Source organism: Rhododendron vialii, chromosome 12a, assembly GCF_030253575.1.
Source record: "Rhododendron vialii isolate Sample 1 chromosome 12a, ASM3025357v1".
NCBI lineage: Eukaryota > Viridiplantae > Streptophyta > Magnoliopsida > Ericales > Ericaceae > Rhododendron > Rhododendron vialii.
Window position 1 is genome coordinate 2,311,049 of NC_080568.1, and position 139,409 is coordinate 2,450,457.

Sequence of the window (139,409 nt, forward strand, 5' to 3'; positions counted from 1 at the left end):
CGAGACATAGGCACCAAACCCTACGAGCTCACAAGGCCCGTTTATATAGGAAAGTACAGAAAATAAGCATAAACCGACATAAAATGCGTTAACTCCGTGTAAGAGCATCAAAGTCCGTTCGGACAAAAGTTTTTTGAGTGCTATCCAACCAATCTATATCAATTTAAACCCCAATTCCCAAGGTTGGCATTATGGCCACGACAATAGAGATTTAGAGGTTTGCTCAATCTCTCTTAAGGTTTCGGATAAGATCAACTCTTGTAGGGCTGTTTCATACAGAACTTGTCTCATTCGAGAGTTAGTCGTGTACCTAAGTTGACCCGAACACTATAGGATAACACAAACAAATACTTCAAAAAAAAAACAATAGCAATCTATATCGATGAGGAAGTAGCCGGGTAAATGCCAAAGGCGTTTACTTGGGTCAACCTCTATCATCTACTCATCAATGAAAGCTCTTAAAGTGTTGGGTGGAAATACGAACAAAAGGGGTCTCTTTCATCTGCAGCTTCATCAGATCAGCCACATGCTTTACTTTGCTTGTTCGAGGAAACCCCTTTATTGCATTCACATTTTCTTTTCCAAACAGTGGTAGTGCCCACGAAGACAGAAACCAACCCCCGAAAGACCGCTCTACCTCTTTTCTAGATCAAAGCAGAGCCTTCAACTTCCAAAATTAAAGAGTGGTACTGTGTGTTGTTGTGTGTGCTTTTCAAGTGGCCCAAGTGTTTGTGACTCGTGAGAAAACAATAAGTGCTCATCCATAATGTTACAACAGGTTCCATTCTCATGGATCGAGGCTAAATATTTCAAACCTTGGGGCTATCGGGGGTTTATCTTAGGGTCCTGGAATTAGTCGAGATGTGCGCAAGTTGACTCGAACATCCGGTTATAAAAAAGAAGAAGAAGTGGTGCATGCTTAATTTTGTCTTCTAGAACCGGTACATACCGGTGCCAGAGACGGATCTACACATGGGTGTATGGGGGCCATGGCCCCGCATTGTTTCGGGGTTTTTTTTTTTTTTTCCCTTTCAAATTTCAATGTTAACGTCAGTTGTTTTTTGTTTGTTAAGAACACCTAGATATTATATTTTGTATTGGATGTTATTTAGACATTTAAATGATTTAAGAATGTGTTCATTTTTGGTCCAAAACGCAATCTCTCTCTGTGCATACGGTCTCTCATAAGTTTTTTCTTTAATTATTAATCTCATTTATCGATCTCTCTCACTCTCTCTCCACCCATTACCAACAAAAAAAAACCTTCGTCAAAACCTAAACCAAACAAACTATTAAATTCCGGAACCTTGAAAAGTTTGGCCCCCGTGTCACAAAATTCTGGTTCCGTCCCTAACCAGTGCTATCAAAATTCTCACCTGCATCGGCTGATACCCGCTACAAATCACTTTTGATCCGAATTTTTGCCCACTGCACGGTTGCTGTGATCGCTACACTCAATTCCTGCTACGTATCATTCCATACTCCTGTTACAGCTACACTGCTACCGTAACAAGGGCAAAACCAATGTTTCAAGATTAGATCAAACACAAAATAAGAACTGACTTAGAACATAAGCATATGTTACACATACCACAAACAGAATTTACAATAATCGCTCAATCTCACGAACTCACTATAGCATTTCGTTCTCGTCATTTTCCTACGAGAATAAATTCTTTATACTGCCGGTGTAAACATTTGTTTCCTCCAAATCAATTGCATTGCGTCACGTCGCCATATTTTATTAATTGGGACCACTATTTTGACACGTGTCGCAATGCAATTGATTTAGAGAAAACAAATGTTTACACCGGTAGTGTAAAGAATTTATTCTCTTTCCCTAAACATGTACTCCTACTAGGTTTAGATGGGAGTATCCACAGTTATGCTGGCTCATGAGGTAGCATAAGGTTTTTGTACTTGGGAATCCGAGTATTCGAACCCATGCTATTGAACTTTCACAGTTAAAAGCTGTTAGCTTGCTCGAGAAAATTTTACGCCCACTCGAGCGACTTTCCTTAGGGAATTCCGCGAGGGAGAAGTAGACTTGAATCGGCAAAGAGATTTGACGAGTAGGCGGGGTAGTCGAGAGAGTATGACTGTGGCGGTTTCCTGGGGAATGGTTACGTCGTTGGACATGGCCACCGCGCGCCTTCAGATCGAGTTCAAATGGATGTTGTGGGGAGCTGTTTGGGTGGTTGCTGAGGGTGGTCAGTGGTGGTAAGTGGTGGAGATGTGTTTATATATGGGCATTGTGAGTGGTGGATTAATTGGAGATGGTTATATATGATCAACAAAGAAAGGTTTTAAGTTTGCGGCAAAAAGTACCAAGTTAATTTGCGGCCACAGATACAAAGTTTTGGCCACATTGATAGAGCTTGCGGCAACAGTTAACAAGTTGGCCACAGAGACAAAGTACGAGGCCACAATGCTATAGTTTGCGGCCACTGGGATAAAGTTTGTGGGCAGAAGGAAAATCATTTTTCTTTGAAATTAACTTTCTTTTTATCTATCAAACCAAACAAGGATACAAGAATTAAAGTGCTACTCTAAATTAAAAATCAATAAATAAATAAACTTCTCTGAAAAAGAAAAACGTAGAGGCATGTGCTGATCAATGGTGTGTATTGAAGATTTTTCTAGTGATCAATGCGCGCAGTTTTCTAAAGCAAAATTGTAGCATTTGCTCTCTAAGTTAGAAGAATGATCAACGATTTCGAATCAAGAAAATGTATATAACAAGTAGTAAGAAGATCGGATTGGATTTATGGCAGAACAATTGATAGCAATACTGTGTAACCATTTCATGTTAGTTACGTGCATTTTGACTAATCCTAGGGTTTCAATTCCACCACCTATTTGCGGAGAGTCCAATCAAAGTTTGAGCAAGACCTTGTATGAACTAGTTCCGAAGAAGTTGATAACACCTGTATCCAATCCATTGAGACGTAACTGTAGAGCCCAGGTCTCCATAACACCTAGACCCAATATACAACTTTTTCAAGATCATACCCAATTAAAAGCTGATTAAAAGTATTTAATTAATTATCCAATCTACTAATGCTTATATAATTAGGAACTACCCTCTTTTCAGTTTTATTCGATGTGGGACGTACTATGCTAAGTATGCTTCACGCATGTCCCAACCACATTTAGTTAGGAAACTTTTCTCTCTCTTTGTGACGTTTGATATTCTTGGCTTTCTTATATCCAGTGAAATCTCTACATTGTGGCAGCAAAAGGAAAAGGAGGGGAAAAAAGACTAGACAAAGACAAGGACTTTTGAAATACTACTACGTACTAAATAACTCTGGGGTTTGGGCCCGTGGTTGTGAAAGGAATAAACGCTCTTTCATAGGATCATTTCAAATCTTAGGGTTACTGTGAAATATGTCCGGTCGTTATCTTAAGGGCCTGAAATTAGTCGAGATGCGCGTAAGTTAGCCAAGACATCTGGTTATAAAAAAAATTCTGCATAGTACTACTTTGTCTGGAGTTGCGTTTAATGGATGGTGACAATGATTCCACTAATAATCAAGACTTTTGGAAGGGTTTCTTTTGGAAGGGTTTTTCTATTATTATTATTATTATTATTATTATTATTAGAAAGACTAAACTCCATGCATGGCTCCCCTTGAAAAGAGCTTCAGAGTGCATGCTTCACAATTCAAAAATTAGCTTGTGGAATATCAAGAATTTTTTAGTGCCGGATGGGTACCAAGTGGGCATCCTCACGTGGTGCTTGAGGAGCGCATCCGAGCCGGTCAAAGTTGTGTTGGACGGCCCAAATTAAAACTCTCTCTCTCCTCTTTGTCGAGCACTTTTTCTCTCTTCAAATCCGAACCGTCCAAAATCGGAATTGATGGCTGGAATGCATTGCTCGGGTGCCCGTTCGATCGGCATTGAAAAATTTCTCGTGGAATATTCTTATTTCCGAAGAGGCCTTTATTTGGTGCGTACGTTCATAATCCATATGATGGCGGAATACGAATCTTTACCGTTCCAAAAACAAAACACGAATGACATTTTTTAATATAAGGAATGCATCGATCAGTAATAGAGTTTTATCTAGTATTGGAATCCAAGGTTGAAAAAGTGAGTTCTTCGAGAGAAGGCCATGCCTTAAAACTCACATATATATAACCAGTGACAAATTCAAGAATATAACTTAGTGGAGGCACGTGTTAATTATAATGGCGAAAGTTTATTTTTTTTAGTCAACCACACTAAGATTGTACAAAATTTAGGCATGCATTACTAACTATAAAAGTTTTATAACGCGTACTTTAAGTTAAATTAGGTAAAAAATGAGCACAAAATCTAAGACAAAATTTTTAAAATATGTTTTAAATGAACATCGACAAGTTTTAGAATGATCGAGCTAGTTTTGTTAATGACTTTATTTAAAAATATTTCTCCCAGACGGTTAAAAATAAAGAGAATCAAGAAAGAATAGCTTCAATAGACAAATAGCTGGTAAAACAACAAATATAAATACATAATATGATGAAATTCAGACATAAAACTAATTCTATATGTATATTTTTCGAGATACATGCAAGTGTGTGTATATTTATATATTGGCACATTTTAATATTTATGCTAATTTATACAAAATATATTAATTTCGAATGGGGGCATGTGCCCTTGTGTGCAGATCCGTCCCTATATATAACATTAGTAAGCTGGAACTAATTCTGTTGTAAAATTTATAGCGAACTTTATACCATCGGCATCCACAAATGCAAAGTCAAATTCCCCTTCTTGTCTCTCCTGCATTAGTAGATAGCTCGAGGTCAATCACCTTTCTGTTCATTTTTTTATATGGAGAAGTTATTCATGTGACGGAGACACCACGTGGCGTGCTGACCTAATGTCACAATTCCACTCGCGATCAGCCAAATGTGCACGAGTGGCTGAGCTGACAGTACTAAGCAGTCGGTCAGCTCAACCTCGAACCCCGTCTCGTGCACACACTGTCAAACACGACCGTGTATATATACTACCAAAAAGGATGAGTTAAATCCCTTCCTTTCTTTTTTCCTTTTTTCTTCGTTTACTTATTGGATCAGCTGGGACGGTATTTTGCATGAGGCTGCTTGGAAAGCCCACTAATTGCACGACACGTTGGGCTGATCAAATCAGCCCATTTGATCCAAATTTTGATGGGCTATTATTTATATATACCTAAGGCTAAGTGTGAACCAGCGCCAGGTGGCAATCGACTGGGTTTGGACCGGGTGTCCTCGTTCCATACCCGATCCCCAAACTTCATGCCGGAATGCAAAAATAGAGACGGCTAGCAATGAGCCAGCTCTTTGCGCTTAAAGCAAGCTGTGGAATGGCCTCGACCTTCTGATAGTCCGGGTTCTTGACACAACAAGCTTTTAAGTTTGTTCGTTTTAATAAATCGACACTTTGTATTTCGTAGGTCCTTGGACCTATTCATACTCAATAACCGGATGCTAGAAAGGAGCTCACTTCGTTCGTTCGGTCCTTTGGAACCTAACTCACTCGCTCAATCACTTTTTATGATGGGCTATTTTATTTACCTAAGGCTAAGAGTGAGCCAGGGTGAGTGAGCCAGCACCCTGGTGGCACTTGATTGGATTTGGACCCGGGGTCCTCCTTCCATACCCGATCCCCAAACTTCAAGCTGGAATGTAAAAATAGAGACGGCTAGTAATGGGCCGCTTATTTTTTATTATGGACAAAAAATGACTAAAGTGAGATTTTTTTTTTTTTTTGTCATTCGTTAAACCTAATCTACTGAATTTGACATTGTTAATTTTAATAACCTCTAAATAAATAATCAAAAACTAATGTTACAAATTTTGATTATCCACTTTTGTTAGGAGTGATTGGTTAAGGCTCCGTTTGATAAAAGTTTTGGGAGATGGGATTGGATTATGAAGATGATGGGTTTCCTAATACTCCATCCGTCCGGATTTAATAGTCTTTTTTTGGAGTTCGTGTCATTTTTCAATCGATTATATCTTCTAATTTATAATGTTTTACGTAATTTCGAAAACATTGTATTATAAAACTAATTGAGATCTATCAAATAAGATCCATATTCGATAAGAAATTTATTACGGATTTAAAGATATAACCCATTTTTTAACCGGTTATAATAGAACTAGGAACAATTAAATCCGAACGGAAGGAGTACTTTGTTTGGTTTCACAAAGTTGGGGTGGATTGCTAAGCCAAAGGGATTACGAATCTCCCAAAATAGGATATTAGGAATATCCGGGGGAGATGGTATTAATAGTCGAATCTCAACCCATACTCATTACAATCCCTTCTTATTATAAATTTCTTCTATCAATTCAATCTCATCATCTAATCACATATTAAACAAACATGATATTAATAATTTCATTATCTAATCACATTTCAAACAAATATATTCATTATTAATGCATTCTCATTATCAATCTCAATCATAATTCTATATTTTTACGAATTTAACGTGTTTATCACCATTATCAAATAGAGCGAGAGTGTAACTAGACTTATCGATTGGGACCCACCTCTCGTCACGAAGCATCTGTGGACTTTTGACAAGTACACCCTTCCAGATCCCCCCGTTTTCCACTGAAACCAAGGAACACCGGAGAAAACACTCACACGCCGAGGTCTCTCCTTCTCGGAGTTCAGTTCAGTCCCGTCCAGTCTAGTATATTTCCCGGCGAATAAAAATGTTGCCGCCGGAGCTCAACCCTCGCTCCTACCGCCCCTACATCTCCACCTCCGCCAGCGCCCCCTCCTTCCCCACCTCCTCCTCCCCTAACCCTAACCCTTACTCCGCCTTCTACGGCAGCGGCAGCGGCGGTATCGTTTCTCCCTCTCCTTCTTCTTCATCTAGATCTCTGAAAAACTCTAGATTCTCTCCGTCGTCGTTCGCGCACAACGCCCGAATCGCCCTCGCCCTCCTCCCCTGCGCCGCCGTCCTCCTCGACCTCGGCGGCGCCCCGGTCCTCGCCACCCTGACCCTAGGCCTCATGATCGCCTACATCCTCGACTCCCTCAACCTCCACAAGTCCGCTCCGTTCATCGCCGTCTGGTTCTCTCTCCTCTCCGCTCAAATCGCCTTCTTCTTCACCTCCTCTCTCCTCTCCTCCGCCTCCTTCAACTCCCTCCCTCTCTCTCTCCTCGCCTCCTTCTTCTGCGCCCACACCAACTTCCTCATCGGCGTCTGGGCCTCCCTCCAGTTCAAGTGGATCCAAATCGAGTACCCTCACATAACCCTGACCCTAGAACGCCTCCTCTTCGCCTGCGCCCCCCTCAACGCCTCCGTCCTCTTCACCTTTTCCACAATCTCCGCCCTCGGCATGGCCCACGCCTCGTACTACTTCATGTTGTTTTCTTGTATTCTCTATTGGCTGTTTTCGATTCCTCGCATCTCGTCGTTTAAGTTGAAGAAAGAAGTGAGTTACCACGGTGGAGAGGTGCCTGATGATAACCTAATTTTAACCCAGCTCGAAAGCTGTGTGCATACGTTGAGCTTGTTGCACTTGCCTTTACTGTTTCACATTGCGTCGAATTATTCGACTATGTTTTCGTCTGCTGCGTCCATTTGTGATTTGTTTCTGTTGTTTTTTATACCGTTTTTGGTGCTGCTGTATGCGTCGACAAGAGGGGCATTGTGGTGGGTTACGAAGAACGAGAACAATCTGCGGAGCATACGGGTGGTGAATGGTGCGGTCGCTTTGGTGGTTGTAGTGATGTGCTTGGAGGTTAGGGTGGTTTTTCATTCGTTTGGGAGGTACATTCAGGTGCCACCGCCATTGAGTTATCTGCTTGTGACTGTTACAATGCTTGGAGGGGCGGCTGCAGCCGGTGCTTATGCCCTTGGCATGATTGCTGATGCTTTCAGCTCAGTGGCTTTCACAGTTTTAGCTGTTTTAGTCAGTGCTGCTGGTGCAATTGTTGTGGGATTTCCTATATTGGTATGCATCTAAAGTTCTCTATGTTGTTCCGTTACATATCCATATAAAAGCATGTGTTACATAGCCATCTAAATGCATAGGTACTGCAGTCTCTTATTCAAGTTAATATGCAATAGTTTCATTCATTCACCTGGATAAAATTTGAAATTCGTCAATTTATTTAAGCAATACCAGCTCCTTAAAAGTATGCTTTAGTGTTTGGAGGCTTGGAGCCAATTGATTCCTTGAATTCATTTTGGTTCATTTTGGGCAACTGAAGTCCTTAGGGTTTATGACAAGCATCTTTCTTTCTAGATTTGGAAATAATTTGAGCTGAAGAGAGCATCAACGAGGAGGTGACCTTTTGTCTATGAAATGCTGGCCGACTACTTCAACTGCCCTTTGGCCATTGAAAGGCTAGCAAAAGGGAAATACGTTGAGTCACTAGTATTGAATTGCTAAGGCAGTTGATAAAAGACTTGGAGTGCAATGCAAGTACCAATCAGGCGATTAGCCATTAACAAACTAATGCTAATCGACACCCAACAGACATACAACTTGAAACATAACATGTCACAAGCAAATAATAGACCCAAGCATACAATAGAAGAGACACATGATATTTTGAAGTGGAAGAAAACCAGGGGACTCCAGAGAATGACACTATAAATGAGCAATTTCGAAAGGTTCTTGAATCCTATCAATCCACACTCTAAGACTGAAGTTGCCCTTGTCAAATCCGCGGACATTGCTCCCTTGTGCTTGTACCTGCCAAGTTGTATCCATGACCTTGACCCACGCCTCCGCTATGTACAGTAGGATTTCAATCGTGTCGCCTCAAATCCTCAGCACAACCCAAGCGTCTGATTCTGCAATAGAACTTTACCTCGAATGGCAGAAGCTTAAATCAACCTGTGGAGATCTCCATGTACAGTACAATAAAGGATTCTCTATTTTGGCTCCCTCTAGGATGATCCCTGCATTATCACATTCTAGGTCTGCCATCAATTTTTTTGGGCTTAAACACGAAGAATTGACTTGCATGAGTTGGTACAATGACCCCACTTTTGCTTGAGCTTCCTTTTGTTTTGCTCCGGACTTCTGCAACGCAGACTTATAGCTACAAACATGAATCTCTTGCTGGAGTTGGCTAGGAAACAATGTGAGATGAGGACCAAAGCTTTTTTTTTTTTTAAAGTCACATCACCTTTTTTTGGCTTCAAATGAAACCAATTCTCCACTTAACTGTCATAACAAAAGAACTAAGTGGAATTCAGAGAACCCATTTTCCACGCAAGATTCTTGTTTCCTTCCTCCCAGTATTAAACATATCCTTCACCTATACTGAGGCAGCCAATCAATAGTGTCAGCTGCATCGTACAGAACTGTATCCTGTGGCCATGTAGTTTGGTTGGATGCTTAGTGTCCAAGTAGTTAATTTAAAGAAAAGCACCTCATTAACTGTGGTAAAGCTACCCCATTGTTGCCTAAAGGTCATGGGTTCAAGTCTCAGAAACAGCCTCTCCCCTTGCACAGGGGTGTGGATGCATATATCAACCATTCTCTTGACCCTTCCTATTCGGGAGTCGTGCATTGGGTACACCCACCGCATAAATTGCATTTGTTCACTAACTGTCCCAAAAAGTATAGATAGTTGAGAAATAGGACCAACTATCTCAACCAAACTATCCATTTGGTCGACTGAAATGTTATGAAGCGTGGAATTTAAATATCTTGTCTTCATTTGTGGATGTTTTGTTGCTGCATGTCAGGTTTTTCCCCTGGAATGGTGTGTTGGGGGCATTGAATATCACTTCAATTTTTTAGCTTTTAGTGTGGAAAGCACCCTTCCATGAATGAATTTTGCTGCAACAAGTCAAGTGAAGTCTGATGGAGTGATAATAGTATGAAATCTTCCGATTGGTTTAAGAACTTAGATTTGAGGAGTGTCACATTTTAGACCCAAAAGAAGGTACTATTCATAGCCTGAAGAGTTAGTGCACTTTAAGTTTTGGATCAAATAGAAGAGTCAAGGAATGAGAGCCAAGTATGTGCACTCTATATAGAAATGTGAACTATATGAGACTATGCACTAGCCTCCACAAGGGTCGGGTTGAAGACCAAGTCAAAATCCAGATGTGCATCCTAGCTCTTAGGTCGTTTGCTTCTGCCCTCTCCCATCTCGAAACCTAGTAATTCAATCGTGTTTCTTGCTTTTATATTGGATTTTCCATGACTAAGTAAACATATGGCAAGCTGCAAGTTGAAAGAACTAGCCCTAAATAATTAGGCTGACAGCGGTAAAAGAGACACACTATAGTTGGACAGGGAAGAACTTGGAAACATCTACAGGGAGAAAGAAGATATTCTCGGGTATTGTCTTTGTCATCCTCTTTTTTGTTATGTATACAGTCCGAAGGCCGAGACAGGTGCAGTGACTGCCTTACAGCACTACTGATAATCGACGACTTATCCAGCAAATAATGGATGAGGTGGAAGATAGAAGCGGCCCCCACATATGCCATTCCTTCTTCCTGATTATATCCAGTTGGGAAAGTTTTCGGAAGTCGGATGCAAAAGTCTTTTTCTAGTTGTCCTCTTTTTAGCTCTTCGACTAGAGCCTAGACTTTAGAGAGAAGATAGGGGAGTACCTTGACTTGCCTGCGTTGCTTTTAACTATAATGTTATTCACACTAATGCCAAAAGCTGAAAGCGAAGACTCACAGCTTGAAGAGCGGATAAGCATAGGAAGACAGGCACTTACATGACCACCCAAATCCCATGGAAGAGCCTTCTGCTCGTATCAAACTGGCCATCTAATCGATTTGGATTAGCTTCTCGAACTCCTTGAGTCCAATAAGCAGGATTTAATACGAGAAATGAATATTGTTGCCTTACTTGATCGTAATTACTTATAGCTTCGTTGTTCGTAGACAAAGCGGATTCGGAATTGTCAAGCGATTCAATGTATGCACTTTCTTTATTCACTATCAAATTGAAATTTAGTGGAATTGTCAAGTGCATGATCCACCCTAGATCTACCACATATGAATAGAACATAATTTGTCAAAGTACAATACTTGGGTTGTTAAGTACATAGTACTTGTGGAAACAAGTAATATTGACTTTTAAGCACACTGTAAGATTATTCCGGAAATAATCAAAATTTGTTGGTTTCAGAATTGGAGATTGAGATCTGTATGATTCAATTTTATATTTTGCCTTTTCACTATGAATTTGGATGTGTTTAGAATGAAGTTCTGGTCATTTTATTTTGCAGTTCCTTCCACTCCCTTCAGTTGCTGGATTCTATTTGGCTCGTTTCTTTACAAAGAAGAGTCTGCCATCATACTTTGCCTTTGTTGTTCTTGGTAGCTTGATGGTCATGTGGTTCGTGCTGCATAATTTCTGGGATCTCAACATCTGGATGGCAGGCATGTCTTTAAAATCCTTCTGTAAGCTCATAGTTGCTAGTGTTATCTTGGCAATGGCTGTCCCTGGTTTAGCCCTTCTTCCTCCAAACCTTCATTTCTTGGCCGAGTTTGGTTTGATCAGCCATGCACTGCTGCTATGCTACATTGAGAATCGCTTCTATAATTACTCAAATGTTTACTATTATGGGTCGGATGATGAGGTAATGTATCCTAGCTACATGGTTGCCCTGACTACTTTTGTGGGTTTGGCTCTGGTGAGGAGACTTAGTGCGGATCGCCGAATTGGACCAAAGGCAGTATGGATTCTGATTTGCCTGTATTCCTCGAAGGTGACAATGATGTTTATCGCATCAAAGGCTGCTTTATGGGCTTCTGCTGTGCTTTTGTTAGCTGTTTCTCCTCCGTTGCTTCTCTACAAGTAAATATTAGTGTTTTCATCTCAGTTATGGCCTATCTTTGCATACTTATTATTGTTTAGATGACATCAGAAATGCGACTTCCTCATTAAAATTTCAGGGACAAGTCAAGAGTAGCCTCAAAGATGAAACCTTGGCAAGGCTATGCACATGCTGGTGTTGTTGCTTTAGCAGTCTGGTTTTGTCGTGAAGCAATTTTTGAAGCTCTCCAGTGGTGGAATGGGAGACCCCCATCTGATGGTTTACTTTTGGGTTCCTGTATTCTTCTGATTGGATTGGCTTGTATACCAATAGTGGCTCTCCACTTTTCTCATGTCATGGTACTATTTTGGCATTTCTTTGTGTTATGTTCTGCAATTTTTTCCAGCAATTATATAAATCCTCCATCCTCCTATTGGTGATATTTAGATAATTGCAAAAGTAATTGAAACAATCCAACAATTTTTTACCTGGTTGACTGCTGGTGTTTGTGCATTTTCTAGTTTTTATGTTTCCTGCTCTGCATTAATGTGCATAGGGGATTGATTAAGTGATTATGACATCAATTTGAGGAGTAAAACAACATCTCTGGTGTGAAGTACTTAGAATTAACACAGAAATCTGGAAACTCACAGTTTTAACATTATGAAACGCAGAGCATGTGTACTTACCGTCTTAACCGTTTGCATTTGCTGCACAACTTTTCGAATTATCTCTCATCTACTGCTGAGAAGTTGTATATTTGTTTGGGTATAGAGGAATGTTCATAACTAGGCATAATGTTCTTCTCTTTGGAATCATGTGGGTGTTTTTTCTTGGTACTTGACCAACTTGTATAGTAGTTGATACTTGTTTTATGCTAAATACATTTTCTCCTTTCTCTGTGCAGTCTGCTAAGAGATGTCTGGTTCTAATAATGGCGACAGGACTGCTGTTTATACTCTTGCAGCCCCCAATTCCCTTGTCATGGACTTATCACTCTGACCTAATCAAAGATGCTCGTCAATCCATGGATGATGTCTCCATATACGGCTTCATGACTTCAAAGCATACATGGCCATCGTGGCTACTTATCGCCGCAATCCTTCTCACTCTAGCAGCAGTAACCTCTGTCATCCCTATCAAGTATATCGTTGAGTTGAGGGCCTTTTACTCCATTTCCATGGGGATCGCTCTGGGGGTTTATATAGCTGCAGAATACTTCCCTCAGGCTGCTATATTGCACATCCTTATAGTCATAACCATGATCTGCACCTCTGTCTTTGTGGTCTTCACCCATTTGCCATCTGCCTCAAGCACAAAGCTCCTACCGTGGATGTTTGCTTTGCTTGTGGCTCTTTTTCCGGTGACTTATTTATTGGAAGGAGAGGTGAGGATCAAGAACATACTTGGAAATAGTGGAATCGGAGATGGTGAGATAGAAGGCAGCAAGCTGACCACTCTACTTGCCGTTGAGGGGGCAAGGACGTCTCTCCTCGGTTTATATGCAGCTATCTTTATGCTTGTTGCATTGGAGATTAAGTTTGAACTGACATCACTTATGCATGAAAAGGCTCATGAAAGGAGTGGAATTAGACACAGCCAATCCAGTCAAACCAGCTCCGGTACCTTCCCTCCAAGATTAAGGTTCGCACAGAAAAGGAGGGCCGCGTCTATGACTGCCTTCAGTATAAAGAGGATGGCGGCTGAGGGAGCCTGGATGCCGGCAGTTGGAAATGTTGCTACTATAATGTGCTTTGCCATATGCATAATCTTGAACATCAATCTCACCGGCGGCTCAAACCGTGCCATATTCTTCTTGGCCCCTATCTTGCTTCTTCTCAACCAGGACTCTGATTTTGTCGCTGGGTTTGGGGATAAGCAGAGGTATTTTCCAGTAACTGCAGTTATTTCATCATACTTGGTAGTGACTGCCTTTTATAGCATATGGGAAGACATCTGGCACGGGAACCCAGGGTGGGGTTTTGAAATTGGAGGGCCTGATTGGTTTTTTGCAGTTAAGAATGTAGCCCTTCTTGTCCTTACGTTCCCCAGTCATATCCTTTTTAACCGGTTTGTGTGGAGTTATACAAAGCAGACAGATTTGACGCCATTGCTCACTTTACCACTTAATTTTCCATCAGTCTTGATAACGGACGTGATCAAGATTAGGATATTGGGTCTTCTTGGAATCATATACTCCTTGGCTCAGTATTTGATTTCTAGACAGCAATATATCTCCGGGTTGAAGTTTATTTAATCGATGAGCATACTTTGTATGATAGGTTTTTTGCCAATTTTCAAGTGAGGTATCAAAGTTTGTTTGTTCTTACAACCATTTGGATTCGTCTGCAGTTAACCCCTTGTTCCTGAGATTTCCTTATTTGTTGGGTTAACCTTTCGTTATGACTCTTTGGGAAAAAAATAACCTTGCTTGAAATCAGTGGTCTTGGTAATTCCAGTTTGGGCCTGATTGTTTTAGTATTTGGTTGCGCGTCTTTTGTCTTGTTGACGACATTGAATCTGGGTGGAAAATTTCACTGCCTTGTTGAAGAGCAATCGTGAATCTGCGACAGACTTGTTCAATCTTGGGAACGCTTGTGTTCGTTGCAAGTCTCCTGCTTTTTTTGTTGTAAATCTCTCGCCTTCTGTCAGTGTACTTGTAGTTTTGCAGGTGTCTTGTTATGGCCAGTACATTTTTACACCTCTAGAAGCTCAGAGGCGAAAGCAGCCTTTTTGGTGTTCTATTCCTTAAAATGAAATCACTTGTGGTGTGTTGAACTTGCAAATTTTTTTTTTTTTTTGGGTACACTGGAAATGAAATAAACAAACTAAAAATGCTCAAAAGCCACACTCTACATGTCCGCCTCAAGCAGCGGAATGATCTCTTCTTGCAGAATGACATGCGAAACCATCTTGTCTTCTTGGTTGACACCTATATTGGCGAGTTGATCTACCACTTCGTTGAACTTGAAATTTGAAGGTAAACAATGTCGGTTTTACCACTGAAAAGATCTTAGAAACGAAACGAAGCGGCCAAAGAGAGGAGAAGTATATTTTGTTCAATATTCACTCTGCTTCCCTCTTGTGACATTCAATTTTTTCTGGCATTCAACCACTATGGGAATATAGCTATAGATCACATGTGCAGCCGTGTCCATTTCATTGTCCGTCTCGGTAATCACTGGTTCGAATTTAAAAAAAAAAACTCTTCCATTCTATTAAAGAATTCTTTTAAAATCTAAACCATTTAGAATACTTTTGAACGATGAAATTGAGGCGCTGTTGCACGCTGCTGTGATTTGCTCACAGCAGCCCCCACTTCCGGGTGAAAATCGGGTCGCAACATAGAGGTACCAGGATGCTCAATAATTAATCACAATGAACCATTTTTGTTTGAGTATCTTTTTTTTTTCTTTTTTTGGAAATTCTTTGAGTATCTTTTCTTAAAGATGTTATTTGTGAATCGTAAGCTTCACATGAATATGCAATTATAGAGAATGGAAGCAACAACCACCCAATAATTTACCCCAACATCTACAAGTGCTAACAAAGAGAGAGGAAGTAAGCACTCACAAGTAAGGCGACCTTAGCTTCGGTCTTCAGTCCCGACTTAAATGCGGTGGAGTTTCATGCAGATAGTGGTGGGATGACTGATGTGATGAGACAATCCTCGCGGATGGACGTAACAGGTGTCATACTTGCACTTTCATTTTATTTTCCGGAAAAAAATGAAAAGGGAATGGAAGAGGAAGTCAGTCCCCGCAGTGTAAACCAACCGACGAGACCGAACAATTTCCTTTAGGGTGCTGTTAAATACAATTGCGAATTTGCTACATGTAGCCGATTCATAAAAGGAAATTTTTGAATTCCTTCTTATGAAATGGCTACATATAACAAATTCGCAATTGCAAATAGCCGGACCCTTTCCTTTAAAGCTGCCCCCCACCCATCTCACCAAATCCATATTAATTTCTTCTTTATGGCTTGTCGGCAGCCCCCCTTCCCATAATGGGACTGCACAGTGCAGTTTGTCCGGATACCAATTTGTACGGAGTTTATTTTTGTAATTAGAACCGTTCATGTCGTAGAGTTCGTCGAAAACTATTTTAAGCATGTCAAAAATCATACTTCCTTAGTCCCAAAATTGATGACAAATTTTAAAATTTGTGTCATTTTTCATTGCTTATATCTTTCAATTTATACTAATATTTTTCATGAATTTGAAAACTTTGTATTATAGAACTAATCGAGAACTATCAAATAAGATCCATATTGCATATTTTTTGAGATTCATGTTGAAAGATATAAGGAATTGAAATTGGCACAAATATCAAAAATTGTCATCCAAGTTGGGATAGAGGGAGTATTAATTAAACATTGTTTAATTCCTTATCAGATCACATTTATGTTTCTGAAAATGAATATAGTCACATTGGATCAAACCCATCAACATTATTTTAATAAAGCAAAAAGTCACTCCGATTAGATATTAATAAGTAGGGCATCTGATTAGCATGATTTTTGACGTGGCTAAAGTATTCGATGAACTCTACGATATGAACGGTTCCGATCATAAAAATAAACACTCTAAAAGCCGGTATCTGGTCAACTGCACGGTGACAAGCCAGAGAACATTATTTGTCTTTCGGAAAAAAGTAGTCATAATACAGACAGTTTAATTTCATAATTGGTCATGCAGCTATGGAGAAATTTTTAGGTGCAAATTGGTATAGTCCACATGGTAACTAGCAGTCCATTCAAGTCGTCTAAACGTGTTTTGGACGGCCTAGATCTGAGTAAAGAAAAAGAGGAGAAAGAGTGCTCGGATTTGGACCGTCCAAAACACGTTTGGATGGCTCGGATGAGCTCAGAATACCGCCTCGTGGTACTCAATTTGTACCAAAAACTCGAATATGTGATTTTTATATAAATAATTTGCTCAAATGAACCTATAAAAAATTAGAGCACGCAATATGGATGATAAATATTGAAAAAGGGTAGAACCACACGTCAAGAACTGCACATAGGATTGATAAACAAGCTGAATGAATTAAGTAGTGGGCAAACTTGATTTAAAAATTTACGAGTCTTTCAAATACCTCCAAAATATGTTTGTTAGGTGAGTTAATCTTAAACAAGCATTCACAAGCCGATTTGAAATAACCTAGAATGTTACTATTAGAGAGTACATAAGTTGAAGGAGTCAAGAAGCTAATCGGATGTCGGAGTGAGAAGATTTAATTACGCTTGATCGTAACAGTTCTTTTTTTTGTTCTTTTTCGGTGTTGTAATCTTGTTATATTGTAAAAACTAATCTGTCTCGAAATGATATCAAACAATATCCGATCAACCTAATTTTTAGTTTGACTAATCTTTGATCGGATATCGTTTGAATATTATCGGTTATCAAAATAAAGTCCCAAAAAAAGCTACACAGACAGGTCAACTGTACGTTCAACCCCTTTTCATGGTCCGGATTCCTTTAGATAAATTCAGCCAGGCAAAAATCCATCGATATTAGGAGTAGTATATTGTTTTTATGTTGACAAAAGGACTTTTTGGTTCCCTGTGACTCAATCCACCATCGGTTGGTTGTTCTCCCTTGTTCTATCTGGAGACTTCTCCCAAAATCAGACGACGGCAGTTTCTCCCTTCCCATTCCAAAATCACAGAAATTTATACAATTCTCCAGCAAACCCACTTTCAATTTGCTTCTTTTTAGCCTCGGCTAACAGAGTATGCAATCTTAAACTCTTAATTTCAAAGAAACCCTGCGATTCTGCACCCCAATGATATGATCTTAATCTTTTTGTAATGGGTTTCTTTTCTTTCCTTGTTTCCTGTTCATATTGTTGTTGCAGGATTCAATCTTACTTTTCCTGTGAGCTGCTCTGAATACTTCAAGATAAGGACTTTTTGTAGGGTTGAATTACTGGTGGCTACATTGTGTTCTTAGTAAAGAGTCGTTCCCTTCCTTCTTTATTGGTTTAGATACCTAGCGAAAAGGGGAAAAAAGAAAGATTTTTTTTGGGGTTTTAGCAGTTGAGAGATATGGGTTCTTTCTGCTGCTGTCCGTGTGATGATGATTATGAAGATTATCCAAGTAATTCAATCTACAGGCACTGCACATGCCTTAGATTCTTTTTCCACCAGCTGTTTTCTGGGGTAAGTATAGTAGTTTTCATCTTCTCTACCACTTTCATCCCCTTTATTAATTTATGGGTTTCTTTTTATTTGTTCGGTTCAATTCAGTTCATGGCTGCTGTAAACTACATGTTAGACTTCTGGCAATCAACTGCATAAATTCTCGCATTCAACATGTAATCAGGAAGATAGGGTGCTGCCTTGGCTGTTGGGATTTCCCAGCTGAGTTATGGCATATTTGTTGTGTGCAATAAAATTTGCCTATGGTGTTTCTATTTGTTTGTGAAGTATAGCAGATACTTGTCAAAATACTATGACGGTTGCACATGAGTGTTGTGATTACACTGTTGCCTCTCTGACTTTTACTCTGAATTGAGGAGAACATATGAGACAAACTGTCATAAAGATTTGGAACTGCTTTGCAGTTGACTCACAAAGTTCCATTTAATCAAGCTCAGACTTGTAAAATGCTGCAAGCCTCAAGTAGAAAATCCCGAAGTGCATTATCATACTATATACGCGTTATTGCTGTTCCGTAGGAGAACCCAAGTTTTTCTGCTGGTTTTCTGGTCTTTGTTGTGATTAAAAGTTAATACACTTGTGTAATTGTACTCATTTATAGGTTTGGGTAGTTCTATATATATGCGTCGATCCATAGTAACTTGTAACATGTAGGAGAGGAATAGGAGATTTCTCTACTGACAAGCTACAGGGAGAAATCTTTGTGGTTGGAAGAGATCATACTGAATATTGATGATATTCAACTTCCGTAGATGGCTAAAAATAATGAGCTTTCAGATGCGCTTTTTTGCCCACATTCTTGCAACTTTTTGTGACAGGCATTGATGCATCTAGCTGAAGGATCTTTGTGTATTAAAACTAACTCCGTCACTAGGGTGAGAAGTTTCAATTTTCTTATAGAGCTAATGGGGCATTAACATGTCTGATTGCTTCTGGTAACGATTTCCATGATGAGAGCTTCATTTCGCAAAGATCTTGTAATGAACCATCAATTTTTTTTTGGATAATGTCAGTGAAATGATTATTGCAGTTAGGGAAACTGTTTGTATTGAAAGGTTTCTGGTAATGATTTCCAATTTTCCATGATGAGAGCTTCATTTCGCAAAGATCTTGTAGGGAAAGTGTTTATGGATTGTATGTTGTAGAAAATCTATTTTGGCTGGTGCTTATGGGCCTTAAAATATTATTTTCCACTGGTAATGCCCCAAGCCGGCCAAGTACCTTGATTTTGGGGGTATTTACGGGCCGGTCTAGTTCCCACGGCCTCATTCCCTCCGACTCCCATCCAATTTGAAATTGCACCGCTAAGGATTGCCCGGATTTTTATGCGGAAAACACCCCCGCTGACGCGAAGCTAAACCGAATCTAACAGAAAATCTCTCTCTCTCTCTCTCTCCGCCTTCAAAAACTCCAACAAAGTCCATTCCTCCATGAAGATTCCACTCCACTTCTCCAAACCCTATCCTCTTGTCACCATGCCACCTTCGATCTACCCAAATCGGACCCCGAAATCAACCAAACTCCAACCGGTGACCTTCGAAACCCACAGATCTGCCTTTTTTGACCCTTACGCAGTTGAATCGAACCATAAATCTCCTGCGAAATATTATTTCGAACCTTGCTTTGTTACCACATGATTCAAGCCTATTCGGGACAGGATCTGTTCGTTTCTGCACTGATAAGAGTTTGAAATTGATCGATTTCAATGAGTTTCGACTTTGTTAAGCCTGTTTGAGCTCTCACGAGGGGGGAAAAAAAAAACTGAGCTCAGGTATTAGAAGTTCGTCATGCTATTTCTGAGCCCAGTCATTACCATACTGGAAGTGTACAGTTCAATTGTGTTAAGATTGTTTCGCTATGTCTCCTTTGTTGTAGAAATTCACAAGGTCAAAGCTAGTGAATTTCACTAGTTGTTTATGGTCATTTCTTAAAGAGTTGTTTTGTTGTGCTTAGAGAAATTTATGAGCTCAAAAGTTGATGAATTTAACGAGCTCGAAGCTATGAAATTCACCAGGTAGTTGTTGTGTTCTGAAATTCAGTAAAATTCATGAGCTTGAAACAAATAAAAATTCACTAGATAGTTGTATTTTGAATTCCAGTGAAATTCACAAGCTCGAAGCTAGTAAAATTCACTAGGGAATTTCACTAGTTGTTCATGGTTTTTTTGAAAGAGCTGATTCGTTTTGAGATCCAGTGAAATACACGAATTCAAAAGCTAGTGAAATTCAAGAGCGTGAAGTTATTGAATTTCACGAGCGTAGACTAGGTGGTTCTCACGTTAGCTAATTGTGTTTTGAGATCAAGTAAAATTCACGAATTCTGAAGCTAGTGAATTTCACGAGCTCTAGAATTAGGGAAATTTCAGAATTTCACGAGTTCATAGGTAATGAAATTCATGAGTTCGAAACTAATAAAATTCACTAATTTTTTGAAGTAGTGAAATTTCGCTGGAAAAAGTCAACGGTCGGAGTGGTTGCTGAATTTAGTGTAATTTGAGAAGCGGTGAATTTCACTATTTTTTTGTAGTGAAATTTCGCCGGAAAAAGTCACCGGCCAGAGTGGTCGCTGAATTTAGTGAAATTTGAGAGGTAGTGAATTTCACTAATTTTTTGAAGTAGTGAAATTTCGCCCAAAAAAGTCACCGGCCGGAGTGGTTGTTGGTCGGAAGTGGTTATGGGGTGGAGGTGGGAGGGAGTGATGAAAACTTTGAAAAGATGAAAAGTGTGAAATTATATTTAGTTAAGGGCAAAAGGGTAATATTCATATGAGGTTGTCCTTAGAAGTAAATAAAAATTGAGTTCATCCATAATGGGAATCAAATCTTGGTTTTCTAGACCCACAGGTAATTTTCTGTTGATTTTGATCCACAAGCCACACCACATGGCCCAAAATGCTTCACCCCAAGGTACTAGTAGTAGCTTACGTGGTTCGTTATGTACCTAGGATCACCCATGTAAACTCCCAATGTGGGATGGGGTATCACAATCTCCCCACCTTTATGGCCTCTCGCCCTTGCGAGGGGTTGAGCACTATAATCACAAGGTATTTCACAATTCTTTTTCCCAGTGACCAGAGTTACCATGATATTTCACGAGTCTTTTCCCCTGGTGGCCACATGCGTCATGAGCCTAGAGTTACAGGATATTTCACAAGTCTTTTCTCTGGCTGGAGCCAACTTGCTTGTGTACACAGGTTGCTCCTATGCCATTTGTAACACCCTAAGCAAACCACGGGCCAAGTACCTTGATTTTGATCCACAAGTCACACCACATGGCCCAAAATGCTTAAGCCCAAGGTACTAGTAGTAGCTTACGTGGTTCCTTATATACCCAGGATCACCCATGTAGACTTTCGATGTGGAACGGGGTATCACATCACTGCCCCTGCGTAATTCTTTTCACCTTGGTTCTTGAAATTCATGTCAAAGAAAGGGGACTGGTTACCTCTGTGATTAGGATAGTCTGATACATAGTATTCGAGTGAATGTTGCACTTGCTGCAAACCTGCACATTGTGACGTGGAGTTACGGAGAGATTAGGAGAGCCCTGGTAGAATAGAAATGTCAGCTATTGAGAAAATCCTGAGATACCGTCATTCTTGTTGCTTCTTTTAGTATAGGCTCATGACTCATCTCTAGTTGTAGGCATACGGACTGATGAGATACCGATGGGATATCCAAATGTATCTTGGTTTCTTGGTTTTATCTGGTGTTTGATGTCCTAGTTTGAAATTCTGTTCTTATGATAAGAGTACTCATACATGGCATTTTCTTCTATTTCTAATTTGATAAAGTCAGTAATATCTGCTTTTGAATTGATTCAACACACTTTTCTTTTCCCTTGCCTTAACTCTCATTCACTTGCAGAATAGTGCAATGTTTCAAAGAATCGAGGGAAGGTCGGCATCTTCATCATTTGAAGGAGCAACTTTGGCATCCTCGGGGATTGGCACAGCTCTACCAGATAGTTCCTTAAGTGATGCACACCAATCTATCTCTAGACCACTGCCTTATGACGCTGATCAGAGATACTCTCGTTTGCAACGCGATGGTTTGGTCTCTAGGCGTGATAAGCCAATGACTCATTTTCAAGAAGAATCACAGCCAATGAGAAGAAATATGAGTAGTTCTGGTATGGAGATATTGGGTTCTGGGAAGAGACGGAATGGAGTTGATTTTGATGAGGAGTTGAAACTTGGCCATTCAGGGTCCTCAGAGAAGGCATTAGCCACAAAAGTTGCACCTGGAGTACTTTATGTACAACCTTCTGGTGAAGAGGAAGATGTCTGCCCTACATGTCTTGATGGTACTTTACTACATCCTCATTCATACTTTAATAGCCTTTATTAACTTCTCTTGCTATTGCATTCAACATCCTTAGGATTCCTGGTGTATTTGTAGTCTTGCTACTATCATTGTTATTTAACTTGGTGCTGACTGTTGAGACTAAAAATTCATTTCCCTTCTACAGTCCTTAATGGTATTTTTATTTGGAATCGGTTAATGACCTCAAAACTGGCTCATTATACTGCAGAATATACTCTGGAAAACCCAAAAATCACGGCAAAGTGCTCACATCATTTTCACCTTGGTTGTATATACGAGTGGATGGAAAGAAGTGAAAGCTGTCCAATATGTGGCAAGGTATACACTACACAATTGCTCTTGTCAGCTTCTGTTTTGGAACTTTTTTGTTGCAAATTTTTTTTTGTTGCTTGTTTGTGTGATATTGTGTCAGTTTATGTGGATTAGCCGTGGATAATGACTTCTACTTTCACTTGGGCTCCCCAAACTTTTGCATGCAGATGAATGATGTCTCTTTGTTGCATGGATTAAGAGTTGTTTTTTGACCATCTTGTGGATTCCTGTGTTTGTTGTTGCTTGGGCCTTTTTCTTCTATCTGCCCTTGTTTTAGGCTTATCGGTGTTTATAGGGGTGGCATCCCCTTGATGCTCTTTTCTTTTGTAATACACTTGCTTATGACGTGTCTGATCTCTAGATATAGGTCCGCACCTGAGTCTATGTAACACAAAGGTAAACCTACTGGGGTGGTGGATGCTCAAAGGTGCATTGGAAAGGGTAGAAATTGTTGACAATGAGAACATGACTGGTTTTCGTTTTGTAATGTAAGTCGAGTAAATTAGCATTAGGACCAATGAAATCTAAGGCAGTACGAATATGAACCTTCAATTGGAAAGCAGAATGGTATCCTAATTGAATTTGAACTCTTAAATAAACTGAACTGTCGGATCTTCGTGACTTTTTAATATTAATGTCTTTGAATACCTATTATTGGGGGCTTTTTTCAATTGTTCAAGAGGTTAAGTTTGATGTGTCCAGTTTGTCTAAATTTTTGAAAACACAAATACATTTGTGCATGCACACACTTGGTGGTGATACCAAACCGAGCCTTATTTCCCAATCACTTGGGGTCGGCTACATAAAAAATGCTCCTTTTCCTAGTAATCTCAGAAACAAAGAGTGATTCAGTTAGCATCTTTTTTCCTCCTTTTTTGTTTCCTTTTTCGTCTTCTGCATGCATCCCAGGCTCGGGCTCTTTGTCTCTAAACTTTTCTTAGTTACAATAAGGCCTCGTTTGATACGTGTTATGGGTCGGGGGGAATGGTAGTGGTACGGATTGGGATTGGTTGTGAAGAGGGATTAATGGGGAAGTTGGTTGTTTGGTTGGAGATGGGGATTGTCATAACCATGTTTGTTTGGTTGAGTAGTGAGAGGGGATTAATGTGATAATGTGTGGATTGGGGTTAATGCGGCGGGCAAGATGCTTTTGGGACATCTTTTATGTAATACTCTTGAATTCTCTCCAGTTGCATGTTTTCAGTCAAACAAAAAGTGTACGCTTTGTTGTCTTTGTTCAAGACAATCCCGATAGGTCAATGTGCCCTGCAGATTTTTGTGACTGGAAATTGAGCTACTTCTTTGTTTCAGTTTTTTATTTTCTTCCAATGTTATATTTCCTGCTGATCAGTAACTCACCTCAAATTACTTTTACCTCTATCTTGGTGTCTCAGGAGATGGAATTTTTTGAAAGCCCTTGAAGTTTGCGAGGAGATTGATTGCAAAGAAAGAGAGCGAACTTACAGATAAGCCGAGACAATGTAAATAAGTTATGTCCATAACAGGCTTCCCCACAGGAAGCTGGTTGTTTTTACCCTCTTGCTTGTATTTTCGTGCAAGAGTCCTTACTCCACTCAGTGCCTATTTACTTTTCAACAATGAACTAGCATTTTAACACTTGAAGTGACAATTACATGAATTTGCGATTATACCAATAAAATGACCACGGATTATAGAGTTGTAATTCATCAAGATTTTAATCATGCAAGTGGATGCAATTAGGCATCGAGTATTACCACAAACACAGTAAATTTATTAATCGGACAAGAGAGAGAAATTCATAGGCATCAAGTATAACCACAAACGCATTGTTCATGTTTCAGACATGTCTCTTCTAAAACATAAAATGCATAACTTCCTAATACTATTAAACTGTTTACCGACTTGTTTGCTCATTTACTTGTCTCCTCCGTTTTTCTCTGTTTCCCCCTTCACTCTGTACTGATACCTGCTTGCCGTATACAGAAAAACGCAGAAGTTGATAAAACTAAGAACCGAAAGAACCCAATAGAAGTAATCAAACCTCCCAGTATTGATATTATGAGATAACCACGATTCTCTTCCGCCCTCATCGTCTCCCTTAGCAGTTATAGATTTCACAATGTTGTTCAATATAGTGGCGCCAAAGCACCCTAAACCGCCACCAACCGCAGCGTATGCAGTCCCCATGCTTCTCATGGCATCCGGGGCCTCCTCGTACAGAAACTCCAGTAATCCCACGAGGCAGAATACTTCTGCTATCCCGATTAGGCAATACTGGATTAAAAGCCAGTACGCACTTAAATCGGGCATAGCAGTTAGATAGCTATCCTCGAACCCATGGTGTATCGCATAATGTCTTCTGTGCCTCTCAAAAACCCCAGCCCAAGTCACTGACGCGATCGAAACTGCCAACCCAATCCCCATCCTCTGAAGCTGAGAGGCTCCATGGGGATGACCTGTGATGCGGCGGGCCAAAGGGACGAAGATCAGGTAGTACAGAGAGAGTACGAGTAATATGCTGAGGGCGGGAAAGACGGGCATGCACGTGACGGGTAGCTTGAGGTGGCCCATGTTTGTGTTCAGTGTGTATGCTTGTTGAACTGAGAGAGTCAAGTACTCTGTGAAGACTGCACTGAGGACTATTATGGAGGCTGCAATTGGAATGAGTCTTAGAAGTATCTTGACTTCTTCTACTTGTGTCACGGTGCAAAGCTGCCATGGGCTCGGATTGGCGCCGTGTTCGGTCAGTTTCAGGGCTGCTTTGTCTAAACATCTGCAAAAGGTAAAGGACACAAAATACAAATAATAAGGTGAAACATGAGTATACACCAGTATGATCCACTATATACATTGGAGCAGATTTGAGTGGAAGGAGATCCTTCATTGAAGGCTTAGATCTCCATTGCAGGCTACAGCTTGCCTAGTTTATATGTTTGTTTTTTCCGTTTTCTAAGACGGTATGCTAAGAAGCTCGGATGCCTTTAGGAGCGTGGCATGACACCAACACTCGTTGGACACTCCGGTGACTGTTTCAAGCTCTAGAACTATGTACTTTAGAGACATCGCGTTAGATGGTATGCCACAGGTATTTATGGATAAATGGACTGGCTTCTACTTAATGGTAAGAAAATCCTACTTAGATGTCATGTAGCATTTTTCAAATGAGTTATTGTATAAATGAGATACATTAATGGCTACAGAAAGCATTTATGGAACGTGTCCTCAGCGTGTCGTGTCATGCAATTTTTAAAAATTGCGGTCTCGGCGTGTCCGTGTCTGTGTTACTTAGACTATATGTATGCACCAGCCCCCTTAGCCTTACCTGAAATCATCAGTATGAGCTATCTTGCTGCTGCCTTTGATAGCAGAACTACTTCCCGGAACCTCATACAGTCTCGCCACTATCTCACTACCATTCAACGAAGCCTTTCTGTTCCGAAAGGCAGCAACCAAAACTTGTGCAACGCGAGTCAGAGGACTGCCCCCAGGTAGCCTGTGCCTATACAACGGAGTCCCAAGGTAGAAAACTGTGTTTGCCACACCCATCGCGATGCACAAAGCACCAAAAGCCGATCCCCATCCGTGTTGCATTTGAATATAGACTACTGCAGTGAAAGCCACAATTGCCCCTGTAGTTACGGAAAGATAGAACAAATTGAAAAACCTGTCTAGGTGAGACTGGTAGTCTCTACTCGTTTCGTCGAACTGGTCTGCTCCAAAAGCAGCTACGCAAGGTCTTATTCCCGCAGCTCCGAATCCAGTCAAGTAAAGAACCGTGTTGAGGTAAAGCATCTGCCACCGTTTTGCAGGCTCGCAGGTGCCTAGTAGCAGGGCAATTTTATCGCACTCGTCTTGTTTTGGCACGAAAATGTGCATTGTTGCGCATAAGGTTATTCCTGTCAAACCCTGCACAGAAGGAGAAATGAGATGACAACCATCTCTTGCCAGTGAACATGATCCAACAACACAGAAGAAAACGAAGTTGCACTATGGAAAATAGGTAAAACATTCAGAGAAATCTTACTGCAAGATATAGAGTGGTGGAAATTGCAATAGTCCAGTATCGACCTAGATATGCGTCGGCTAAAAAGCCACCAAGAACGGAAGAGGTCTGCGATATTCCCAGGAAGATGTTAACAGCGTTGGCTGAGGATGAGAAAGGCCGATGCATGACATAGAACATAAACGCCACCATGTTCACCGAAAGTCCAAAATAAGCCATTCTCTCAGCCATTTCAGTCCCTAGGACATGACAGAAGCAAGTAGTTTCACTAGTTAAACACAAAAACCAAGACACTTACATGTTTCATGTGTTGGGTTTGTGAAACTTGATTTCGTTTAGATTGTGCTTTGCTAACTCTACGGGGTTCGTTTCTGTAGGGCCCCCAAAACCTAGATAGGAGTGTTATGGTAATTATGGAAAAGAGAGTACATAATACATCGCGCAGCTGCTATGCATAGCAAAACATTTATTATATGATTTGACATCACCAATGACCGTAAGTGGCAAACATATAGCCCCAAAGTGACAAAACAAACCGAATCAGGCTTCACAAACCTAGGACTTCCAACGTACAAGAGAAGAAGGTAAAGAAATAGTAACACAGAGTTGAATTGTGGGAATTTACCAAAAATGAAGGCGGCGGCAAACCAACCACCAGTTTTGGAAAGGTCAGAACTAATAGGCTTCCCATGGAGATTAACCATCCGAGTCGTACCACTCTCAGCATGATTATAACCGTTGCTCTGCTTACCATTACCAGACTCAACAAGATGGAATCCAAGATTCTTTGTTTGGAGCAATTGCTTAGAAGAATTTCCCTCCAAATCAAATTCAAAACTTGTAGCCATAGGAACTGTTTCCGACTTGATGTCTCTGCTCGTACTCCCCATATCCCTCAACTTCTGTCCCCTGCAAAAAATTAAAGTACAAGATAAACGAATCTATAGACTAACAATCTCAAAAACTCAACGTGGGCAAACTACAGTTTCTTTTGGTTTTTCTTCTTTTCTTCCTTACTCGAGATGATTCTCGATCTTTGATTTTTGGACTTTCGTGGTTAATTCTCCACGAGTTTTTTTATTATTTCTCGAAAAAGAAGATGATCCTAATTAAGGACATACAAGCGAGCAAGAGAAGTCAGTTGTTGCCTGCCTGAGCTTAGATGTGTTCTTTGGTCAGAATGTTTTTGTAAATTTAAGGAGAACTTCACGAGAGCCAACTCAAATTACACCATAGATAAACCCACAATAGAAGGGTGTCTAAAAAGCTTAGAGAATGCAAAAAGTCCCTTCAGTGGGGAATAGTGAAGGACCACAGAAAGATGAGCTACGAGTGAGTGTAGGCGTGTAGCAGCAATGTCACGCAGACAAAAGTGCAGATCCGGGCAGAGATGAGTCTGGAACCGTTCAATGCAAGTGGGTCCCATAGACAGTTCAGGACCACAAAAAGATGAGCTACAAGTGTAGCAACAATGCTACACAGACAAAAGTGCAGATCCGGGCACAGATGAGTCTGGAACCGTTCAATGCACGTGGGTTCCAAAGACGGTTCAGGATACAACTATATACATAGTCCATTTCCTTCAATATTTTCCGTAGTTCAGAGCCGCAAATGCATTTACTTTGTGGAGTATGGAGGAGGTAATCTAATTGCAGTAGTTACAATTTGCCATTTGTTCAAAGCCATGCATCCTACGTTTTCGTGAGGTCCCAAGTTTAGCCCACTCTGGCTTTCTCAAATTGCTGGAGCCTTAAATAGGTTTAATAAAACGATTTTTCTCATTGAGAAAGAAAAGACAAAAAGGATTTTTATTTTGCTTTTCGCTTTTCTTCCCTTATTTGTTTTTGAAGCAAAGGGTAGGTTAGAAGGGTTTGCCTCCCCTCCAGTTTCTTCCCTCCGGTCTCCCCTCTAGTTAGCATTTAGTGGGCCCGACATAATCGGAACCGTTTATAATATAGATCTCGTCGATAATCGGAACCCCTTTTAGTGAACTTTACATTCGTTAAGGCATCTTACACTAGAGCCCTTATAGCGGTTTAATTCAAATACTACTATGTTCTTACTTTATGGAGCAGTTCGTTCTTAACTTGTAACTTAAAAGTTCCATTCCATAGCAGAACAGCAGAAAGATCGCGCCACCAATCAAGCATTTTTCATTCCTTGTTGAAGTACAAGCTGTAACAAGTAACTGTATCAAGTTCTATTGCGCGAAATTCTTAGAAAACATAATGCATCACATCACAATTTTCGCAATGCAATCGCGAAGGGGAACCAAACGAATGCCTCTTACCTGAACTCAAAATGTGTAAACTTCCTAATAATAAGTAATAACAAACTTCTAATCGATACCTCATTTACCCATCTCCCCTGTTCATATTTCCTGCTTTACTCTATACTTGTACCGACGTGCAACATACAGAAATGCGCAGAAGTTGATCACACTGAGAACCGTGAGAAGCCAGTAGAAGTAATCAAACCTCCCGGTGTTAATGTTTTGTGACAGCCACGATTCTCTTCTTTCTTTGTCACTACCCGTGGCAGATTTGACAATGTTGTTCAGTATAGTGGCTGCGAAGCAACCCAAACCCCCAGCTAGAGCAGCGTAAGCCGAGCCTATGCTTCTCATGGCATCCGGAGCCTCCTCATAGAGAAATTCAAGTAATCCCACAATACAGAACACTTCAGCAATCCCAATCAGGCAGTATTGGATTAAAAGCCAGTATGCACTCAGGTTCGGCATCGCAGATAGAAAACTAGCCACGTATCCGTGTTCTATTGCATAGTTTCTTCTGTACCTTTCAAAAATCGCAGCCCAAGCCACCGATAAAATTGAAACGGCCATTCCAATACCTACTCTCTGAAGCTGAGAGGCCCCGTGGGGATGGCCTGTGATGCGGCGAGAGAGAGGGACGAATATCAAGTAGTAGAGAGAGAGTATGAGGAATATACTGAGGCCAGGGAATACAGGCATGCACGTGACAGGGAGTTTTAGATGACCGAGTTGCGTGTTTAATGTGTATGCTTGTTGTACTGATAGGGTCAAGTACTCTGTCAAGACGAGGCTGAGCATTATAGTGCAAGCAGGGATGGGAATGAGTTTCCAAAGGATCTTGACTTCTTCAACTTGTGTAACGGTGCAAAGCCGCCATGGACTCGGGTCAGGACCGTCTTCCTTCAGTTGCAGGGCTGCCTTGTCTAAACATCTGTAAGGACAAACACCAGGAGAAAGACACGGTAAAACAGCTACACAAATTCAATATATTCATGGAAAGCAGAAGGAAAATAACAGATGTGTGTTGATAGGTTTGTGGAGCATGATTAGTACTGTACACCTCGTCATACATTCACTTGGCGAAGTCTCATGTGAGTTAAGGGTTCTACGGTAATTGGTTGCTGTAAACCATAGCATCGGCTAACTGGCAGCAAATAACCATGATAGTAGGCAATCTAGCTGAACTACTTACAGTGTGTCCTGCTTTCTTGATGTAATTGATTATTCTTTGTACATTGTGATTTGGGGGTGTGGTTGGTTCATTGCCTAACAAAGTGCAATGGATTGTCCATGGAGATCTTAATTAAGTTCCTGGAATCAATTTAGGTAGAACTGTCAATTGAAGGCTTGGCGCTTGCCTAGATTGTATCATTTTAAGAATTTGTATTCGTGTAATCGGAAGCAAGAATAGATTGCCGGAGAGAGAACGAAAGAACCTTTCGTACCTGAAATCATCGGAATGAGCTATCTTGCTGCTGCCCTTTATAGCAGATCGTTTTCCTGGAACCTCATAGAGTCCAATTAACTCACTGCTATCAAAGGAGGCGTTTCTCTTCCGAAAGGCAGCAACCAAAACTTGCGCAACACGAGTCAGAGGACTACCCCCAGGCAACCTATGCCTGTACAAGGGAGTGCCAAGGAAGAAGACCAAGTTTGACATCCCCATAGCAATGGCCAAGGCACCGAAAGCAGATCCCCATCCGTGTTGCATCTGAATGTAGACTACGGCAGTGAAGGCCACGATCGCACCAGTAGTGACAGAGAGATAGAAGAAGTTGAAAAACCTGTCCAGGTGAGCCTTGTAATCTCTACTCCTCTCGTCAAACTGATCGGCCCCAAAAGAAGAAACGCATGGCCTTATACCCGCAGCTCCAAATCCAGTCAAGTAAAGAACCGTGTTGAGGTAAAGCATCTGCCATGGTTTTGCAGGTTCACAGTTGCCGAGAAGTAGGGCGATCTGGTCGCACTGGTCTTGGTTTGGCACAAAAATGTTCATTGTTGCACATAAGGTTATTCCTGTCAAACCCTCCGGAATGAAAATAAGGTAACAAGTAGCTCTTGTCAGTAAAAACAATGGCAATATCCCCAAACACAACACATGTGCAACTCTGCTAGAATACCAGAAATGGATATGTTGCAATTCATTCAATCAACATAATTTAGGTGTGAAGTTATTGGCGGCAACTACGCATTCTACTTAAATGCTTAGGTTCCAAGAACGAAATCTTACTGCGAGATATATAGTGGTAAAAATGGCAATAGTCCAATATCGACCGAGATATGCATCAGCTATAAAGCCACCAAGCACAGAGGAGGCTTGTGATATTCCCAAGAAATTGTTGACCGCGTTTGCTGAACTAGAGAAAGGTCGATGCATGACATAGAACATAAATGCCACCATATTAACCGAAAGGCCAAAATAAGCCATCCTCTCTGCCATTTCGTTCCCTGGACAAGGAAAAAGGAGTCAAGCTCGCTCTCAGATTGTCATCCTATTCCAATGCACAACAACAAAACACAAACAAAGAACTACTCTTGCTTCATATCAGGTGATTATTAGAACGAATAGGAAAAAGTTTCACACTTGCATAGCAGGTGATTTGATAGCTGGATAAGGATTGTACTATTGAGTTTGAGTGCTTTATCACGATGCACTTGAGTTAATTAATCTACATTCCATACCTTTAATAGGACTTGTTTCAACTCGTTCTTGTTTTTTGGAATTTTTATAACAGATGTCCGACTAGCTTATGCGCATCTCGACTAATGCCGGGGCCTTGAATTTAACAACCGGGCAAACCCCCCAGTGGGCCAAGGTTTTGGAATGTTTGGTCTCAGTGAGATTCGAACATGCGACTTCATATTTGCTTTCTCGTACTCATTTGGCCAAATCCCTTGGGTTTTCAATTTGTTCATGTTAATGATTGCAGTTATATGCGGATCCCAAAAAAATACATCTATTTACTTATATCCATTTTCCATGTTTGCTAAGCTCCTAATTTGTCCTAAAAACTGCTATTGTTCTAGTTTTTATACTCCACAAATTGAAAATTCCGACTCTGCCCCTCATAGGCAGCTCCGAAACCGCATCCACTGTGGATGCCAAGAAGGGGCAATGGCAAAGCTTTGTATTTTGCTGGCTTACTGCCGTGGGAGATGTCGTATTGAGGGGGGCGTTGTCAACTCCCGACACTTATCTTAAGTAGTTGTGGAAGGTTTACATTCGCATTAGAAAGGGCAGGGAGTTACACCCGGCTGCCTTTGCCAACTCGGCTACCATCAAGCCCGCCCCTGAGGAGAGGGGAGAAAGGCTTGCACCTCGGGTCTTCAATTTTGTAGAATATTATACTAGGTATAAAGAAAGGGAAATGATTTTGCCACTTTCTTTTTTTGTTACGTTAACAAAAAAAAAAGTGGCAAAATCAACAGCCTAAAGAATAAGCACATTATGCAATACTACTTTTGCTACAAAAAATGCAAGGAAACTGATATTTAAGTAATACTTTTACGCTCTTACTAGAGTTACTACTTTCAAAAATTTAATTGGGAAAAATTAAAAAAACCCGCTGAACTTACACCGCAATGTCCTATAGACATCCAAACTCAATGGACTTTCATTTTAACCTCCAAAGTTTACAAAAAAACTTACAATTAAGCGTTTGCCGTTATCTTCTGTCAAGTTACAAACGGAATTATGAAATGTGTATTGTTCATCCAACATTTAATATTTTTTTGAACCCATTACGGATCCTATAAAGATGATTCAAACTACAAATCATTCTTAAAATATTTTTTTATAGGTTTCTTAAAAAAATTAGCCTAATCCAATATCGATAGGACTCTCTTAGGGTGCTCATTGAAAGGTCTTAGAGCCAAAAATTTATTATGACTATTTATAATAAAATTATCAAAAAAATAAAATCTTCGCACCGGTTCAAACAGATTGAAAATTGGAGAACTCAATTTTTTGTATCCGGTTCAATTTGTTTGTGAATTTTTTTTTTAAAAAAATAGTTAAAAACTTAAGTGTTCAAATTTTCAATCTGTTTGAACCGGTGCAAAGATTTTATTCTTCTGATAATTTTATCCTAAATGGTTATAATGAATTTTTGACTCTAAGATCTTCTTATGAGCACCCTAAGAGAGCCCTAACTCATATGAGAGCCTTACCGAGATTGGATTAAGCTAATTTTTTTAATAAAGCTATAAAAAAAATATTTTAAGAATGACTTGCCGTTTAAATCATCTTTATAGGATCTGTAATGGGGTCCAAATAAATATTAAACTTTAGATGAACAGTAAACATTTCACAATTTCGTTTGTAACTTGATAGAAGATGACGGCAAAGGCTTAATTATAAGTTTTTTTTGTAAACTTTGGAGGTTAAATTGAAAATACATTAAGTTTGGAGACCTATGAGACATTGCGGTGTAAGTTCAGCGGTTTTTTTGAATTTTTCCCAATTTACCTTATTACAATTTTTTTTTTTCCATTTTGAGATTGATTTACTAATTACTATTTTATTTGCTAGTAAAAGTACGCAAGGGACCCAACCACCAAAGTTTGCCTTAGACCCCCAAAATTTCAGGGTCGGGCCGGGCTACCGCCAAGTGCTCCTAGGCAAGCTTTGCTACTTCAACGCTGGAATTGTAATGTTCTCCTAGAATTTAGTAGTTCATTGAAAATTGGCAAAAGTTTTGAATCTGGAAGATTTGTTCAAACGCTTACCAAAAATGAAAAAGGCGGCAATCCAACCACCAGTCTTGGAAAGATCAACAATGGGCTTCCCATGGATATTCACCGGCGTAGTTCCCCCTGTATAACCGCCGCCCAACGCCGTCCGCCGGTCATCGGACTCCATGAAGTAGAGCCCCAGCTTCTTCCTCCTATAACTATGATCAGAAGAATTCCCTTCCTTTTCCATTTCAACAGTCACAGGCGTCCCCGGCGTCCCTTCCGACGACTTGATTTCTCCCACGGTACCCATCTCCACAAGCCCCTGAAAGTACAAAAACCCACAAAAAAACAGATTTCATAATGTGATTTGTATTATCTGGTTGAAGAACAAACTCATTGAAATCTGAATGAAGGGTCTCTATAAAAAATGTCAAAACCATGAGAATATGACTAGTTTGCTTGCTAGGAATTCAGAAAACATGTACCTAGGTACCTATGTGTACCTCTGTTTTCGTGCAATTTCAGCCACAGAATTTCAGAAAAACTCGTATCCTGAGAGACCCAACGGCTGAAATTGCACAAGAACATTGCATGTGAATAGAAATCCTGTTCCCATGCAATTTCGGCCATAGTAAAAAATACTCTTAATCAATATAAGTCTTATAGATGATCCTGCGGCTAAAATTACACGAGTGGAGATAAAACGGCAAACGGGTATAGATAACCTGATGCGACTTGCTAAGTATAATTCCTGAATGCAACAAGAGGAAGGAAGAAGTGCATAGTTAATTTCATCAATCCGGGGGGAGAGAGAGTGCGACTTGCTAAGTACAATTCCTGAATGCAACAAGAGGAAGGAAGAATTGCATAGTTAATTCCATCAATCAGGGGGAAGAGAGAGTTCACCTACCCAACTAGAACAGTGAGAGCTCAAGTGGAAAGAATTTGCAAACCAGAGGACTAAATATCAGAAGCTGAGATGATGGGGATGAAAGAAACAAGACAGAAGCAAAAACCTCAATTGCAGGTGGGGGGTGGGGATGATAATTGAACTGGTGAGCAATCAAAACGGTTGGGAGAGTAAATGTGAAAGGGGCTGCTTGTCTGTATTAAGATGGGGTATAGTGATTCATATATTGGAAGTCCCGTAATACGCGTGCGCGTGCCCGAGCGTGAGCGCGAAAGTGTCTTTCGAAAATATCTTAACGCATTAAGATTCGCGAGAGCGAGGACTGAAAGCGTGAGGCAGAGAGGAGATTGAGAGCGGGAGCGAAAGAAAATTTTTTTTTTTTTGGAAGGATTGTGTGAGTAGGTTCGTGTCAGCAACCGACACGTGAAGGAAGAACCAAACGAAGAAAAGACAGGTAAAAAAGGGTACGAGAAAATTTAGAAAGATGAGAGTTTTTTCTCTCATAAGAGTAAGGGCCATTTAATGCGTTTTGCTCGTGAGAGTGTGGAGGTAGTTGCAGCTGTATTTAACGCCATTGTTCAAATATTGAGCCCCCACACTCTCTCTCTCTCTCTCTCTCTCTCATGGGTATGACTCCCCCAGTGGTAGGAAGGTAGGCGCAGACCGTTGGAGCCTTAATGGGGCGGACGTATCGAATTTCATTGTATGAGAAGTGGAAGGAGGGCGCGTTTGGAAAGAAAATAGAGAGTAGTATTTGACTGAGAAAATCAATTTCTTTATTCCTAAACCGAAAGAGTGGAGGGGGGCGACCAAGCGTAGCAGTCCTCTTTTGGGACCCGTGTCGTGCTTCAAAACGGACTAAACAGCCATAGCTTCTATCACTCCACCCGAAGCTGGTGGAACACAATTAAACTTCGCAAGAGGGCAAGATTTGAGGGGGCGTCGATCGCACAACTCGAACCTTATGACTATCACCTAAACCTCTTGGGAGTAAGTTTTGAACTACTAGGCTACCATCCTTGGTAAATGAAATACCGCCCTATCGTGTTGATCACCATGTGATCCTCACGTGGAACGACATTTATTTGATTTAAACTGTTGATTTGGCAAGTCTTTATATGTTAGTTATTCTTGTGAGAAAATAGAGCCACTAGGACATCAATAGTTTTCTCAACATAACGTAGAGTGTGACAGAACAATTAATAGACAATTGGAATTGTACGGACTGTCAAATTTCTAACTATTCATTTGTCTGGAGATAAAAAAGGAAAATTGAATTCTACACTCTATTTTTTGACATCGATCTACACTTCTTTTTTTGGATTTTAGTGTTAAAAGTGTGTAATTTTTTTGCTATAAGACAAAAAAAAGAATGTAGATGTCAAAAAAGGAAGTGTAGTATTCAATTTTCTAAAAATAATTTGATTTGTCAGCTAATCAAAAATTCGATAAACTTGATTCTTTTAGGGAGCTGATAATGCCAAAACCATTTTTGTTCATGCCAAAACCCTTTTTGTTTCTGCTAAAACTCATTCATTGCATTACTTAATTGCTCTTCACTATATCACGTATTTTACGAAAATGCCCCTTCAAATCCAGAGGATTATTTTTGTTTATGTCTCTTGTCAAATTACCTCTAGTTTTGCTTGTGAATTGCATTTTTGGTTGATGTTTAATTTTTGTTTGCTTCTCTTCTAAGATTAGCTCTAGAATTTGCTCATGTATCCTTGCATTTTTGCTTGAAACGTGAAACTGGAAAGGTAAATGATATTGGCACTCCAAAAATTGATGCATGCACTCCAAAACCAGTGTAATTTCAAAGTCACTTTTCTTTGTTTTTTGGAGTGCCTTCATCAATTTTTGGAGTGCTAATATTATTTTCCAACTTGAAAACACATTGCACTTATGGGATTTTAAAGGGTATTTTCGTAAAGTAAGTGATATAGTGGAGGGTAATTTAAGTCATGCAATGAATGAGTTTTGGCAGGAACAAAAAAAGTTTTGACAAAAACAAAAAGGATTTTGGCATTATCAATTCCCTTCTTTTATGTTGATAATTTAAATGCTGACACATACAAAATAATAACCACGAGTCATTTCGTTTCTCCTCGCATAAGAATTGCATGAGAGGATTCTAGTTCTTTCATAATATGTGAATGATGATTCTCTCATGAAATCCATATGTGAGGAGAAGTGGAGCTACCACGATCCTATGTCATTCAGTTTAAATGTCTCAGGTTGTAAATTATTCATGCAAAAAAAAATTTTGAATATTGGAAATTAATAGGCATCTCAAAAATTACTACTTTTTTTTTTGTTTTTTAAAAAAGAAATGGACCGTCACAATCTAATGGTCCATTTCAAGTCTTATCATTCATTTCTCTCGAATCAAATATAGTTTGACCAAACACTTCGTAAAAATTTAGTCCCTACATATCATCCAAGCAATTTTTACTGATTCTATTTATAATTCAAAAACGTACTCCTATAATGTACAATTCAAAACTTAAAATCCGAAAAGTAAATGATTCTCAAACATGCCGTAAGTAATTGGCGTATTCGTATCAAACACACGAACATGCCAAAAGACATTAGGAAATACCTGAGAACCTCTTTTAATGGTTCATTCCCTAAAATCTGCCAAGTTCAATGCTAGCTAAAAGCATTGTGCAATACTACTATTGTGCAGGTAGTGTTAATAGGAATGAGGCTACTTTGGGAGGTTTTATTCGGGATTGTCAAGGAAATTGGATTGCAGGATTCCGACGGAAACATTGACTCATGCCTGGATTGCGACAGGGCATCGGGCTTTGAGGGATGGTCTCCAATTCATTATAGATAAGCAGCTCGGTGACGGAGAAATCGAAGTGGACATAACGGATGACTCCAATTGAATGACATCATTTGGGACCTATTGCTCGGGACTGTCAAGACCTTCTCCGACATCTGGGTTGGCCTCCAATCAATTATATCATGTAGGAAAGCTTCAAATGTGCCGACATTGTGACTAGATATGCTAAATCTACGCATGTTTTGAATTTTCCCTCACTTTATTAAGATCCAGCCATTGGACTATTGGATGACTCTCGGGGTGTTTCTTATTCCGTACGATGTATCTCTAACTTTCAACGGAAGTTCCTTTTCACCAAAAAAAGAAGAGAGAGAGGTGAATAATGTTTGATTGCTCAATAAGTCTAGGACGAAAAACGGCTGGAACATTTTTGGACACTGGAGGTCATTAACGTATATAATCAAAGTCATAGGGTAACATTTGTAATACTTAGAGCCCGTTCCGCAAACGAAAAAAAGTTCTTATTTTTTAAAAAGGCAATTTCAAGCTCAAAAATTATGGTTTTATTGAAATTTAAAAATATACAATATGGATCTTATTTGAAAGATCTCGATGAAATCTTTTATACGATGCAAAAAAAAATTGAAAATTTATTTTTCATTTACATTATTTTTTAGTTTGAAAATGTGAAATAAGCTGTTTATTTTTTAAAAAGATTTCTGGAACGGACCTTACACGTAGCAAGGTCATATTTGTGAAAAAGAACAGAGATGTGTTTACATGTGGCAGGACATCTGGCCGAGCTTTGTCTTTAATGCCGACGAAATCGAGCAATTTGTGAACTTGAGAAATATTGCCGATGAAATAATTGTGGCAGTCTGGACAAAATAATTTTATGTTTCCTTTATACTTGAAGAACACCGCTGGCGGCGGAAAGCAGTAACTTGCAAAAATCAGACGGGTAGTGGCGACGCTGGAAGACGAAAATGAGCTAGACAGCGACTCGCTTACGTCGGGGCTCAGGCTCTAGTCTTCATAGAGCTCTTCCTCCTGGCTGTGTTGGTCGGAAATGTCGTCGAAGTAAATGAAGATTTTCTTCTTCAATTGAAACAGAATCTGCCTCTGACCACGGCATGCTGGAGAAGTACTAGTGGAACAACAACCATACAATCGACGCACCTTTGAGACGAAGCTAATGCTGGATCTTGATGGAAAATGTGGAAACAAGAGAGAGAGAGAGAGAGAGAGAGAGAGAGAGAGAGAGAGAGAGAGAGAGAGAGAGAGAGGTTTTGCAGAAAGAGAGGAGGAATGGCGAGATGAGTTGACGATGCGGAGTAAAAAGGGCAAAAAAGTCATGAGATACATATCCGAGCCTAAGCAGGTTTGCAAATAATATTCAGGGTTGGGATCAAACCGAACCTAAAAACCAGGACCGGCCTCTAATTTACTATATTTTTTTGAAGGAGGCCTGAAACAATTGCTTTCTAGGGTTCTACCCAGGGGGCCGACTGTTTATTTTCCCAACTTCTGTATCGTAATCTTCTATGTTTATCAGCACAATGGTGGGATATGTAAGGGAGAGGTAGGGTTTGGAGTTGGAGTTAGTGCCTTAGCCGCGTAATGTGGATAGGGCTAGGGTTGTAAACGAACCAAGATGTTTGCTAGCAACAAGAGACGAGGCAAGGCTTGTTAGTAAATGATTCGAGCTCGAGTTTTGAGTTTGTTTAGTAAAGATGCCAAGCTCAAGCTAGTTGTAGCTCGGCTTTATTGTAATAGCTTGGTTTGTTTGTAGAGGTTCGGCTCGTGAAACTAAGCTCTAACACACAGTGTTCTAAAAGGTAGGATTAATCGCCGATTAATTGAAAATTTGGCCTAACCGATTAGATTAATGCTAATCGTTTGAATTAGTCGGTCGGCGGAGTTAGTCGCCGGTTAATCATGGTTAATCGGTTGGCGTCTAGTAGGTGATAAGTCGATTAATCGGTTAATGAGCGATTAATCGGTTAATGGGCGATTAGTCGGGGTAAATCTGTATTTTTGGAAAACAAAGGGGGTAACTGTTATTTACTCGTACCAGTTTAATAACCTTCGAATCAGTCGTAGGGCTTGTTACCTGATCGCCTCTCATCTCTCTGGGAAGAAACCCAGTCATCGCCGACGCCACGCCCAGTCGATCGATCGCCTCTCATCGCGGACGCTAGTCAACGCCGCCGCCTCTCATCGCCGATCGCCTCACTGCTGTAATTTCTCTCTCTCTCTCTCTCTCTCTCTCTCTCTCTCTCTCTCTCTCTCTCGTAAGCAGAAGGGAAGGAGGGAGTTTCTCTTCCCAATTTTTTTGGATGCTTGATATCCGGCTTCTGAGAACTCCCACCTAGCAGTCTCTTTCTCTCTCTGCTGTAATTCTCCCACCTAGTAAATTTTTTTTTTAAATTTTAACACAACGTGTAGTATTGTAACTATTGTTTGGTGTATATATAAATAAAGTAATTATACAGTCTATACTGGTTGGGCTAGTAATTATACAATAATTGTTTTTAAAATCTTTGAAATGTAGTTTCTATGTCTCTATATTTGAAATGTTGAGAACTGTTAACATTCAGAAGTGTTAACATTGAGTATCCGATAGCCAAAGAGAACTAGGAAATTTTTTGGGAGAAGATATATCACATCAACTAGGAAATCTGTGATTATTAATGGTAGGGAGGTTGCAGAATATTTTTTTAAAAAAAACCGACTAGTTGCTAAAGGGCGATTAATGGCCGATTAATAGGTCTCGAAGCTCGAAGGTGGTCGGCCGCCCTCCTAGCACCGAGCACTTTTTAGAACATTGCTAACACATCGATAACTAGGCTTGGCTCATTATTGTGGAGCCCCAGTTTCATCTTTGTTTGGCATAAGAGACTAAGAGAGATGCTCGTTCACCCCTCTTTGGGGATGAAAGTTCCTGGCTAATTCTTGTGTTAGCAGCACGTTGTACGGTATGTTCCTGCTAGGTATAAAAAGCCGACTGAGGAGGACTAACCAAAACTTGTACTGCCTTTCGCCCATGGTCCCCAGAACGTTCCAAGTCAAGAAAGGGTGGGTGGTGGACAAGACAGGCGGGACCTCTGAACAACCTGATGAACCCCGCTAAAGTGTACTTTGGGATTACATTGGACCCTTCATTTTGGTCTCTACACTTCATAATTAGCTTGCACCACTTAATGCATGTCATACGACCAAACTACATATTCATGATGCATCATTTGTCTGACCATATACTTCAAACATTGGTAATTGAATGGGTATTACAGCCGCCACTCTTTCCTTATTTGCCATTATGTGATTTATGTAGTTCTGGTAACAGAAAGTCGCTTAGGCCAACCTCCAATTATGTATAAAAAAATTATTCCCACCGGAAGCTTCCACTTCAATTAGGGTGTGAGAGAGAGCTTAGTAAGTGCCTCCAAACCTTTCGTCATGAGCATTTTTTAAAACCACACTAGCCTTCCCATTGCTTTCATTTTTGGTAGCACAAGAAAGATATTGAGATTACTATTAATGTTTTATCAACCAATTGTTCTGTTTTGTTGTCGATTTAGGTACTCTTTTTTGGAAGGGATGGATGCTGCTAATCAAGTGGACAACATACCTCCACCAGAATTCCATGAGTATGTCAAGGATCCACTCATCGAACTTAGTTCAACAGACTCGAAAGAGCTTTGGCTCATTCAATGGCCGATGAACCAAGTAAGGTTTTTTGGTTCTTTTTGCCCGTCTCTTCCTTTTCGAACACAATTTTACCATGAGACAACACGATGTTGTGTCAAACAAGGATATCGCCAATGTGGGCTAACGGTGGAAAAACCATTAACTTAGTAAATTAGAGAAGAATACCTTTTTACATTGCATTATACTCCTATTGGTTTCTAGGAACATGTAATTCACTCTAGACTTTTAGCCTTCCGCACTCCTCATGGGAGGGACAACAGGGGAGAAAGGAGTGTGAGATGCTAGAAAGACTTGTATATTTCAGTTTCCTAATAAAAAACTGATGGAGAAATCCATGTATTTACCTACAAAAAAGAGAAAGCCTACAATCCACAAAAGGAAAAATAGCAAGCATTATTTGGTAAACTACCATATCTCTTCTTTTTTGGATAAATAATCGAAGCATAATAGCACAGGCATTTGAGCAATGCGAACCATTTGTATGAAAATCGCAAAAAGGGCCGTAAAAGATTATATTACCAAGAAGGCATTAATGGAATGCCACCCATATACAATTGAAGGCCACAAGACAAACGGGTCCTATACACTTGCACTCCTATTCGATTGAAAAAGTTCAAACCAATCTAAAAATTGGTCAAGAGATGGAAAACAATCATACTTGTCCCAACTATACAATCTATTTAACAAAAAACTTTTGATTCTTGATAAAAGCTTTTCAACCCCTTCAAAGCATCTCGAATTTCTTTCACGCCAAATCACCCACATCAAACAAAGAGGGATCATAGCCCAAACATGCTTCCCTCCTTTTCCCACTCTAGCACCTTTCCAAGCAATTAAGAGTTTCATGACACTACTTGATACAACCCACTGTATCCCAAACCAAGAGAAGATCAAAGTCCAAAGTTCTCATGCCACTGGGCAATGAAGGAGGAGGTGATTGACCGTCTCCATATCCCTTTTGCACATACAACACCAATTTACCAAGATTCTCTGTCTCCGAATCAAGTTATCGATAGTAAGAATCTTGCCTTGAGCCGCACACCAAACAAAGAAACTCATTTTAAGCGGAGCCGCTGTTTTCCAAATAGCTTGCCAAGGAAAGGAGGAATTACCCCTCCGACATAAAGCTAGATAAAAGGATTTCACTCGAAAGGCTCTAGATGAAGATAGATTCCACCGCATCTCATCCTCCCCTTCTCCTAACCCCCGTACATCATACTCTAGAGAGCAACACCATCAAAGCCGCCTCCTCCTAGCCGCCTCCTCCTGTACACGCACATCTCTACACAAGCGGATATCCTAAACAGTAACTCCATTCTGGACATGGAGGTAATCATAAACTTTCACATCTTTGTCGCAAGCTAAAAGATAAATATCCGGAAAAGTTTCCCTCAAACATGCATCCCCACACCATACATGCTCCCAAAACTTCACTCTACACCCGTCACCAACCGCCATACGAGTATTCTTACCAAAAACCTCCCCACCCATTCATAATGCCCCTCCAAAGCGCCACACCATAAAGGATCCTCACATCAAGGGAAGCCCAATCTCCTTACCCACATCCATACTTTGCCACTATTATCTTTCTCCACCATCTTTCCCTTTCACAAGCAAATCTCCAAAGCCATTTGCCCAACAAGGCTTGATTGAACAACTTTAACCTCCTCACACCCAAACCGCCCTCTCATGGGAGCGCAAACCTTGTCCCACTCAACTAGATGGTATTTAAACTTTCCCCTACACCACTCCAAAGAAAGTCTCTTTGTATTTTCTCTATTCTCTTAGCCACAGAAGCTGGAATGACAAATTGAGACATAAAGTAAATGGGCAAGCTAGAAAACGTATTTTTTGATTAAGGTCACTCTACCACCTTTTGGAATGTATTGCCGCTTCCAACTTGCCGACCTCTTCTGAAATCTTTCTTCAACTGAATCCCACACTGCCTTTGCTTTGTAAGAAGAACCCAACGGCAATCCCAAATATGACACCGGAAGTGCCGCCACCTTGCAGCCCAAAACATGAGCAATATCCCCTATGTCTTCAACCACACAAATCGGAATCATCTCTGATTTGCCCAAATTCACCTTGAGACCAGAAACAGTGTTGAAGCATAACAGGACACACCGAAGGTATCCCATCTGCTTCGGTTCCGCATCACAAAACAACAAAGTATCACCAGCATAGAGAATGTGAGAGACCATCAACCCCATACCATTTACCTTGGCCACCTCAAAACCATGTAAGAAACCACCCTCAACTGCTTTCTAAATCAACCGATTGGACGCTTCCATGACTAAAATAAAGAGAAGCGGGGGAGAGAAGATTACCCTGACGTAGACCTCTTGAAGTTTGAAAAAACCCTGCAGGAGTCCCATTCACCATGATAGACATACTGACAGAAGAGTTGCAAAATTTTATCCATTTCCCCCACAGCTCTCCAAAGCCCATCAGTTGCATAATGTAAATCAGAAAATCTCAATTAACATGATCATACGCTTTCTCAATATCTAGCTTGCAAATAATATCTTGAGTACCACTCTTTAATCTCGAGTCTATGCACTCATTAGCCACCAACACCGCATCAAGAATCTGTCTCCCCTCAACAAAAGCATTCTAAGACTCCGAAACAACCTTGCCCACCACCTTCTTCAAACGAATTGCCAGCACTTTAGCCAACAACTTGTAAGCTCCGCCGAGTAAACTGATAGGTTTAAAATCCTTGATGTCTTCCGCTCCTCCCTTTTTTGTGATCAAAGCTACAAAAGAAGGATTCAAACTCCTTTCAAATTCTCCAAACCTCCAAAAATGGTGGAACATACCCAACACTTCTCCTCTCACCACTCCCCAACAACGTTGAAAGAAAGCCAATGACATACCATCCGGACCAGGCGCGTTGTCTCCATTCAAAGACTTTAAGGCATCTAACACTTCCGTTTCATCAAACGGTCTTTCCAGCCATGAAGCCTCCTCAACCAAAATAGCATCAAACTCCAAATCGTCAACCAGGGGCGACTCTGCCCTCCTCCTTAAACAAACCGGCATAGAAGTTGGCCACGCCTGCTCTGATCTCGTCATTCTTCTCCAAAGTTCTATCCCCAGTTTGAATCTTCCCATACAAGTGTGTTAAGAGAAATCTATAGAATCTTGAAAGTGATCTTGAGAAGGTGAATCTTTTTTTTTTTTTTTCCAACTATTTGAAGTGCTAACAGAAAAGCTCTATAGTGGTTTTAACATATACAAAGAACTTTCAATGCCGTCAGAATGTCCGCCATTTCTTTCCTTTCGAATAATACACATCAAACATAGCAGAATCATCACACCTTTCTCCTCCTCACCAATTATAAGATAAACATCACACTTCTGGATTCACCTGTCTACTTGAACCACGGGAGGATAAAGGACCAAAACTCCCACACATCATTATATAACGTTGGTTTTCTTCCACGCAAAATCAGCTTGTGTCGTGATGCGATGTTGCTGAAACTGATGTACAGTTCCAAATGACTTCCACAGTGGCCACCATAATCTTAGTTAGATTAGAAGGAAATCAGGAGGGCGTTTTTTGTAGTGTCCATTGTTGTTTCTGAAATCTAGCTTAGTCTGTTTTCAAGTTTACTAGATTTGTTCCTGGCATTGCAGGCTCCTGATTTTGATGGGCAAGAACTGACATTGAAGCTTCATCACGATGGATTGTTGGGCAGTTTTGAGGGCTCCTCTGGCAAGTATCAATTTGATAATGCTACATAGAAGAATGTGTTGTTTTGACACCCATGTCCTTTGTTTGGTGTGATTTCAATCTCTGGTGGTTGCTTGATACAAGCCTAGTTAGTTAAATTTATGATATGAGAGTGTTACAAAAAAAAAATGTGCCATATATGGAGACTGACAGTTCAGTATTACTAAGTGCATTTTTGCAAAACTTATATTGTGGTGAAATGTCTTTCGTGATGGCAGGAAAATCATATGATGTGGTCAATTTCAATGCGCAAGATCCAGATGCGACAGTTTTCCTATCATCTGCACTCGAATCACAAATTGGTAAGCCCTTGCATTTGATGAGTTTCTTGCCTTTCACTCATTGTTGCAGTTGCTTCCTTTTCTTTTGCCTGAATGAATATTTTATCTAAGTGTATTGATTAACCGTGTTGTGGATTTATGGTCCTTTTATGCATTATTGATGCCCCCTGGTTGCAATTGGTTTTACTTATGGGCCTAGGTATCCACCATAAGCCTTTCCTCGTTTGAACCTCGCCCTTCACTTTAAGCCTATATGCCATATGATGAGCTTGAAGAGGATGAAGAGTCATTGTTTTCAAAATAAAGTCAATATATTAGTTGTATAGTTTTGTTAGTGATGTTCTTTACTATTGTCAAAGTGCTTGGGGTTTGTTCTCGCTATTACTGTACAAGGTGCATACTTTTTTCTTCTTCTTTTTTGGGGGTGAATACAATTTAATGCACTTGTATGATGCTGTTTTATCCTATCCACAGTTGGGAAGATTTCACGCCGTGTGCAACTTATCCATTACCCAGACCCTAGTGAACTGGAGAAACAGAATACCAATAAGCACAAGCAGATGTCTCAGAGATCTTCTGCCACTTCCTTGACCAATTCATCTCATCATCGTGCAACTCCTAGTAAGAGTGTTGGGGCAAAGAGCTCACATTCAGCTGGCACCTCAATGCGTAGTAGCAAATCTAAAAGTAGTAGCAAATCTAAAAGTTCTATGTCGGAGGTGGGGGAGCCATCAGGGCCTCCAAAGAAAAGGCATATTAAAGAGCCAACTGTGTCCAGGGAACAATCCACTCAAGACTCAGGGCGAGGTCATAGTGCAGTCACTTCTTCTGGGTCCGTAGAGCATTCTAATGAAAACATATCAAGGAAGAAAAAGAAACATGAGTAAGGTATAGTCTATGCAAATGTTCTTTACGCCCTCCTTAAACTTGCCAAGCATTTCGAACGATAAAAACAATTGAAAGATTAGGTGTTCTGGGTTCAGGTTCCCGAAATTTTGCATTCTGTTGGCTTTTTATATAAGTTGAGTGGTTGTCTGTAAAACAATTAGAAAACCGAAATCATCAAACATTTTTGTTGAGTTGTGAATCTGGGGCTTTATTAGGAGTCGGTGTGATTTTGTGTACTTAATTTGTGCAGAGGCCTTTCCAATTCTTTGTTTAACTTCACTTATTTTCCTCTTTCATTTCTTTCTGATGTCCGTGGAAGTATTTATTTCTTTCTGTAGCCATCAGGGCCATGATAATGCCTTCTGATGCTGTTCACGAGTACTTCTACAGACATAGTTCTTTGCTGTTTGTTTTTTTCTTGTGGGAAAGTTGAGTCATTTTTTCGGTTCCTCGTGCCCGAGTAACTTCTATTCCTTAAGACTCACACCTTAGATAAAGCAAGTAAATTTTCATATGCAAATCCTGAGTACTGTTTATTGAAATCAAGGGGGAAAAAACCCCTTCATGGAACACCTGACCGTCTGATCAATATATTGCAAGACTCGAATCCTTCATTTGATTTGGTGAACACGGTAGGTTGTAGTAGGTGAACACGGTATGTTGCAATCATCGTATTTGGTCATCAATGAATTTCTCAAAAAAAAGTAAGGAAATTTTTGGTAATGATGCCATTCCTGCAATTACAGCACTCACACTCTCTCTCCTAAAGCAACGGCAGAAACTACAAAGGTTATGATCGTAGCACAATTGTTTGGACGAATGGACAATATCAATCATTAACATAACTTATTTGAGTTACTATTTTACTGTTATCTAGTAAGAGGCTTATGTTCATCTTCTTGTAATTCTGCTCTTTGGACAAAATAGGTATGTGTTGATACAAAAACTTTTGGGAGGGTGATGAAGTGAATTTTCAAGACAGTTGGAGAGTATTAATAAAGACAAACTTTTGGAACTATGATCCTTTTGTTGAATACAACGTATGTGAAGCGCCCTTTTTGTTACTTCATTTGTGTATGATATTTACTCTATTATTTAGTAGTATTTTTTTTCGTGTTTGAACTTGAATTCATTGAATGCAACATGGTACTGGTTTGAAGTATATATAGTTTGGAAAATAATTCAATTAGCACTATCTTATTAATACAATGTTATACTTATAGACAACCCATGCACGGCACTACTTAAAAATTTATCAATTATTTAGAGTTTTTTTCATGTTTGAACTTGAATGAATGAAACACCGTACTCGTTTGAACTTTGAACTATACAGTTTGGAAAATAATTCAATTAGTACTATATCTTAGCAATGCAACATGGTACTTAAAGATAACCCTTGCACGCTACTATCTAATTCCTTATCTATTAAAAATTTAGTATTTTTTCATATTTGAACTTGAATTCAATGGATGCAACGTGGTACTGGTTTGAACTATATACTTTGGAAAATAATTCAATTAGTACTACTCCATCTTAGCAATGCAACGTGGTACTTAAAGATAACCCTTGCACACCACTATCTAATTCCTTATCTATTAAAAATTTAGTATTTTTTCATATTTGAACTTGAATTCAATGAATGCAGCATGGTACCGGTTTGAACTATATAGTTTGGAAAATAATTCAATTAGTACTATATCTTAGCAATGCAACGTGGTACTTAAAGGTAACCCTTGCACGTCACTATCTAATTCATTATCTATTAAAAATTTACTCCCTCTGTCCCCTTTTTAAAGTCCAGTATTCTATTTTGGGTTGTTCCTTAATAAGTGTCCATTTTATAAAGTTAGTGGTTTCCATTTTGTCTCTAAAAGTATATTTCATTTTGAAAAGTTAGGGAGTAAAAGTGTAATGATGATGCCTCCATAGAGGGTAAGTAAGGAAAGTTGAGGTAAAAGTTAATGTGAAATGTATAATAATAATGTTTTATTAATAAGTTGGAGTTACGAAACAGGATACTTAAAAAAGGGACGGAGGGAGTAGTATTTTTTCATATTTGAACTTGAATTCAACGAATGCAACATGGTACTGGTTTGAACTAAATAGTTTGGGCTTTTGAGGTCTCTCTGTCTCTCTCTCTAAAAGAGTTTCGACGCTTATAGTTTTCCTGCCCCACCCCCCCCCCCCCCCCGGTTCCTCTCCTTCTCCCTTTCTCTCTATTGGCAGATCTATCCCCCTGATTTCAGCGAGCTCTGACGTCGATGAAGTTGATCATCACAAGAGTAGTTTGCCTGTGTGCTCCTTTGTCTCGTGTGTTCTTCTTTCTGATCATCCTGCAGTTCCATCAATGTTATCAGACCAGCCCTGTCACGACCCCGAACCTAGGAGCATCGTCAAGTCGTCGTAACCGGCCGATGAGTCCTAATGCTCATCCAGGCCTCTTTTCTATAAAATAGAAAATTTGGAGACAATTACTTGAGAAAAACATAACTAATTTATTTCTAAAAACACTTATTACAAAAACGTAACCAAACAATTACCAAGTTTTATTACAAAACTCAAGCCTTCTGAAAAGAAAACATTGTATTATAATATCTACACAAAAGTACAACAGGAATGTCCCTGGGTAGCAACACCATCTCTATTCTTCATGTGGAAAAATATTAATTTTCATAAGTCCGCAAGCGCAAGCGCACCGGCAAATCGGAGAACGACCTGCTTCAGTCCCTGACGGACTCGAGGTACAGAGACAGCCGCCCGACCACCGAGTCTGAGATCACCGGACTGCTGATCGGCACTCTCGTAGCCAGGCGCAACACCAGCTCCATAACCGCCACTTGGACCGGCGCCCACCTCCTCAGCAACAAGAAGTACCTTCCGTTGGTGTTGCACGAGCAGAGAAATCTGGCGGAAAAACACGGGAAAAAAAGTCGATCACGATGTCCTGTTGGAGATGGAAATTTTGTATAGGTGCATCAAGGAAGCACTGAGACTCCACCCCCCTCAGTTACTGTTGCGTACCTCCCTCAGTGACTTCAGTGTGAAGACTAGGGAAGGGAAGGAGTACGACGTACCCAAGGGCCACATCGTTGGAACGTCACCTGCTTTCGCTAACCGTCTCCCTCATATTTACAAGGATCCGGACGCGTTCGACCCTGACAGGTTCGCGCCCGGTAGGGAGGAAGACAAGGTCGCCGGGGCGTTACAAGCCCCCTGAACTTCCTAGTATTAACTAGTAACTTGGAGTGAGAAATGTTAAGATTAATATTGCCTAGCTTGTTTGTATTTTGTATTTTGGGCTAAAATAGTGTGTTTGTAATCGGGCCAAATAATGTTATGAGTTATATTGGGCCTCATTATTTGTATTTTGAAAAAAGTATAGGGTCCGACAGCAATCGATTCGACAATCGATAGTTGTGAAAAGTTTGTGATTAAGGGTTGGGATGGAGAGTTGGTGGGGTCGTGTTCCCCATTGGCTATCAATCCTTGCTCTTGAGGATTGTCGGGCCTCTGGACCCTCTTTGAGTTTGTAATAAAAATCATCTTTCCCGTGAAAAAAAAAAAAAAATGAAGTTTGTGATTAATTTCACAATAAAATTTATAGAGTTTGAAGCTACACAATCAAATTTGTACATACTTATGTTTGTCCAATAGAGAAGTAAAATCAAGTTGTTTTGTGTCATATTTAGCAATTCAGAATCCAGTACTATAATCAAACTTACTATCACCAAACAATCGATTCATAAATTGATTGCGTTTGCAGAATCAATTCTGAAATCAATTGTGCTAAAATTTGTTTGTATGACCCGAATTGCGTGCAATGAGAAATTTGGGTCAAATAATCAAACAACCCACCTCGAATTTGACTATTACGTTCTCAATCTTCGTTGCCAACTCGAATATAGAGTATATTTCTCCAACAGTCACGTCGGTCACTTGGTTTCTCGATGTCATTAATTATCTCTAAACAAGTATTATGTACTCTTACAGTGACAACATTCCTTGATTGCATAATTACTATGTGACATTCATATTAGACCAACATTAGTCACAGATGCATGGACGTCGGGCAGTGAATTGTTCAAGCTTGAATTGTAAGATTAGCGAGGCTTTTAAAGGTGTTTAAGTTGTATTTACCGATAACATGGATCTCAAATGAGCTTTTCATCGAGGTTATCAAGAGGAATGAATTATGATTGTTCAAATAGGATGACTTTGTCATACATCTTGTATGTAACAAAATTATGATTTGTTTGAGCTATTGGTTTTAACATTTATCTACTAGTTTGCATGAGTTCTTGGCGGGCAAAATCATTTTCAAATTTAATTTATTCAATTTTTTTAGGAAAGGTAGAATTCGACCTCTCAATATGTACTTTTGTATTTTGCAAAGTCCATTAAATGAATAGAAAGTCTACACTCACCGTTCAAAATTCACCGCTTCTTCTACCGCTTTCAATCTCACCGTTCTAAAGTATTTTGGATAGTCCAGATTTTAAAAAAACTCTTCTCCGGACTATTGATTTGCCGAGATGACGAACAATGAGATATTGAGCGGAAAATATTTAGAGCGATGGGTGTAGCACCGCTGTTAAATGACCGCTATAATTAACTAAATACGTGACTCAACTATCCCTCCACTGCTAATTAATATGTTTACTTACTTCATACATCCATCAGCGAAATTTTTCTTTTTTTTCTAGATTTTCGTTTCAAAAACTAAATTTCATATGTCGAATTAAAATAATTCTATAAATTTCCCTTTGTTGTTTATTTCAGTTTTTCAGCCCTCAAGTGATGCTATGGAGTATCTCTCAAAAAAAAAACAAAAAAAGAAAGAAAAACTGTTGCTATGACGAGGAAAAAAAACAAGATCATCAATTTAGATCAACTAGGAATTGATAATTTGATAACCTCACTTAGGTATCAAAAAGACATTTCAGTATTATTTGATAGCCTCACTAGGAGTTGATAATATAATTGTCGTTGTCCACTAGATTCACGGATAATCTCAAATCAGACTTGACTAGACATCAATTTAGATAGTTTAAGAATTCAATAAGTTTAATTATCCCACTGAATATTGAAGTGTTAAGAATAAATGATTATCATCCAATGGCTAAAAATGGGAGTACATTTAGTATATACGTCCAATAACAGGGGGTGTATCGGTACCAGAATCGGCTCTGAATTACCATTCACAGTGTGTGTTTTATTGTTTGGTGTGTATTATTGAAGTATATCATATCTATCGTATTGTAAGTAAGTAAGCTAAATTGACTATAAAATTGATTAACTAATTACTTGCAGTATTTCAAAATTGACTAGCGTATATTCTACACATCGATCAGTTTAAGAATTAATTGTTTTGATGTTTGTGATAAATTTCACTTATAATTTTATGGAGAAACCAATTAATATCTGAAGCTACGGAATCAAATATGAGCTCTTGTTTGCATAGTAATATTTTTGCATTCAATAATTCAGTATATATAATCAAACTTACTATATGACTCAAAAAACGATTCATAAGTTTATTGCGTCTCCAGAATCAATTCTGAAATATATGACCAAATTGTGAGCGGATGAAGACTTTGACTACCAATCTATTGTGCAGTGGTGTGCCTCGGTGAGATGTTTCGAGATATCATCATCATGCATGATTCGAACTTGTCATTTTATAAAGTTCTTCGATCGAGTACTTTGTTTATTCAGAGAATCTGGTGAATCAAATATTTGTAGCCCCACATGATCGAGAGAGAATTGTATGACACTTTAGTCTCTGAATTATACTAATCTTTTATGTTTTATAATAAATATTGTTTGATCATATGATTATTGATATCTGTTTGATTTTTTTCGGACAATTAAAGTGGTCAACAATTTTGAAAAATTGAATGGTTTGAACTATGATGATATCATCTAGATCACCATCGCGAAGTGCACTATACCCTCGGCCCCATAATGCATGCGTTGTTTTACTACAAGAATTACATGTCATTAATTGGATCGATCTATACAGGACTTTGGTCAGTATACTCCCCGGCTAAATGTAAGATCAATGTCTCTCAAATTAATTAAGATACACGAAGATCAGCTGGAAGGGATATATCTAGAAAAACAAGTACATTTATGTTCAAATTAACCATAAATCAACAAATCTCAACTCATATATCTCGAACTAAAACAAAGAGCCCTCAAGCAAGAGCACTGAATAATGTTTTGCGAAGCTCCTATCTTGAAAAATTATTCATTGCATTGAGCACCATCACGTGGTCGGTGCTTCAACATCTTTTTTCTATCACCTATCTATGTAGGACCAAAGACAAAATGTGTAAGTTATATACAATTGTGTGGTGAAAAAAAGAATACCGGCCGGGCACCACTTTACGATGGCTTAGGAACACTGAATAATCTCTCACTGTATGGATATTTACGTACGTGCATATATATATATATATATATATATATATATATATATATATGCATTGCATGCATACAGTTACCAACCTGACCTCTAGTCTGGAGATGTCACTCTCCCACTTGTTGCTCTCTCTCTCTCTCTCTCTCCTCTCTCTCTCTACAATTTTTTCCTTTAAACCCTACTTCTCCAAGCCATTTAACACCCATTTCACCTCTCAGTTCCTCATTCACACACACCCCTCCCAACTCAGTTCCCAATTTCTCACAGGTTCAACGAAAAAAATGAAAGTACTGGAGAACAAGCTACTAAACATAGGCCTCCCAGTCCTCGTAACCCTCGTTGTCGCGAAACTCGTCTCTTTATTCCTAAACCCAAGATCCCCCACCCGCCGCCTCCCTCCGGTTATCGCCACGTGGCCGGTCATCGGCGGTCTAGTCCGGTTCCTAAAAGGACCGGTTGCGATGATAAGAGAAGAGTACCCAAAACTAGGGAGTGTGTTCACGCTGAAGTTGTTGAACAAGAAGATCACTTTCCTTATCGGGCCTGAGGTATCGGCCCATTTCTTTAACGGCTTCGAATCGGACATGAGCCAACAGGAGGTGTACCGGTTCAACGTGCCGACGTTCGGGCCGGGCGTGGTTTACGATGTGGATTACAGTGTACGGCAGGAGCAGTTTCGGTTCTTCACTGAGAGTCTTAGGGTTAGTAAGTTGAAAGGTTATGTGGATCAGGTGCTTATGGAAGCTCAGGTACTGGGTTTTTGAAGCTTTTCATTGTGTTGTGTTTGGTATTCACTGTTTGATGTCGTAGTATCTAGGTCACGTAAGGCTTGTCAAGCGCGCAAATGCTTGTCAAGCGCGAGTGTGAAAGTATTTTTGAAAATATTTCATAATAGTTAAAAGCGTCGCAAGAATGAGGATTAAGAGAAAAACGAATGGCATTATGGAATATCGATTGAGATAGTCTTTTTTACGGAGGCTCTGTGAATAATGGCTCGACGCAATCTCACTTGCCTATTCGCGCAATCAATGATTGAGATTCGTTTCAATTATGACCGGTCACAATTAACTCTTTCTCAGAAAAGTTTCATTAACATCTTGACTGTCCAAAATACTTTTGAACGATCACGATTGAGTACTGTAAACACTTATTTATGACACCTCTGTAAAGAAGATTTTGTCATATGATTATTTGATTGTGGGATAGTTGTTGACTTTATGTAATTTGTTTACGGACCGTTTTTTATGGTGAGAACGGAAGGAAAAAAAACAAAAAAATAAAAGGTGCAGCTTGGAGCAAATCTTTTGACTTAAAAAGGTATCTCGAATGCTACTGTAACTTTGGATAATTAAATTTTGCCACCTCATCTTTTGGATTATCTATTTAAGGAGTTGCTAAAATCAATAATGTGAAGTCTTATAATGGTCTATAATCAAAAACTTATTTTTGGTAGAGAGAGTAAGAAATAAATGTAAGTAGGTCCATTGATAGTGATGGAAGGAGAGAGAAAAAGAAGAAAGAGAGTGTGGTTTTCAGTAAATTTGGTTGAGATTACATTCCTTACACTGGCGGTGTACATCCCTCCTTTTCTTCCAAACCAATACAAATGCGCCACGTCAGCAAAAAGGGTACGGAAGTGGAGAAATCCACACCTTTTAATTTCCTCTCCTCTGGTTACCAGGGTTAACTTGAAAAAGGGTTAACTACACTTTTTGGGGCAAAGTTTGAACAATTACAAAAAAAACCTCATCATTGCATAAAAACCCCTACCCTATTATCAAGAATTCTACTCCGTCTCTACACCGTCAATTTTTTTTATGCTAACTGTGCTTCAACTGGATCTTTTAAAATTGAAAAAATTCATTTGCAAAGATTTTTCATAATCGTATATAAAATAAAACGATGACTATGCACATATACATAATATTGTCCCTTATTCAAACCTTACTAGTAGCAATTGTATTAATCTTTGAAGTGAATACAAAGACTAAAAGGGACAAGAAAAAATGCAACAAGTGTCATCCGAGAAGAGTAGCAATATATAGTTATAACTATTTTGAGAAATAATTTCCACCCTCCTTTTTCTATGTTGACACTCATTTTTTTTGTCTTTTATCAATATGAAGATGCACATGATTGCGCCCATACTAAACATAAATTCCGTGTTGGATTCCACTCCCAAACATAACAAAATACAATTTCAAAGTTTTGAAAGGGAGTAGTCATTGAATCAAATCTCATAATCCACATAACAATCCCAATTAAAATCAAGCTTTTGTTGTCCTTCTCAAAATTCATCCCGAAAATATCAAAATGAGGATGTGTATGTGACCTCCATCATCAAATCCTGCATAAAGAACGGGCAATGCAGTAAAAATAAAGTCATACGTAGTTGCAAAATAAATAAAAAATGTTGCAAAAAATGTTTTACCCTACCTAATCCTAGTGAAGCTGAACAGTGATTTGTGCCCAAACAATGCAGAAATAACTTCGACCTTCTTCATGTTTCCATTTTCTCTTTGGGCGGAGGAGTATAGCTAAAGTAGTGGGGTGAGCTGTAAACCCAGACATCCTCAGTTCGAAACTTGGCAATTTCTTGGAGCCAGACTGCAAGAGAGAAATTTCTCATGAATGCCTTCGTCTCGACATGGATGATTTGTCTTTGACCGGACCAAAGAGAGTAGTAGTTGAAGTGTACATAAACTGATCCAGATACTCTTGACCGTCGGATAAAAAAACCTACTAGTAGCTAGCTACTCAAAACTGTGTGCTACTTGGCAAAAAAAAAAACAGGTAGCGATACTCAAATTGTGTGCTGCTTATGGGTTCTTGCTTAATTAAGGCACTAATTAATTGAACATTAATTTGTTTCCAATTCCAATGCCATTATGGATCTAATACATTTGTGGGTACAGTCGCAAAAAAGGGTTAATCTTTCCATGTGAATTCACTGCTAGTCCACCTAGTCCTCGTGGATACATGATTATTTTTATAGCCAAAATAAAATAAAGGGTGCTGACACATCATATATGCCTGTGCCGCCCACAGCTTACCAAATTAATGTATCATTTGTTTAACATAGTAACACAGACAGACACGACTTGTTTATTACTAGTATATATATTATATGCACCAAAAAAAATGCTCTCACTCACCAGCATACTGAGTCCCCGTTTCAGAAAGATCCCTTAAAAAATAAGTATTAATTTTCAATTTTCAAACTTAAAAATAATAAGTTTATTAAAATTAAAAAATGTGCAATAAGGATCTTGTTTGATCAAATTTTACAAAAAAATTAAAAAAATATTTTCGTAAGTTCGTTATTTTTAAGCTTGAAAATATGTCTTTATTTTTTAAGTACTTATTTGAATTTCTGGAATGGGGCCCGAGTCATTTTAGTTTTTGATTGAGTAATCCAAGAGTTTAGTTCACGGAGTTTTTTTGCCCTATGAGTAAAAAAAAAATTTGTGGTTGAAAAGTTGTTAGGTGTTTTTAGTAATGAATAAGTTGTGGATAGGTTAGTGAGTAGAATTACTATAGTAAAAAAAAATTGTTGACAATTTTTTTGTCAGTAAAAACTAAATAGTAAAATGCGTTAAGCTTTTAGTATTTTTTATTAGTGAAAACACTCCGTGAATGGGCTCATCCTAACGGCCTGTTTGGATGCCGGATTTGGAGCCGCCCGGATATGATCTCCTGGTCCCACTCAAATCCGGTGTTTGGGAGTGAAAATGGGAAGGGGGATTTGAGTCTCTTCCCGGATTCTTCTCCACCTCTTCCCGGATTCTTCTCCACCTCTTCCCAGATTTGGTAACGACAGGGTGCCCCCTGTCGTTGGTGAAGCGGGGGCGATATAGACTGTTTTTCCCTTGCCTTTTATCTTGTATCACGACTCCATCTGTTCAAACCAGACCGGAGAGAGAGAGAGAGGAGAAGACAAAGAAGATTACCGCTCGTCGCCGGAGCTGCTGATCTTCGGTCGAAATCTGTGGGTCACTGGGTTGTGGTCGTGGTTTTAGATCTGGAATTGGGAATGAATGTTGGGTTTTAATCCTATACAATCGTTATCTTTCTTTTTCTTATCAATGGGCTTTGATCCATTGGCTGGGATGCCACCCCTTTGATACACCATACACGTAGTAGTTTTCTTTTTCTTCAAATCACATGCTTATAATTAGTTTTATATTTTTTTTCCCCAAAAAAAAATTAAAAAATCATAAATGAGGTTTAAACATTTTTAAGATTTAATAAATTTATTTTTATCCCCCAATTAATAATAAATATGTATTTATTTTAATTATAATAAAATTAACATTTTTGTCCATTAAATAACTAAAGGGGGCAATTGAGTCATTCTACACTTTATCCCATCATATCCACCCTCCAAATCCCTCTTCTCAAAAAACCATCCAAACACCTCATTATAAATCCAACCTTCTTAAGAGGTGGACCCACCCTTCTTAACATATCACCCCTCATTATATATCCACCTTTAAATCCCCCTCATTACAAATCCACCCAAAATAAATCCTCCATCCAAACGGGCCGTAAGGAAAAGGAATTACCACGAGATTGTAGTGTGCTTGGGCAAGGTGTTTTAGCCCCGTTTGTTGAACCTGTTAGTTAAGCCATGGGATTGGATTGCCAATCCTAAGGGGTTCCTAATCCCTTATTTGTTAACAAGTTCGGACTACTAATCCTATGGACGATCAATCCGGCCAAATAGGGGTATTAGTAATACCGCTGTAGACATGGTATTCATGATAATCCTGTCTCATGGGACTAAATTATGTAGACCAAATTGCCCTCATTTGGTTCTATACCTATCTTAGGGCTCGTCCATGAGAGCTCTAGAGCCAAAAATTAATTATAACACTTTTAGATAAAATTATCAGAAAATGTGGTCTCATATTTCTTGAGAGTGGAATGAATGATCACTTAATATATGTTAAAATCTCTTCACTTATTGTCGATTAGTTTTGAGCAAGGACGGAACTAGGATTTTACCTTAACAGTGGCGAAATATATATTAAAAAAATTTAGTGGTAGTGAAACTATATAAGTTGGGCATAATTTTTTTTTTTACATATAATAATCGCATTTTCTAAAATTATTGTCGTGGCGGTTGCCGCCACTAGACCCCCTGATCTCATCTTTGATTTTGAGTTGGATATAAAATTTCCAGATGATATCAGAACGACGACGCATATTCCGCAACACATTATAAAAATTCACAATCCACGTAGACGATGATCTCTGACAAGAGCCGGGCAGGAGTTGCCCACGGATATACGAATATACCCGTACGTAACGTACGCATGCATACTTAACGAAGTGCGCAAACTTGGACTCCACTCCCCTCTGGAGATGGCTCTCTCTCTCCAATCAGCTACGTACGTCACTCTTCTCCCCAACTCGAATTTCACCATCCCCAAACTACACAATTTTTTTTATTAAAATCTTACTCATTCTCCCACTCCTTTTATAAACATGCAAGAACACTCACTCGCTTGCTCGAGTCATCTTTGGATGTCCAAAGAATATTCTTAGACTTTTGATTCATCAAATTGGTCCCGAATGGGCTCACCCAAAAAGGAAGAAGATAAAGTTGATGCCATCCTGTAACTGTGGATCAATGTGCGAATAAAAGGGTTTTTTTTTTTTTCACTTCCTTTGACCGAATTGGAAAGGTCATATTCACTTTTTGTATTGCACTATTTTCAGGTAGGAAAAATTTCAAAATGGCACATGAACTTAAGTTTATTTCAATTAAACATCTGTACTAACAAAACTCCCAAATTTAAGCCCCTGTTGTTAACACTCCGTTCATTTCGTCCAAAAATTACTGACGTGGCATAAGTTAACCGTAAGTGAACCCACTGCACATGTTACGTACAAACACAAGACAATGCACCCAATCCAAACTCCACCCTTTACTTCACCCCATTCCTCCACCGTTTGTCTCCCTCTGCCGCTTCAACCAAAACGTCATCGTCCAACTTATCCCCGTTCGACTTCGACTTGGGTGTCACGCCCTTGGCAACAAAGTCAGACGACTGAGACTTCTTGAAAGAGAAATCGCCCAACTTGGGCTTAAAGTAGATGAAGAACCTAGGGTTTTGGGTCCCTATTAGGTTTGAATTTGGCGCTCATGCTCGTGGGACTGTTGATAGGGGACCCATAGTGTCCGATTCCGGTTCGGAACACGAGGGTGAAAGGGTTGAGCGAGTCGTTGGGCTTTTAAGCAAGTTTGAGAGATGGACCTGAGGAGAAGAACGTGGAGAGGTTTAGGGAGAGCTATTTGGAGTCGCCGGTGATGATGGAGGATTGGAACGGAAGCTCTTTGGAGAAACTAAAACTGGCCTGAGGAATGGTGGTGAAGTAATGGGGTTTGGATTGGGTGCATCATCCCCTACTGGTAACATGTGCAACGGGGCCACTTAAACGGATAGGAGATGCCACGTCAGCAATTTTGGGGAAGAAGTGGATAGAGTCTAACGGCAGGAGCCTAAATTTGGGGGTTTTGTTAGTACGAGTGTTTAATTGAAATAAACTTAAGTTCAGGTGTCTCTGTGACATTTGGGTGAAAGTTCAGGTGTCATTTTGAAATTTTTCCTTTCTGGTATTGATCGAAACTCTTTGCATTTTTAAAACTCCTTGAGAATGTTTACGAATCCCAAGCGGTTGTCTTAATAGTCAAGGTCTCAGATTTAGAGGTTTGCTCTCTTCTAAAATTTTTGAAATTTTTGATTAGGTTCTATCAACTCTCGTGCAACTTGAGGTCCGCATAGTGTATCAAACAGACTAACGGGATTGTAGTCTGCCCCGATGAGGCATTTGGAGATACCATCACTTCACTTTGAACCCATCATTTTAAAGAGCTTCCAGAGCACTTTAATTTATCAATACAAAATCAAATTAATCGAATGTTTATAACCACATGATTGAGAGAAAATTATCTTAATAGAACAAACTATATAACCATTCGTTATCTGAAAACATGTGTCGTCAGATCATGTTATCAATATTTGATCGAATCAATGTTTTACTATTAAGTGCTTGGCAAACTCTGTAAGATGAACTGTTCAAATGGTGATAATAATGTCTCGAATGGTTCTCTCAAAGTGCATTACAATCACGTAGTGCGTTGTTGCACCTGAGGAACTTCAAGTCCCTTGTTAAGCCAATCCATCCAGGACTTTGGTTCAGCTTCAATTGCCCTGTCCGCCAATGGAATGTAGGATTAACCTCTTGAAGATTAAGATGCACGTAAATTAGCTTGAAAAAAATTGAGAAAACGAATAGTTTTATGTTAAAATTATAAAAAAAATCCTCAACTCATATATTTGGAACTAAAATAAAGCGTTATCATCACGTAATATGTTGACCGCTCGGGTTCACAAATGTGTGGTAGGAAAAAGGCCTAGAGCAAGGTCACTGAATGATTTTTTTCGTTGATACCCTATGAAAGCCGGCGGTGACTCGTGAGGTGAGATCCATACGAATATACAAGTACATAAGCGCATACACACTTAGGGTGAGTTTTGGGTCAAACTTTCCAAAATATTCGGGTCAAATTTTGATCCAATTTTTGGGTCCTTTTTTGTCGTTTTTATATGAATTTTTTCAACTTTGATTTATGATTTTATACTTTTTCAATGATATTCAAAATCAGATATATACAAAATAAAAAATTTAAAATTCGGGGGTTCTTTGGTCCAGCTGGGTAACGACAATCAAGTTGCTGGGTAACAGTTCAAAAAACCAGATAATGGGTAACACCAAAAAAATTGTAACGGCCAAAAAGCACTAGGTAATAGCTAAGAAGTCACTGATAAAACGTAAGACGATGCACATAAACTAGTCGAAAGAGAATCGTGAAAACAAATAAATTTTTGGTAAAATTATAAAACAATAGTAAAATCTCAACTCGTGTATCTCAAAATAAAATAAAGTGTCATCATCACGTAATATGTTGGCCACAAATGTGTGATTCTAAAAGGCTGAGAGCAAATGAAAGCCGGCCGTGACTCTGAGGTGCGTATGAATATACTGTATACAACTAGAGGTCATTCTCAGTTTTGTAGTGTCCAGTTTGATTTAATTTTGGATTTTTATGAGTCCCTCCCGGATCCATAATAATAATTTTAATTTTTTATTTTGTAGAACTTGCTGAATACTTTATTCATATAAAAATTTATCTTGATCGAATATCGATAGATATATGAACGAACATAATTGTACAAGAAAAAATGGACCATTTTAAGTGGGAATTGATATGCGTGTTTTCTTTTTTGATGCATGCGCTTCACTTTCATCGTGAAGTTACTAGTAACTTCATGAACAAAGTGAAGCACTTCCATCAAAAAAAGAAGCGCGAATATCAATTTTCTTTTTAAATATAAAATTATATTTTGTCATCTATTTTCCTTGTGCAAATCCATTTTGTTTGTACACCTATTGATATTCGATCAAGCTAAATTTTTCTGTCAACAGTGTACTCAACGAGCTCTACAAAATGGACGATTTCGATCATTGTTATAAACTTAGAAGTTAGAAGGGACCACAAAGACACAAAACTGGACATGGACCCAATTCGTATATACGTACATATCCATGTATTCGGTTAGCAACGCGGACTCCACTCTGGAGCTGTCGCTCGCTCTTGGCGCTTTCTGAGACTGATCTAGTATCTCACTCTCTCTCTCTCTGTTCTCTCTCTCCACTACCCTCTTCTTCTCCAATCAGTTCCGCCACTCTTCTTCCCCGCTCCAATTTCACCAGCCCTAAACTTCACATCTTCTCCTTTAAAACCCTACTTCTCTTCTTCCATTTCACACCCATTTCACCCTCCACTCACTCAACTCCTCAGATCTAGAATACCCACCTTCCAATTTTCACAAGAAGATGGAATTCAACGACAAGCTACTGAACGTGGGCCTCGTAATCCTCGCAACCCTCGCCGTCGCAAAACTCATCTCCGCATTCCTAAACCCTGAAAGAACCCGCCTCCCTCCGGTCATCGCCTCGTGGCCGGTCCTCGGCGGCCTGGTCCGGTTCCTGAAGGGACCGGTGCAGATGCTCAGGGAAGAGTACCCCAAGCTGGGGAGCGTGTTCACGCTGAGCCTGCTGAACAAGAAGATCACGTTCTTCATCGGTCCGGATGTGTCGGCCCACTTCTTCAAGGCCTCCGAGTCGGATCTGAGCCAGCAGGAGATGTACCAGTTCAACGTGCCCACGTTCGGGCCTGGCGTGGTGTTCGATGTGGATTATAGTGTGAGGCAGGAGCAGTTCCGGTTCTTTACTGAGTCCTTGAGGGTGAACAAGTTGAAGGGTTATGTGGATCAGATGGTCATGGAGGCTCAGGTACTTGATTTTTGTGCTTTTTGATAGTGTTCTATAAGTCGGACGCCTAGGCCGACTAGTCCGTGCCTAGGCGCCCGCCCAACGCCGCTTAGATTAGGCAGCTGACTAATTAATCAATGCCTAGGCGCTAGCGCCCCTTTTCTGCCTGATTATCTGTCTGATTAGCACTTAGCGATTTTTATAACATTGCGGTTTTTATTATGTTGGGCTTGATGTAGATTGTTGGATTTGTAATGATTGTGGTCTCGAGCAAACCACTTAATAGAGTGGGGTCTACAGCATATTTTGACGATAAATAGGATGATTCGAGCCGCTCATTTGGTCAGTTGGCATGTGCATAGTCATGCAAAAAAATAAGATTGACCGGACATTAGCAGCAATCTTAAATGTTTACTTCTTTTTAAAAAAATTGAATCGTTCACATTCTTCCTGTTAATTGATCGATTTGAATCGGGTACTTACTGATATTCGATAAATTTGACTATTTTGCATAAATGATTTACTTGTCTTGAGCTACAAAATGAACAGATCAGACTGTTGGATTTGTAATGATTACGGTCTCGACCACACCACTTAATAAAGTGGGCACCACAACATATTTTGATGATTTTCGAACCGTTCATTTGGTAGGTGTTGACATGCACATTACTTGTGCAAAAAATTAGATTGACTGGACATTAGGAGTAATTTTAAAATTTTAGATTTTTCTTGAGGAAAATTAATCTCACTTTCTTCCTGTTAATCAATTGATTTGACTCGGGTACTTGTTCATATTCGACCGATCTGATTTTTTTCCATTAATGATTTTCTTGTCTTGAGCTACAAAATGAATGGATCAGATTGTGAAAATAGATTGTGGGATTGTGAAAATAGACTGTGGGACTCCCTGCTATTGGGTGGTTTGTTTGACAGGGGTGATTGAACTACATGTGATTTGTTTAGAGACCCTTTTGATGGTGAGAGAGGAGGAAAAAGGAAAAGAAAGGAGAAAATCCTTTTACTTACTAGGTTTGATGAGAAACCATAACCCTTTTTTTCTTCTCTCCATTTTTCACAATGTAAATGACCTTGAATGCTTCCCGGCATGAGGAAAATACTTGGTTAGATCATAAACTGAACTTTTCTCCTCAAATTAGTGCAAAATTTTACAATAGACCCTTAAGTCTACCTCCATTTCTTAGATAACACCAGCAAAAGTGAGATCTAAGGAAATGACAACATAAAATAGAAGAATTGCATGCAAGTAAAATGAACTGAAATTGGATTGATGCAGTTAACCCTATTAATTCCCCCTTTGGATTCGCAGGAAATGTAGTTCTCCATGGTCTTTTTTGTCAGGATTCATGTTGTAGATTCATTGTAGTTCTCCATAGTCTTTTCTCCATGTTGTAGATTCGTTGAAAGAAAAGAAAACCTTAGGTGAATCTTGTGTTCTGGTGCCTATTTGAATCCACTATGTTCTTATCGTAGGGACCATAACATGCTAAAGAGTTATAATATTTGCTTTTGTCTCGATCTGCCGGCATTAATTTTAGCCTCCCAGTGAATTTTTTTGCAGAGAAAACACACAACCTGGAATGTTTTTTAGCTCAAGTGGATGGTTGCAGATACTTAGGACTGAGTCGGTTCACAAAAAAATTCAAACCTTTTTATAAGTGAGAAATAGATGTGCATTCATTTGTATTCCTTTCATTACAAACTGCAACTGTAAGATCCTGGCTGCCAATGCTGAAGCCCTGTGCTGTACTGGTAGTTCACTCAATTTTTCTACCTTCCATAGTTGCCAAACACATTATATTTTCACTTAGAGTGCAAATTTGATTGCTATGTCCTAGTTTGGCCCTCATTATTGAGTATGTCGTAGTACATATAATATGTTTATATCCTAGTTAGGCACCTAAAGTAGCCAAGCGATGGGATTCCCAAGCTTGATTCATTGACTTGCTTGGAGTCATTGAATGAACTTCAACTTAAGCCCATTGTTGGTCCATTATTTTTATGGCTTGATCTTTAGGATAACCTTGACATGTTTACAGCTTGCTGGCAGGTTATATTCCTCTGTCTTCATGTTTTGCAGCCTATTTGCTTTAGCTCGTTTTCTAGTCTCAGGGGTTATTTAGGACCTGAGTTTGGTGTTTTGTTCCTTTCGTTTGCTCTTCATCTGTACTCTGGGGTCAAGGCTATGCTCTTGCTCTTGTTCTGTTTTTTGTTGTTTCCTGTAAATTTAACATGCCAAATATATGGTACATCAATCTTCGGGTTTAGAGCAACTAGCAAGTGAACCAATAACTGAATTGATTTGTATCCAAGCTTGAGTAGCTTTGTCTATATTACCACCCTGCTTAGCAATCCTCAGGACAAAGGCATTCTTTTCATGCGATCGAATTCATTTGATGTTAGTACCTACTATACCCGATTATTTTGAGAGAAGTGCCTCCTTAAATCATATTTCTTTAAAATGATGTTCCCAAAATTATTGGCTTCTTCCTATGTCAATCCGTAAAAGATTGCAGACCCTTTGGTCATCGTATTAACGTGAGCTGAAACTGCGCAGGAATACTTCTCAAAATGGGGAGATAGTGGTGAGGTGGACTTAAAATACGAGTTGGAGCATCTAATCATCTTGACAGCAAGTAGATGTCTACTTGGTGAGGAAGTACGAAATAAGCTCTTTGAAGACGTGTCTGCTCTCTTCCATGATCTAGACAGCGGGATGCTCCCCATTAGTGTTATATTCCCCTACCTCCCCATCCCAGCCCACCGCCGCCGTGACCAGGCCCGCCAGAAGCTTGCGGATATCTTTGCAAAAATCATTGCCGCACGCAAACGCACCGGCAAATCAGAGAACGACATGTTGCAGTCCTTCATGGACTCAAAGTACAAAGACGGTCGCCAAACTACTGAGTCTGAGGTCACTGGATTGCTAATTGCTGCGCTCTTTGCTGGGCAGCACACCAGTTCCATCACCTCCACCTGGACCGGGGCCTACCTCCTTAGTAATAAGAAGTACATGTCATCTGTGTTGGATGAGCAGAAGAATCTGATGAAAAAACATGGGAACAATGTCGATCACGATATCTTGTCTGAGATGGACGTATTGTATAGGTGTATCAAGGAAGCATTGAGACTCCACCCTCCTCTGATACTGCTTTTGCGTACCTCCCACAGTGACTTCAGTGTGAAAACTAGGGAAGGGAAGGAGTATGATATACCAAAGGGCCACATTGTTGCCACATCACCTGCTTTCGCTAATCGTCTCCCTCATATTTACAAGGATCCAGACACGTTTGACCCTGATAGATTTGCTCCCGGTAGAGAAGAAGACAAAGTAGCTGGGGCGTTTTCGTACATCGCTTTTGGTGGTGGCAGACATGGGTGTCTAGGGGAGCCATTTGCTTATCTGCAAATAAAGGCGATTTGGAGCCATTTGCTGAGGAACTTTGAGCTGGAACTGGTCTCACCTTTTCCAGAGATTGACTGGAATGCCATGGTCGTGGGTGTGAAAGGAAAGGTTATGGTGCGGTACAAGCGCCGTGAACTTCCTATTAACTAACTGTGAGCGGGAAAACCTTGCTTCACTATCTCCATGGGTGAGGCAAGTTTAAATTGCACACTTGTTCTCTTAGGTATCGGTTTTCAATTTTTGTTGTTGTTCTAGTTTGTGTTTTCACTTTTGACTCTACTCTATTTGTGCCTAAAGTCTTTTAGTAATGTTCTTTCTGAATTGTGATATCTTATATCCGTCCTTTATTAATGATGTTGGTAATTTTGCGCACCTTGATTTGGTTTTTATTCTCCAAGCCATTCAGATTTTGTATAGTACTTGGTTTCCATTCTGGTGTGATGTTCTTAAAGCAAATTGGCAAGTTTTTGTAGAGGGCAACTTGGTTGGTCCAGTACCACTTTCATATACTGTACCTGAAACCTCACAAGTTGCTTCATCATCCTGGTAATGAAGCAGAAATTCTTTTCGGGGTAATCTGAGGCTTTCAATGCGTCATCCCAGCAGAACAGCCAAGAGTTCCATAGCAATCAGTGCCTCAGCGGTACAGATACGCCTAACAAGTATACGGCCACCGATATGTGATGGCACCGGTCCCAAGAGCCAGAAGTTGGATTTGTGGCCTGCACTCAAGGTTTCTATCACACGCAGAGAGGGGGAATTATGTTCTTTATTTATTTGTCCTGTTATTTTACACAAAAAAGACTTCATGTCAGACGTGACTGAGTGTGCCATGCAAAGCCCAACCTCGACAGTCGCCCATTATTAGACTTGGTGAACTCCGGTTGTGATGAATAAAACTCCGTTCCATGCCCCGCTGCTTCTCAATCACATCAGAAAGTTGTTGGGCTTCCATTGTTGTCTAATATGGAAGAAATAAAATAGCATATCTAGTATAAGCTGCATTTGAAGATTTTTCAGAGCTAAATAGGTAAAGCAAGAGAGCTGCAAATCGAACACTGTAGCTTTAGCCGAACTCAAGTATAGGCCATTCTTACCTACCTTATTCTGGGGTTGTGCTTTCGATAGTGCTTATCGATATTCTATCCAGAAAGGGACGCTAGGATCCCAACTCTTTTGAGCTTCGCGATAGCTCTCTATCCTTTGAATTACTCTAATCAGTCCAACCTAATTCCGACCATGCAATCTAATACTCGCAGCTACCATGTTTTCACAATCCTAATATTCAAATTCTATAATGTTTTCACAACTCAGACCACTGCGTTAACCAATGTTGTGTGATCGCAGTTGTTCCATTTTCCACCCTCACAAAGGCAAAATCATGGAAAGCCTACGATCACTATGACTGTCGGTTCAAAACATACTGTTTTGTTTAATTACCTTAATTAACACCTAGCATTCAGAAACAAGAGTTCTTTGCCATTCAGCTCAAAAATGAAGTTGCAGAAGATAGAGTAGAGTTTAAACGTACAAAATAAAAGAGCCCAATGAGATTCTGCCACCTGGGCATTACAACTTGACCAATATAAAAGACATTAGAAGATGCCCGGTGAGTTTTCGGAGTCTTGTATCACTCGTAGTGTTAAGTTTTATTGACAATTGTGTAGGTACTAGGATTGAGCAGACAGACGATTACCGGGCTTTTTCTTTATCGGTAAAAAACTTAAAAGTGGGACACCCAGTGAAGAGAGTGCTCAGGCTACATTGAGGCACTACATACCAGTCTTTATATATCTCTATTCCAAATGAACATCAGTACATCCATCTGTTGATCTGTAGATACAATTGTACATATGACGATACTGTTAGACATATGTGTGTGTTAAGGAGAGAGAAACTTAATCACATGTACACATTAAGATTAACAAAGATGGTAAAGCTCCCTTGATATTTCCCGCTCCTGAACGAAACAAAACGAGAGAAATTGAAAGCAAACCTAAAGCTTCTTTCGGTCCGGCAAGATTTTCATAGTCACTGACTCGAAGTCCCTCAAAAAAGAAGGTGATGCCCTCTAATGCAAGATGAAATGACAGGTAATTAGTTTGGTATGATCTTCAGGAGCTCAATGTCAAACAGAAGAGTTTTGTCTATCAATCCTTGGTTTCGCAACACAAAATCCAAGGCCCTTTGTCCCTGTAAAACAAAATGAGCACCTTCACTAAGAAGTTACGTAAAGCACGTTCATCACCAAGAAAAACAAGGAACAAAACATTACTGAAAATGTTGTTGGTCTTGGCCCACTCTTGTTGTAGTCATTATCAGGATACCCCAATTCTGGAGGCACTACGATCCTGCAACATCACCCAGTAAACCATAAAATGTCATCCTACATAGCGGATACTGTCGAGAAAAATACCAATTTGCCATTCTTCCAATCAGGCTCCAATCTTGACTTGGGGTGAGAAGGGGAAATAAAGTACCAAAAGTGTCTTGTGTGAACTGAAAAATAGATCCTACAATGGTACATGACAATTATGATTTCCCCAAGACAACTCCACAAAAGCAAAAAAAAAAGAGGCACCAATTGGTGAACCAGGATTGACAAGAACCTATGCTACATGGATCCTGCCGAATCCATAAATACCTGTGTTAGACACTCGGATACCAATATAGATCCAAGATTGACAAATTTAGTGCGAGATTCACCTAGCAAGCGTATTTTGTAATTTGAACTTACCGGAATGTCCTAAGACATTTTGTAAACACTATTTATCCAAGAAACTAAATGAAATATACTACTAAATTTCAGTATTTTAGCGTATCCCTGTGTCCTCGAGATAGAATTCAGACGAATCAGACACTTACACGCATACCCGAACCCGATACATAAACAGATTATGTCGTCCTACCAAGTAGGAGCTTGTAAAATTCATGTTCCACCATCATAAACAGATTATGCATCTGTGTATTTGTTTTGAATCACATTGTTACTTGGATAAACTTCTCAAAGATCCATACCACAGAATCGGACAAAAGGCAAATACAGCACCTTCTAATACCACCCAAAGCCATGCCTGCGATAGCTTCCTCAAAAGCCGGTATTACCTGAACATAATGCAAAACAATTTGCATACCATGAGAAGAAGCCTCCATGGTGACATCCAAGATTATGACCTAAGTTAATGGCATCCTCTAAATTTATATAAAATAAAATCAACAGAACTGAAGCTATCATGTAATACGTAAATAATTCTGGGTAGTCCCATTACATACTGTAGAAACATCCATAAAATATTGGCCAAAAGGAAATTTTCAAAAACTTGGGGAAGGCCCAATTCCATGTAGCATAGTTCATGACATTAACGTTGCTAGTGACCATCTTCCAAAGGAAGTGATGGAAGGAAAATTGGAAATGCATCAAAAACTCTACCCTGTTGAGACCACTACAATATAAACCAAGATGTGACATAAACAAGGCATCAATGCAAACCAAGATGGATAGCAGAAAAATAATATTGGTACTTGCACAAAGAGAGCTAAAGAGGGAGAAATGGAAGTAGTTTTCCCATTCACCTGTTGAGATCCTACTCGAAATTTGTAAAACTCCTTGTCTTCCCCCTGCATAGTAGTAACAAACACACAACTCTAAAACCAAGTAGCACAGAACGATGTGTTCGTAAAAGGACAAGCATGCACTACCTCAAAGGAACCACCCTTAGTCTTGTTTCGAGCTTCAAATATACGGCCATAGTATCCTATGGTGTAGCCATCCCAGTCAACCTAAAATGCAATCACAGTTCAAAGATAGCTTATATTTTCCTTCAATGTGAATATTGTTGCCTTTGTTGGGGATTTGAAAGTCTAAACCACAAGCAAACACACACAATCGAAGAACAAACCAAGTACAGAAAACAATCACAAGCAAGAAAAAGAAAAAGACAGAGATTTACGTGGTTTCGACTTAAGTTGATTGCTTAATCGTACTCCACGGGGTGCTGGGGTGTTTCATTATGATGAAAGTATGAAAGAGTTACACCAGGAGGCAGCCCTAGCTTTGTTTTTATAGTCCAAGCAAACTAGAACATTAGAAAACTCTAAAACAACGCGCATCTCGCATAATTCCGCGTGCCTGGTCGTCCGGACCAGCTCCACCGTGGTCCGGACCTCTGCCTAAGCTATCATGTTCACAATCAACCCGTTGAAAAGCAAAGTATCAAGGCTTCTATCAGACTTTCCCAATTTGCATAAAATTAAAAGGACCGCATAATATTCCATGCAGCAATCTAAAAATGGTAAGTCCGAATCCCGGATTTTTGTTAAGATTTACTGAGGGAAATGAAAACCAAGGGGAAAAGATCAGCATCTTACATTCATCATCTTCTTATTTTTTTCGTTACTTTTTCCTTACATTCATCATCTTCTTATTTTTTTCGTTACTTTTTCCTTTCCATTCATAGATCCCTCCATAAGTCCATGATCCAAAAAAAAACTTCAGAGATTATATCAAGGGGTTTTGGGGAGGCTTCAGGCTCTTTTTTCCTTTTGGTTGAGACTTGAGAGTTTCTTATTTCAGCAGAAACAGTGACAACAACAAAGGAACAAATTCATTCCAATCTGGTTTCATTCTATCTTCATTTCATGCACCTTATCTTCTTTCAAATGTGTTCAACTAAAAAGTTCCTATTTGGAAACCCATGCACACAAATATTTTTAGCTTACCACTACTGTCTCTCCAACCTTTGGTGTGGGGCCACTTCCTACTCGCAAGTCCTGCACTCTTTTTATAGTTTGGAGTTACAACATGATTAGAACACAACCATGTAATAATATCATCAGAATGTAAGTTTCACAAATGTCCATCCCATTAGGTGACCTTATATTGGAGACCTGATTCTGTTTCGGTGTAATCTGGGTACCGCATCTTTGTCTTGCCATAATCCTTCCCCCTAATTGCTGGCACTGTAGTGCATGACAAAAACAAAGTGCCAAATATAAGTTGCATATTTTAATCAGCTAGTCATCTAATAGCTGCATATATAACGACCTGAAGGATGAAATTTTGCAGGTACGAGCAAACAACAGTACATATGGTGTTGACTCTCATAGGTACTAGATTAGAATTCACCTAGATTCCCCCCACTCATGGGTACACTATATTTAACGGAAAAGTCAATGCAAGTGCCTAAGTTTAAAATACAAAGCAAAATAGAGGAGTTGCAAGATTGATTCTCAAAACCATTGGGGTCATCCAATCTACAAAACCATCTTGATGCTAAATTTATAGGTATAGAGCATAAAAAAATAAACCCAGCTTCCTAACATTGGCACCATGCACACAAGGGAAGGTACAAGATGCAACTAAATTGCCAAACAACCAGGCCAAACGTGCACAAGTCAAAAGAAAAAAATTAACGAGACAAGCAAATGCATGCCAAAAGATTGGGATGATCCCAATATCTTTCAATTCCTTGCAAAGGAAAGATAGAGAAATTTTGCAGCATATTAAAATTCAAACACCCACCATGGAACCATGGAGAGTCGGAGACTACAAAATTCCAGGGCAAATGAAACAGATTTATTAAATTTAAGGCAGTTTGGTTCAGTGCAAGGAAACTGGATGGACTAATCATTCCCTTGGAATTTTCAGTTCATCATATGGTCCACCTAAAAGAAATGGGAAAATGTACATTACAAATGGAATCATCATTCACGCAACTTATGTGAATAGCGATCCCACCAGGAAGCCAATGAATGATCATTTCATTCCCTACCGATGATATTCCATCAAACCAAACACTACTCCGAAGATATATAATAACAAAAAACATGGATTGTGTGCAAATTACTATCAGTAAATTCAGAGGCCGCAGCTACACCCTCCTTCGACCAAGAGTTCCAGAGCACTGGTGCTAACAACCCAACCGATGATAACACCAGAACAACCTCTCTTCGATCAAGAACCGCTCTGCAACCTGCCAATGAGGAGGACGAGACATTTGCATCTTTCAACACCAAGAAAAAAAAAAACTAAGTTAATTGTGTGCTCATTGGATTCAGTTCAAATGAAAAGAAACGTAACTACTAAGCCGCAGGATTTCAGCTTGGAGTGACAAAATTGTACAAAATAAAATTCGTATACAAAACACTATATGGTATTCACTCCGTACCAATTTGTTTGTCTTACTTTTTGAATTTTTCATGTCGCAAAATGTGTTTAGTTGACCTAAAGATTCCTTTAATGCCCCTCCTTTTTTGAAAAAGTATGCATCGGGGAGAATGTGCAGTTGTGCACCATCATTTAATGTCAAAAAAAAATAAAAAAACGTATCCTTGGAAACTCAAAACTCTTTACAATTAATTCTTTTGTTGGAATCTCAAAATTGAACAAACAAATTAGGACGGAGGGGTATATGATCTACTGGCTATTTACAAATTTAAGTGAATTTTGATTTATTCTGGAGTTATGCGAACAATTCACATGGAGTTACTGACAATATATTTACGAAGGCGTTACTGACCGCAAATTCTCGAGGACGATGATGCATTGGAAGAACGACCAAATATTCTTCTCATTGCAGGTTCAGAAAAACATCTAGACGGCTTGGGACGTACGTTGGCGCAGTAGTTAACTTTCCCGACGGACAAAGATCCGGCGGCGGAAATTGACGCCATCCCAAAATTCAGCTCTTTACTCTGTCTCACACAAAACCAACAGGAGAGAGAGAGAGAGAGAGAGAGAGAGAGAGGAGGAGGAGGGGGGGTCGAGGGAGTGGAAGAACGGTGGGGCAGGGTTTCGCGCGGACAGATAACGGCCCCGGAGTTTCTGGACTTCCCCCTCAATTGACCTCAATACCCCTGTCCAAGGTTCTTAATACGTGCCGGATTGATACGGTTTTTGTCACTGGTACGGTACGATGTGTTACCGGGTATCGGGTATCGTTTCTGATTATCGCAAGTAGCATTTTTTACTCCCTCCCTCTCAAAATTTTGTCCCTCGGAGAATTCAACATTTTTTTTCAAAGAGGAGAATTCAGCATTTTGAAGGGACACATTTATTTCTCCTTAATGTTAATAGGTTAAAGGGAGTGTAGAACTCACTCCCTTTTTTTTACTGACCACACTCCCCATTTTATTTTTAGTGCATGAAGTTACCAAAACACCCTTCTACTTTTTAATATTTCCCTTCTGTTTTATCCAAATGAAATCATTTTCATACAATATTGAATGACATTTTGGTAATTTCACACGCTAAAATTTTTTAAAAAGGAGTTAATGAAATCATTTTCGTACAATATTTAACGACATTTTGGTAATTTCACACACTAAAAAAAAAAAGGAGTTCATAAAAAGAAGAGTGTGAAAATCACATCCATAGGTGAAGTTTAAAATTGTCCAGCTATTTGAAATGCAAAGATTACTTATTGGGCTTCGATACATTTTTTCTTACACTTTGGTGCTTGAATGTGGATGCGAACGGGTAAAAAAGGCAATGACTCAGTTTTTTTATGTCGACTAATCAAAACGTACAAGGATTGTGAAGGCCCTTTACCACTTTTAGCACTTTGGAGAAACTAAATCTAAAAATAAGAAGAAAGTTATGCCGTATAGATCATGCATACCTATAATGAGGCAAATCGGGTATTTGGAGTGAAACCACAAATGCCCCATTCTCCCCAAGTCTAGAGGAAAATGAAATTCGACATTTTTTGTTTAGTTTTTTGCTATATTTTTTGGGATTAATCATTTATCTCGACGAAAAACAAAAAAAAACATAAAAATATAGATCGAAATTGAAAAAAGTCCATATAGGACAACACTGTAGAATGGGAACAAAGGGGGGGGGGGGGTCGTGGGGAAGACAATTTTTGGCATTTTTCGTTTTTCATGAACTTTCTTTTCTTTTGATCATGATTTTTTATTTTTTAGACTCCTCCCATTCGGGCAGACGATTAATCCAAAAAATATGACGCGAATCTATTAAAAAATCAGAAAAGATGAATAAAAATACCAAAACTACATAAGACAAAAAAAGGCTGGGAAGAATGGCTATAGCTAGTATGGAATCCACATACTACGCGAATATGGAGTAGTCTATCCGGTTCAGCCCAAAAAACTCACCTGCTCATTTTTCACCACCCAAAAACATTCCAAAGGAGCCAAAAACCAAAGAGGGACCATACCAAATACTCAGTAAAAAAGAAGTTCTCACTTGCATAGAAGCTGATAAAATCCACTGAAACATTATCCTCTCACAGCACACTCAACAACCTTTACAACAGGAGAAGAAGACTCCCATATATCCTTTATTAATTTGTCATTGGCAAAACCAAAAAGGAAACCAACCACACAAGGGGAGTTACTGGCTAACAAGCTTAAGAGAGTTGGCCTTCTCTTGCAGACTATCAAGCAAGCTGTCAAAGCTCTTCTTGAAAGAATCCACTCCCTCGAGTTCAAGCTGAGAGCCGACGTATCCCCAGTCAATCCCCAACTTCTCTAGGGCACTGTATATGCCTTCAGCTTCGGACACATTTGAATCGATCGTCCTTGAGACCGCGCCATGGTCGATAAATGCTTGGAGAGCTTGGTCAGGCATGGTTGAAACCTACACAAGAAAGAGGCAACAGCCAAAATTAGATTCAATTGAGACAGATACGGTAAGTTTTTGGCACCGAGAAATGCACATATTCCAGGTATGACAACCCTTTAATTGTGGAAGCCATGGCTGCCCAGGAAGGTTCAAGTTTGGGTGATGAAAACCCCAGTTCAATGTGATATTGCAGCAGTGGTGGAGGATAGTCAGGGGATGCAAAACAATTTTAGGATTTGAAAGCCTAGTTGTGCTTGTAGAAATACTAATGCAGCTGCTCATTGCTTGGCAAAGATTGGTGTAGGCTCTGGGACTTGGGAGGCCTACCTTCCTTAGTGGCTATTCTCTTCTTTGCAGAAGGATGGCAGTTTTCTTTATGTCTCGCTTAAATTTTATCAAACCACCACACCACTCGGTCCACACCACCACCACACATGGCCACTGTTGCCACCGCCACCCACCACCATCTCTAGTTGAATGAGTCTAGCCTCTACCATAGCCACAACGCCATCATTTTTAGGTTTAACAACCAGACCCAAGAAACCATTTTTCATGGAAAATGTCTTTCTCAGAAAATGGGAAAATATTTTAAATGAAACAGAGAGAGGCCGATAGCTTTCACAGCCTCTAGAACAGGCATTAACCAGCAGGAGAGTAAAGGTGTCATAAAAATATTGCTCACCGTGTCAGGTCCAATAAGAGGGGCGACATATAGAGTGTCAGAATAAGCGGGGTTCTTCACACTGGTGGATGCCCACAACAGCCTCTGCTTCTTGGCACCTTTCTTCACCAAGGCCTCCCATCTGGGTCCAGAGAATTTCTTCTGGTAGAGCTTGTATGCCAAAGCTGCTTGAGCATTTGCAGCCTAAAACAGGAAAATGTCCCATCACAAATGAGCATATTCAAGTTCCATGTTTTAAATTCTTCTGGAGTCTGGAAAAGGTAAGGTTTTTGGGTATTTAATTACCTTTCCTCGGAGATCAAGGGCCTCTGGAGTTCCAATCTTCTCAAGCATCTTGTCGACAAGTGTGTCTACTCGACTAACAAAGAAGGAAGCAACACTTGTAACTCTAGAGAGGTCACTTAACCCAGAAGCCTCGAGGCCATCCAAGTAAGCATCAATTACTGCCTCATATCTAGCGAGGGAGAATATGAGCTGCGGATATACAACAAAAAAGATTACAACTAGAATACACAAAAAAAAAAATGACTAGATCATTTTTTCATACTTCTCAAACACAAAAAAGATACAGACACAAGCACATAACCAACCATACAGCTATTTGATTATAATGAACTCCAAAATCACCACCAAAAAAAGAAGACAACACTACTCGGTTGACTAATCTCATGAAACTTACCTAATAGGCTCTGGTATCATGGACCAAGCATGCTAGTTCAGCTTAGCTATGCTGATAGATGATCACCCAACACAGTGTAATGCACGTTCACAGCCCTCTCTTCGATTTTAGGGAAAACTTAGGATTGTACCTAGTCCATAACTTCTAAGGGCCCAGGAAGCCAAGTTATACAATTAAGCAAATACCAAAAAAAAGATTTGAAATTTCTGCCTGTCCTGTGACTAAATGCCAACCATGCGTCATGCCACAGAGATTGTATTTAGTAAACAAACCAAAGGAAAGAAAGAGAGAAACAGATGAGTACACTCTTTGCATTTAACTAATTACATCAGGTAAGCAACCATTCAACAAGCCAAAAGGCAATCTAGGCAAAGGTCGACAAATAGTTTCCCATTAGAAGGTTGGACAGTCTAGCCAAATTAACGATGCATAAAATCAACTTACGGTAACATTCACGCTTATACGAAGTGAAATAACTTCCTTGATTGAAGGGACACATTCAGCTGTGGCAGGAATCTTTATGTAGACATTGGGACGATCAACCACTTTATGAAGCCATTTTGCAGCCTCAACAGTCCCTACAGTATCATCAGCAAGTCTGGGAGAAACTTCAACAGAAACGTAACCATCACCTCCGTCTGTTTGATTGTAGATTGGCTCAAAAAGTTCGCATGCATCTTGAATGTCCTTCACCACAAGTTCCCAATATGCACTTTCAATGTCTTTTCCTGCTTGTACAAGTTCTCTGCAAAGCCAGCCATCTAAGTTACATATTGTAGTGGTGGGATTCTTGTTTCGCAACTCAGATAACCAGAACAAGACCACGTCTAGATTGAGAAAGTCATGCCAATAAACAAAGCCAACCGAATTGTCAGACTAAAATTGAAACCTTCCCAGCAAAACATCAGATATTTTCTAAATACTTAAACCCCATAAAAGCCAATCAGTTCCAACCGATTATACATAGCCCAGAATCTCAATTCCAAATAAAAGCATTCTAGTTAAACGACACCTGATGCTACAATCTCCTTCCGTCATTAGCATCTCCTAAGCATTTAGATAAGGTCAGAGAAGTTTCTGTTCATCATAGTTAAATGAGGCAAAGAGATATGCCACAGGTTAGGAAGCCTCTCGGTCATTGGGAGGAGTTACTAATCATATAAGCTACTCATTAACAACAATCAAACTAGGACTTAATTACATAATCTCCAATACCTGAACTGCTCATTGTACGCATTTGAAGTTGATATTGCTTTCTGGAAAATCTGCAACAATAGAAATAAAGCATATTGGATGAAACTGAAACTCATGGATGCAAAATACTAATTGAATGCGTACTTTCTGTTTTTATCCTTTTCTTTTGTCTATCATGGCAAGAAACAGAAAACAAAAGGAGATTTGTGTAATCACCGCAGGGTTGCTGGTTACACCTCTGACGCCACTTGCAATCAATGGAAGCAGATCTGTAACAGGGCGGCACAAATTATCATACCATGGGCTCTGCCCTTCTTTCTCGTAAAGATCGTGAAGAACTGTTCTCTTGGTTGGGCTTCCATTTCCGTCAAGATTGGAACATCTGACACTGTTTAAAAACTTAATTGCCACTACAAACGGTGCATCTTTACCACAAGGGGTAAGACAAAAGAATATGGATTGACATAAAGAAAAAGAGTGAGGAACCATAAAACCACCTCAGGTAACAACCCATGAGACGATACTACATTCTACTGTTGAGATTATATGTAAGATAGGGTAAAATAAAACACATAATCCCTGCTAAGAGTGCCAATAAAAGCAAGATATGTCAGTTGGAAACGAGACTAATGCATATCTCTACGGCCAAGATAGACATGCCGCACAAGGAGATACTCTTATGAGCAAACTAGTAAGCTAGTCAAGATTGGAACATCTGACACTGTTTAAAAACTTAATTGCCACTACAAACGATGCATCTTTACCACAAGGGGTAAGACAAAAGAATATGGATAGACATAAAGAAAAAGAGTGAGGAACCATAAAACCACCTCAGGTAACAACCCATGAGACGATACTACATTCTACTGTTGAGATTATATGTAAGATAGGGTAAAATAAAACACATAATCCCTGCTAAGAGTGCCAATAAAAGCAAGATATGTCAGTTGGAAACGAGACTAATGCATATCTCTACGGCCAAGATAGACATGCCGCACAAGGAGATACTCTTATGAGCAAACTAGTAAGCTAGTCCTCAAGGTTGCTTCAGTCGGATTTGGAACTTATGCTAGGTCTTAGCAAATCATTTTCGAGAACTAAGCGAAACAAAGTATGCCATAGATGTTTACAACAAGCAAGTAGCAATCGTTAGAACCCCGCACAGGCGCCTTCGTTAACCAGTGTTGTAAAAGTCGGCTGTTCTAAAAGTCAGCCGCCTAGACCGACTAGTCCCCCAGCTAGGTGCTAGGCGGTCGTCCAACCCCTAGATTAGGCAGCTGACTAGTTGGCGCCTAGTCCCCGCCTAGGTGGTCAACTAGTCGACTCCTAGGTGCTAGGTGCCTCTTTTCCACCCAACTAGCACCTAGAGATTTTAGAACTTTGTTGGTAAGTAGCAGAAAAACGTTACTAAAATGAGAAGGTGTACAGAAATTCTATTTTAACTTCCGCAACTGAAATCATAGCTCAAAACAGAAAAAACATAAAGTTGATATCACTGCAAAGGATGTACCAGAAATGTCTGAGCTAAGAAAAATTATTCCATGCTCCTCGAGCAAAGCTCCAGGACCTTTCTCACCGCACATTGGTGTGGGTTCCACCCTACAGTGTGTACCCCACACTAATGGGTGGTGGTAAATGCCCTTGGAGCATCACTGCATGAGCATGGAATAATCAGAGCTAATTGTGGGAAACGAAAAAAAAAAAAGAAGGATAGATAACGTTAGGTCCTATCACTAAGAGTTCGTTCCGTTAGCTTACTCCTAAGAATAAAAGATCTATCTGTCCTCCGCGACTAGCCGACTTTACACCTTCAAAGGATCGAACAAGGCTGGTAAGAGGGTCAAGGAAGACAAAAGAAAGATTTGTACTTCCTCACCAAATCTCAGTGAAAGTGAAACTTAGATTTGATGAGAAACAAAATGGACTAATAAAGATTCAACTTTCATCTTCATTCCTCTGTCTTTTTTCTCACCATTTCTCATCTCTTTTAGTTATCCAATATGTGAAAAGCTTTTGCCATTGTTTTTCAATTTCCTTTTCTTTCTCGCCCTTTCTTAGCATCCAAAGGGGTTGTGAAAGGAGATTGGATATATAGGCAAACGTGACAACACATTCATCAAACCATCATAATAAGTTACTAATCAAAAAAAAAACCATCATAATAAGTTCGCATTTGACCAAGATCAAGCAATCATTTTTCTATCAGGAATCAGCAACTAAATCAAGATTCACCTACCCACAAAACCAAACCAAGAAAAAAAAAAAAAAACATAAAAATATCATGAGATTTGATAAATTAGAATCTTGATTATGTTTGAGAAACTTACGCGAAGGAACCCCAATAAGCATGGTTATTGCGCAGAGACAACCTGGAGGAAGAAACCCTTTGATCAAAAACAGTTTTTCCATTGAACCCTTTGATCAAAAACACAGTGGGCTGGCATGATTTGGGATTAAACGTAGAGGGTGAGTAGGTAGGGTTTAGATTTGAGAGCTTGGAGATGGAACCCATGGTGATGAGATCAGAGAGAAAAACAAAGACTTGATAGGTGATTTAAAAAAAGAGCTTTTTTGATTAGGGTTCTTTCTTAATTTAATGCTATATAGGATATGGATTGATACAGTTGACAGGGTGGCAGGTGGAAGAAAAGGAATTTGAGAGAGAGAAAATAAATTGATAAGGCAAATTCGTGGATGATTAGGTTGGGGTTGGTTACGAGTTTTGGTTCTGTGTGCTAATGCCACCAACCCACTTGTTGGTTTTACTTACCGGATGAGCTCCTCTCCACTCTCCAGTTCATTCCCTGGAAATGGACTGGACCTTTCAGTTTATCTGTTTGCGGGCCTTTCTTGGTTCATTTTGATAATCCAAATCGTTCACATTTTAGTATTCGTTGAAAACATGGGACTAGCTCAAAAGATTGGATATACTCTAATTCGATACGATTTCGGAACATATTTATCTAAAAACACAACAAGATTACAACACAAAACCCATTTAAGCCGTTTATTTGAAGACATTCCAAAATTATTATCCCGTCAACGTGATTTTTGACATGAATTTTTTTTCAACGAGATCTAAAATTTGAGCAGCTTAGATCGTTAATGTGAGCCCGGAAAAAGCCAACTAATGGGCAAATTGGACCATCTAGTTCATTTTCATAAACTGTAGGAAATTTTCTCCCCTTATTTTATTTTCAAGAAAATAATTGCGAGTTTATGCTCTACCCTTCGCTCCCCCGAATGTTAGACAGACATGCTATTTTCGAATAAAAAGTAAAGTACTTTTGTTCATATTTTTTGCATTTTTCACACAAAATTAAAGAATTAATTTATTTTGATCGTACACAAAAGTAATTTATTTTTTGATCTGAAATTACACGCCTTATTTTTAACATCTCACTATGACATCAGTATGTTCTCATAATTTATGGCATGACCATGATGGAGGATGGGTTGATTTATCGGTAGATTTCACTAGACCACCAAATTTTTTAAACCCAAGTTAGTAGTAGTAACTTAGATGGTTCCTTATACCCAGAATCAAACCTAACCATTATCCAACTTCACCTTAATAATGTTTACGATATAGTATTTGAACTGCCAAAATCTACAATTTTCCCAGGCTTACATACAGACATCCTCCCCTATCCTCCATTCCTCTTGGACTTTGCAAATACAAACCTACAAGTCAATCTTGTTTCACTATGTTCCGTTTGTCATCCTCAAGTTTACCCAAGTCACAACTGTCATAATCCTTCAAATTTTTTGTTCTTTCTGCACACAGCACAAAAGACACACCACTCTCTTCTTTCCTTCTTCTTCAACTTCTTCCGTCCTATTCAAAAGCTCAGAATCTCAGCACAACCAACAAAAGCAAAATCTTCCCACACACAATTGACCACGGTTTGATTTCCAGGGTTAAGCTGCAACAAAGTAATCTATTGTGAATTCCCTAATTTCAACATGGCGGATGGCCTGTCTTTGATCGAACCGGGAAGAAGATTAGTCAAAAGGTGCGCGCGTAGCCTGGACACCCCAGACCATCCACCCAAAAAAACAACTTGATCTCCTATTGCATCATATATTTCCAGCACCGTATGTGTCAGTGTCACGGCCCTTTATTAATAACATTAAGAACAAGTACCATTAAAACAGCCGAAAAGGCAAGTCAAATTAAGTACAAGTACCATTAAAAAACAGTCGAAACTGCTCAAGAAGAGGCCAGTTGCATTATTAAGATGAAAAAGAAAGAAAGAAGTCATGAAAAGCATTCTTTCATTGGTAAAAATAGAGAAAATGAATTTGTTGACAAACAACTCGAGGTTTGGAGAAACTATCAAAACTCCCTCATCTCATCCAATCATCAACTTGTTCTCCTCCAAGAACGCATAAGTAGGTACCTCAAGATTGTATGGCGCTGGCCCCTTGCGGATCCTTCCAGATATGTCATAGTGCGAACCATGGCACGGGCAAAACCAACCTCCAAAGTCACCAGCATTCGGCAAGGGGATACACCCCAGATGGGTGCATACTCCAACCACCACAAGCCATTCCGGGTTCTTAACTCTAGTAGAATCATCCTGGGGGTCCCGAAGGGAGGAAAGGTCAACACTGTTGGCCAACTTGATGTCATCCTCAGTTCTACGCCGGATGAAAACCGGCTTACCACGCCACTTGACTGTAACAGTGGACCCTGGTTCGATGCTGGAGAGGTCTACCTCAATGGAGGCAAGGGCGAGTACATCTTTGCTTGCAGACATGCTCAGGACAAACTTCAGCACCAGGAGACGGATCAAGGAAGCGTACACAAATCTTCCACCGGTCAGGACAAAGTAGGCAAATGCTCGCTTGCTGGGATCGCCTGGGGGATAACGCTCATGATTGTGGTTGTCATACACGATTTTTGATGTGGGGTTCTTGACAGCTGCCACAGTTGCTGGGACGTCTGGGATCATACCCTTGTCACGTGCAGTAGCTAGGGAATCAGAAGCATATCCTGAAAATTTTAATTCATTCATGTGAAAATTTGGGTGGTGTTTGGGATTTTCGCAAGCACGTCGGTCAAACCAAACAGATGTAACTGCATTTAACCATGACAAAACTGAAGGGAAAAGGATTATAACGGAAACATCAAATCCTCCCATCACCATATATCGATGTTCAATATTATTTGGAAAAACCAGGGACCAAAAAAAAAAAAAGTAGATATCAAGGAATTTTATAACTTTCTAGTGCGAGAAAACAAACAAAGAAGTTATCACCATACAAATATTGAGGCAAAAAATATTAATAGCCTGACGATTAATTCTATGAGTGCTAACAATGGAAACAATAATAACAGGACAAGCACACCAACAAGGGGAAAAAATTGAGGAAAAGCTACATAAATAGCAAAACAAGCAATTGATTGGCACATTATGTGCAATTTACTCCCTTGCCTTTGAACCTTGTTAATGTTGACCCCAAGGATCATTTGCAATGCAGATAATGACACCTCCACAACCCTCTTCCACCTTTGATTGATGATTCCACAGAGAGCTAAAGAGTAGGGAAAAAACACATGATTCAAACACCCCCTGCATATGCTACGGACCCAAAAAGAGCAATAAAAGGTAAAGGTCATTTACTTGTCAAAAAAAAGGTGATAGAGAATGGGTATATGTCATGACCATAAGGGGGCAACAGCATCCAAAATTTGTGGGGATGCCAAACTGCAAGATCTCTAAATCTCAGGCATGGGCAATATTTGATATGACTCGCTTTGAACCAGAAGTCTCCAGCCAAGTGTGTAATCTAAAACAATTGTCAAACCTTGTCCATTATCCTCCAACATGACAAGGCATTTTTTATTTCCAATCTACACCTTCCTGCTTCCCAAATATCCAGATTAACGTATACGTATGCACACACATCTTTTCAAACAAAGTTATAGTGAATTACCTTATCGACCAAGAAACTCATAACACACACTTGGAAAGGGTATGTATGAGATCAAAAGTTTTAGGTAAGTTCGAAGGCTTCAAAGTGGAAGGACCTCCAGACTTCTCAACGAATATGAGGAAGGGGCTTTGGTGGTTTTCGAAGGGATAGACCAAATAAACTATAGCCATCAACGGATACAGGAATTGGGCAGAGGTGTTTCTCATTTTTGTTATGGCACGAGGCAAGGTAGAGGCATTAAGAGGAGAGTTGATGATGAGTCATGAAGCACGGAGGTCTATTTTTTTGACTGACACATTGACTGGACCCCTAAGAACCCCTGTGTTCCTCCCCTTGATGATGGATAAAGGGAGGTAGAGGTGTTCCTCCCCTTGATGAATTGATTATCGTTGGAAGTTGGAACTCACTCATGAAAAATGAAAGCAACAAAGAGAGAACCAATTAGTTCAACAGCTCTTCCCCCTCAAGGGGTTGGGCTTGGGGGTTTGCTCCCTCTTAGGTCACAGGTTTCAAAATCTCTTAGGTTCTATCAACTCCTTGGGGTCCAGTCCATATAGAGCCTTCGCTCTAGCTTTAATTGGAACCCTCGCAATTGGGCAGTAGAATTGGACCCCCAAAATTAGTCGAAGTGTGTGAAAGCTGGCCCAAACACTTAAGTTATCAAAAAAAAAACTCTCCCCACAATAGCAGCTGAAATCTACAACTTGAAAATGAAAAGTTCAACATAATAATCATAACAAAAAGCCTTTTTATCTCTTCCCTAAATCTATAAGAGCCGGTTCCAGAAACGAAAAAGGTCCTTATTTTTTAAGAAAGCAATTTCAATTTCAAAAATTATGGACTTATTGAAATCTAAAAAAATGCAATATAGATCTTATTTGAAAGATTTCATCGAGATCTTTCATACAATACAAAAACAAAAACTGAAATTTTATTTTTCATTTACATTATTTTTGAGTTTAAAAATATAAAATAAACTACTTATTTTTTAAAAAAGTTTCTGGAACGGGACCTACCCCTTCTATCACATTAAAATACATAGTACAAAAAAATCAAATCAATCAACTAGACAAATCAATAGATACACAGAGGCGAAACGAAAAGAAATCATATCTAACCCTAAAAAAGAGAGAGAGAACCAGTAAGCACGACAGCTCTCTCCACAACTGCAGCTGAAATCTAGTAATATTTAAAAATGAAAATTTGAGATAATAATCATAACAGGTCAGTTTCATTCACATATCTTCCCTAAAATTACCCCACTTTTTTCACATCAGAACACATAAAACAAAAAATCAAATCAATCAACTAGAGAAATAAATCGATGCAGAGGCGAGAACAAATCTAACCCTAAATGCGAATCCTGTAACCAAAAAAAGAAAAGAAAAAATGGTGAAAGGTCTGACCTCTGATCTGATCCAGTACAACGGAGCTGGGAGCAAATGGGTTGCGCGGGGAGACGGATCTGGTGGGTCCGTTGGAGGGTGAATCGGAGCCGTTGATCGGATTCCTGGAGAAGAAAGCCGACGATGATGAGTGAGAGGACCTCCATGAGAGAGAAGAAGAAAGCCTCCTCCCTGTAACTCTCAACATCTTCTTCTTCTTCTTCCCTTTTTTCCTCTGCTTTCGGTGGGTTTGGTCCTTCTTAGGCTAGGGTTTCACTACGATTGGATGTGCCGATGAACGGAGAGAATTTGAGCCAAAGACGAACGAATGAACGAAACGAACTCCCAACAGAGCTTCTCTCCTCTGGAGGTTGAAACCAGGGGAATAGGCGAGGCGAGTTTTCTAGTGTCACGTGAAACGACGCCGTCCTTGATCGTCTGGTATATAACGAGTTGCTTTGAATGGGTCAACCACAGAGAAAGGTTGAAGACTTAATTTAATAATATTATATTCTGGAAACAAAGAATGACGAGAGCCGTCTTAGCTCAGCCGGTAGAGCGCATGGCTTTTAACCATGTGGTCGTGGGTTCGATTCCCACAGACGGCGATTACCTTCTTCGTCATTTTTTTTAATTTTTAACTGTTTGACACACACACCACGCTTATCGATTCCATCAAAGGCTTTTCCTTTCGGTTGTCGGAAATGTTGTGTGAACAAAAATGAAGTGAGGTGAAACCGTTCAGTTATCGAAAATGTTATGTGAAAAATTGGTTTTCAAAAGAAAAAAAAAATGAAGTGAGTTGAAGTAAAGGAAAATGAAATTTATTTTCCTGTGTGTATTCTGTTAAAAAAAAATCTTGCAGAAAAATAAAAATTCCTCCCTTTTGGGAAGATCTATTTTGCAGAAAAGTATTTCCTAGCGAGAAGGTTAAAGTTATGGGTCTTACAATTTACCTGGTAACTAAACACACATATAATTACCAAAAAATATGATTTTTCTATACTTTGTCTTCCTTTTCGTACAACTGAACCGGGCCAAAATTAGGTTTTGTTTTTTGGAGAAGAGTAGGGAAGGAAGAGTTTTTTGCATTCTCACTCTTGCCTTCTTGTTGTCTAGGGTTCAGGTTACAAGACCCAATTGTCCTCCTCCCATTCGGATAATCAAAAGTATTTTTGTGAAGTAGAATGATCCAAAGATATTTTAATTCACAATTTCAAAAATTGTCTCGATATTTCAATTTTTGTAGACCACCAGGCTAACAAATGCGGAGATTTGGCCACAATGGATTTTTGAGTGCTGCAAAAATGGAGTTTTACACTTTCATTTACCCGACTTTCCTTAATTGGATTAGAACCAGATAATTATTGCAGACTGAGGCAAGTACTTCGTGCATTTGATCAGCCACCAAGATTTGTTATTGCAATGGCAGAATGGTTAGGGTTAGCTACCCTGCCAGCAAGGCTACGAATGAATCGAGCCTCGAGCAGTTCGAGTTTTAGACTCCTGAAGTTCGCGAGTTGAGCTTATAAATTCAAAACTCAGCTCGTTTATAGAGGTTCATTTAGTAAATGAACCGGGGCTCATCTCTCTTGTAAACAAGACAAGTTCTGTAGTGTTCGAGCTCATCTCATTTATAAAAGGTTAGGTGATTCTTACCATAACAAACAAACTCCGCCGGAAAAAAAAATCAAACTCAATCTCGCATTTAAGAAATTCTTGTACGAAATAGTTCCTTTACTTTGCACTTAAATTTTACTCCTATCAATTATCAAAACATCAACAACAGTAATCAATTTCTTTAGCAAAACAAACACAGACTAATCATCCTTCACCGGGATTATATATAAATGGAATTATATTATTCGGAAAAAAATAAAAGAAAAAAGTTCCATCCTTCACTGGTAAATGTATGTACCATATTTTTTTTAATGAAGTGAAATATTAAACCTTTACGACTTCCTTCATCTCAAAAAGTTAAACCATCAATAAAACTTGAAATTTCATACATAATTTTTCGAATTTGTTCGCATCAAATTAAAATTTTAATCGAAATTCTTAATTTAATGCTAGAAAATTCAGAAAATAAGGAACGAAAATAAGTTCTTTTGTTTCACAAATTACACGTCTTGTTGTAATGATCTGTATTTTTTGGACGGAAAAAGTATTAATTCCTGTCGGTGGCACGAGCACAACGATTTTGGCATTAAAGAGGAAGGCTAATCAATTTTAATGCTTTATCGGTCAAAGTGTCTCCTACATCAAAGCACAAGCAACATGTCCAGTCCAATCCCAATGAGTATTTAGAAAATGCCAATTGATAATAATAGTTATTCTCCACAATCTAGAGTGCTACTGTATTTTTGCTAGATTAGTTTTTTTGCGCCGAAAGTTAACTACGGGGGCGCTCCGCTTTATTTTTAAATTTTTTTTTTCAAAAAGAAGGTAATTTTAAGTTCAAATAAGAAAATTAAATTTTTTTATTTTTTTAACTTGAAATTATTTTTATTTCCTAAAAGTTATTTTTAGGAAACTAGAACGGCACCTACTACTATTGTATGAGAAGGAATAATTCATTTGGATGAATTGCACGAGTTCCTGCGTGTGGATGTTCTTCCATTGGAATTATTTCTGGTCTAATGGGTAGGTTGGGATTATAGTTGTTCAGCTGTTGGACTTAATTATCTCGTAAATTTTCAAACAATTTATGTAATTTCCCGTAATTTTTATTTTGTAATTCATACATAATGTAATAAACTCTCATATCGAATGTCAAAAAAAAAGGGTCTAGTTTTTACTATTTGTCCACCTTCGACGTTTGGGATATTATTTTGAACCCCTTGTTAAGGGCGCTGCTATTCGCAGCCTTCTATTTACTCTCATAGCCCGTTAAAAATTTTCAATTATACTCGACAGTTAGTTACCGAAATTGAGATATATTTTCAGCGTCCAATTACCGAAATATAATATTTTTTTCAACAGATGTTTACCGAAAATGCATGTTCGGCAATTGTTTACCGAAAGCTGAACATATTTTCGACATGTAGTTACCAAAATATAATCTTGTTTTCAACAGCAATTTACCGAAATGTTATTTATGATTTTCAACAATCATTTACCGAAATTTAGTGGGCTACGGGAGTAAATAGAGGGCTGCGAATAGCGGCGCCCCTTGTTAAATGTGATAGAGTAGTGGAAGTAACATGGGATTACACAATTACGTAGTCCTTCCATATATTTTGCATGTATTTGATGATCACCCCTATTGCCTTATCTATTTCCCCTCCTACCCTTGTGGGTGAAGATAGTTTTTTGCCACACACTTTGATAGTTTTTCGCCACGCACTCTTCTCTGGTTGTTCTTCACTTTATCTTCTCAGTTGTATAGATGGATCTTGACTTCAGAGAGAAATGAACATAAAGGGAGTAAAGTACCACAGGTTTTGTATCACACAGGTAGGGGTGTACACAGTCCGGATTGGTCCGGTTCTCTAAAAAATCAGTAACCGAACCATTTCAAACGGTTCTAGAAAATTGAGAACCAGAACCTAACTAGTATATGTATGAAACTTAACCAGAACCAAACCGCAAGACAAGTCCGGTTTTGGTCCGGTTCCGATTCTATCCAATAAGCATCCAAACACTTATTCACAAAATATGAACTCATAAAATTAAAGAAATAACAAGATAATCTGTTGGAATAAGAAAGGAAGGAAGAAAATAAAAGTTTTCCTAATAAATGAAATTTCATCTCAAAATAAATTAAGTTTAGCAAGGAAAAGATTAACCTACCAAATTCAAATACTTATTTAATTACACACACATATATATATCTATATTATTTTAGTTTTAAACGGTCCGGTTCGGTTCTAATCACGGTTCATTAATTGAGAACCAATAACCGAACCAAAATTAATGGTTCTTATTTTTTTGGAACCATAACCTGACCGTAGATCCGCATAACCTGACCAAATAAGACGGTTCGGATCGGATCGGATCGGTTCTACGGTTCGGACGGTTTTCTTGAACACCCCTACACACAGGAGTATTAAATTTTTCTATTGTTTCAAAGAGAAATTTAGATGGGTGGCGTGGTTCGTATAGATAAACAAATAAAGTCGTAAGTTTTCAATACACTACATAAAAGTGCAATGCCCTCTCTCATTTTCACGACCACCATGGTGGATGACTACAATGGACTAGTGTAGGCTATCGCGATATATAAGGTAAAATACTTGGTTGATAGCAATTTAGGAGAAATTACACAATTCTTTTTGGTCAAAATAGCAAATATTTAGTCCAAAATATGATATTTCTTATCTTGTCTCTTAGTTGATCCACCCCCTATCGATAAGGTATGTTCGGGAAAGACAACGGTATTACTAGGTCAAATTACATAAGAATTGAGATGGTTTATGTCACTACCAGTGTTGTGGCGTAAAGAGAGAGAGAGAAATAAATGACTTGTAAAAAAGATTAGAACTGTTGCGCCATTGAGATAGGATAAAAGCAAAGAAGAACGACGCGCTAGCACGTCATTTCACACTAATAATGGCCACCTTCTCCATCTAAGTTTCTTTTTCCCATAAAAATGTAAGTAAGATTATCTAGGCCCCGCTTTTTTCTTACAAAAATAAAAATGGTGAAGCTTCATGATAGAAGTGTAAAGAGCCGTACTACAAATACAGGCACACTCCCAATAGTCTGATGCATATGGGTCCCATACGCATTGAACGACTGCGAACACGTTTGCGTCACATGTCCAGACGACACTTGCGTCAAATGCAGTTTCCAATATCCCAGGGGCACCCATACGCCATAGCATCCGACATCAGGGAGATGCACTGCAATTCCACCTTTGTCTTTTCACACTCCCCCAAAGGAGAGAGAAGAAGAAGAGAGGGAATATTCAAAATCATCCCAAAAATTTCCAAATTTCAACCCAACCCCGCCCATATCCCCCCGCCCCCCCCAAAAAAAAACCCTATTTATAAATCCAAGTCAAAGAGACTTTCCTCGTACTACTACTACTACCACCAACCCTACACAGCCATGGCGCACGACAGCGACCTCCCTTGCGACGGCGACGGCATTTGCATGGTCTGCAAGGGCAAGCCCGGCGACGGCGAGACCCTCACCTGCAAGACCTGCGTCGCCCCGTGGCACGTGGCTTGCCTCTCCGCCCCGCCCGAAACCCTAGCCGCCGCCGCCCAGTGGGAGTGCCCCGACTGCGCGTTCGTCGCCGGTGGCGCCAATGCGGCGGCGACGGCGGCGGTCGGCGTCGGATCGGAGATTGTGGCGGCGATCCGGGCGATCGAGTCGGACGGGTCGCTGACGGAGCAGGAGAAGGCGAAGCGGCGGCAGGAGCTCATGAGCGGCGGGGGGAGGCGGGGCGACGACGAGAAGGAGAAGGTGGAGAAGGCGAATGGGGTTTTGGATCTGTTTGATGAGGGTTTGAACTGCTCGTTTTGCATGCAGCTACCGGAGAGACCTGTTACGGTAACATCTCGCTCTCTCTCTGTCTATCTTTCCAGTTTGTAATCGGAACGGCGTTCCGGTCCGGTTTGTTTTGCTAGGGTTTAGTTTAATTGGGACTGTGTGGCTGTCTTGCCTGTCCAGTTTTGTTAGGGTTCAGTTCACTCGAGTTTATACGTTTTTGTGGGTCTGTCTCGGGTAAAAAGATTTAATCAGAATCCTTCATTTTGTAGAACACGTCGATAAGATAGATTATGGACGAGATAAGTTTGATCGGACTTCATTTTCTATAAGGACTAACCGCTTTTGTGTGAGAAACCATATTTGACTTCTTTTTTTTTTTATCAGACAAACATGATTCATTCATATGGCAAATGAAGTTCAATAAAATTGATTTCCATTATGAATATTCTTATGGACGAGATCTACAAAATGAACGATTTTGATATGTTTTTTTTTGGTCTGAAATTGAAAAAAAAAAGTTTGAAAATAGGAGGGGACTACACCCTAGCAAAATTTATCTGGAACTCGATCACTTTAATTGGGTCCTTTGCTTTTAATTGGCTCCTCTAAGTTGATGGTGTGATTGGTCTGAAGATGTGCGGTAAGCTGGTCTTTATCAAGAAAGAAATATCTGTCTGTCTTTCACGGTCATGGAGTTTATTAAGTCAAACAAGGAACTATTGGAAAATATCTCTGAAGTTATTTGACTGTTTGTTCAAAATTTTTTTTTTGTCAGTTAGCTTGACCTCGTTTGCTTTAATATTCCAACTCGTATGTATGGAAAATCGGATGGGGTCCGTTACGATATAGTTTTTCGAAAGAGTTGTTATCAAAGCACTTGATTTCTTTATGCTGTGAGTTTGAACTTTGACAACTGTCACTTTATTTTTTCTGATGGAATTTGAGTAGTAGATATTCTGCTAAGAAATATGGGGCTAAAGAACTGTTAGTCATCTGTGGTGAATTTTGAGGCAACGATTCATAATTCCTATGAGCAGTGGAGGGTAGAGAATCAACCTACAAAGTGTTGGATTTCGAACTTGCTATGGTTTTTTTGGACGTTAACAAAGATTTCAGATTTCACATTTTTTCTATGTTTTAGTTATTCGGTGATGTACACAAGTGTATGGGAAAATTTGGTGGATTCCTGTATCTCCAGTCCATTGAATCAGTAAGTTTGAAGATTTTGTGTAACCAGATGGTTCTTGATTCCTAATGGCAATATACAGGACGTTACTTGAGAAATATTACCCTCTTACAGTATGACCGCATTGATTAAGGGTTGAACCTCTCTACTTCTGTCATTTGTTTTCTTGCAAAACGAGTCAATTGAGAACAGCATAAGGTATCTGAACCTCTCTATTTCTGTCATTTGTTGTCTTGTAAAACGAGTCAATTGAGAACAGCATGAGGTATCTTTGCAATTTAATGGCTGCTTTTGGTTAGGCTCCATTTCTTAACGTTTTCATGGCTGGGGTTATGGTGCTACTCCTCACTCTTGCCACTCAATATTTGCAAACAACCAGCCAAGATTTTCCTTGGTGATCCTCTTTCCTTCCCCAAATTCTCAAATACTTGCACATCCTCACTTGAAACATTCTTAATAACCTTCCACACAGCTTCAAAATTTTAAAATACATATGCAGAAACCTTTCTTCTTTGTGACAACTCGTATATACTGGATCTCAAATGTTCATGATGTCATGCACCTCTCTCTCACATTTCTCTGTTCCAAATCTTCGTGCTGGAAACACGATTTGTTTGTACACATTGACACCTAATCTTCGTGATGGAATTCACTATGTTGTGCATGCACACTCAGCTGTACTATTGATTTTACCTCTTAGTTTACACAGTGTGGATGTACTAAATAGTAATTATGAGTTGTGATTGTTTTCTTGTAAAAACAGAGTAGCAATTTGATTGAATGCAGAGCTGTTCATCTTTTCTTAATCATTAAACAAAGTGTAGAATTTGTTTGAAGGTTTTGGCGATGAGCTAATCTTTCACCGCCTCTTTTGCAGACTCCCTGTGGTCATAATTTCTGCTTGAAGTGTTTCGAGAAATGGATTGGTCAGGGAAAGCGAACTTGTGCAAATTGCCGCAATGCAATTCCGCCCAAGATGGCAAGCAATCCTCGAATCAACTCTGCTCTTGTCATTGCCATCCGTATGGCCAAGATGTCAAAAACAAATGGTTCAGGGGGGCCACCAAAGGAGTACCACTTTGTTCACAACCAAAACCGACCTGACAAGGCTTACACCACTGAAAGGGCAAAGAAAGCAGGAAAGGCTAATGCTTGTAGTGGAAAGATTTTTGTCACAGTCCCTAATGATCATTTTGGACCAATTCTGGCAGAGAATGACCCAGAAAGGAAACAGGGTGTGTTGGTGGGTGAGACTTGGGAGGGTCGAATGGAGTGCAGGCAATGGGGAGCTCACTTTCCTCATGTGGCAGGAATTGCTGGGCAGTCAGAGTATGGGGCCCAGTCTGTGGCGCTCTCCGGAGGATATGAAGATGACGAGGATCATGGCGAGTGGTTCCTCTACACAGGAAGGTATGTTCATTTGTACTCTACTTTGAGTGATGGTCATTCGGGGCTGTGTTTGCTTTTCACTGGCACCATTACAAAGACGAAAAAGGATTTCGTGTGACATTATAACGACATACTGAAAATGATTGTTGCTTGCTGATGTAAGTTAAGTTTATCTTGTCTGGTGCGGTCTATGATTTGAATGTGTGAATGAAAGCTGGCTGCTTATTGATGGTATTCACCTTGTAATTAACTATTTTGAGCCACTTTACACATCAGATAATTGGTTGAGGTTTAGCAAATTTGGTACTGGTTGCGTACTGTTGAGAAACGTCAGAACTGTGCATTGTTAGTTGATTTATCATTGCGTGGATGCTCTATTCTATTTCCCTAGCATTTGGTTATTAGATCCATGCCAAGTTTCATTTTGCTGAAAAGTATGATTAGATGTGGCCATACTAGTTGCAAGAGTCAAGTTTGAATGCCTTTAGATGAACACGATTCTACTCATGATTTTTTATTTTTTTTGATCATCTACTCATGATTACTCCATTATTTTTCAGTTCTTGCCATGCATGTGTTGAAAATTGATCCCTTTGCTTCTCTATTTTGGTGAACAGTGGTGGAAGAGACCTCAGTGGGAACAAAAGAACGAACAAGATGCACTCATTTGATCAGAAGTTTGATAAAAGTAATGAGGCATTACGGGTCAGTTGCCGCAAAGGTTATCCTGTCAGAGTCGTGAGGTGAATTGTGTGAATCTTTTATTTTGGCATCTAGTAAAACTAAATACAGTGCCTGTTCTATTTGATACACACACCATTGAGGTGGGTGCAGTTTATTGTAAGTTTTTCATTATGATGTTACACATAATATTGAACAACCCAGTAAATTTTAGGACCTAGAATGATCATGATTTTCACAATACATAAACACAACGCAGAAATTATATGAACTTAATTTTACATACCTGGATCCATCTGAGCAGAACCTTGTCTGAACAAATAGTTAATCGAAAATGCTTAGGAACCTGAAAAGAGCTTGAGCCCTTGTTAGGAAGAGATTTCTCTCCCTTGACTCCCAATTCATTCTGTACAGCCTAACTTTATTTGATGAGAAAAGGCTGTACTATATTTTTTCTCATAGTCAGGGAGAGGGCTTCCTCCTCTTATCTATGAATTCTTCCATCTACCTTCATCAATGAAAGAACAAGATATAGTGTATTCATTATTTAGTTATGTCGTCCATACACATCATTATCGCTCCACAACGGAATTATTGAGCTCATTTAATTGTTAGACGTCCAAGGCAATCATGTGGGCAAAGCATTCATGTGGGCCATATTCTTACATTCTCCCACTTGGCCCATTTGATCACTTATGTACGGGCTTCATACGGTAACATTAGGCGCGCAATTAGACTGTATATTGCCTTGCTTCAATTCGATAAGAATCATAACACCATAATAAAAGTATAAAACAACCTACAAATGCGAGTCATAACGGTTCTATATCCAAATATGACATAGTTCCTTCCAACATTAGCAATTGTTCAATTAAAGTCTTAAATAAGGAGTGTACTTCAAAGGTCCAATGATAATTTGTTCCAGTAATCATTTACATTCACTTACATGTATGTAAATTGTTTATAATAGGAAATTATCAAAAACACGTCAGTGAGATCTCTCAAAGAGTCAAATAATATCAACATCATATTGCAGCCCCTGAAACATAAGTTATAGCTATTTCAGGGTATGCTAGACTCGTTCAATTAGCATTTTTACTAAACGCCTTTGCACTAGCCCATTTTCTTATGTGGATTTGCAATCATAAGCTGTGTGCCTATGCATTTAGTGACACTTTTTTGTTTATGAATTTTTTTTTCTTAGAGAAGAAAATAGTTGCGGAATCATAAACTCTTAGGGTATGTTTGGTCGGATGGAATTAAGGTTGGATTGGAATAGTCATTCCAATGACTTCTTTATTCCAATATTTGGTTCACAATTGAATAATGGAATGATAATTTCAAATGACATCACTATTCACCTTAGTAAAGGAATTGTCATTCCATCCAAAAACTAAGGAATTGTTATTCCATTTCTTTGTCACACCAAAATTACTAGTGCCACTCCAACATTCACTATTGCCACACCAAAAATTACTATTGCCACTCCAAAAATTGCTATTGCCACACTATTTCATTGGAGATGAGAATGATTATTCCTAAGCACAACCAAACATGAGAATGAGAATGATTATTCTATTTTCAATTCCTCCAATTCTATTCCATTCTTAATTCCATTCCTATTCACATTCCATTCCATCCAACCAAATGCACCCTTAGGGTTTGTTCATTTTTGGATTTGAATTTGTAATGATTAGGGTAGGGAGTTAGGGGCAATGATTAAGGTAATGATTGGAGAGAGAGAGATAAAAAGGAAAATAATGATTGGCGATAGCAGTGATTTAAAAAGCGTGCGAAGCGCGCGCTATAGCGCGAGGCGCAGTGCAGCGCAAGGATTGCGCTTCGGAACTATGGGCTATAGCGCAGAACACAAAGGCGCAAGAAAGGCGCTGAAGCGCGCGCTATAGCGCAAGGCGCTGAGGCGCGCGCTTTTTGCTGTGAGGTAAAAATCAGTCTTACGTTCGCGATGCACTGAATAATTTCTTCCTTTAAATCGATGGGAGCCCTATTCGATCGACAAACCAGATCGAGCAACAGCCTCTTCGACGATTCAGAGTCTCGGACGATCGGACCCAGCTTCTTCTTCTCTGGTCTCCCTCTCCCTCTCCCTCTCTGATTGTTGACTCCAAGTAACAACTTCTTCCTCCTCCTCCTCCTCCTCTCACCATCTCACATTTGCTTCCTCCTCCTTCTCCTCCTCCTCTCACATTCTTCTTCCTCATTTTCTTTCTATTTTCACCGATTGTCGAGGACCCCCCTTTTCTTTTTTCTTTTTTTTCCAGTCACAACCCCCCTTTTCTTTTTCTTTTCTTTTTTTTCAGTAGGACCCCCCTTTGCTTTTTTTTTCTTTTTTTTTCACCTGTTTTTTTTTTTTTTTTGTTTCCAGCTCTGTTTAAAGTATTTGTTCAGTTTGTTGTATTTATTTGTACTTGTTATTTGTAGATGACATCTGAAAATTCTAGTAATGCCTATGCATGCCTCTAGATTTTATTGTCTTTAATCCTTTTGTTATGTCTCTAAGGCTAAACATTATTATGTTAGCTTTTCATGGATGATATGTTATGTTTAGTGTTTGGTACTTTCGTTTTACCATTGACATGTTATGTTTTATGACATTTGAAAGTTTTACAAGTGTTTATTTGTGTTGAAAACTTGTTCTAATAAAATTTGCCTTGTGTAGATTTTTTTTTTTTTTTTTTGCGCTTCGCGTCAATAAAGCTCGCGCCTTGCCTTGCGCTTTGCGCTAAAGCCCCAAGGGATCGGTGCGCCTCGGTGCGCCTTTCGCCATTTAAAACACTGGGCGATAGGGGTAATGAGTTGATTTTGGAGTAGGGTAATAATTTAGAGTCCAAATCCTAAAAACCCAACCGAACAAGCCCTTAGTGACTCCTAAGCCCTAAGATTTATTTTCCAACTGTTATTCATGAAGTGTGGCCTCAATGCATGGCAAAATTCAACCAACATAATTGATGAAGCAATGATAGTTACTTGAAAATTTTTGTTTGCTTCTTCCCATAATAAGATCAAATAATCAAATGTAGATTTTCTACTATCAACGCATCAAACGAAATCTAAATTTGAGTAGCTAATAAACTCAAGATTTATAGACATCCTAAATGTGAGCATATAATTTGCAGTTTCAAAATTCATGAGAGAAACGACTATTCGCAAGCACATAGCGTCAACATACGAATAAACAACATAACCTAGCTCCTAATACCCTTTAGATATATACACCGATTAATATTCCCCTTAAATTCAGGGGAGATGATGGCACTGGTGAACTTAATATACCATTGTCGGGAAGCTTGTTTAAGTCAATAAATTGACTTCATAAGTTGGCAAGTTAAGTGTTCCTTGACCATAATAGAGAAACCTTCATATTGATCCATATAGACTTCCTAATCTAAAAAACAATTAAATTCATTTCAAAAACCTCCAAATCATAACAAGCCACCAATGTCTTGAAGATTCTTAGCAAGTTCTTCTTGGATACATGAGAGAAGGTCTCTTTGTAGTAAATGCCTCCTTTCTGAGTAAAACCTTAGCAACAAGTCTGGCTTTATGTCATTCGATATTACGCTCAGTGTCACATTTGGCCTTAAATGTATCATTCAGGAAATTCAACGAGATTCCAGACTTCATTCTATTCCATCAACTTTAACACATCATTCATGACACCAATCCATTCAGTAGAGACAATACGTCCTATGGCTTCTTTAAACAAAACCGGTTCCTTACCAATTTTATATCTGATTCTCGTAGATATACCACATAATCTTCTGAAACAGCTGATCTCATTTTCCTTTGAGATCTTCGTAAGGCAATTTCTTCTTGTTACTCTATAATTGCTTCATTGGTGACAATCTCATTATGGGGTAATTGGCCATTCATTTGTTCTATTTTATTATGTTGTTTAACAAAAATAAGAACAACATCCTTTGAAGTTATCGGTAAAGGAACTTGCACCGTAACTTCATGAATGACCATATTTTGTGGTTTATCACCTCCACTGATTTCACCATTTTCAATGAATCTACCATTACTGGTTTCTACAATGCTCGTACTATGGTGAGGACATTAAAACATGTACCCTTTGTATTTTTTCAGGGTAACCAACTAAGTAACCACTAATTGTTCTTGATTCAATTTCTTTTCACGTGGAGTATAAATTCTAGCTTCCACTGAGCAGCCCCTACATGCAGGTGTTTAAATTTGGTTTCCTTCATTTTGATCCATAGTTTAAAAGGAATCTTTAGAACTGTCTTTCTAGGAATCCAATTTCAAATTTACACAACAGTTTTTTTTTGAAAATGATACAAGGATTGATGGCAGCGGTCTTAAGTGCATACATCCACAAGATACCGAGTATTGTAGAATTACTTAACATACTACTCAGTACTCACCATGTTCATTAAATAATGTTCGACTACATGTTTCAGCTTTACTTTTTGCCGCAGCGTTCCTGAGATAGTATATTATGCAGATGTGTCACGTTTTTTCTGAAGAATTTAGCAAATGGCCATCAAGCTAGCTTTAGGGTATACAAAAACTTATAAAGAGTACCAGAACCAATAAAACAAGCATTCTTAGATAAAGTGATACATTTATTTCTAAATTTGAAATAGTACCCATCATAATCAAATTTAGGCTAGAGTCTAATTTCTGTAAATAGAAGGAACATAAAGCGTTTGAAGCAAATCTTTGATGATGATCGGAATACAAAAAAGAAAAATAATAATAACAGATAAGTTCCGATAATTATAAAGAAATCACTATGTCGTGTTAGGAACATACGTAGTGGTCCTAGATAGTGTTCTAAAAGTCGCTAGGCGCTAGTCGGGCGGTCAGCCACCTTTGAGCGATTAATCGGTGTATATTAATTAGTAATTGGCGAATAATCGTTAGTCGGACCTAATCGGATAGACCCCGCCAATGATTAATCGGCGAATAATCGTTAGTCGGACCTAATTGGATAAACCTTGCCAACGATTAATCGCCGATTAATTCCTTGTTTTAGAACATTGGCCCTAGAATCTACCAACACGTATTAAGAAGGAGCTTTACGTGGGTTTGATTCAAAAAAATACATAAATGAGATTCATACCTTTCTTTTTGAATCATTCCCTTCATTTTGATCCATAGTTCTAAAAGGGTCTTTAGAATTGTCAGTAGACCGACCAAAACCATGTATTGGATAATATATGCTCCATTTTATCATGCCATGCCATAATCATATACACATACATGTATATGAACACGTGATCATCCAGACCTCATTCTTAACCAGTGCTCTAATACCACATCACATGTAAGTTTTTCGTTATGTTGTTACCTCTGGATTGGAAGGAATTCTCGAATTTTTGGAGGCAAACAAAGAAGCTCAAGTGAAGTTTTGGCTTGCATTGATGATAATGTTCGACTTAGAGTATGCACGTGGGAGCAGTACCCAAACTCTTTTGAGAACCAAAGCCCGTGTAGCCTTTGGAATATCTCAAACAGAGTTCTTGGGTCTTGGTTATATTTGAGGCATCTGTTGTTAGGCATTTTCTCCCTTGTATAGGTTTTTGTATTGTGGGTTTAATCCCCTTGTTGTTTGAGTTGGTTGGTTATAAAATTTGACATTTACCGATACACACACACACAGTGAGCTTCCTGTGAGGACCTTAAATAAGCTCCTTAAGTGCGGTCCTCATAGATCCCGATAAATTGAACAACCCAATAAATTTTAGGACCTAGAATTATCATGATTTTCACAATACATAAACATAATGCGGAAATTATATGAACTTAATTTTACATACCTGGATCCATCTGAGCAGAACCTTGTCTGAACAAATAGTTAAGTGAAAATGCTTAGGAACCTGAAAAGAGCTTGAGCCCTTGTTAGGAAGAGATTTCTCTCCCTTGACTCCCAATTCATTCTGTACAGCCTAACTTTATTTGATGGGAAAAGGCTGTTCTATACTTATTTCCATTGCAGTTGGTATCTATAACCCTGATGCCTTTCATAGTTTAAAAGAAAGTGACGAACTTGCAGTTAGAACAATGCCATAATGTCTTATTATCTAGCTAAATTGTGTGTCTCTGTTTTTTTTTCCCTCCCAAAATTAGTTAGTTGTTGTGAGAAGGTTGTTGGAATTCTTTTCCCGACATTTCTCTTGTTCAAAGCAGCAATCAGTTCTAACCTGCTTGTTTTCTTGATGACAGGTCCCATAAGGAGAAAGATTCGTCTTATGCACCTGAAACAGGCGTACGCTATGATGGGATTTACAGGATTGAAAAATGTTGGCGCAAAGCTGGAATTCAAGTAGGATAATTGCTAGTAGTATGAATTCCTGAAATATGATAGATTAGGCCTGTGAATATACCTTCTGACAATTTTTCTATATTAGGGGTTTATGGTTTGTCGATACCTTTTTGTTCGATGTGACAATGCCCCTGCCCCATGGACAAGGTTTGTTAGCATCCTTCTCATTACTGTCATCGACTTTATGTACGTGTTTATTAAACCTTTTACATTTTATCCGCAGTGATGACAACGGGGACCGCCCAAGGCCTTTGCCAAACATTCCAGAGTTGAAGAATGCAACTGATATTACTGAAAGAAAGGGTGTTGCCTCTTGGGATTATGATGTGAGCTGCCTCTCTCTACACTCTTTTGGGAGATTTTCCTTTTAGGCCTCTATTCGTAGCAACAACATATTTGTTTGAACATTAGTAATATACATCTTTCCTTCCTGCTGTAGTGGTAGTGGTTTAGAACTTGAGTAACTGGTACTAATTTCATATTTCTTGTATATCAGGAAGAAAAAGGTTGCTGGATGTGGAAAAAACCTCCACCAGAAAGTAGGAAACCAATTGACAGTGTACAAGAGGATGGGACAACCAAGGTTAGACGTCATAGACCCGCTCTGTCCATACAAGAAAGACTTCTCAAGGGTATGGTTTCTTACCTGAACTTTAACATGCATTTTCCTATGAATTTAGTCTGTAATCTTTGTAACTTTAGTCTGTCCCTTCTATTGCTTTACTTCTGAGCAAGAGGTCCAATTGTGTGTGCTCACAAAATGTACTCTACTCCGCAGAATTCAGTTGCAGTATCTGCCGGAAAGTAATGAGTCTGCCCCTTACTACGCCCTGTGCTCATAATTTCTGCAAGTCCTGTTTGGAGAGTTCCTTTGCTGGCCAAACTTTCATAAAACAGAGGACATGTGAAGGTGGACGGACGTTAAGAACACAGAAGAATATCATGAAATGCCCATCTTGCCCAAATGATATTTCCGACTTCCTTCAAAATCCACAGGTAAGCCTAGCATATCCTTGTAGTAATGTTAGGCACCATTTTTAAAACCTTTTATTTAGGGAGTAAGTTTAGTGTTTCCAAGAATCTTTGTAAATTTGTATAGACAATCTTTCCTTGTTTTAAATACAAAGATGAGAACCTTTTCCTGTTTAGTACCTGAGCAAGACACACACAAAAAAAAAACTTTTTATTAGCCTTTTTCCCTTGAAATTTGAGCAGAATTTAAGTAGCAGATTAAGAAAAATTCAATGTGATTCAGTTTTCCCAGCCATTTTTGAGATTGTTCATCAACTTGTACTAATTTGTTTTACTAAATGCCACAATTGCTGATACACGAGCTGCATCATGGTTATGTCAGAAATGTGTATTGTCACTGAGAATGAGATTTGACATGCATGATTCCTTTTCCATGGTAGGTTAATAGAGAGTTGATGGGAGTGATAGAATCACTCCAGCGCCAAAGTAAACAGACAGAGGATGATGAAGCAAGTGAGGAAACAGATGGCACTGACGAGAAGCCTGATGTGGTGCCTGATGTGGTTTCTGAAGATGCAGAGCTTTGCAGTGAAACTTCTGATATGCTGAAAGAGGATACAGAAGGCAAAGAAGGTATTCAAAAGTCTCCAACCAAAATCAAACCCCAGGAGCAAAAGAAATCAAGTGGTGGTGATTCTATACCCACTGAAAAACCTCTTGAGAAACTTGATTCAGTGGATGATGAACATGAAAAGTCTGGTAAAGAAACAAAAAAAGCTGCAGTTGACAACAAAGTTAAGAGATCTAACAAGCGAAAGGCCGATGATTCTCCCGGTGCCAGGGTGAAGACCAGAAAGCAGAAGGCTTAACCATTGGTGCAAGATGAAGATTTTGTATGTCCTTTATCCTATATGTAGGGTATTTTTGGCAGTTGCAGAGTACTTTTAGTTTTCCATATTTTGCAACTGGTAATCTTGCTGAAGCACTAGGATCTTTTGTGGAACACAGAACAAACGCGAGTTGGTTTACTTTATGGTTATCAAACTACAGTATTATCTATCTCTCTCTATTGATTTGTGATATCAGAAAGGATATGAAGTTTTTTTCTATTTTTGTTTGTGTCGATGCCTTTGATGCTTCTTATCTTAACTTTGAATTGTTTCGACCCTTTTTCCTCCTATATCAGGCTCCTTCGCTTTTTCGATTAGAGAAGGCCAACAAAGGTTTTCTCAGGCATTCCAATTGTGTCACAAATTTATTAGGCAATGTGAATATAATTTTTCTGAGATTGTACATCAGGTACTTCTCCAATTTTGGGTTGTCAACGACTTGTTAGACTAGATTAAAACTTTTGGTTGTAGGGGACAAGAAATTAGCAAATTTGGCTTAGTGAATTATTCTCTAGATAACTTTTTGAGTTCTCTTACAGCAAAATTATGGGTATAATATCATTTCTGCAAATTGGAAATAAACATAAACTGGGAAGCTAATGAGATCAGGTGAGGGTTACCTGGATCGGAGATTGTTGCGATACGCGGAACGGGATTGCGGTATATGTCATACCTGTTGGAAGCGGGACGGTGTGCGTAGGCTCTTTCAGATCATTTGTTTGGAATGAAATTAATTCCGGATGTGCAACATCTTGTCGATCATTTTAGTAATAGTACAGTAGTATCTATATATGACAATCATCAACATTAATTTTTGAGGGATTATTTTGTCATATGATTTGAGGGATTTTTTTTGCTATATGAGTGTATTTATCATCTGTATACCATTTTTACCTTCGGAAAGCCAGAATCCCCATACCAATTCGCTATGATTGCCATCGTTTGATCTGGTTCGTAGTTCATGGACGGTCCTAACTATTTGCTCTTTAAAAAAAAAAAACTAGAAAATTGAGAGAAAGATGTATGTTTGTCAAAATTCTGTTTGCTCTCTTTCTTTTTTCCATTTTTTGGCTAGTTTTCCTTTCCCTTTTTTTTTTTTTTTTTTTGTGGTGAGGGGCCTTCTTTGGCTAGTTAACCAGACAGACTATTTCATCCTGGGGGGGAAGGGGCACGCAGCTGCAAGTCTTGCAACAGATCTGTACCTCGAAAGAAAAACAACAGTAACTGGATAAAACATTTATTACCATTACCAGGTCTAAACAGTTCATATATACCAGCATTTGGAAGAGAAGGTGACAACCCAATTGCGAAAAAATAGGACCGCCCATCCTCTATCCAAATGCCAAGAATTCGTGCAAGAGTTCATTAGTTCATCACTTCCCAAAATTGTCAAACACTCTGATTTCTCGTCTTGACCCTTTAACAGACAAAAAAAGTAGAGCAAAGCGAAAACACCAGAAATACAAGTAGTGTGGTAGAGAAGCCTCCTTGACAGAGCAGCAAAATTTCTCCGTGTTTCTCAGGAACTCCTGTACATACGTAGTTAGAAACAACATTGGCAAAATCGTCCAAAATTTTGAAGCTCCACTTGTCGCTCCTCTTTCCAACTGGAAATAACCCCCCAAATTAGTATTCATTTGCTCGAGTCGAACTTTCCTTTTCTTCTCGGAGAACCACCCTTTACATGTTAGTAAATACAGGGTGGGGTTAATTTCGGTCTTAGCTGGTTTCACTCATAGAAGGTTAGTGCGCCCATAAAAAGGTAAGCTGCTAAGCCCAGTTTGAACCCTTAGCAGACCCTGATTACAAGTCTCCATCGAAATATTCCTCCCCATTCGACAATGTGCTTTCTTGATGGTTTTCCTCACCGGCCATAGCTCGAGTCTTTCCAGGTCTAGATCGAACATTTACACCCATGGGGAAGGGCACCTGCAGATAGGAAAAGCCAGTTTTAAGTTTTTATTCTTCCTTCAAAAAAAAAAACCAAAAGTTCTTATTCTTCGTTTTACTTGTGCATTTATATACCATATTTCTTGTAATGAGGGATTTTTGAAAGGAAAAAATCCCTCATAAGTGACACGGATTTTTGTCATTTATGGTTAGATTCACCGCCAACTTAGAAGCTTTATAACACTGTTGATAACAATAATATGGAGTAAGTTATGCACACACCTGATCACCTGCATTAGGACCATCGGTGTTGAAGAGGATTGGCCGGCACCTCTTATCCTCATTCATCAAGCTTGAGTTCTGGAAATGGGCGATAAGAGCAGCTTTTCCCTGTATGCGAGCATAAGCAAGTGATGCCACTTTTTCACTGTTAAACTTTTCCCATTTCTTCCCATTAAATGCCTGTAAAAATAAGTATTCTTTTGTCTCAGCTTTAGGCATACACAACAAGCTATAGTGACTACCAGAAAATATTTACTACAGCTACACAAAAGGGAGAAAGAATGGCATCTTCTTACAGCATGGATGAAACAAACCTGATAGAATGGGATAATCAAGGAAGGATCAATCATGTTGATGAATGCGTAACCCACATTGCACTTGTTCTGCAGAAAAAAAAGGGAAAGGAAAATAAATTTCCCTTGCATGGGTGCCAAAATTCCTCGGTTATATCAAAATACTTCTTTCTCTGAATGAAAATTCACTTGCCTTAAAATCGATGGGTAGATAAACGAAATCATATGTTCCCCGATGGCCTTCATCAATTGCAGCTAAAAGCATCTTCGAAGTATACCTATGATTGAAACCATGTCAACATAAAACCAATTAGTTCCCAGTAGAGAAAGTAAGGGGAACAAAAGAAAAAGAACATCCAATGCATATGAAAAGATTTCTTTAAGTTCAAACAACATAAAAAAAAAAAAATTGCAAGACATATATACTAAACAATAAGCCAAGAGACCAAGAATTAACTTGAAGTAAGTGTTCAAGAATCAACAATTCAGTAAGCCAATGGCCACCCAGATAGTTCTGTGGATGAAGAGGTGGGCCCTTGCTTGATGATGTGTCAATTCTTGACCACTTTCTTTGGTTTAATTCTTGGTTTGTAAACGTATTCAATGCTAAAAATAGTCCAACAAGAACAAAATTTAAAGCTTCCAATATGTTTTTTTATTGCTCAGCGAAAGTTAGTATCGTTAGAATAGTAGAGGAGTTGAACTCCTAACCTCCTTACTCCTAGCACCCAAGTTCTCTTGATGCCGTCGGGCCGAAGGCCACTCGGCAAAGCTTCCACTACGTTATAAGGCAATAGATGATTAACATTGGAGTAGTTTTCCTACGGGCCTTGCTCTTCCACCGTCATGTTAGTATCGTTAGAATAGTAGAGAAGTTGAACTCCTAACCTCCTTACTCCTAGCACCCAAGTTCCCCTGATGCCGTCGGGCCAAAGGCCACTCGGCAAAGCTTCCACCACGTTATAAGGCGATAGATGGTTAACATTGGAGTAGTTTTCCTACGGGCCTTGCCCTTCCACCATCAAATACTGGCTTTATGTGCCCAGACCCATATCCCATAATCCATTTTCTCTTCGTAGAATTTCTTTTAACTATTCATGGCAAATAAGCAATATTGCAAGGTGCAAACATACGGATAAAAGTATTAATTTTATAAACTACTTAACACAATACTCAATTTTGTTATGGGATCCGGATTCTTTTGGGGAATCTGCCTAGCAAAAATTACTTGTTTTTCGAGCCCTAATGCAACTCTAAACCAGCTGAGGGGTATTTAAATCACAGCTAGTGAACTACTTCATAGGAGTAAGCGGCAAACTAATGAAACCGACAAACCATAGCCCAGGTGACTCACAGCCTCCCTCTCGCCCAAATGAAATGGGATGAAAGAAAATTTAAAGCTTCCACTACGTTTTTTTTTGCTCGGCGAAAGTTAGTATTGTTAGAATAGTTAGATTAGCACCTTAGAGGAGTTGAACTCCTAACCTCATTACTCCTAGCACCCAAGTGCACCCCCTGACGACTGACGCCATCGGGCCAAAGATCACTTGGCAAAGCTTCCACTACGTTATAAGGCAATAGATGGTTATCATTGGAGTAGTTTTCCAAGATAGTACAGCCCTTCATGTTCCTAATACAGAGTATAGACTTAAAAATGAAAGCACAAACCTGCTTAATGGTAACTACTTGACAAAGGATGTGAATAATCAACTCATGTACCATGGTCTACAGGTGTAAGCAAGCAAGAAACAGGGTAACTAGGTTCAAGCATCTAGTTTGAAACTCGTACGCGGTATGATATGTCATTGCATGATTAGCTAGTTGTCTGTTGTGCCTTAGGGGACACCTAAGGGGCTTAAGGTCGAATTGCCAAATAAAAAGACCCAACTTTGAGCCTCCTAAAGTTACCTACGAAAAGAATGTTGTTTCATAAGCAAATTGCCACGTTGTATATAACATGGCATGCTTAGTAGAGGTCTAGGTAGTGTAGGATTCTAGTTCTGCAGCTTCTGCCTTTATGTGGGGCATGGTATTAATCGTGGTCAAGTTGTAGTTTAATTTGCAGCAAGATTATGACTATTACATTTTGGGGTGGAAGGTGTAACTATTTTCAAAGATAAAATGACGCTAGAAACGACTAACAGAAGAAAAAAGAACACATGGTTAGAAAACTAAAACATACTTGTTAGGGATATTCTTTATCATAAGTGTTGTCCGGTTGTCTTGACCTCGCCCTATGCGTTCAATGTCCAGATCAAACAGTTTCTTGCTGTCAGCTTGATTGGAACTGCCTTCATTTCTACGACTTCTAGCCCATTCATTGGGAGATTCAAATGGACTCGTCACAGGACTCATTTGGCCTCTCCCAGGAAACATTAGATGAGGGGAGTGCAATCCAACATTTTTGGACGGAATAGACAGGTCGATGCAGTTTCCACCGACATGAGGAAACATGTTTTGGGAAACAAAATCCAAATGATGCGGCGAGTTGGAAATTCTCATGTTCCCAAGAGAACCTGGATGAAAGCTGGTTTCATTGGGGGATTTTCCAGAATAATTGTGTCGTCTGTCCCAGAGAGAAGGATTCACAGATGGTGCTGACCCCACATGGATGTTATTTGTGGGTAATAGCGGGTTCAACATATGAGATGGTGTTCTGGGAATTGCATTAGGGGGATGAGCAGTACAAGCGGCGTTGACAAAAGTTGGTGAGTTTGGCCACATCATGCCTTGAGGCTGAGGGTGATGCGCATTACTCCACATGTAATGATGTCCAGGAGAACAGCTCCCATTCCCAGAAGAAACAAATACTGAAACAAAAAAAATACCGTCAAAATTAGAATGTGCTTTCATAATAATCTCTTCCTAATAGGAGTATTTTTTATCTTGTAGATTACAGTTGAAGTATGGTAAGAAGCCCGGACAAATCTAATGGCCTGAAGTATCCAAGTTCGACACGAGTCACGCATGACACGACATGCTCTAGTCATGGGTCGGACATGCCTAAATAACTGTTTGATTTTCTTATTCTATTATTTCTGTGGCAAATGCTGGGGACACGATGGGGACACTTCAAGGACGCATATGGCTCAGAGCTAAAATTATCATGGACAGTTAGTTCATGAGTACTTAGTAATTGTCAAACTATATCTTCATATTACTATTCTATAGAAAATGATTTTAACTTGTAAATGAAATCATCTATATCTATAATACAGATCTACTTTTGTTTCAATGAATCCCCCATTGTGTCTGTGTCCTAATTTTTTGAGCAATAAAGTGTTGGTGTCGTTTTATGTCCGCGTCCCACTCCTGTATCTGAGCTCTTAGATGGTCTGACATGGCTTCACCAGCCACCGAAGCAGCTGAAACAAATGTAGAAAATAAAGTAAAAACAAAGGTACCTTATTGTCCATAGCACTTACCAGCATCGCTCAGTTCAAGTGGATGACCGTTTGAGCTTACTCTACAAAACTGGCGGTTCTCAATTCTTTCGGATGGCCTGACACTAATATTTGCAGAAATACCCGGAGAGTTGTAGGGAGCACCATTGGTTAAAACATCATGATACTCTGGAAGTGAGTGCGGATGAAAATTCGGAGAAATCTGGAATTCAATTTTCGGCTGGCCCTGTGAATGGCTAGCTTCAGGGAGACTGGACTGATTGCCAAGTGATTCAACTCTCACCAGAGAGGGTAAACTGTTGGGAACACTAGATGAGATCCCGTGATGGAACATGTTACCAACCAATGGACTAATAGGGGCTTGGAATGCAGAATATACTCCTGGAATAGTTCCATTATCCATGCCAGGAGATGTGATTCCCCGATGTGAAACTCGTCCTGGAAACAATTAAAGTGAGACCACCACAATGTATTGCCTTCTTTCGAATCAAAATGTAACGACCAACATATGCCACTGGATATAACCATACCAGGAAACCCTGTTGTAGAGTTAATGGGAGAGAGACTTTGTCGGAGATATGGAGCAGATTCATCTTGCGCCATTTCTGGAGGAAATGGTGATGTCAAACTGTGAAGAAACAAAAGAAAAACAAAGGTTTGCCAAGGAGTGAGAAAGATACGCGCTAGTTACAGGTCTTCAGCTATTCAAATATGAAAATATAGAAGACGTGATATATACAAAGAGTTTAAAAGGGGCACTAAAAGGACAATCATGGAAATCACTATCTTTCTATTTGTATGTGAGTGCAGTAAATGCAAGCTCCCTTTAAAATTTGGAACTCCGAAGTCCCAAGAGGGACTAACATGGTGAAATGGTTGGAGTAAAATGTAAATAAAAAAGAGGAAGAAGAGTGAGATCAAGATCAAAAAATGAATCATCGAGGTTTGTGGGACAATACCACCGTCTAGCACCCCCAGGACGGCTAGCTTCAAGCTTAATCTGCTTTCCTGAAATGACACTCCTGTTCAATGCATGAAGAGCAGACTCTGCAGCCCTAACATCATAATACTCTATAAACTTGCAATCACTTCTGCGTGGGGTCTCCCGGATCTGCAGTTTAGAGACAAAGGAATGGCATATAACTGACACACTAGTTGATTTCAAGTCCAATGAAGAAAAATTAGGAAAGAATCTAACCTCCTTAATTTCACCGTAGACGCCAAAAATTTGGCAGAGTTCCTCATTTGAAACAGAGGAATCAAGGTCAAAAAGCGCAAGAGTGCCTTCGTTAATATCTTTCTCTGATGCATTGTCCTGACAAAGGATAACCTGCGAGGTGAGAAGACAATATGTGCCGCAAGGGATATATGAAGGGAGATCTACCGGCTAAATTAACATACAGTAGTCAAGACAAAATTGTTAGGAATAAAGCAAATTAGTACAAACGGGGACTAAGGTACCTTTGGAATTGAGAAGTATAGGTCAAGCTCCCTACATCTTAAGAGTTTGTTTTGAAGCCCTCTCAGAGCATTTCGAGCTGCTCTTACATCATAGTATGAGACCATAATGAAGCCCCTCTGCTTGCATGCTGTATAAAGAGTGTGGATGTCTCCAAATTGCTGAATTCAAGCCAAACAGGGTCAAAATTGAAAGAACAAGATGTTTGCATACATGATAATTTTGAATATCAAAAGGAAGGGAAGAAAATAGCACACTTCAAAAAGGGCCCGCAACTCAGAATCTTCAACATTGCTATTTATGTTTTGCACATAAAGTGTTCGAGATGGACGTTCCACACAAGAGTATTTCCCAGCAATAGAACCCCCTTGCCGACTATCTTCAGAATCTCTTTGACCTTGAGGAAAGCCATCTTCTCCTAACTCCAGTCCTCCAACACTGCTGAAAAGGTCTAGATCCTCAATGTCTTCTCCAGTGTTGGTTTGGGGCACGTGGTCAAGGCCATCAGTCACCCCAGAGAGCAAGTCGTCATCGTTAGGGAGGAGATTGCCAATAGTTTGTGCTTCAATCTCCGCAAGGGATTCAAAAGGTTCATCTTCCTTGTAGTGGGAGGCATCGGCACCAAAAGAATGGCCATATAAAGCATCACTTGATGATACCCTTACTGCACCACAAAAACTCATATCACACATAAAGAACAGATTGCATCAATGAATCAGCAACTGAATCTAGCCTACGGTCCTTTTTGTTTGACTGGACTAATAGTGAAGTGATACATAACCCGATAGTACTACTATGGGATTAATAATGCCACACCCTCCAACGTATTTTATATGCCATGTTTCATAGGATATGATATTGGATTTCTAGTTCAATCCAATGCTTTTGCTACAGACAGCCTAATGGCGCCTAAGTAAAATAAGCAGCTATGAACTGATTCCAGATATTGATTAAACCATTAGACGGGTTTGAACATTTCGAGTCTGTAAGCTAAAACCAGTGAGGAGGCACTTCCAAATAAATAGACATTCATTGGCTGTGAGGTTTCTTCTTGTTTGGAGGTGGGGACCTTACATTTTCTGCTAAATAGTTCTGATAATGAGCTTGAGAAGAGACCATTCTCATACTGAGCACCTCTGACATGAATACCATCACCGTCCATAGAATAAAAGGATGGCTCCATATTCGAATTTGATCTTGTTCCTGGATTATGGTCAATGAGTCCCTGCGAGGAATGGGTGGCTGCTCTCTCTGCTCCCACTGCATGCTTCTCCAAGCTAAAATTAGCTTTCTGGTTTCGGATTAGGTAGGGAGAGGGAGGTCTGAAAGAATTTGGAATCTGATATTCCACTGACATCCGTTTCTCCAAGGGTGATGAAGCAACTGAATCTCTGCCTTCTGTTCCTAGTACACCCTCCATTCTTACACCTGAATAAAGGCAGCATGCCCATAGCATAACATCACTACGAGCCACGGTTCAAAGAGTCTACAGGGCAAATCAACAAAAACACCATTGAATACATGAATTGGGCAGAACCACAGAAACAATTGTAGGACTCCGCTTGTTTAGCCCTTTTTAATGCGGAATTTGATGAGAGTCCACTTGGAATCCCTCCATTTGTTTGGCAGTCCCATATTGTACCATGACACATACAAATTATGTAGTCTTTTTTATGAAATCAGACTACCTGAACCTCATCAAATAGAAGTCCAACAGGTTGTATCTAGACAGCATTTTTTGATGAGTAATATCTTGACAAGAAGCATAATAAGATTCTTCACTTTTAACAGGGACATCAATGACATTGAACTTCATTTAATAAACCCAGATATTGTGAATCAGCTGATAAATCAAAGCAGTCCCCCCAACTTCCACTATGGGGGGCGTTTTTAGAATTCTCAGAATCTCAAATATTTTTTTTTTGAACAGCATCAGAATCTCAATTTCTGATAACATCATAACACTTGTTTGTTTAGTTGCAGGAATATATCTGATCAGACTGGGAAACATGCATATTTAAAGGACCCCTCAGCGCCAATGGGCTCTAGCCCAGTTGGCATCTCCTGGTCCTCCCCATGTGGGAGGCCAGGGTTTGAGCCCCATCGTGGGCGTTTGGGATTCAAGGCTAAGGATAGCCTCTGAAACTCACTGTAGACTAACCTACTAACTCCCCACTAACCCCCGTTGATGTATATAATATTGGCACACAAAAAAAGAGGACACCTAAGCATTAGGAAAAACTGGGGGGCTAAAAGGTAAAACATGATTATAGACTGTGGCTATGCCATATCACCTTCAAATAAAAAACAAAATGGATGCATCTTTGACTCCATGGTTTAAGTTGGGTTCTATGAGATATACCAGCATTCCCAAAAACAATATAAGACAACACTTAGAGCCTCATGCAAAGAATGCTCTGCCAAAGCACACAGACACTCCATTTGTCGTCGTTTCTCAATGCATGCAATTTCAAGTTGCCATCTACTTCTGCTTTAACTCATTAAGTAGGGTTGATAACTGCTTCAAGTAATATTCCCCCACAGAGGGATGTTCAATTTGATTTCATTGAAGCCAATCTTTTTACATGAATCATCATTAATCAACAAAAAAGACTTTGCTGATAAAACATCTATAATAGTGAAATAAATGAAGAAAAACCAAGATTATTTTGCCATAGAAAAGTACTTTATTGTGTTAGTCATAAACATCAAGGAATTAGAAGGATTATGGATGGTAAACTTATGTATGCACCCTTAGCTTCCAAGGGGAGGTCTGGGGTTAGAGTCTATGGAGAAACCTCGAACCCACTCTGGTTGTTAACCCATTAATTACCCTCTAACTACGATAGGTCTATGAGACCTGCATTCGATAAATCACAGATGTAGTACTACTCACCGTTTTGAGCAGCTGCAGTTTCTGCCTTCTGAAACCCAACTTGTCTCTGCCAAGTGTAGAAACAGTAAGGATAAATGAGAAATGGATTGAAGATAGCTAAAACTATGAATATGTCCACAACATTTAGAAAGGAAAGATCACATTACTTGAGTTATTAACTAGAAATTTCCATTAAACAAACTGCACAATAAAAACAGAATCTGATCAAGGGACAGGCAATCACTACCTCATTAGGTAAACACAATTCGTCTGAGAAAAAAGATGACGATGGCAAACCATTTTCCACAATTTCTGATGGCATGGTAAACTCAGACACAAAAAGCAAACAGAACTGGAAGCTGTTCCTTGACTCGATTTCCCCACCGAATCAACACAATAGGACAGTTCCCAGTTTCCTCGAAAAAGATCTGCATAGAGCATAGATTTAATGGCACATTATCTAAACGGGACCGGAAAATTAGCAGCCAAACCCCTAGAAACAATAAGTCAATACATAAGAAATACTACAAATTTTTTATACCACCCAAATAGAAGTAAGACATATATGTGGACTAACAAACTTAAGCATCTTCATCACATTTTGGTGGAGCGGAGCAGTAAATGAGCACAACAAAAGAAGCGATCAGAACCAAACTTCTCACGAATAACTTTCGAGTTTCAACAAATATTGAATATAGGACCAAATCTGGATAGAAATTTTCAGTAAATTTCTGAGTCTGATAAGAAGGCAGCTCTCCACAAAATGTACGCAGAAATAGATGCATTCAACACCCTAAATTCAAATAAGCAGCTGAATTGAACTAAACATTCCAACATTATAATGTATGACAATAAGCCATCTCTCCACGAACCGTTTGCAGAAATAGATGCATTTGACTACTTAAAAAACAAATACGCAGTTAAATTGAACTAAAAATTCCAACTTCATAGCATATGAGAAGCTGAATTTCTTGAAAACTATAACATCTACCGAAACATACAATCTTCCAAGAACTTTTCGAATTTTGTATGCATAAAGGTTGCAAATGGGAGGGAAAACTGAAATCCCATGCTGCCAAACAAGGAAAGATCAACTAGCTCGAACTCAAAATCACGCAGAAAAGCCCCAAATTCAACAGCAAATCGCACAGCATATATTATCACAATGGATACACATCAAAGACAAATCATCAGAAGGATCGAAGTCTAAGAGCATCCACATTGTAATAAGCAAATTGGTATGGATAAGCAAACTTAACAACAATGCTAAAAAAACACCTCACATTGTAATAAGCAAAGTTACAAGTCTTTTAGCAAATAATCAAATTCCATCCATTCCATAACCAAACTTAATAACTTTTACCAATAACCAAAACTCAATAATCAAACCCAATAACCAAACTCAAAACTAAAAAACACCCCAAATTAGAATGGTGTGGTCGGGTGCGTGATTAAAACTCGTTTGCAATTGGACATAGGTGCATTGCGTATTGTGGGGGTTTTTTTTTATAGGGATGCAAAAATAACCAATGTGAAAGTAAAGTTTGATTATGAACTAAATGGATAATCAAATGCTGACGTGGCACATTTTGGTTATTGAATTTGATTATTCCCATTGCGGATGCTCTAATTAGTGTGCCCAAACAGAAAATTCAACCAAAAAAAAAGGGGAAGCTAAAATCAAAACTTTCAATTTGGTACGGACAAGAGCAATAAATGAGCACAACAAAAAGAACACTCAAAACTCGATAGATACTTTCAACAAAATTTCAAGGTAATCGATTTTCACTCCCCTTTTTTATTACCACACTCCCTTTTTGTCCTCTTGTGATGTGAATTGACAAAATTAACCTTTAATATGTATACTCTTTCACACTTGGAAGGACAATATTGTAAATTCACATCACAAAAAGACAAAAAAATGGAGTGTGGTTATAAAAAAGGGGAGTGTGAAAATCACTATCAATTCTGATAATAAGCCAACTCTCCACAAAATGTTCACAAAAACAGAAGTATTTGACAACCTAAATCAAATAAGCAGTTGAATTGAATTATTGAAATAAAAATTCTAACTTTAAAACGTATGAGAAAGCGAGTTACCTGAAAAACTAGAACGTCTACAAACACATATAATCTTCTAAGAACTTTTCCACTTTTGTTTGCATTACCGAAAACTCAAATCCCACAACGCCGAAATAAGTAAAGATCAACTAGCTCGAACACGAAATCACGCAGAAGAACCCCAAATTCAACACAAACTGGTACAAACTTTCAATTCTCCGCATGAACACAACAAAAAAGGAGTAATTTGCGATCAATCAAAACTTTCAATTCTCCGTGTGAATTTGGACGGATATTTTCAGCAAAATTTTGAATTCTGATAATAAGTCAGAGCCCTGATAAAGGAAAGATCAGCTAGATCGAACTCAAAATCATGAACAAAGGCTCCAAATCGAACAGAAACTTTCACAGCATGCATTAACAAAACGGATAGAAATCACCACTTTGAACGTCAAAGGCAACTTTAGACATAAACTTTCAGCAAAATGTCCGACTCCGATAAAAAAAGGCAGCTCTCCGCGAAATGTTCGCAGAATCGCTGCGTTTGACAGCTTTAAAATCAAAAGAACCAGAGGAATTGAAGTAAGATATCTAACTTTCAACGGAGGAGCTATCCACGTGTAATAACTTTTCTATTTTTGTTTGCATAAAGGCTTCAAATGACAAGGAAAACCCAAATCCTACAGCTTGAACTCAAAATCACGCAGAAAAGCCCCAAATTCAACACAAACTTGCACAGCATACAGCATCAACATGGACAAAAATCCCAACTTATCAAAGGATCGAAGCCTAAAATAGTTCCCAAACACAAAATTCAACCTAAAAGAAGAGGGGAAAAAAAGGGGGGGGAGGGGGGGAAGAAAACAAAGAACACGCACCTTGAACAGCATACATTATCAAAATGGACAAAAATCCTAACTTTATATTTTTTGGTGAGTGAAATTTTATTAAGCACCAAGAAAACTCAAAACAACACACGGAGCTTAACCCTAGAAACCAACAGACAACTCCATGGCGAGGGCCACCACAATACAGCAAAAATAAAAATAACAAAAAATACCATCTTTGAACAGCAAAGACAACTGATCAAACGATCCAAGCCTCATATAGCTCCCAAACACAAAATTCACCCAAAAGAGAAAAGGGAGAAATTAAAAAGACGCACCTTGAGAAAATTATGAATTTGGACGCCGTCTCAGGTAATACTCAGAGCTCAGAGAGGACAATTCTGGAAATAGATTTGGAAAAAAAAAAACAGAGAGAGAGAGAGAGAGAGAGAGAGAGAGAGAGAGAAAGAGAGAGAGAATAGGGACAGGGGGCGAAGAATTCGAAACAAAGAGAAGGCAAGGAAGGTTAAGGAAAAAAATTAGAGAGAGAGATTAAGAGAAAGTCGAATTGATTGCGGCAAACGGAAAGGGAGATTAACGAGTAAGAGATCTGATAAAGGAATCTGTGCCGTGCAAAAGACCTCCAAATTCCAAAAACTTGATTCCTTCTCTCGCTTTCTTTCTCTCTCTTTCTCTCTATCTCTCTTCCCCTGCATTGCACGTTAACCAAATGTATGATTCCTTCTCCCGGTTGAAATTTTTTCCCAATTCTTTACCCGGAAGAAGAAATTCTCTCTCTCTCTCTCTATAAATGACCGCCTCTCAGGTATTCATGGAGTTTTGCCGGAGAGCTGAGGGGCTCCCGGCGAGATTCCGATCCCCGGTGGATTTTCAGAGAGGGAGAGGAGGAGATCGTCCAGGGTTTTTGGAGAGAGAGATAGAGAGGAGAGAGAATATTGTGAAGAGGACGAGAAAGGACCAGACCAGAGGCGTTCCTACAACAAACCCGAGATCTCCGATGAGTGTTGGATCATGAGAGAGAAACAAGTCATGAGAGAGAGAGAGAGAGAGAGAGAGAGACGGGGGAGATGGTCGCCGTTATGTTATTAACGGCGTTTACTACCTAAATATTTTGTGCCCGCTTGTGCGGTCAAAAAACAGTTCGTTTGCACATATGGCATGATTTTTACGATGGTACTTTGAAGGAGGGTAAGAGGGTAATTCCACATACCAACTCACCTAGATAATTGCTGATTAGGGAGAGGCATAATGAACTATTTAAATACACACACAATGAGTACTGTTAGCAGTACCGACGAGATGTGTAGGAAAAACGTACCGATCGAATTTCCAGGAGTTTTGGTTTTTATTTATATTCTTTTTAACTTAGTTGCCCACACCAACTTACGCATAGTTTCGACTAATCTTGAGAACCAAGCTACTTGAACTTATGTTTGAATTTGTTCATTATTACTCTCTCTGTTCCAAAATGTTTGTCCAGTCCGTAAAACGATAACTTAAAAATAACACAAGATTTTTAATAAAAATTCAATAACAATTTACTAGTGATCAATGAGTTCTTTTAATTTAAAAAAGTTTGAACTTTTTCTTGAAGAATATGTATTATTTTCAAGTTATTATTTTGCGAACTGGACAAACATTTCGGAACAGATGTAGTAGTTGCATAAATAAATCAAGTTTGAATATTTTTCAAAAACCCATAGTATTTAAACTATGCTCGAACAAGCTAGTACTTGGCTCGTTCTGCTTACCATGGGTAGAAAATCCAAAATATTCCAAATCAGCTTGTTTGAGGTTGGATTGGCTATTTGAAATTTCATTAGATTTTATTTAGTTTGGTGTCTTGCACCAAAATGTCATCAACCCACATTCTTAAGTTTTGGCTCAAATATCATTATCATTATTCAGAAACAATCAATGGACGTTAATTGAGAGCCAAAAGTAGTGATAAAATTGTTAATCAAAATAAAAACGAGCCGCGGTTCACCGATTGATTCTTCATCCGTACAATTTTCCGTCCGGGACACGGTTTTCAATTTCCAAGAAACATGAGTAACGAATCGGCACCATCAGAATTCTTGTGAAACCGAAACGAGCTGAACTGTGTTCACCTCTAATACTAACACCGTAACATGATACTCCAGGAGCAGTGAATTAAGTTAACCTTGGTTTCGTAAATGGACGGAAATAGGGTCAGGGGCGTTTGGTGTGAAATTTATTAGTGGCCCCCCCTTGGGATGCGTGGTGTGTGTGAATTTGCAAGCAAAGCTTTCAAAGGTAAATGTGATTTTCGGCAGGGGTATGATCTGGTGCCACCGAATTAACGGACCACACTGTTTTTTGTTTACTAATCCGGCCACGTGGCACGATTAGAGAGGATTAAGCTCCTTTTTTTTTGTTGTACTACTGGGCTTGTCGGCAGTTAAGGAGTAAATTGCACGGGTGTAGTTCGATAGTTTCCGGCCACTTGCCTAACTTAACTCGATAATCGGTTTCGTTCATATTAAAGATCTCATCGAAGTGCATAAAATCGGTTTAAAATCATGTTGATAGGATCGAAATTGTCAAAATCATGTTACTGGTTCCAATAATTGAATTTCAATTTGTTTTTGTATTTCAATCACATATTTACTGGTTTCTACTATTTTTCTCTTTTTAAAATTCGAACAGCACAAAACATATTTGAACGACTAGGATCGCCGACGGAGTATCGAAAAAAACTTCTTGTAGTATTCCTATTTGATCTTCACATGGCTGGTTGGCTGCAAACATAAGGGCTGGAATCGTAAGTCGATGTTAACCTTCCTTAATAATTTTAATAACCTGCACCATGGAATAGGGGTTTTTTTTTTTCATTTTTCTTTTTTTAAACTGGAACGGAGTAGATAAATTAATAACTTAACGTCTTTTTTTTTTTTTTGGGTAATAATTTTGCTTTCACTGTCGATGAACATTTTAGACTTTTTATAGCTGACATTTCGAATTCGTCTCGACAAGATAAGTCAACAAAATTTAAAAATGGGTACCGGAGAGAATTGGAGCAGAAGAGGAAGGCATTTTGAGATTAGATTTAATGTATTATGTGGGTGTTAAGAGAAAATTGTGGTTAGGGATAATCCTTTTGGGTTCAAATACTTGAATTCGAACCTATATTTGTCTCCCGTTTAAAACTCTTTCAAGATCAGTTTATTACTACGTAAGTAAATTTAACTTCAATATTTCTTTGAAATTCAAATCAAAATTTACACAAGCTACTATTCAACTTGTTAAATCTATGACGAAAAAATCTAGTTACACAAAATCAACTTACGACTGGCTTGATTAAAGCTCGTAATGCGACTTATGCTGCTCGTTGTTAAGCCCAAACTCCAATTAGATTTTGACTCGTTCGGTTAAATAAGCCAACTGACTTATTTTTCTGTCTTTATTCAAATTTTTTTCGTATTTGTTATTTTTTTGTCAATTTTTTAGGGATTATTGCATCGTCATAACGAGAGGAATCTAAAAAGTAAAAAATTATGACCGAAATCCATTTTTTTTTAATAAAGACGATAAAATTAGCTTATTAGCTTATTTTTATCTTTATTCAAAAAAAATAGGTTTCGATCCTAATTTTTTACTCCCTCCGTTCCAATTTGTAAGCCTTAGGGACTTTCAAATTGGAACGGAGGGAGTACTTTTAAGATTTCTTTTGTTATGACGATGCAATAATTTTAAAAAAAATTGACGAAAAATTAACAAATATGAAAAAAAAATTTAAAAAAAAGAAGAAAAGGCCAATTAACTTATTTAGCCAAACGAATAACTCCCTTTTTTCCGAGATCAACACTAAGATTATTTTGTTTCCCGACAAAGTCTATCTGATATCATTTTAGGATAAGGCTATCCATTGTCAATATATGGCCCAATCTCATAAAGTTGTTCTTCTTTTATAGATGGGGCAATCTTTTTGACTATGTTCACCATTCTAACCATTGCACGACCTCAAATTTTTGGGTCAGTACGATGAGGGTGTCCAGATCAACTTTCAACTAATCTTTTTTCCAATCATGTCGAATTAATGCAGCCCCTCTACCCCGGGGTGTTTTCAATCGCGAAAAATTTGTACTTTTTTATTTGTGATCAAGAAGTTGTTAGGTATTTTCGATAATGAATAAGTTGTTAAGAAATGTCAAGTTGTTTTCAATAGTAAATAAGTTATTGATGAGTTTGTGAGTAGAGTTACTGTAGCAAAAACAGTGTTTGTTGACAATTTTTTTGTTAGTGAAAACGAAATGGTATAATACATTAAGTTTTTAGTGTTTTTTGTTAGTGAAAACGGGGCCTAAAAGAATTCACAAGAATTTATGTTCTTACGACCTGACCCCAAGAATCAAACCCTTAGCAATTGTGTGACAACGCACCCACCAACCATCCAAACTAACCCTCAAGGATAGTAAGAGATCAAATATTCGTTTTGGCTGTCGGTGCGCCACCCATTTTGTGAGAGTCTTCAAAAAAAATTTACTAGATTATATTCATTACAGCCGTATTAAATATTAATAGTAGTAGTTAATTATAGTATGCTTTAGACTATTTAGGCTTCGAGCTGTGCTATGTGCACAGACTGTTGTGCACAGCAGCTGTGCACAGCAGCCGTTTTCTCCCGCTTCGGGTCGCACAAAGATGATCGGAGCCGCTCATTTTGTTCAAAATATATCGTTTAAGGTCTCTGTAAAAAATGAGCTTCGTTCGATATCGTTTGAGGCTTAAATTATGAAGTGATTTTGGGTGTTTTGTTAACGCCTCAAACGATATCGAACGAAGCTCATTTTTTACAGAGACTTTAAACGATATATTTTGAACAAAATGAGCGGCTCCGATCATCTTTGTGCGACCCGAGGCGAAAGAAAATAGCTGTTGTGCACGAATCATTTCTGTTAGGCTTCTGATGTGATAATGGTGTGTTACAAACTCTCCACCTTTATACCTTGTCGTTCTCCCGAGGTGATCACTAGAGTTACTATGGCCATATGCAGGTCTTAATTTTTTCTTGTGTCCAACCTCGCTACAGTATAACCTACCTAGGTCTTTTCTTGGGGGATCGAGGGTTGGTGCTGACAAGGGCTGCAAACGAACGGAATCGCTCGCGAGTGGTTCGCAGCTTGGCTCGTTAGTAGCTCGTTCAAGCTCTGTTCAGAAGTTAAACGAACAAGCTCGAGTCGATTTTTTCAACTCATTTTGTAAACGAGCCGAGCTCAAGCTAGGATAAGCTCGGCTCGAGTCGGCTCGCGAGCCGGGTATATATACTTAAGTTTAGGATTTTTATTGTTATTTCTTAATTCGTTCTTTCCATTTTCACTTTTCAGTCAATTAAGGGAGACGAGAGCACACGCACAGCAATACACCCTTGCTCCATAGGAAAATGAAAAATATATATCTTCACAATTAAAATATTTTTGGTTGTATTAGGCCTATGCGAGGATATATATACATTTTTCGTTGGTCCGTTAAGACTCGTGAACAAACTCGAGCTCGAGTCAAGCCAAAGCTTGCTCGGCTCGAGCTTGACTCGTTAAGTTTTCATTGAGCTCGAGCTTGTGTTCGTTAAAAACTTAATAAACAAGCTTGAACACAGTTAAACCTCGGCTCGACTCGGCTCGTTTGCAACCTCATATTGTGCAGTACCATGCTGCGCACCTCCGAACCGTCGGATCGTGCATCCAACGGCTCGGATCTCATCTCGGTAATGGACAACTCCCGATCGTTAATTGCCGAGATGAAATTCGAGCCGTCAAATGTACAATCCGACAGCTCGAATGTGAGTGGCACGGTGCTGTGCATCTTACTGCACCAACACCAACCTGAAGTCCCTTGGGCCTTCACCTCGTACTCCCTACAATGATGGCCTTTCTTGAGCACACAAGATCGTGTACACGAGTCAATCTGATACTAGTATCATTTACGATGTCACATCACTCCCCTGCGAACAAATGACTAATAGTACAGTAACTTCTTGTAGTTTAACCATGTGACCCCAAATAAGCTCGAATTATTAACAATTAATAGTAGCTTGAAACAGGTGGCCAAGATAGTTCAAATTCCAACTCAGAGAAGTGCACTGAATTTGTGAAGATCATGGAGAGAAGGTGGGAAATAGTCATCAAATGTTTTATTCGGAGACACCTAAGAACAAAACCAAATTTCTCATTTTTTTAATTTTGTGAACATATTTCAGTGGTGGAGGCGTGGTGACCTCTAAATTTCTCATTTTTAATTTTGTTTTCGTACCTCGTGAATTTGGCCTGACAATTATGATAAAATTGCATCTCCACGACAATTACACACTTTAGAGCTATAGTTTTGTTATATAATAACCGCTCAACAATTGGAAAAACAATACCTAAATAATATTGCAAAAGAAAGGAAAACTGGATTTTTTATACACATTCACATATTACGAAAATTTATTCAATGGTTTTGGGGCACTGTCACGTGGTACCCTAATACCCCGTTTCACCCGCATATCTTGTCGTTCTTCCGAGTGGTGGATGATGCCGAGCAGCATATTCAGTGGCCGTGGACTCCCCATTGAACAGTGTTACTGCGGAATTTAAATCCCGATCGACTTCATCACTGCTTTGTTTACTGGTCCAAATTACACTTTTAACCTTCAAATACCAAACCATGCATTGGTACAGTGCCTACATTGGAGTAGTTGGCTCGTGACCCCAGTTTTGGCGCTCAGCTGCAAGCCTGCAAATTGAGGTTGCCAATTTTAAACCCTCCCTCCCGTATTGTTGGTTCTATACGAAAAGATGCCAAATTCTTGGATCAAAAAATAAAATACTTTTGTGCTTTATTTTTAAAATTTCTCGACACCCAATTAAATATCTCAATAGCGTTTGCTAGTAGTGGTCCCTCCCTCTCTCTCTCTCTCTCTCTCTACCTTATCCAGAGAACCAAAAAAGCCCAAGTCTGTTTGGCCGGGGGGAGGGGGCCGCCGCCTCCTTTTTCCCCTCCTCCCCTCCCGGCCCCCCCCCCCCCCCCCTACCTAATCTCTCCTCTCCTCTCCTTCTCCCCTCTCCTCTCCTCTCTGTTTTCCTGGATTCGAACCCTCTCTATTTGGGTTGGGTCTCGAGTGTGCTCCGATTTGTTGAGTCTCAGGCCGGAGGCTTGTGGTCTCTTTCTTCTTCAGCTCCTCCTCGGCCCCCTAATCTGGTAGCAGTGGCCGGCGGGTGGCGGTGGTGAGGCGGCGGTTGTGGGTGGTCGGAGTGGTTGGATTTTGGGGGTTTTTTTTCCAGTCTTTTTCTATTTTTCTCCGGCTGGTTTCTCTAGTCTGGATTAGTACCGGTTTGGTTTCCCCAAATCCGGTGGGTGGTGTTGGTGGGTAAATAAGGTTTTTGTGCTGTTTGCTGCTGTATCTCGTTTTGCTGGAGTGGTGCTATACGGTGACTGGAGGGAATCGGTGTTTGGTGCTTTCTTCGGTTGCCTAGTGCTGCGGCAGTTGGAGCGGGTGTTTGTGGTGACTCAATAAGGCTCTAGGGCGTGGCCCTAGGCCATGTTTCGTCGTCAGCAGAGGGGGTGATCGGCAAGGGAGTTTTCTCGGCCATCGGCGCCATCTGGCCGGTGATCAGAGATCTTGCCTGGGATTCCTACTTCGATCTCCGTGTCCGAAGCCTGTCGTGCCAGCGTAGGCTTGCTGGAGATATTTCTCCATCCCTTCAATTCGAGATCCAGTCGATTCTGGGTGGTTCCTCTCGGCTGGAGGCGGCCGGCGTGCTTGTGGATTCCTTCCATGATGGTCGTGTTTGACTTACTTGTCTGTTTATTACTCCTGTTTCTATCGGCTTGTATAGTTTATCTCTGATAGGGTTCTTTTATCAGGCCGGGGCAGCTAGTGGTTAGATGGCTAGCCCCTCGTGTCCCGACCCTTTGTGGCGGTGAGTCGTGCACGGGTCTAGTCACTAGTTTCGTGGTTTTTTATCGCTGCCCTTGGGTCACCTGTGCTTAATATTTTTTTCGGTAATGGTCTGCTGTAGGTTCCCTATCTCTGTTTTAGGATGGATTCGCTGTAATTAGCCTATTTTGACTATTAATGAAATGGGCTTCGATTCAAAAAAAAATTAAATATCTCAATGAGTTCTTTAATTCGGTGTCTAGAAATTTTAAAAATTGTGTAAGGAATTATTTTATTTTTTGATCCGAAAAATTGCACGTCTTTTCGTATATGACCAACAATACGGGATGGAGGAAGTATTCAATTCGAGGTGCTTAGTGCACAATTATCTGCCAATAGCTCTTTTGCTACCTAGGCTTCCTATATAATACTATGATGTTCTCGTTTTCTGAAAAAAAAAAAAAAAAAAGGGGGGCGGGGGGGGGGGGGGGGGGGGGGGGGGGGGGGCAAGAAAGAAAAAGGAAAAAGAGAAACAAACTGTGCTGTGTGCCCAAGATGGAGATGGTAAAATGCATTTGTTTTATATAGCATAAACAGAGATATATACCCCCATACACTTCATCAAACAAGTTGTTTTTTCATTTTCTGAATATGGTTAAGGATCAGGTAAAGCCACAAAAGTTACAAGAAAAGTTGCTATTTTGATTCATATCATAATTGCATGGTGAAAAGAGAGATCAGATTCAGGATCCCAGGGTTTAGTTCGGTTGGGTGCTAGATTTGCTCCATACACAATTGGCCAGGGTCCAATTCTTAGGGTCAGACCGCAAAAAAAGTAGTTCTTGTGAGCCCCTTAGTTTCCGCTTGGATGGTCTGTCTTTAACCGGACCGGGGAGGGAATTAGTTGAGGTGTGAGTAAACTGACCCGAATACCCAGACCGTTGAACAAAAAAATAAAAAAAGGAGAAACAGATTCAGTTACAACACTAGGGGCTCAATATGTCATCACCAAATGGACCCTTATCCTCTGCTAAATTCCTACTCAACTCAAACCTAACATACTTGAGAGTTTACTGGGCTCCTTGATTTTAACCAAAAAAAATGCCAAATCCTGAGTGGGTCTTTTTCTGTTTGTTACGACAGAAACTGAGAGGGATCAACAATCAGATCAACTAATTTGCACAAAAATTGGGTTGGCAACCCTACCAAAGTGGACATAACCAAAGTGGGAAAAACAGGAAGCAGAAGATTTCAAAAAGTTACTCTATATCTTTTTTGGAAAGGACAAAAAAGAATCCGGTGTAGGTTTCTCGACGGTGAAATATGTGCAGGCATAATGGTTTGGTGGACTAAATACATTCCTTCGTGTTCGTACCACGATGTGAGACTTTAATTCAGTCCCAACGAATATGCGGAGTAGCGTTGCATATCCAATGAGGACTGGTTGAGGGAATTGTCATGCTAGCTTAGATGGCAAGTTCACCCCCTTCCTCAGTGGAGGCAAGGGGTTCGAGTCCCGCGAGGGGTGTGGGTGGGATTCAGGCCTATGTACAGCCTCTGGACTCCTGTGAACTAATATACTAACTCCCCTAATTCCATTGATGTATAAAATGTGGCCAAAAAAAATAAAAGGATTGGTTGTGGGGAGAAAATGCCAAAAACTAATATTTCAATGCATTTTCACCCTATTCAAAATTCAAATACTTTCGGGTACATGTGGTAGTTTTTACTCGCTTTTATAACACTCCTTTTGTCCAATAATTTTAATTTATAAAATCGTTTCATTTTTTACACTAAAAATAAAAACTTCATCATGCTCAAAATTAAATATGCAGATAGACATGCATCATGCTAAAAAAGAAGAAGAAAAAAAAAGTAAAGATAGACATGCATCCAGGCTAAAAACTAGAAACTGGATTGTCTGTCGTTTCCAAAGGGAATTGCACCTCTGGTTGGGCTAGTTGCGGGCTCTTCCCGGGTCTCGAAAAAAGATCGGAGTCATTCACTTTTTAGATCTTTTCGACAGCATTGGCCAAATTGAAAATCACTTTGAACAGAGTTAGGTAGACATGATGACAGCATGTATTATTTCCGAGATTAAAGAGTTTGGATTCAGTGCGACACCATATTGTTTTACAAGATAAATGCATGACAAAATTATATTTACTGAGTCCCGATCGACATGATTATTTGATATGGTCATGGTCCCGATGATTTCGATCATTCTTTTGGACCCAAAAATAAACCTAAAATCGCCACACCCTGAAGGCGCGGCGGGGACTGCAGACAAACGTAATTACTCCAAAACCTAGTTTTATTATTGAGCCCTCATTAGCAAGTTCATATATAGTAAGCAATAATGCTTCATTAGGAATTAAAGATAAAGATTAATAAACTAGTACTACTAAATTTAGGGCTGCCAGAGGGGTATATTGTCTGGAGCACAAGGGACATTAATGTCAGCAGGAAGACAGGGATGCAAATGGAGAAAAAATAATGTAAATGGGGATTAAAAAATGAAAATCCCAAATTAAAGTAGTCTATAGGCTCTATAATTAAGTTACTAATTTTTGGTTAGAGAATGATTAGAGAGAGAGAGGAGAGAGAGAGAGAGAGAGAGAGAGAGAGGAACATTAGCATGTGGGTGTAATCATATGCCTCCTCGACCTCGTTGTTGTTCAGAGACTTTTGTTCCTAAAATACAAGTATTTGCTGATTATTAACTTTATGAGATTCTCCCCTATAGATTTTTTCACGTGTTTTAGGAGTATTAACATAATCTAACCTAGTGTTAGCTTAACTCGTATCCCAACACAGAGTTAATTGTCCAAGTTTTTACTTAGGGTTACAAACGAATATTTTAAACTTAAACTACGAATACATGGTCTGGGGATAAGTGACACCCCTCTTGTCCTTCGACATTTTGAAATTTAAGACAAAACGAAATTGGAAGATAAACTAGAGATGCAAAACGATGCCATCTCGCGTGTTGTGCTAGTAAGTCCGTGCATTTGTTACTTTCCCGCATGACATGCTTCACTGGTGGATCACCTTCTTGTTGTAGGAGGGACCTGCAGTCAAGGATTCAATTGAAGAGGTGATGGCTGCTCGTAGCAGAAGTGAAAAGTAACCTCTTGTCCTCTGACGTTTGAAATTTGATTCAGAACAAAATTGGAAGATAAACTAGAAATGGAAAACGATGTCATTTGATCGTCTTGTAATAGTAAGTCTGCACATTTGTTGCTTTTCCACATGACATGCTTCACTGGTGGATCACTCAACCGCTCATAGCCGAAGTGATGAGCTTGATAACATTTGGAAGCATCGGTTTCTTTTTTCACCGTTGTTATATTCCGCTGCATAAGGAGCTTGAGACCATGGAGAAGGCCCAAATTTCCGATGGAAGTTGCAACTATGAAATGCAGACATGGAGAACACTTCATAGGCTTCCTATCAAGAGGCGCGACTCAACTTGCCTTCTCGATGTCAGGTCTATTCAAGGTTTTCTGACCCCTTATTTTCAGGGCCCGGCAATGCGATTTTCAAAAATGCCAATCAGCGGTCTAAATTGCAGACAAGCCGTTTCCTTTTTTCCAGGACCGCAATGGCTCGAATTGGACATATGATCAGAAACATCCGTCAGCAGCGCACAAAAATTTTAAGATGTGCAAAAGTGGGATCCGGAGACCCTAACAAGCAAAGTCTGCCAAGCAGCCTGCCAAGCGCCCAAAACGACATCGTTTTGGGCAAAAAAAAGAGGCACCACTCAAACTTGCAAAACAACGCCGTTTTGCTCCACATTAAGTAAAGGGAAAACTCAAACATGTTTCCCATTCGCGCCTAATTGCATCGACTGCTGCATCGACCATTTGTTCTTTTTGCTGGGTTTAACCATTTCAGGATGACTTTCCGTTTGTTGGTGCTTAATTATATTTATTACAAGTTTCTGTTGGGATTAGAAATGGAATAGGGAAGGGAAGTATAAGCATGAAGTAAATTTCACGTTTTTGTTGCGTTACGAATGTGAAAGTTTTAAGTGTTAAAAGCGATGCAATCCGGAAATGCGAAGTTCGTTTCAAGTGTAATCTGGAAATGCAATGCAAACCATGCAATCTGGAAATGCAATAAAGATGATTCAAATCGCAAGTTATCTTAAAATATATTTTCTTAAGTGTTATTTTTTGGGGCTCATTACAGGTCCTATAAAGATGATTCAAATTGCAAGTTATCTTAAAATATTTTTTGGTGGGTTCCTAAAAAAAATTAGCGCAATATGATATTTGTAAGAGTTGTTTCAGAATTCGTAGAGTGTTTTAGATTTCATAGGGCTCCTTGCGAAATCTAAAACAGCCCTTACCGATATTAGATTGAGCTAATTTTTTTCAAAAATCTATAAATAAAATATTTTAAAATTAACTCGTGGTTTGAATCATTTTTGTAGGACCTGTAATGGGCTCCACAAAAATAAAAAATAAATAACATGCCAACCAAACAAAAGCAGCCCCTTTGCATGGTCCAAACAAATCCAGCCCCTTGGCAGTTGGCAGCGAGGTTGGAGCAAAACAGCATCGTTTTGCAAGTTTGAGTGGTGCCTCTTTTTTTGTCCAAAACGACGTCGTTTTGAGCGCTTGGCAGACTCTGCTTGTTAGGGTCTCCAGATCCGCAAAAGTGGTGCCATGAGATGTCACCTGTGGCTGTGGATGGAGTATATAAATCTGGTTCAGGGCTCCCAATATTGCCTCTATCCACTTCCAGTATGTATGTACATGTCTAGGAATCAAGTATGGCTAGCCATTTTCTTGCCTATAATCAATATCATTTCAAGAACTCAAATTACTGATTAGGATCCGGCTCATCTCCAACTCCTGTAAAATGGTATAGAGTCTAGACCGCCTTGTTGGGCTTTTTTCCAAAGTATTTTCAGGGCTCCACTTCGATGATCACATTTTTAATTTCGTTGAGAGCATCAACCTAAAAAAATCATGTTAATCGGATATCGGCCGGTACATAACGCATTTATATTGAAAAAACATAAAGATTGAACTACGAATCGGAACTCATTTCCTTAACATGAATGTGTTCAGAAAAAAGTGATTAATCTTGACTAGTAGTGCAAGCTGACTTCGGGTTGGTGTTGTGCAGTGAGGTGCACTGCACTGTGATGCGTACTTCCGAGCCGTCGGATCGTCAATCCGACAGCTTGGATCTCATCTCAGCAACTAACAATTGAGAACTGTCCATTGTCAAGATGAGATCCGAGCCGTCGGATGCACGATCCGATGGCTCAGAGATGTGCAGTACGGTACTGCGCACACCATTGCACAACACCATCCCCAAGTGTAAGCCATGATTAGAGAAGAATAGAAGGTACCAACGGCCCAAGGGAAGGAAGAGTACTGGACCGAATATTATTGTAGAGCAACACCAAGGCCCAGAGGAAGGAGGCAAATTCTTCACGCCAGTTATTCTCTCAAGGACTATGGTCGTGTTTGCGATAGCTGTGGATACAGATTTTAGGTTCTGCTACACATTCTCGGTTTTAGATTCCATAGTTGTGAAATTATGATTAAATTACAGTAAAAGCTGGTACTGTTTACTTCAAAAAGATGAAACTTAAAACTTGAAATCTTATCCGAAAAGCTCCAAAAGCTACTAAAACCCAACTTTGGAATTTTCAAAATATCGTTCATTTTTTGGGTTTTTAAAATCGATAGAATTCGAGAAACTGTTATCTAGAATTTTTGGTAAACACTCTATAAAAATTGAATTTGAAAAGCTAGAATCTCAAAAAATCAGCAAAAATAATTTTTCGTAAACACCCACCATAGATTTTGGTGAGTCAATTTTTTTTAAATCGACAAAGAAAATTTCATTTATCATAAAAGATAAAAAAATAAATTGAAATCAAGTACAATAAGAAATGAAATTGCATTAGAGAACTTCAAAAAATATAAATATACTTTCGATTGCTGCTACTCGCAAATGTACTTACCTCTCAGTCTCACGTTCTGGTCAGTCAAATGAATATTTGAAAAGTCACTTATAGTGCATTAAAGGGGTTCTTCAAATTTTAATATTTTTTATTTTGTTTGCTTTTAAGAAATCCACTTTTGTCAAAAATGCCATGCGTTTCATATGCTCCCATTTTTTGTTATCTAATGAACCATTTCTTCACGAAAAAGATAGTAGAAGACTTTTTGTCACTAATATTTTACTGGTACAGTAGAGAAAATATTTTTCTTAGTAAAATGATTAATTCTTTCTGTTTTCTCCAAAATTAACAATTAAGTTGACAGGGATATTTTTTTAAATAAGCTCACGAGAACCCTTCCAATGGAGACATATCAATTTTGCTTGTTTTTACTCCTAAGCAGTCACATATCTCTATTATAAAACAGAAGGGTGTGGGGACAAGTTGTTACAACGGCTCAGATTTGTTTGATCTAAGGGTTGACATGTGCTCCCCAACTCTCTTAAGAAAGTGCCCACAATCTTTCAAATATTTCACAAAAATGCCATCTCTTTTTTTACCCAGCTTCTGTTGTTGGCATGATAAAAAAAATAAAATTTCCAACTCCGGTCGTTTGGGTTCCCTCTCTCTCTCTCTCTCCTATCATCTACAAATTCCGTCAGAAGTTAGGCCAATAAACATTCATTTCGATTATAAAAAAAAAAAAAAACATTTCTTTGGGATTTTTTTATATATTCCAACGAAGCTGGTTGAAGAAAGTTGTGTGAAAAGCTGGGTGAAAGCTAATGTAATGGGTCTAACAAAGAAACCATTTTTTGAAAGCCGTGTGAAACATTCCTTCGGGATTTTTTTGGGGAAGTTTTTGGTGCCTGTTTCTTTCCAGGCTGTAAGTAGTGTTTAAATTTCAATCTAACTGCTGTTTCGAGTGGAATTTGTGCATGTTCTAAATGTTCAAGAAATTTGGGTGATTTTTTTGGTGTGGGTGGGTAGGTGTGTTGTTAAATATTACACATAATCGAGTTTTGTTATTTTGACTCCTCTTGACGTTCCGTTTTGAATGATAGTTTAGTAGTATAGTCCGCGTCCAGGTCCATGTGTTTTTAGACCCTTGTTTTTCTCCCTTCCTTTTTCTATTATCATCGGGTTGCTCGTGTCTGCATGAGTAGAAATTGATGCAATTCTTGGCAGAAATTGAATTTCAGAATAGTAACTCTATGGGTACATAATTTTCAGCAAATTGAGCCAATTCCGATCAGGGTGGGTAGTGCCATAGGCACGGGCAAACGCTATGCCTCCGGTGATCGCTTACACTTAGTATTTCAACCAAAGCCTGAGTTCTTTGTAGCGTTTTTCGATAGCCAGCTTTTTTCGAGCGGTCCGAACTAATTTTTTTTTACTCTTTATATGGTTAGTTTATAGTGTTTGATAACTATTAATGATTAAAGTTACATTGAGGTTTTTGATTTCTGAGTTCTAATACTATGTTTTTTTTTTTTTTTTTTTTCTGCAAATGAGTTTAATAGATGTGGTGGGGGATCCATAATAGTACTATTTTAACTTTTTTACTTGGTATTTATTGGGATTCCATAAGCAAATTGATAGTTTTTTTGTAACTAGCTTAAAAGTTTAATTGGGGGAGTACCGAAAGCATGTGTAATTCTCTTTCGTGCCACTAAGAAAAAGATTACATACTACACACTAATAAATTGATTTAGTGTTTGAACCACTAGCTAGCAAGTGCCATAGGTACGTGCAATTCCAATCGGAATGCGTAGTGCCGTAAGCACGGGTAAGCACTAGTTCTCACATGATTTAGATGGGTCCCACCTCAATGTGCAACGTGTGGGGTCTACCTAATTAGGATTTGTGCGTAGTTTTAGAATTTTTTGAACACATATTATTTAGAGAGCAATTTTAGGAACACAACTCTTGTGTTTGGAAAACCATTTTCTATACATACGAGTTCACATATATTGAACAGCGCTAACACAATTGTGTTTGGAGTTGTATTCTATAGTTGTGTCCATAGATTATTATTTTTTGTTTGTCTAGAACTATGTTATGGATATTAGTATGTTAAAGCATCCACGGTGGTATAATCAAAACAAAAAAGTTTATAAAGTTAGCAATATTTACTCAAAAAGAGCTCACATTGGAATAACCAAACTTAGAAACATCTTAGCAACTCATCAAATTTTGGACATTGGATAATCAAAACTACCAACCTTTTGCCAATAATCAAATATAATTGTCTTCACATTTCCTCAATCAAGTGCACCATAATTACACAAAAACCTTATTTCTTCCATTTTCAACATGTTTATAACAAAAATATGTTTAAAAATAGTTTTTATTTTTTTGCAAAAATAGTTTTTTTTATTAAAACTGTTTTTCCCAAAAAAATTTTAAACAGTTTTATTTCAAAACAGTTTTTTTATTAAACCTTTTTTTTCAAAAATTGTTCCTTTGAAGAAAAAAAAACTTTTTCTATTCAAAAACTGTTTTTTTTTTAAACTTTTTTCCGAAAACTTTTTTTTAATCAAAGTTTTTAAAAAACTATTTTCTCTTTTCTAATACCCTATTTTTATTAGTTTGAAAACTATTTTTAAAAAAAATTATTTTCTATGTCACAATTTCTAGATGTTTATAAGTTAAAAAGTGATGTGGCAAGTTTTGATTATTCTATTGTGGACTTCTACATTGCTAACCTTAGCAACCCCTTAAATGGATAACTGATGATGTGGTAACTTTTGATTATTCCAATGTGGATACTCTTATATGGTGTAGAACAGAGGAATAAAGGATTCCTTATCCCCCCATATCCCACAAATATTTTTCGGGCAACCCAAGATTATTCAACGCGGTTGGGGCACTATCACGTGGTGTCCCTTACCCCTCATCACTGCACATTGAATCATTAACATGCAATGTGCAGCTTCTGCACAACACCATGCTGCACGGTTCAGATGCCGTCTGTTCGGCAATCCAACTGTTAAAATCTCATCTCCATCCATGTTGCATCTGAGCCGTTTATTGCCGAGATGAGATTTGAACAGTTGAATTGCTGAACAAAAGGCGTTCAAGCAGTGCAACACGGTGTGCAGCAGCAGCTGCACAGCACCAACGCCGAATCTTGCAATCTATACATTTATGTATGTATACATAAAACTTGACATCAATGTATGTCAGTACTGTTTGGAATCTGGCCATTTGGAAAACCATGTGGTAATTCTGCACAGGGGCGCGGAGCTATGTTGGACTCCGACCTCCCGACCCTTTGAGTTTTGAAATTTTTATTTTTAATATACTTGATTTGAATATTATTGATAATTATTCATGTATAGCTACTTACAATTTTAATAATTTTGGTTTGATTTGATAAAAAATCGAATGTTTTACATTCTCATTTTTTTCATAAATAAAAAATAAGCACATGATTGTTAAAATAACATAAAGGAAAAAACAAATGATTGGTTTACTTTAACTATATTAGGCTATAACCATTTCAACGTACAAATATAATATATTGGAAAGCAAAATCTTTATGATATAGTTATAACTTATAAGTTTACTTTTTAATAAAAAATACATGTCTCCTTTCGGATCAAAATCCTGATTCCACTTTGATTCTGCAGGGCACTTAATAATTTTTCGGCAGGCCAAAAGGCATCTCTACCTTTGAAGTGGCCCCACATTGCATACAAAGCAAGAATGTGACCCCCTACTAACCCTCTCCCTAAGGACAAACCCTAATTCCAAACCTATCTTCGTAACCTTCCCAAGTCCCCATTACATGATTAATTTAATATATAATCACCCTCTTTGATTACAATTTAGGGCAAATGATTTGATTAGAGAGTGAGAGCCAATCTCTTTAGATTATTTGGTGAGAGATTACTTGTGGGGGAGGACCAATGCCAATGGTGCTCTTGTCAATCCACTGCCCAAATAGCAACAAAAAAAAGTGGACCTTTTTTGGGAGGGACCATTCCATAAGCATTATTAAGTGAGAGATTATGGCTAATGATTCAAAAATGGTATTTCAAAGGTGGAGGGGGAGGATAAAAAGCCAAAGTGGAGAAGATTCTTTTTACTTGTTGGTAGGGCATGCCCTAATCAAGTCAATGTTTAATGTCCTTTCCATTGGGATTAGGAGGAAAATCATCTCCCACTATTTTAGCCATATACAATTGTCATAAATTGGAAACTTTTGAAGATTTGATTCCCAAGTAATTGTTAGCTTTATATTCATGGATATGGTAACTAAATGGAAGTAAGGATTTGACCAGATTTGAAAATAAAAACAGTCCTTAAAAATATATTAAGAATAATAGTAATAGAGTGTATGTTATATGGTTTTCAATTTATGGTATCTGATTAATTGTACATTTATGAAGATCAAATCTTGATCAATAGCGGACCCTGAATTTCAGCTGGTTTGGGAAGGGTTTTAGCCGGCCTTCAACTAGATAAATATAACTTCCCCTGTTGATTCATATTTAAAAAAACCCTAATTCACTAAAGAATGCAATTGCCTGTAAAATAAAATTGTGATTAAATCTATATATTAGCGGTTATCTTACATTTGGGAAGATGGAATATTTTGACATTTTAAAAAGTATAAATAATACACAAAAGTAAACAAAACAAAAATATTTACCAACCAAAACGCGTTTTGTGACGTACTCCTATTGCTCGGAAAGCGACATTTATAAAACAGAAATTTGGTACTAATAGGTAGTATGTGATCCTATTTAGCGAACGAAGAAAATGACCTTTACAAACATACCAAAATATTAGTAGAAGTAACGTATGGGGGTGCCTTAACCATTTCTCATGCTTGAAATTTTGCAAAAAATACTCCCACTCACAGGATGTTCGTCCTTTTGGAAAAGTTGTGCTATTTTTTGGACAAAAATAAAATACTTTCTTACCTAAGTAAGTATTTTGAATTCTTTGTACCAATAAAATTACTAGAATCTTTAAATTCAGGCAGAAAGATAAAAGATTATGAACGAAAGTGTTTGAATTTTTATCGGCAATAACTTGGGGTTGCGAATGAATGTAAATGAGCAAGTTCGAGTTGGTTGTAACTCCGATCGCTCATAAAAGCTCAACTCATTTGTAGAGGGTCGTTTAATAAACAAAACAAGCTCAAACGCTTCGATCATAAAACAAGCTGAGCTCTAGCTCGATTACTCGACTTGACTCTAGCTCAAGCTAATTTAGCTACTTTTGAGCGAGTACTTCACACCAAAATTTGACTCAGCTCGTTTGCAGCCTTAGGCTCTGTTCCACTAAAGTTTTTATCATTTGATAATATTTATTTTTCACTTTGCGAGACAGTTCATTTTCTCGCGATACACCACCTTTAATTCTTTAGCAGAACGGACCTTAGGCAAAATGACATGATTTCCAAAAGGAAAGATAAAAATAACATTAATACCCTACGACTTATAAGTATAGAAATAAAAATTGGATTACCCTAGAATTAAAGGGCCAATAAAATCACCCAAAATCACAAAACCCCTTAAAACCTCCCCCTGTTTTTCTCTCTCCCACCCCTGCTCCTAATCTCTCTCTCTCTCTCCTCTCTCTCTCTCTAATTACAGAGAAAGATGCGGTTTTGCGACATGGGTTATGACTTATGACCCCTCTCCACCCCTCTAAACCAACCCTCCCACAAAACGCCGTTACTCCCCACCAATCCAACCCCGTTACTCCCCACCAATCCAACCCCGTTACACCCCTCCCCTCACGTGCTTCCAAAACCCCAGCAACGTATGGCCCTGGAGCGATTGACCCTCGCTCCGCCGCCCATCGCCGTCATCTCCGACGCCACTGACGGCGGCGACCGATCGTCATCGGCGGCGCGGCTGCCACGGTGGACCAGGCAAGAGATTCTTGTGTTGATACAGGGTAAGAGGGTGGCCGAGACCCGGGTCCGACGTGGCCGGGTCGCCGGGATGGGACTCGGGGCGGGCCAGGTGGAGCCCAAGTGGGCCTCGGTCTCGAGTTACTGTAAGCAGCACGGGGTGAACCGGGGCCCGGTTCAGTGTAGGAAGCGGTGGAGCAACTTGGCCGGAGATTACAAGAAGATTAAAGAATGGGAGAAAACCCAGGTGAAGGACGAGGCGGATTCTTTCTGGGTTATGAGGAATGATCTGAGGAGAGAGAGGAAGTTGCCGGGGTTTTTTGACAGGGAGGTTTATGAGATTCTTGATGGTGGGCCCACGGCGGCGGCGGCGGCGGCGGAGGGTGGTTTTCCGGTGGGTTTGTTGTTGGGTCTGGGGGTGTCGGCGGCGGAGGAGGAGGGGGAAGAGGCAGCGGGGGAGGAGGTGGAGGAGGAGGGTGGGGAGGTTAGGGGAGAGGCGGTTTTTGATAGCGGTCGGAGCGCCGCGGTGGAGGATGGGTTGTTTTCGGATTTCGAGCAGTCGACGCAAGAGGAGGGTAGCGGTGGCGGTGGCGGTGGCGGTGATAGGGAATTTGCGGCGGCGAAGGAGGTTCCTTTGACAAGTGTACCTGATCCTTTCCCATTTCCAGGTAATGTTTGGATGGCATTCAATTCTAGGTTATATTTGACAAGATCATGTGATATAGTAGTGTGTGCGTATACATATAATGAAAATTTTCCGTGTGTATATGTATCTATATTGTTGAGTTTGTGATGTTTGATTCAGTCAATTTGACGTTTGACTTGCTCGAAACCTAGACAAGAGTATTGCTGTAATTGATGATGTAAGCCTTAGGGTATAAATACTGGCTATACGCAGCCAATGTAACTTGTAATCCATTCTCTGCTGGAAACTGGTATGATCCGTGATGTACTAACCATGTAAATGTCTCTGTGTCTTTCGTTTATTTTCTTGATTTCTTTTCGCGCGTTATGTGTTTGTTGGTTTGGCTTTGGCCCGATTTCTCAGCATATATGCATGCTTGTTCGGGGTCATATCCGATTGTTGAATTTGACTGAGTTTGAATTGGATATGTGGACCTTAAACATTCTATGATCCTGTTCTCTTTTTCTCGTCTAATCTCCGAGGTCTGGTGGTCTCTGATTTTGGTGGTTGGTGATGGGATTTTCCATGAAATAACTAATGACTTCTTATTTGAAGCTTTCTTTCATTTTTTCTGTTGTTTAATATAATGCTAGAAATGTACAATTATTTCTTGGCTTGGACTGATGGTTTTGCACCTTGCTGTGTAACCTTTTGGATTTGCAAATCCATCCATTGTTTTTATGAGACCACGTTGATTCATTTGTAATCATCTTCTTTTACGGAGACAATCGACTGTATTCTAAACTGAATCCATCTCGTGCAGTACTGATTGTGGTTTATTATTGAAACTTTTATGCAAGTGTATCGTCTGTTCATAGTGGAGTACATAAAAAGAAGCCCCAATGGTTAGTCTAGTCGGTTGGTGGGTTTGCTCCCCACATGATCATGGGTTCGACTGTTGGGGTCAGGCTGCAAGAAAGTAATTTCTTGTGAATGCACCTTCCCTTGGCTAACCTTTCCTACGTCAAACCATATAACCATAGTCTAGGATATTTCGTTCTACAAAAATTGGTAGCACGTCGTTCTTGGGTCTGAATTGGGTATGTATTTGGACTGGATATTTTCCAGTCACAGAATATATTGAACCACAAGACAAAATATGCAATTCGGGAAATGGTGGCAAATTATCTGGTTCCATCTGTTCTATTTCTGATATCCAAACTTGGTAATCTATGTGCTCTTCCAAACTATTTCTTCATTCTGTTAAAGCCAAGTCCCGGGTCTCTTTAGACATCAATGTTTGGCTGTAGTCAGCACAGAATTGAAAATATCGGGATAAGAGTTTGGTATATGTACGTAAATTTTAGGATAAATTATTGTTTGTTAAACTAAAAAGAGGTAATGGCTGGAAACACAAGTGCGCGCTCTAGTTATAATGTGGGGTTGTGGTTTTGTTCTCTCATTTACGTCTGATGCACTAGGTGCATATGGTCTCCCAGTGCCATGATGCTTTCTAACAAGAAAGAAACAGTTCCTGAGATGATGTTGTGCTGTCATACCCTGCTGAAACTAGCTTTTGGTCCACAGGTGCAAAACATGGGATGCAGCAAACCTCAAACCCGGAAATGGGAGCCAGATCTGAGGCAGGACGTAAACGTAAACGGTTTGCTGCAGACGGAGATGAGGAAACAAACACCCTGCAGTATCAGCTGATTGAGATTTTAGAAAGAAATGGGAGAATGCTGAGTGCTCAACTTGAAGCTCAGAACACCAATATTCAATTGGATAGAGAGCAACGAAAAGACCACATGGATAGCTTAGTTGCAGTTCTCGATAAGGTGGCTGGTGCTTTGGGAAGAATCGCCGACAAGTTATAGCAAACAGCCATGAGAAGAACATAGTGTATATAGCAACACAGGTAAATCATAGCAAAACAGATTGTTGGGGAGGCTGAAGGATAAGTTGAAAGTATAGGATTTTCCCCCTCCTCTTTTGTTTTATATTCTTTGTTCCTGTTTTCCTCCTTTGTGGCTTATTGCCAATATTATTATAGAGTAGTGAAACAGAGAATAAATCATGGATTTTGAGAGTTATCAGCTTTCATGTAATTCAAGTTGATATCAAGATTTTGTCTTCATCATGTTGCTGTTACTGATACAGATATCTGAAATCGGTTCTCAGTCGTCACTTTTTGAATTGTCACGCTCGGTTACTGAGTTTTTGTGTGCTGTTTTCGAGCCAGGAATTTCCTTGGGGCTTCGTTTCCAATTGGCTACTGAAAGCATAGGATCCTAAGGTGACATTGCTTGCGTTTTTGAAATGCAGTAGCCCACAGGGGTAGCTACAAAGCCGGTAAACTTCAGATGTAGAATAACATGAACGAACTTGGTACCAAGCCAAGGATGAGCTTTTCATGAGTAATAACACAGTTCATTGCAGGCTTTGGACCGCTGTGGTAATGACGACGATTATTAACAAAAAACCAAAACTTGAAAAAGAAATCAAGGATCAAACCAAGGCGTGCTTGCTATGGACTGGCACAACCATGGATGATACCAAATCATTGAGAAAAATTGGATCAAATTGAGTCCTCAGTTGGCAGCATATTCTTATCCATCTTCGTCATTCCTTACTAGTAACATACTCCTACTTACAAAAAAAAAAAAAAAAATCAAAACCAATAACCCAACACAAGATACGAACATTATGGGTTTGGAGAAAAAATTTCGCCTAAAAAAACCACTGAACTCGCAGTAAGAGAAGAGGGGAAAAAACAAATTCAACCGCTTCATTGTTATCCAACAAATACCCTACAAAATCAACTCAACTGACATTCAAAAAAATGCCAACCAACCAGTACTAATCAAAAAGAAAAAAGAAATTCCAACCAGCAGTTAGCCAACCTGGGGTTTGCTATTTGAAATCCACAAAGACGTGGAGTGACCAAGATCTAAAAGCATATTACAGCATAAATCCAACTTAGGCAACCTCTTCAGACCACCAATGGAACATCAAGTAACAGTGTCATCCAAGTTCGACCTGCTCCGGTAATTACGACATTGTTTCTTAACTCTAGTACTTGAAGATGCAGCACTTGATTCCAGTTCATCCTCCATGTCTCTGACATCACCACTTTCGGTATCATCAGTATCATCAGCAGCAACGCCAAGAGGACAGCCTTTTTGAATCAATAACTGCTCAGAACCATTTTCTTGGTTTTTCTTTGCCTCATTGCTACAATCTCTTGGTGTAGCATCCATTGCCTTCTTCCTTGGTATGAACGTTACTGATTTTGGAAGACCGGATGATGCAGTCCCCAACAGTGACGCAGACTCTTCAGGCTTTGCCATTTCTGCGAGCTTAAGAAAGTCCATACAAACTCGACTGCTCGACTCAACATCAACTTCACTAGCTGAATCAAAACTGTAACGTGTATATTTAGAAGGATTAAGTAAATAATCCGGAACCCCGAATGTATTTCTGCGCAACGAGGATTTATCATCCGAAATTGTGGTTGCCGTCAACAAATCTTTCGGATTTTCTGACGCTGCTTCAAAATCTTCCTTACAACCTGGGTCAAACTTGACACGTTTCTGCTCCTTGGTAGTCGCTTCATCGTTCTTCCTCTTTAATATTGACTTCGGTTTACCACCATCTCCTGATGCTTTAATACTAGGCTCCTGAACGTCTGGCGTGGACTTATCACAACTATAATGAGGATCAATTTTGTTAGCTTCTACTCCACCTTCTTTCAGCCTAATTTTAGCAGCCAAGTGATTGGCATGGGAATCAGGTACTGAGCTGGGAATAATATTGTAAGAGTTCAAATATGGTCCATGATCAGTGACATCCCTCATATACAAGACATCACTTGCATTCTCTCTGCCCGCAGCCACTATGTCATATTCATCTTCCTCTTCCTGCAGGTAGTTTGACACTTGATAAATAAAAATAACAAAATATCTCAAAGTTAAAGAAATAAAAATCAAACAAGACTAAATAATAAAAAGATCCAAAGAACCAAAACTAAAAGCTTATAAAGGATGTATAAAAATATCAGTACATACAAACCAAAGCCAACTAAGTTAAACATACGAAAATATGAATCTCAAATGCTAAACAATCCATAGCTTTGTACAGTTCATGAAAGATGATCGTCAAAATATTATCACGCTATTGTCAATTTGGCAAATGTCAATCGAATTTGGACAACAATTTAACTTCTTTGTTTCTAAATCTTTCCTGGATGCAGCGGACATCCAATGTTATATTCAAGTCAAATGCGATCTGTAATACGGAATCATTGTGGAATCTTTAATTGCTTATTGCTAGCATAAACTTATCAAGCAATGGCTTCACAATTCACATCCACTTGATTATGACCAAAGCTCGCCACACTTGTTTTGAAAACAGAGAAAAAAACTGCCCTGTCTTGAGTGTATGGCATTGGAGATAAGAACTTGAAATCTAGAGTTTCAATTATTTGTGGCCACTCTTCAGAGAAAAAACTTGCATTGTGGCCACACAGAATCAGATTATAATTGTTTGGGAGCTGTTTGACAAAATATCTGAACGAACCACCCTATGATGACCAAGTAAGTTAACAATACATGTTGCAAGCAAGAATAAAACAAATGCTAGACTTTTTCATTTTCAAACATGTTAAGCAGATGAAACAATCAACCCCTGCAAACAAAGCTCACAGCAATACCATATTTACACACAATCTAGTCTCTCCAATTCCAATATAAACTCACACTTGCAGAATGTACCATTATCTTATCTTTTGATGTACACGAATGCCAGATTAAAATCTTTTTATTAGTGTGTGAATACATGTGGTTATTAGCTAGGGTTGCAAGCAAGCCGAGCCAAGCCAAGCTTTTATGTGTTCGAGCTCGGCTCGCTCAAAACTAGTCTAGCTTGAGCTTGAGCTTGAATTTGAGCTTGAGCCCAAATAATCAAGCTCGAGCTCGGTTACCTCATTACTTAGGCTTTCGAGCTCGGTTTGTTCACTAAACGAGCTTAAAACTACCTGATTGTCTACAAACGAGCAGAGTCTCTACAAATGAGTCATGCTTTTATAATCAAGCCGAGCAGTGGCAGAGACAGTCTGTAACTGTAATTTTCAATAATTTCAGTTTTACCCCCAAACTATAAAGGCCATGATAATTTGTATCCAAAAGTTATACAAATTTTTCTTAGAACACTTGCATCCCTAGTATCTTTGTCAAGTTTCCAAAAAAGGTTCTCTTTTTATGTATTTATTTTCCATAGAGACTTGTTATCTAAATGCCTATCGTAGCAAATTTTAAAATTTAAGTTCATTTTTCTTTTATATTATGGCTGTTTACTATAAGTAAGAAATAAAAAATTCTAAGACCATGTTTAATGGTGCCCACCAAGCTAAATTTATGGCTACCCACTGAAACCGAGTTACAACTAAATCTCTTAAGCTCGGTTACTAAATGAGCTTAAAACAATAGCTCGAGCACATAACAACTCGAGCATTGAGTTGCTTGCACAGCTCGATGAATCGTTTGCACTTTGCATCCCTACCCCTAGCGATTTAATGAAGAAAAAAGACGATACCTCATTATCAAGCGTGCGATCCAAT

General features: G+C 39.1%; 15 protein-coding genes, 1 long non-coding RNA gene, 1 other non-coding gene and 1 pseudogene across 27 annotated transcripts in view; 10 read left to right on the plus strand and 8 right to left on the minus strand.

Annotated features, from left to right (window-relative positions):
• The first annotated feature begins 6,553 nt into the window (after positions 1–6,553).
• Positions 6,554–14,328, plus strand: LOC131311885 (uncharacterized). Its single transcript, XM_058339507.1, has 4 exons — positions 6,554–7,955; positions 11,215–11,786; positions 11,885–12,104; positions 12,653–14,328. Exons 1-4 carry the CDS (start codon positions 6,705–6,707, stop codon positions 14,000–14,002), a joined length of 3,393 nt encoding a protein of 1,130 aa, XP_058195490.1. The 5' UTR covers positions 6,554–6,704; the 3' UTR covers positions 14,003–14,328.
• A 2,879-nt stretch (positions 14,329–17,207) lies between these two features.
• On the plus strand, positions 17,208–24,234 carry LOC131311890 (E3 ubiquitin-protein ligase At3g02290-like). The gene is made up of 5 exons (XM_058339516.1): positions 17,208–17,481; positions 17,607–17,910; positions 21,776–22,214; positions 22,443–22,552; positions 23,941–24,234. Exons 2-5 carry the CDS (start codon positions 17,797–17,799, stop codon positions 23,965–23,967), a joined length of 690 nt encoding a protein of 229 aa, XP_058195499.1. The 5' UTR covers positions 17,208–17,481; positions 17,607–17,796; the 3' UTR covers positions 23,968–24,234.
• A 1-nt stretch (position 24,235) lies between these two features.
• Positions 24,236–28,518, minus strand: LOC131311888 (protein NRT1/ PTR FAMILY 6.1-like). The gene is made up of 4 exons (XM_058339511.1): positions 27,157–28,518; positions 26,553–26,770; positions 25,851–26,434; positions 24,236–25,301 (listed from the first exon to the last, which is right to left on the minus strand). The coding sequence occupies exons 1-4, from the start codon at positions 27,419–27,421 to the stop codon at positions 24,443–24,445; spliced, it is 1,926 nt and encodes a 641-aa protein (XP_058195494.1). The 5' UTR covers positions 27,422–28,518; the 3' UTR covers positions 24,236–24,442.
• Positions 28,519–28,659: 141 nt separating this feature from the next.
• On the minus strand, positions 28,660–39,348 carry LOC131311886 (protein NRT1/ PTR FAMILY 6.1). 3 transcript variants are annotated; one of them, XM_058339509.1, is made up of 6 exons: positions 34,353–34,407; positions 34,206–34,268; positions 33,532–33,802; positions 31,034–31,251; positions 30,249–30,829; positions 28,660–29,734 (listed from the first exon to the last, which is right to left on the minus strand). In XM_058339509.1, exons 3-6 carry the CDS (start codon positions 33,788–33,790, stop codon positions 28,903–28,905), a joined length of 1,890 nt encoding a protein of 629 aa, XP_058195492.1. In that variant the 5' UTR covers positions 33,791–33,802; positions 34,206–34,268; positions 34,353–34,407; the 3' UTR covers positions 28,660–28,902. The 3 variants fall into 3 exon arrangements, with proteins under 3 accessions (XP_058195492.1, XP_058195491.1, XP_058195493.1); XM_058339508.1 differs by lacking the exons at positions 34,206–34,268; positions 34,353–34,407 and adding an exon at positions 39,295–39,348; XM_058339510.1 differs by lacking the exon at positions 34,206–34,268 and having other exon boundaries at positions 34,391–34,547.
• LOC131311889 (mediator-associated protein 2) lies at positions 39,296–51,581 on the plus strand. 3 transcript variants are annotated; one of them, XM_058339515.1, is made up of 6 exons: positions 39,296–39,421; positions 40,763–40,910; positions 44,535–44,613; positions 44,850–44,933; positions 45,387–45,800; positions 51,350–51,581. In XM_058339515.1, the coding sequence occupies exons 2-5, from the start codon at positions 40,782–40,784 to the stop codon at positions 45,797–45,799; spliced, it is 705 nt and encodes a 234-aa protein (XP_058195498.1). In that variant the 5' UTR covers positions 39,296–39,421; positions 40,763–40,781; the 3' UTR covers position 45,800; positions 51,350–51,581. The 3 variants fall into 3 exon arrangements, with proteins under 3 accessions (XP_058195498.1, XP_058195496.1, XP_058195497.1); XM_058339514.1 differs by lacking the exon at positions 51,350–51,581 and adding an exon at positions 40,516–40,616 and having other exon boundaries at positions 39,298–39,421; positions 45,387–45,999; XM_058339513.1 differs by lacking the exon at positions 51,350–51,581 and having other exon boundaries at positions 45,387–45,999.
• On the minus strand, positions 42,577–43,105 carry LOC131311891 (uncharacterized). Its single transcript, XM_058339517.1, has 2 exons — positions 42,766–43,105; positions 42,577–42,689 (listed from the first exon to the last, which is right to left on the minus strand). The coding sequence occupies exons 1-2, from the start codon at positions 43,103–43,105 to the stop codon at positions 42,610–42,612; spliced, it is 420 nt and encodes a 139-aa protein (XP_058195500.1). The 3' UTR covers positions 42,577–42,609.
• Positions 48,062–49,017, plus strand: LOC131311578 (sterol 14-demethylase-like; annotated as a pseudogene).
• Positions 51,582–52,313: 732 nt separating the features above from the next.
• Positions 52,314–53,414, plus strand: LOC131311895 (sterol 14-demethylase-like). Its single transcript, XM_058339522.1, has one exon. It carries the CDS (start codon positions 52,329–52,331, stop codon positions 52,986–52,988), a length of 660 nt encoding a protein of 219 aa, XP_058195505.1. The 5' UTR covers positions 52,314–52,328; the 3' UTR covers positions 52,989–53,414.
• A 7,395-nt stretch (positions 53,415–60,809) lies between these two features.
• Positions 60,810–65,365, plus strand: LOC131311892 (sterol 14-demethylase-like). Its single transcript, XM_058339518.1, has 2 exons — positions 60,810–61,590; positions 64,145–65,365. The coding sequence occupies exons 1-2, from the start codon at positions 61,132–61,134 to the stop codon at positions 65,141–65,143; spliced, it is 1,458 nt and encodes a 485-aa protein (XP_058195501.1). The 5' UTR covers positions 60,810–61,131; the 3' UTR covers positions 65,144–65,365.
• Positions 65,366–66,451: 1,086 nt separating this feature from the next.
• Positions 66,452–71,828, minus strand: LOC131311893 (peptidyl-prolyl cis-trans isomerase FKBP19, chloroplastic). 5 transcript variants are annotated; one of them, XR_009195628.1, is made up of 10 exons: positions 71,512–71,826; positions 70,840–70,995; positions 69,867–69,952; positions 69,713–69,763; positions 68,693–68,773; positions 68,567–68,611; positions 68,043–68,098; positions 67,269–67,344; positions 66,990–67,186; positions 66,452–66,826 (listed from the first exon to the last, which is right to left on the minus strand). XR_009195628.1 is itself a non-coding variant. In XM_058339519.1 (9 exons), exons 1-9 carry the CDS (start codon positions 71,663–71,665, stop codon positions 67,091–67,093), a joined length of 801 nt encoding a protein of 266 aa, XP_058195502.1. In that variant the 5' UTR covers positions 71,666–71,828; the 3' UTR covers positions 66,452–67,090. The 5 variants fall into 5 exon arrangements, 3 of the variants coding, with proteins under 3 accessions (XP_058195502.1, XP_058195503.1, XP_058195504.1); XR_009195629.1 differs by having other exon boundaries at positions 70,840–70,965; positions 71,512–71,817; XM_058339519.1 differs by having other exon boundaries at positions 66,452–67,186; positions 71,512–71,828.
• Positions 71,829–73,177: 1,349 nt separating this feature from the next.
• LOC131311896 (uncharacterized) lies at positions 73,178–78,876 on the minus strand. The gene is made up of 7 exons (XM_058339523.1): positions 78,463–78,876; positions 76,352–76,523; positions 76,157–76,206; positions 75,386–75,686; positions 74,548–74,736; positions 74,263–74,445; positions 73,178–73,595 (listed from the first exon to the last, which is right to left on the minus strand). The coding sequence occupies exons 1-7, from the start codon at positions 78,645–78,647 to the stop codon at positions 73,350–73,352; spliced, it is 1,326 nt and encodes a 441-aa protein (XP_058195506.1). The 5' UTR covers positions 78,648–78,876; the 3' UTR covers positions 73,178–73,349.
• Positions 78,877–80,255: 1,379 nt separating this feature from the next.
• On the minus strand, positions 80,256–83,878 carry LOC131311897 (cytochrome b-c1 complex subunit Rieske-4, mitochondrial-like). Its single transcript, XM_058339525.1, has 2 exons — positions 83,485–83,878; positions 80,256–81,134 (listed from the first exon to the last, which is right to left on the minus strand). Exons 1-2 carry the CDS (start codon positions 83,669–83,671, stop codon positions 80,491–80,493), a joined length of 831 nt encoding a protein of 276 aa, XP_058195508.1. The 5' UTR covers positions 83,672–83,878; the 3' UTR covers positions 80,256–80,490.
• LOC131311898 (uncharacterized) lies at positions 82,273–83,801 on the plus strand. Its single transcript, XR_009195630.1, has 2 exons — positions 82,273–82,399; positions 82,438–83,801. It is a non-coding gene; the product is annotated as an uncharacterized LOC131311898 (long non-coding RNA).
• A 120-nt stretch (positions 83,879–83,998) lies between the features above and the next one.
• Positions 83,999–84,071, plus strand: TRNAK-UUU (transfer RNA lysine (anticodon UUU)). The gene has a single exon. It is a non-coding gene; the product is annotated as a tRNA-Lys (tRNA).
• Positions 84,072–88,420: 4,349 nt separating this feature from the next.
• Positions 88,421–100,499, plus strand: LOC131311900 (E3 ubiquitin-protein ligase ORTHRUS 2-like). Of its 2 annotated transcripts, none has more exons than XM_058339528.1 (9): positions 88,421–88,962; positions 90,966–91,498; positions 92,095–92,220; positions 98,369–98,468; positions 98,554–98,615; positions 98,692–98,794; positions 98,965–99,100; positions 99,247–99,464; positions 99,881–100,499. In XM_058339528.1, exons 1-9 carry the CDS (start codon positions 88,516–88,518, stop codon positions 100,307–100,309), a joined length of 2,154 nt encoding a protein of 717 aa, XP_058195511.1. In that variant the 5' UTR covers positions 88,421–88,515; the 3' UTR covers positions 100,310–100,499. The 2 variants fall into 2 exon arrangements, with proteins under 2 accessions (XP_058195511.1, XP_058195512.1); XM_058339529.1 differs by lacking the exon at positions 88,421–88,962 and adding an exon at positions 89,837–90,112.
• A 1,056-nt stretch (positions 100,500–101,555) lies between these two features.
• LOC131311899 (protein MEI2-like 4) lies at positions 101,556–114,510 on the minus strand. 2 transcript variants are annotated; one of them, XM_058339526.1, is made up of 15 exons: positions 113,760–114,510; positions 110,781–110,961; positions 110,555–110,600; positions 108,733–109,086; positions 107,916–108,322; positions 107,661–107,819; positions 107,398–107,514; positions 107,159–107,310; positions 106,730–106,827; positions 106,221–106,637; positions 104,978–105,605; positions 102,989–103,073; positions 102,817–102,885; positions 102,503–102,682; positions 101,556–102,259 (listed from the first exon to the last, which is right to left on the minus strand). In XM_058339526.1, the coding sequence occupies exons 2-15, from the start codon at positions 110,853–110,855 to the stop codon at positions 102,134–102,136; spliced, it is 2,913 nt and encodes a 970-aa protein (XP_058195509.1). In that variant the 5' UTR covers positions 110,856–110,961; positions 113,760–114,510; the 3' UTR covers positions 101,556–102,133. The 2 variants fall into 2 exon arrangements, with proteins under 2 accessions (XP_058195509.1, XP_058195510.1); XM_058339527.1 differs by lacking the exon at positions 108,733–109,086 and having other exon boundaries at positions 113,760–114,502.
• Positions 114,511–132,821: 18,311 nt separating this feature from the next.
• LOC131311558 (trihelix transcription factor ASR3-like) lies at positions 132,822–135,932 on the plus strand. Its single transcript, XM_058339052.1, has 2 exons — positions 132,822–133,835; positions 135,380–135,932. Exons 1-2 carry the CDS (start codon positions 133,076–133,078, stop codon positions 135,667–135,669), a joined length of 1,050 nt encoding a protein of 349 aa, XP_058195035.1. The 5' UTR covers positions 132,822–133,075; the 3' UTR covers positions 135,670–135,932.
• Positions 135,933–136,558: 626 nt separating this feature from the next.
• Positions 136,559–139,409, minus strand: part of LOC131311400 (uncharacterized) — a 3,285-nt gene continuing 434 nt past the window's right edge. Inside the window, exons 1-2 of the mRNA XM_058338845.1 lie at positions 139,385–139,409; positions 136,559–137,712 (exon numbers count right to left, since the gene is read on the minus strand). The exon at positions 139,385–139,409 is cut by the window's right edge and continues 434 nt beyond it. Coding sequence (XP_058194828.1) covers positions 136,804–137,712; positions 139,385–139,409 — 934 coding nt within the window. The 3' untranslated portion in view covers positions 136,559–136,803. The remainder of the gene's footprint in view (positions 137,713–139,384) is intronic.

Bases quoted from the DNA above. Each gene is read 5' to 3' on its own strand.
- LOC131311885 (XM_058339507.1), top strand. From the start codon at position 6,705: ATGTTGCCGCCGGAGCTCAACCCTCGCTCCTACCGCCCCTACATCTCC. The intron at 7,956-11,214 runs GTATGCATCTAA...TTTATTTTGCAG, and splicing joins TTGTGGGATTTCCTATATTG to TTCCTTCCACTCCCTTCAGT. The intron at 12,105-12,652 runs GTACTATTTTGG...TTCTCTGTGCAG, and splicing joins TCCACTTTTCTCATGTCATG to TCTGCTAAGAGATGTCTGGT.
- LOC131311890 (XM_058339516.1), top strand. From the start codon at position 17,797: ATGGGTTCTTTCTGCTGCTGTCCGTGTGATGATGATTATGAAGATTAT. The intron at 17,911-21,775 runs GTAAGTATAGTA...ATTCACTTGCAG, and splicing joins TCCACCAGCTGTTTTCTGGG to AATAGTGCAATGTTTCAAAG. The intron at 22,215-22,442 runs GTACTTTACTAC...ATTATACTGCAG, and splicing joins CTGCCCTACATGTCTTGATG to AATATACTCTGGAAAACCCA.
- LOC131311888 (XM_058339511.1), bottom strand. From the start codon at position 27,421: ATGGGGAGTACGAGCAGAGACATCAAGTCGGAAACAGTTCCTATGGCT. The intron at 26,771-27,156 runs GTAAATTCCCAC...GTCATGTCCTAG, and splicing joins TGCCGCCGCCTTCATTTTTG to GGACTGAAATGGCTGAGAGA. The intron at 25,302-25,850 runs GTAAGGCTAAGG...TACCTTTTGCAG, and splicing joins GCTCATACTGATGATTTCAG to ATGTTTAGACAAAGCAGCCC.
- LOC131311886 (XM_058339508.1), bottom strand. From the start codon at position 39,333: ATGACTGGGTTTCTTCCCAGAGAGATGAGAGGCGATCAG. The intron at 33,803-39,294 runs GTAACAAGCCCT...TTGTACTTTCAG, and splicing joins GAGAGATGAGAGGCGATCAG to GGGCTTGTGGAGATGGGTAC. The intron at 29,735-30,248 runs GTACGAAAGGTT...TTGTCCTTACAG, and splicing joins GCTCATTCCGATGATTTCAG to ATGTTTAGACAAGGCAGCCC.
- LOC131311889 (XM_058339515.1), top strand. From the start codon at position 40,782: ATGGATGCTGCTAATCAAGTGGACAACATACCTCCACCAGAATTCCAT. The intron at 44,614-44,849 runs GCAAGTATCAAT...TCGTGATGGCAG, and splicing joins CAGTTTTGAGGGCTCCTCTG to GAAAATCATATGATGTGGTC. The intron at 44,934-45,386 runs GTAAGCCCTTGC...TCCTATCCACAG, and splicing joins TGCACTCGAATCACAAATTG to TTGGGAAGATTTCACGCCGT.
- LOC131311891 (XM_058339517.1), bottom strand. From the start codon at position 43,105: ATGGGGTTGATGGTCTCTCACATTCTCTATGCTGGTGATACTTTGTTG. The intron at 42,690-42,765 runs GTGGTAGAGTGA...TTGTCATTCCAG, and splicing joins GCGGCAATACATTCCAAAAG to CTTCTGTGGCTAAGAGAATA.
- LOC131311895 (XM_058339522.1), top strand. From the start codon at position 52,329: ATGTCACTCTCCCACTTGTTGCTCTCTCTCTCTCTCTCTCTCCTCTCT.
- LOC131311892 (XM_058339518.1), top strand. From the start codon at position 61,132: ATGGAATTCAACGACAAGCTACTGAACGTGGGCCTCGTAATCCTCGCA. The intron at 61,591-64,144 runs GTACTTGATTTT...GAAACTGCGCAG, and splicing joins AGATGGTCATGGAGGCTCAG to GAATACTTCTCAAAATGGGG.
- LOC131311893 (XM_058339519.1), bottom strand. From the start codon at position 71,665: ATGGCGTCAATTTCCGCCGCCGGATCTTTGTCCGTCGGGAAAGTTAAC. The intron at 68,774-69,712 runs GTAAGCTAAAAA...ATTGCATTTTAG, and splicing joins AGGTTGGAGAGACAGTAGTG to GTTGACTGGGATGGCTACAC. The intron at 68,099-68,566 runs GTGAATGGGAAA...CATTATGTTCAG, and splicing joins TTCGAGTAGGATCTCAACAG to GTAATACCGGCTTTTGAGGA.
- LOC131311896 (XM_058339523.1), bottom strand. From the start codon at position 78,647: ATGGGTTCCATCTCCAAGCTCTCAAATCTAAACCCTACCTACTCACCC. The intron at 74,737-75,385 runs GTAAGTTGATTT...GTATATCCGCAG, and splicing joins GTATAAGCGTGAATGTTACC to CTCATATTCTCCCTCGCTAG. The intron at 74,446-74,547 runs GTAATTAAATAC...TTCCTGTTTTAG, and splicing joins CCCTTGATCTCCGAGGAAAG to GCTGCAAATGCTCAAGCAGC.
- LOC131311897 (XM_058339525.1), bottom strand. From the start codon at position 83,671: ATGTTGAGAGTTACAGGGAGGAGGCTTTCTTCTTCTCTCTCATGGAGG. The intron at 81,135-83,484 runs GTCAGACCTTTC...TAAAATTTTCAG, and splicing joins TGTACTGGATCAGATCAGAG to GATATGCTTCTGATTCCCTA.
- LOC131311900 (XM_058339528.1), top strand. From the start codon at position 88,516: ATGGCGCACGACAGCGACCTCCCTTGCGACGGCGACGGCATTTGCATG. The intron at 91,499-92,094 runs GTATGTTCATTT...TTTGGTGAACAG, and splicing joins TGGTTCCTCTACACAGGAAG to TGGTGGAAGAGACCTCAGTG. The intron at 99,465-99,880 runs GTAAGCCTAGCA...TTTCCATGGTAG, and splicing joins ACTTCCTTCAAAATCCACAG to GTTAATAGAGAGTTGATGGG.
- LOC131311899 (XM_058339526.1), bottom strand. From the start codon at position 110,855: ATGCCATCAGAAATTGTGGAAAATGGTTTGCCATCGTCATCTTTTTTC. The intron at 109,087-110,554 runs GTGAGTAGTACT...GCCTTTATTCAG, and splicing joins AACTGCAGCTGCTCAAAACG to GTGTAAGAATGGAGGGTGTA. The intron at 102,886-102,988 runs GCAAGTGAATTT...TTTTTTCTGCAG, and splicing joins ATCTACCCATCGATTTTAAG to AACAAGTGCAATGTGGGTTA.
- LOC131311558 (XM_058339052.1), top strand. From the start codon at position 133,076: ATGGCCCTGGAGCGATTGACCCTCGCTCCGCCGCCCATCGCCGTCATC. The intron at 133,836-135,379 runs GTAATGTTTGGA...TTTGGTCCACAG, and splicing joins TGATCCTTTCCCATTTCCAG to GTGCAAAACATGGGATGCAG.